This window comes from Dipodomys merriami, unplaced genomic scaffold (genome assembly GCF_024711535.1).
Source record: "Dipodomys merriami isolate MVZ:Mamm:240054 unplaced genomic scaffold, mDipMer1.0.p SCAF_19, whole genome shotgun sequence".
NCBI classification, from domain to species: domain Eukaryota; kingdom Metazoa; phylum Chordata; class Mammalia; order Rodentia; family Heteromyidae; genus Dipodomys; species Dipodomys merriami.
In genome coordinates, this window is record NW_027203270.1 from 31,007,094 (window position 1) to 31,150,757 (window position 143,664).

Below are 143,664 nucleotides of genomic sequence, written 5' to 3' on the forward strand. Positions count from 1 at the left end.
CTTTGGATTCACCTGTGGGATCTGTCCTGTCTACCCCACCCACACCCTAGTGCTGCCCACATTTTATGGTTTCCACTCCTCTCATCAGCTGATGACATGGCGGGATGTGATTTGCCACCATCTGTGGCAAGGGGGCAGTGCTGCTCTCCTGCCCTGAGAATTCAGACCCCAGATACACTTTCTGCTTTTGGAGTTTTGTCCAGATGAATGAGTGCTACCTTGTGGGATCCCAGTCCTGAGGTCAGTCCCCAGGAAACAGGTGATTTGGGAGTGGGGGGGTTGCTGGCTACTGTCCCAATAAGTCTTTAGTAGTGCCTCAGTCCATTTAGTTGTTGTAACAAAATACTTTAGACTGGATATTTTATAAAGAAAAGTCATGCCAGGCGCCGGTGGCTCACAACTGCAACCCTAGCTACACAGGAGGCTGAGATCTGAGGATTGTGGTTCAAAGCCAGCCTTGGCAAGAAAGTCCGTGAGACTCTTATCTCCAGCAAACCACCAGAAAACTGGAAGTGGCACTGTGGCTCAAAGTGGTAGAGCCACTCACCTTGAATGCTCATAGGAAAGAAAATAATAAATCAATGTATTTAAAAGATATATAGCTAGGATCATCAAGGCAGGGGGATTATGGCAAGTTGGGGAAACCTATAGGGTTTAGATGTCTTTATCAAGTTCTTCTTTAGGAGCATCAAAATTAGTATACATTCCAGAATTTTTTTGTTGTTATTGTTGGTCACGGGGCTTGAACTCTGGGCCTGTGCCCTGTCCCTCAGCTCTTCAGCTCAAGGCTAGTGCTCTACCACTTGAGCCACAGCACCACTTCCAGCTTTTTTTTCTGTTTATGTGGCGCTGAGGAATCGAACCCAGGGCCTCATTCATGTGAGGCAAGCACTCTACCACTGAGCCACCTTCCCAGCCCTCCAGGAATTTTATCTAAAGGTTTTATCTTAATGTTTGGTCAGATACAGACATAGATAGTAAATGGCTATTAAAAAGGGTTAAAGATAGCCCAAAATAAAATTTTAGCTCTTGACCAACATTTCATCTCCATAATCAGAATGTTCTTAGTCAAGTTTTTAGGATCTTGGCTTTCCCCACTCAAAGCTGGTTCTCTACTACTGAGTCACTGCTCCACCTCTGGCTTTTTGCTGGCTAATTAGACTTTGAGTCTCTCAGATTTTTCTGCCTGGGGCTGTCTTCCAACTACCATCCTCAGATCTCAGCGTCCTGAGTAGTTAGAATTACAGGTATGAGCCTCTTTCATATCGATGCAGCTTCTTCAGAGGATTTGTTCACTACCTTTCAGTGTTCCTTGATCTCACAGGAGTGTTGGAACCTTATCTGGGTGGTAGCTTTTGTTCTCTGTTGCCAGCCGCTGGTTGGCAGTAGCAAGATGAGTCTTAGCGAGACAGTCCATGCTGATGGGCCCAGTTAAAGCTTTCATTCCCTAACTCTGCTGATATCCATTCACCTACTCTGTGGCTAATAACACAAAAAGCACATACTGGGGTTGGGAATGTGACTTAGTGGTAGAGTGCTTGCCTTGCATGCATGAAGCCCTGGGTCCGATTCCCCAGTACTACATAAACAGAAAAAGCCAAAAGTGGTGCTGTGGTTCAAGTGATAAGAGCAGTAGCAAAAGTGCCCAGGCCCTGAGTTCAAGCCCCAGGACTGGCCAAAAAAAAAAAAAAGAAAGAAAGCACAGACTGTAAGTTCTAAAGAAAAAAAAAAAAAGATCTATTTTGGCACATGATTCTTGAGATCCTACATCAGGTGGCTGCAACTGGTGATAGCCTTTCTGCTGGCGGAGTCCCAAGTCAGAGCAAGGTATTGCATATCAAGAGACGGGGAACGTGTGCGCACGCGTGCTCTGGTCTCTTTTCTAATGTAGCCAACAGTATTCAATCTTGGGGCTCAATTTTAATGACTACATCTAATCTCCCAAAGGAGGCCCCCTCCATGTCAGATTAAATTCCAATTTAATTTTTTTTTTTAATTTGACGGTGCAAGGGCTTGAACTAAGAGCCTCATGTATCCTGTTTGGCTCTTTTGTTCACAGCTAGCACTTGAGACACAGTGCCACTTCTGGCTTTTTCTGAGTAGTTTATTGGAGATGAGTCTCAGACTTTTCTGCCTGGGCTGTCTCCGGCTCCTCTCGTCGTGGGGCTTGAACTCTGGGCCTGGGCGCTGTCCCTCAGCTCTTCAGCTCAAGGCTAGTGCTCTACCACTTGAGCCACAGTGCCACTACCGGTTTTCTGGTGTTTAATTGGAGATAAAAGGCTCATAGACTTTCCTGCCTGGGCTGGCTTTGAACCTTGATCGTCAGGTCTCAGCCTCCTGAGTAGTTAGGATTATAGGTGTGAGCCACTGGTGCCCTGCTCTGATTCCCACTTTTTTTTTTTTTTGCTAGTCCTGGGGCTTCAACGCAGGGTCTGGGCACTGTCCCTGAGCTTCTTTTGTTTAAGTCTAGCACTCTACCACTTGAACCACAGTGCCAGTTCCAGCTATATATGTGGTACTAAACCCAGGGCTTCATGCATGCTAGGCAAGAACTCTATTGCTAAGCCAACTTTTTTTTGGGGGGGGGGTAGGGGTGGGTAGGTCATGGGACTCGAACTCTGGGCCTGGGTGCTGTCCTTGAGCTATTCACCTCAAGGCTAGTGCTCTACTACTTGAGCCACAGCATCACTTTGGGTTTTCTGGTGGTTAATTGGAGATAAGAGTCTCATGAACTTTCTTGCCTGGGCTGGTTTTTGAACCACAATCTTCCAATCTCAGCCCCCAGAGTAGCTAGGATTATAGGTATGAGCCACCGGGGCAAGCTCACCTTCTTAATGTTGGTTAAATTTTAACATGAATTTCAGAGGATGCAACCATAGTCACACCATAGCATGCATGACTTAGGAGCAGAGGCAGAAAAGAGGTGAGTTTGAGGCTAGACTTGGTCTGTATAGTAACTTCAGGACCAGGCTGGGGTAAACAGAAACCCTGTCTCTAAACAAAAGAAAGCACCACACCAGTGGCTCATGCCTATAATCCCAGTTTATGATATTTCATTATGGTGGTCCTAGGAAACTGATACAGCCCTTACTTTCTTATGATGGACACTTTGATGTTTTCCTGAGATTTCAGCAAGTTTATACTTGCCACACTCAGAATTTTCCCTGTGCCAGGTTTGGCCATCCATTACAAATAAACGAGGCTGAGAATTTCCCAGGTCATCAAGTCCTGTATGTCTTTTGTTTAACAGATCTTTCCTCAGTTTCTCTTCTATATACCATACTATGAATAGTGAAGAGACCAGGGTTTCCCTAAGCACTTTTGGCCTTAGTTATTTTTCTAATAGGGTCTTCTATTTTTGTCTGAGTTAGCCTAAACTGCAATCCTACTTTTTTTTTTTTTTTTTTTTTTTTTTTTAACAAGGCTGGCATCAAACTGAAATCCTCCTATTTTCCACCTCTCAAGTAGCTAGGATTGCATGTGTGAGGTACCACACCCAGCTCTGTAAGTTCTGTTTTCCACAGAGCAGCTAGACAATTCTGCTAGGCTGGCTGCCAACACCTAACAAGGATCTCCTTTCTTTCAGCTTCCATTAGTCTCTTCCTTAATCCTGAGCTCTTACTGAAGGTGCTAATGCTGGCTTCGACTAACTAGTCTCTTTGTGGAGATTAACGTTTTCTCTAAGGCAATTTATAATTTCAACAAACTTTACAGAGATTGTAAATCTTCTGACCAGCGGTGTCTTACCCAGGGCCCTCCTCATTCCAGGCAGGCACTCTCCCTTTGGGTTCTAGCTCCTTGTATCTGTATTTTCATGAAAGGTTTGTTCAAGTCAATCTAGGCTTTTTCCTATCAAGAGTCTCATGTTTTCCAGCCCTCCGCCCACCTGCCCAATACCAAAGCCATTCCCACGTTCTTAGCTATGTTGGGTGCCCACTTCCATGCTCTCACATCTGTTTTGTTTCAGACACCACAAGGCTTTGAAAACAACCCCAAACCCTGTGATTTGCACACTTGCCTTCAGTTGGTAGCTAAACACAACCTTTCATTGTCTTCTTCTCATGGATCAATGATGACCACCCAGAGCTTACAGGTGCTGTTGTCTTCAGAATTCCTATTTCCCAGCTCTCAAAATCCTGTGATCATGCACTTCCAGGGCAGTTCTTCCTGCAAGCTCCCCCACCAGTGTGCCACGTTAGTACCCTAAGGCCACCAGCAGTTTAGTTCCCACTAGTGATGAGGTCATTACTAGTTGGCCAGCAAGGGAGCCAGGTCTAGAATCTCACTTTAGAGCCACACCCACTACCGATCAAGCACTCCTGACAGCCCTAAGCACTGATTCCAGCACTAATTCCAGCCCTGGGAATCAAAACTTGGGGAGTGAGGGAAGTAGGCCTGGACAGAGGATTCAGGGCCGAGCTGTGAAGGTCACAACAAACCACTTCAGAAGTTGGGGGGGGGGGGCTCTTCAAAGCAGTCCCATCCCATAATCAGATGTGGGCTGGCCTTGGGAGGGGCGGGGGGAAGAGAGGCTGCTCTCTGGCTGAAAGCAATTCCTAGGAGGAACAAGGCAGAGAGCTGCTGGTGTCAACAATGGGTGGTATCTTCATTGCTTTCTAGGGCATCACTACTATGCCTGTTGTATAGTAAGTACTTACAATATAATGCAGTATATACAGTACAAAGGATCACCTCCTGGTGGCTGTGTTCTTCTTTTCTACAGCTGAACAATTAAATTACTACCCAGACAGAGTCAAGTTCTGTAGATTCTGTTGGTTGCCAACTGAGCTCAGCTTAGCTAAGTGTTTAGCTTTGGGGTTCTCATCAAGCTCCTGGCCCAGAAAGAAGCACCTTAAGGCTGGAAAACCTTCTAGCCTTGCTCATGGGACTGCTGGCAGGCCCCAGCACATGTCTTCCAAGTTCATTCACATGCCTGCTGGCAGCCTTCAGTTCCCCGGCATGTCAGTTCCTGGGCACGTCTGCCATACACGTTCCTCTGGCTCCTCCTAAATGTCCTTGTGATATGGCAGCTGGTGATTGGTGAATGAGGCATGCAAGTTTTATTTTTAAATTTGAGATAGGGGAATTCCCCCCCCCCCCCCCCGATCCGGGGACTTGAACTCAGGGCCTGGCCTCTGTCCCTGAGCCTCTCTGTGCTCAAGGCTAGTGCTTTACCAGTTGAGTCACAGCACCACTTCCAGCTTTTTCTGAGTAATTTATTGGAGATAATAGTCTCATTGATTTTTCTTCTGGGCTGGCTTTGAACTGTGACGCTCAGATCTCAGCCTCCTAAATATCTAGGATGACATGCATGAGCCACTGGCACCTGGCTGAGATAGGGTTTTTTAATATATACTCCAGGCTGTCCTTGAATTTTTTTTTTTTTTTTTTTTTTGGTCGGTTGTGGGGCTGAACTCTGGTCCTGGGCGCTGTCCCTCAGCTCTTCAGCTCAAGGCTAGCACTCTACCACTTGAGCCACAGTGCCACTTCCGGCATTTTCTGCTTATGTGGTGCTGAGGAATGGAACCCAGGGCCTCATGCGTGCAAGGCAAGCACTCTACCACTGAGCCACCTTCCCAGCCCTGTCCTTGAATTTAAGATCTTCCTGACTCACCCTCTAAGTGCTAAGAATTATAGACATTTACCAAGAGTATTTTTGCAACTTAACATTGCAAGTGATGTCTTGTTCTTTCTGCCATTGTATCTGTCAGAAGCAAGTCATTGAGTTCAGCTCCCAGGGTGTGAATACCAGATGAGGACCACTGGGAAGGTTGATTCCATCATAATGGAAGCTGTCTGTCCCAAGTCTTACCTGCCGTGCATTAAGTGGAACCTTTTAACTGCATTATTTGATCCTCATAATGACTTTAGGGTAGGTGTTATTAATATTATCTTTTGTAGACATGGCGTTTAAATTTTCTAAGTGTTTAAGATTGCTTGCAGCCACATAAATTACTCTGCAGGAGGGAAAAGGTTTAGGCCAGGTTTGTCTATGCATGTGCTTGAAGATTTTGGATTATTTTTTAAACAATTTTTTCATTGAGATTGTGATTACATAAATTTCACAGTATTGTAGGATAGCGACACTTAAAGTCACAAACACATTTTAACCTTCACAAGGCAAACTGTCATTATCTTGGTCTATATAAAGTTTGCGAATTGTATAAGCTTTAACAATACAACAATTTCTTGCACGTTGGGTGATAAATACATTTCTTTCCTTTTGCTTAGTGTTAGCTGTTCTCTCTTTCCCTCTCATTCCCTCCCCTTCGATTTTGGATTATTTTGCTGAACTATCTCCTTCAATCCTATCTTGGGAAAGATTATTTGAATAGAAAAGCTAAGATAAATTGGTGAAATGTACTGGACAGTGCTGTAATGCCAGGCATTTGCTAACCCAAGAATTCAAGAACAAAGTTGGGAACACAGAAGAACAGGGCTGAAAGGAAACCTGAAATAGTTGTGTTGCCTGTGAAATCTGTTGTGGCCATCCTAATTTCTTTCCAGTCCACAACTGCTACCTATGGACAGAAAACAGAGAAAGTGGCAACCTAGAAACAAATGAACAACAAACAGTAAGGCCAAAATGTTAAGTTTCTTGTACAAGGGACTGAGTAAAGGTATAATAAGCTTTTAGCAACTGTTAGACCTAAATGTGAGGGCTATTTCAAGTTATCTATTGTTGTGTAACAAATTGTCCCATTTTTGGTGGCTTAAAATATGAGTGGATTTCTCATGATCCTGTGAGTGAGCTGGGTGATTATTCTGTTCATCTGGATTCCTAAGCATGCAATTAGTTGTTGGGTCAGCTGAACTGGAGGGTCTGAGGCTTGACAGGAACAGCTGGGAACTCTCTCCACATAGCTCCTCTCCTTGAGTGGTCTAGCCTGGGCTTCTTGGCATGTTCCAGGGGAATAAAAAAGGAAGTTTCCGGGTGTCTTGGCAGACAGGCTCCAACATCCTATTAGTCAAAGCAGTTAAAGGCTAGTCTGGTAAAGGGAAGAAAGAATGACCACCTGTCTTACTAGGAACTTGATAGAAAGGACAAGAATACACTACAAAATGGTGTGGGCACAAGGAAATCATCACTATCATGACTTGTCATGGAAACCTGGAAAAGAGAGGTTTATGTTTGAATTGCAAACAAGTAGGTGCCGTTGTCTTCTGTGATGCTAGCAGCAGGCTGGGCACTGGGCTAAGCAACAGCTATCTGTACAGGAGCCTTGGAGTTTGGAAGCATTCAGAAATAAGGTATTGAGACTTAAAATATTGGAAAATCCAGGCCTGGTGCTGGTGGCACTCACCGGTAACACAGGGTACTTGTGAGGCAAAGAACAAGAGGACTGCGGTTCAAGGTCACCTGGGCAGATGAGTTTACAAGGGCTCTTGTTACCTCTTAACTGGGTACAGCAGGCAGTGCCTGTCATCCTAGGCACATGGGAGGTTTAAGATACGTAGGATCACAGTTTCAAGCCGAAGCTAGTCATAGTAGCATGTGCTTGTCATCCCAGTTACGTGAAGCCCAAAGTAGCTGAAAATAGCCAGACTTGAAGTTCAGGTATGTTCCTAGGCAGGGAGTGACACCTTGACCCCTTCTCCACCAGTAAGTACATGCCTCCAACGAAGGTGTTGGAGGCATGACTCGGTGGTAGAACTCTTGCCCAGCAAGTACAAGGCCCTGAGTTCAAATTCCAGAACATCCATGAAAGCTTTCTATTTAGTATATCCTGGCGGAAGAGTAGGAATGCACTTTGTATCGATGAAGAAAAAATATGCTAACATCTATCTCTAGTTAGAGAAACAAGATGATCAAGAATAAAAATGGCAATACTATGACCTGGTCAGTTTGTCTCAATCTAAGAGGCTTTGAACAAAGAGAAACTTGAACAATAAGGCTTCCTTCCTCTAAGCTAAACTCCCTAATTGGAATCCTTAGCAGGAACAAACCAGGGTGGATGTGAGCTGGAAAGGCTTGTGAAAGAAACAAGTTTATCTTCCAGTTGGCACAGCTCTGTCTCAGAGGCCAAGCTTCACATTACAAGGGACCACGGCACCCGATATGGTTAGATAATTAGTGCCTTGTCTCTTATTTAGTTTCCTCCACTGGCAAGCATGCTGTATGAGAGGAGGGGCGCTTCTCATTCACTGCAGAAATCCCCAGTTGTTAGATCAGTATTAGCTACTTTATAAAGACGTGTGGAATAACTGAATGAAGGACGAGGTGAGGTGGGTGGGGGTGGGAGTGGGGGCCCCTCCCCCATATTCACAATCATTGCCACTCACTGCTGCACTATTACATCTGTTTATTTTTCTTCAAACCAGTTCAGAACCCAACTCTGATGCTTTCCCCTCAAGGCTATTTTCCAATCATCAGTCAGCTGGGTTGAACAGTGTAACTTGCAAGCAATCAGTGTAGCAGCACAGTCTAACTGCAGTATTCATAAAGGATCAAGCAAGGCTTTGGGGGTTCAAGTAGCCTGTTATCATTATAAGAGACCCCAACCAATAATACTGGTGATGTTTTCCCAATTGTTCATTTTTACATAAAAAGGACACTTCATGAAGCAAAGGGGCCTTAAAACATCAATGCAATGAGAGAAATAAAGGAAGACACACAAGAATATGGCTCCTTTTTTTGTTTTGTTTTTACTTTGAACATTAGCATTAAGTTGGTTACCGTACACATCCAAAGGCCCAGCATCTCAGGAAAAAAAAAAATCATTAAGCGGCACACCTTGTACCAGAGTCTCACAAGAATAAAATATACAATGCTACATTGCATGGTTAAAAATACACAAAAAATAGTTTTAACAATCTATAAATTTTTCATACTTAAAATCATGATTGAGTTGAAATAAAAAAAGTGCATTTCAATTGCTAAAAAAAAAGTAATATTGTTATCGTTACACAGGGGGAAATCAGTACATGGAGGGATCTGACAGGATGCAGGAAAAGGTGACTCAGGGAAGCCAGGCATTGTGGGCTCACGCAGAGCCCATGTCTGCTCAGTTCCACCTCGTGCAGTTCCCTGGGGCCAAGTAGCCCTCTCTCCTCGGTCTTTCCCACTTACCTACCTACCTGTCACCTCTCCAACCAAAACTCCTCTAAATGTCTTTGCAGCATGACAGATACCTGCTCTACACTGAATCCAACTTGACCTTCGCTTGCGTCTCCGCAGAGAGGTAGGAGAGAAATGCTGCCCCATTCTTGACTTGAGATAAATTGCCCCACCACCTGGCCTTAATCCTTATGACCTAGCAGGCAGAACAGGGACCAAGCAGCTTCTATTTTGTCAAACTCCTTTGGACAAATATTCAACATTCAACGACAAGCTTTGTAAACCTAATGCTAAACAAGCAGACTGGATCTTCTTTTAAGAAATGAGGAAAAGTGCAAGTGATCTCAGTACTGTTGGGGAAAACAAAAAATAAGAACAAACAAGTTGCACCTGACCACCTGTTACCTGAAGTGGACACAGCTTCCTTTTTCTGTTGAGTGTTGGAGTTACACCACTGGATGTGTCTGGTATTGCTTGGGGTAACTCTTGGCTAGAGGGAATGGGGCTGGGCAGGAACCAGTAGGGAAGGACCTTCCAGTTATAAGTGCCCCTGGGGTTTTGCATGCTCCCACTTGCTGTTTTCCTTTCGTTGATGACTGACCTGTACACTATACTGCAATAAAAGGCAGTGTCACAGAGCTGCTGGAGGCTAGGAGCCTGAAGACAAGAAACTGGTGGAAAGGGAGCACCCTGGTATCCGTTCTTCCTAGCCTAGGAGTGCCACGGGACCACTCTGGCCAGATTGGAAGGACTTGCTCCTGGTGACTTCTGCACAGGAAGCAGACAGAGTGAGATCAGTTCCTCACCCCTGTCCCCACCCTCAGGTCTTCCCTTGCTCCAGTCAGAGGTGGGGTGGTATCAGCGCAGCAGGGGGATTTGGACAAGGAAATAAGGAAGAGTCACCTTTCTGCTCTGCATTTAGCACACAAAGCATCCCTCATGGCAAGGTCCTGGCTTTTAGTCTTAGTCACCAATATTAAAAAAAGGCTAATTAATTAAGTTGCCTGAACCTTAAGGACATCAGGCTTTCATGTCAATTTTTGCTTAAGTCACCACAGACTGAACAACCCCAAGACTTAGATGAGAAAATGCCTTAGGTCATCAAGACACACAAATACACATTGAGTAATGGTAGAGATGCAGAAGAGATTTAAAAAGCAGATCTGTCTTCACCAAGCAATGGCTTCTGAGGTTACTGACTGCAAAATGAACTAGAAGGAAAAAAATAAAGTATGAGTGACCTTGGTAAAGACATCAGGGCTGGAAACTTGGATCAGGCTATGTGAGTTTAAGTTCTGAGATTGAAGGAATTCTGTGAGATTTAGAAGAGAGAAATACAGGGCTAGGAGCTTAGCTCAAGTGGTAGAACATTTGCCTAGCAAGTATCCGTACAAAAAAAAAGAAAAAAAAACTAAAAAAAAAAAGAAAGAAACAAAGAATGAAAGAAAGACAAAGAAAGAAAAGAAGGAAGAGGGCTGGGAAGTTGGCTCAGTGGTAGAGCGCTTGCCTTGCATGCCTGAGGCCCTGGGTTCGATTCCTCAGCACCACATAAGCAAAAAGAAAAAAGCCGGAAGTGGCGCTGTGGCTCAAGTGGTAGAGCACTAGCCTTGAGCTGAAGAGCTGAGGGACAGTGCTCAGGCCCAGAGTTCAGGCCCCACAACCGGACCAAAAAAAAAAATGAAAAAAAAAAAAAAAAGAAAAGAAGGAAGAAAGGAAGACAAGAAAGAAATAGAGCCAATATTAAGCTCCAGGGGCTGCTGGATAGAAATGAAGAGGGATTGGAGGAATCATGGAAGGTGTGATTAGTTGGAAGCTACTGTGGAGAAACACAGCAGCAAAAGAACTTAGGAAACAAAAAAAGAAAGAATATAAACAGGGCGTCGGTGACTCGTGCCTGTAATCCTAGCTACTCAGGAAGCTGAGATCTGAGAATCACGGTTGAAAGGCAGCCTGGGCAGGAAAGTCTATTAGACTCTTATCTCCAGTTAAACATCAGAAAACTGGAAGTGGTGCTGTAGCTCAAATGGTAGAGTGCCCATTTTGAGCTGAAGAGCTCAAGGACAATGCCAAAGCCCAGAGTTCAAGCCCCACAACAGACAAAATAAATAAAGAAAAATTAAAAGTCTAGGGCTTGGAGGAATGGCTTAAGTGGTACAGTGTTTGCCTAAGCAAGCATGAGCTCCTGAGTTCAGTACCCAGTACAGCCAAGGGAAAAAAATATATTGAGCCTACTGGAACGGTAGAGACAAAATGATAAGAAAGAAATTAGAATCAGGAGAAGCTATGTTTTTGTGTATTATAAATAAACTATTAAAGAGAAATAGAGAACAGCAAAAGAACAACCTAGAAGTCTTGGGAGAATGATTACAGAGGATGAGAATATTTTTCTCATCCAAAGTCAGATGAGGCTCAAAAATATAAAGGGAATCAGAAGGGAGTTTTCTGAAAATTGTCTTACTAAAATAGGATTCAGATGCATGCTGGTGGCTCACGTCTATAATCCTAGCTATTCAGGGGGCTGAGATCTGAGATTACAGTTTGAAGCCTGCCTAGGTAAGAACTAAAAGCTGGAAGTGGAGGTGTGGCTCAAGTGGTAGAGCATCAGCCTTGAATGAAAAAGCAAAGGGACAGTGTCCAGGCCCTGAGTTCAGCCCCAGTGCTGACACTGACACAGACACATACAAACACATACAAACACACACACACACACACACACACACACACACACACACACATGGTACTCTTAAAAAAATTTTTTTTACTGATATTTACATTAAAGACCTTCTACTTTTTATTTTTATTTTTGCCAGAGGTTTGAACTCAGGACCCTGAACTTGCCAGGATGGCACTATACTAATTGCTTTTTGCTGGTTAAGTTGCAATGCAATCTTGTGGACATTTCTTCCTGGATTGGCTTTTGTTGTTGTTGGTAATGGGGCTTGAACTCTGGGCCAGGGCGCTGTCCCTGAGCTTTCAGCTCCAGGCTAGTACTCCACCACTTAAGCCACAGCGCCACTTCTGGTTTTCTGGTGGTTAATTGGAGTTAAGAGTCTCACAGACTTTCTTGCTCAGGCTCGCTTTGAATCCTCAGATCTCAAACTCCTGAGTAGCTAGGATTACAGGTGTTAGCTATCAATGCGTGGCTAAAATTTCTATTTTTGTTTTGCAAGATTGAGACTCGAGCACAGTATGCTCATTGGCTGGCTCTCTACCAACTGAGTCACACCTCCAACCTCTAGAATGATTACTTTTAACAAATAAATTTTGGCAATTTAAATTGCAGAAAATGATAAAAGTATAAGTGAACTTGAGGTGTTCAAGGAAAGTCATAGCCCAGCAGAGTAACACTGTTCTGAAATCATAGCACTTAGGAGGCTCAGATAGGAGGATCACAAGTTTAAAGCCTGTCTGGGCTACCCATGGAGTCTCTGGCTCATTCTCTTCTTTCTTTCCCCTCAAATTAATTACATTTGAAGTCTATTCCTTTTTTGGCCAGTCCCTGAGCTTCTTTTGCTCAAGGACAGCACTCTACCACTTGAGTCAAAGCGCCGGCTTTTTCTGCATATGTGGCTTCATGCATGTTAGGCAAGCACTCTACCAATAAGCCACATTCCCAGGCCCTGAATTCTATTCTCACTGGTAATAGTTTTATAAAATGCATTTACAAACCTTCCTAAAACATAATAATTTAGGACCTTACAAGGAAAAAAAGAAAGAGTGAATCTTCTTAAAATATTTTCTTTAATTAAAAAAAAAAGTCTAAAGATGAAAAAGAACAACTAAATAAACTCTTTGAGTTAAAACAATCTTTGGAATATATCTTAGAAGAAAAATGATGAGTTAGAAAAATCATAGCTGGGTAACAGTTCAATATTTCGAATCTTTTCAACTTAATTTAACTGTAATTTTACTAAACCCTAAATACAAATTCATTTTGTGAAAGAAAAAAAAAAATAACAGGTTATTCCTTTACAAGTGAGAATAAAGACCAGAAGTACTTTACTGCTCTCTTGTGGTGACAGCGAGTACTGCAGATGGAATAAAAATACAGCCCATGTCAAATGAATAAAATGCATGTTAAAACTTTTGGAAGAGCTGGACAAGGTGGCTCATGCCTGTTATCCTAGCTACTTAGGAGGCTGGAATCTGAAAATCACAGTTCAAAGCCAGCCCGAGCAGGAAAGCCTATGAGAGTCTTACCTCTAGTTGACCACCAAAAAGCCAGAAGTGGCTCAAGTAGTAGAGCTAAAAAGCTAAGGGACAGCCCCAGGCCCTGAGTTCAAGCCACAGTACTGGTATTTTAAAAAAAAAATCCTGTTACTGATTTCTATAACAGAAATCTTCCTCTCACATTTTGGAAACTGTTTTTCACATTCCAGAGAGTCAACGAAGCCTTGAAATGACTTGAATATGCTCATTATCAAATATAACCAGTCCAGGGGCTGGGAAGGTGGCTTAGTGGTAGAGCGCTTGCCTTGCATGCATGAGGCCCTGGGTTCGATTCCTCAGCACCACATAAGCAAGAAGAAAAAAGCTGGAAGTGGTGCTGTGGCTCAAGTGGTAGAGCACTAGCCTTGAGCTGAAGAGCTGAGGGACAGCGCCCAGGCCCAGAGTTCAGGCCCCATGACCGGACCCCAAAAAAACAAAACAAAATAAAACAAACATAACCAGTCTGTTTCACACCGGTTCCATATACTTCCCATATACTATCTGTTGCTAGACAAAAGAATTAAGAATTTATTGACAGATGCCATTTTAGACTCCCACCTTGTGTGTTTTTTTTTGTTTGTCTGTTTTTTTTTTTTTTTTTGGTTGGTTGTGGGGCTTAAACTCTGGGCCTGGGTGCTGTCCCTTAGCTCTTCAGCTCAAGGTGAGCGCCTGAGCTAAAGGCATGAACCTTCAGAAACCCAGCTTTGTGTGGTAACTAGTTCTAACAACCTGATATGAGAACTCATATCTTTAAGGGTACAGTCTGAGATTTTAAATTGGAAAGCAAAGCTTTCTGACTAGGGTCAAAATACTTAATTGCATATACTCTGTCTAGAAGATAGAGTCCAATTTCTTCATTTTAAAGCATTCATTTTTTGTTACTTTTGGGGGGACTTAGGAACAGTTTACCTGCACACAGCAGAAACTTTAGTTTTGACTGTAAAAACCTAGTTAATTGCTAAAGTAAACTTCACCAGTTTAGTGCACATGCAAAATACACTTCAACCTCTTTTTATTATATCCTTCATATATTACCTATCAGCCATACTTTAAAAATGAATTAAATGAAAACACTAGAAAAGCAAGCAAACAGAGGTTTCCTTGAGGGTCAGAGGATGGATAGCAGACCAAAAATAAATAAACAGAATTTTGTTAAACCCAGAGGGCATTTAAAAAACTCATTTGGCTAAAATTGTGGGTACAACCTTGAAAAATGTTTCTGGAAGAGGGATGACACACAGCGACAGCAGCATTTTGAAAAGGGCAGGCAGCCGGAAGACTTCAGATGAGAAAAAGGTGTTCAAAAGACTCACACGATGACTTTTCATTTTTAAAGGAATGTCTAATTCCTGGTAAAGGAAAAGAAGGTGTAAGAGTAAGATAAGGATGGACTCTCTCAACTCTAGATACAATATGTGAAGAAATACGATATAAATAAAAGTAAAAATGTATTGTAAGAATTACATGGAGGGCCAGGTGCTGGTGGCTCACACCTGTAATCTTAGCTATTCAGGATTGCTGCTTGAAGCCAGCCTGGACAGGAAAGTCCATAAGACTCTTATCTCCAATTAACCACCAAAAAGCTGGAAGTGGAGCTATGGCTCAAGTGGTAGTATGCTAGCATTGATCAGAAAAAGGTCAGGGACAGCATCCAGGCCCTGAGTTTAAGCCCCAGGGCTGATACATACTGACAATAACACACACACACACACACACACACACACACACACACACACACACACACACACACACACACACATACACACACACACACACACACACACACACACACACACACACACACACACACACACACACTTACATGGAGGGACAAAACATGCTTAGGATTCTTGTCCAAGGCTGTAGCTAGTTTGTGGAGTTAAACCAATTGGAATGAGGGTGAATTCCTATATCATGCAGAATAAAGCAGCCAGAGGTAGGATAGAACCCAGGGAAAGAATGTTGTAGGATGCTGGCTTTTTGAAGGCACTCAAGGACAGAGTGAGAGACTGTAGCTGCAGCGAGAAAGTAAAGAATTAGACAAAGGTGATTTCTCACTTCTCTTTCCTAAAGAACTAAAAGTAACTCCAGGAACATTGTGACAACAAATGTATCATCAAGTAATACACAGAATCAATATGGTAGAAAGAAACCCACTTGGTTAAATGATTTCTTACAATAATATAGCTTCTACTAGGAGACAAGGAAAGTTTGCTTTCAGGATATGCAATTCTGTAAAGTAGCTCTGGCTTAAATATAGAATTAGATAAGTGGCGCATTATCTGGTTCTTTAAACAAGTTTGCTGAAGCTAAAGCATCCAAGTTGAGACAACTAAGGGGTTTAATTTCCCCCTTTGACTCTTGCAAAACCTATCCTCTAAGACAAAAAGATTTGATTAGAAAGTCTATAAAAATTCTAGAGTAAAAAAGTATTGAAGTGTGAAAGTGGAGCTATTGATGACAATGCTATGGCTTCCATGGAGGGTGCAGAGTGTCTGTTTGCTTTTCGAGGTAGTGTCCAGGGTTGGGAGGTCAGCTTTATTTCTCATAAATGCTACAGATGAGGAAAGCAGCTTAGGTAGGGCGCTGTTATTGCATAATAATGCCAATTTCCCTAATGGCTTATGGCCTTTCTCCTGATAAAAATGATCTTTTGGGGAATTTTCCTATCTTGGTTTCAGCAAGGGAAAAATTAAAACCCAGTATTTACTTACTCAATTTTATAGATGGGAGAAGTCCAAGTGAGCTGACAACTTTTAAAAGGTAGCTAGCTGATAAAATGCTTCATGTAACTCTTAACTAGTCCTCACATGGTCTGCAAGAGCATTGAGAAATTCACCATATAGATCCACAATGCAGTACAAGTGTATCTTTTTTCCCCTCAGTAGCTCAAACAGAAGGGCTTTTCTTACCATAGCTTTTAGTTTCTTTTTTTTAAACACATAAAAGCCTACCTACCCACAGTGTTTACTAACCCAATCTGCAAATGGGGTAATACAAGTAGACACCTGCAAATGGATTATTTTTTTTTTCTTTTGGTGGTACTAAGTATTGAACTCAGCGCCTCTGACTTGCTAGACAGGTGCTCTACACTTGAGCCTCTTGCTCCAGCAAAAAGATTTCTAACTCTGCTTTCTAGTCTCAAATTTAAAATTTCCAATGAAATAAAAAATGTAACTAAATATCTGTATCAGCAAAAAGAAAAATTGAAATAGAAATTCAAGAAGTAAAAAACAAAGTTTACAAATATCTCTTCAGAGCACTTTGCTTGGGGTTAGTGTGCTAGGAACAATCAAATTCTAAGCATAACAGAGAGTTACCTTCGACAAAGGGAGTCTTTAAAAAGATGACATGCCTACAGAAACATGGTCAGCCACATGAAAAGTTAATGTATATGATTAGAAAAGATTAAGGAAATGACTTCCAAAAGTTTCTTTGAACAATACTAAAGTTTTATGTGGCAATCTCCCTACACTCTAGAAATAAGAAATCATATGTGTAGAAATGAAGCCCCATGTCTTGAACTTTTTCTTTTCTTTTCTTTTCTTTTTTTTTTTTCCGGTTGTAGGGCTTGAACTCTGGGCCTGGGTGCTGTCCCTCAGCTCTTCAGCTCAAGGTGAGCCCTCTACCACTTGAGCCACAGCACCACTACTAGTTTTCTGGTGGTTAATTGGAGATGAGAGTCTCACAGATTTTCTTGCTGGCTTTGAACTGTGATCCTCAAATCTCAGCCTCCTGAGTAGCTAGGATTACAGGCATGAGCCACAGGAGCCCAGCTTAAAACTTTGTTTTCTTCATTCAAATTTTAAAATCTAACTTAGCATGAGCCTATCTAACTTATTTAAGAGAGCAACAATCTTTCATTAAGGCTAAAAGGCTTATATTTGAATGATACAGCTATGAGAAAAGAACAGAAGATATGAAAACAAACCAACTGACCACTGGAAATGTAATGCAACTCTCTAGAAAGCCCTTGGGAGAATCTTCCTCAACCAAGAAACTTTAGCATTGATATAAACCTCTGAAGACAATATAAAGTGACGTAATGAGAGAAAGCTTCAATTTACTATTCTACATAATGCTGAAATGTGGCCTTTATTGTCTTTAAAAGACGAAAGTACAGATAAAAGCTGAGAACTCAAACTCTTCACAAGTCATTCTCCCCACCCCCAATAAACATGTATGCAGACTCTGAAGGATTCATGGGCACTGTAGTGTATGTGGGAAAAAATACACCACACAAAGCAACTTTTCTTAAGAGAGGACCCCAACCAAATTTTCAACCCTGAGTTTGAGTCTTCAGCATGTTAAACCTGATATACATATATATATTTAAGGCTTAATCCTATAGGTTTTATATTTAGAAGCATTGCTGTTCTGACTATTCATAATGAGTTTTACTTTTCATTATATTATGACACTGTCCAGGATCATAATCTGAGCAGCTTTCCTGAAGATCATAAATCCCAAGTTAGGGATGGTGTAGTGATCCAGGAAAAAAAAATAAAAGGAAGTCTTTAGATTGTTCCACAATATGTTTCATTAAGAATTACACTGTGTGACAATGGACAATGCTCATTTTTTAAAAATTCATTTTTCCTTTGCTTCTATTAAGAATGGTGGTTGTAATTTGCTTACTAATGGTTTTCCTGTGTAGCAGATATTTTCTTATGGCTATAGTTACTTGAGTGAAAAAGAAAAATCAAAGATGTCTACCTGAATTTTCCAGCGTATAATTATATTACACTTCATAGAATGGTTGATTTAATGGCCCCTAGAATCCAGAATTTCTACCCAGTATTATAAATTTATTTAGAATAAGGTATAACCAATTAACTAAACTACAATTTACATATTTTTTTAAAATGTTTTGATATTGCAAGCCTGATCAGGAGATAATGGTATGTCAACATGAAAGTGTTGTTTACAAACTTGTCATAGAAATGCAAAGGAGACTGTGGAGGTAAGGGGAGACAATCTTTAAAGTTATTAACAGTCATAAGCAAGGAATTAACTTCCTACCAGGTATGTGGGGCTCGAAGAATGTATACAAATATTTTAAATGCCATTCATTAAAACTTACACTCAAGACCAGGAAGAAAAGTTTATCCTGAGATACTTTTCTGTCTTGGTGCAAAATTTTCTTATGCATTATAGAAGATGACAGCAAAATCAGGAAAAGAATCTGGAATTATTAAACTGAAAAGCTAAAGAGAGTGTGGTACTTACACATAGGGACCTAACCTCAGTTTTGAGAGAGCCATATCCCCTGTTACACAGATAATCAGTAAGAAAGTACTTAATGTATTTCTGCACATTTAATATTAATTTGTTTTTGATAAGTCAAGGTTCTCATTCAGACAATGATTAAGAGTCTGAGGAAAAGCTGGGCACCAGTGGTTCACACCCGTAATCCTAGCTACTCAGGAGGCTGAGATCTGAGGATCAAGGTTCAACACCAGCCAGGCAGGAAAGCCCACGAGACTCTCATTTCCAAATAACCACAAAAAAGTTAGAAGTGGAGCTGTGGTTCAAAGTGGTAGAAAGCTCAGGGACAGCACCTAGGCCCTGAGTTCAAGGCCTAGTACTGGCATGCACACACACACACACCAAAGTCTGAGGAAAGAGAAATTAAAGAATTTGAAGATTCAAAAAGAGGGGCTAGGGTGAGGAGGGAAGTGATCTACTCTTAATACTTAGTTTTCTGAGATGAAGGAATATAAAATTTGTAGCTATATTGAGTCTGGATAAATTTGGTCATCTATAGGTAACCATTATGTTAGTCCTTGCATTTAGCCTTCTTATAATCAATTCCTAGTTGCTCCTGGTGATCTTTGGGAGTTACCCAAACTTGAACAGTAAGCAGCCTAGAGGTATGAGTGGTGCTGCTCTCTTCCTCACCACTGGTGCTGGTGTCCTGTTAACTATCTGCAGAGGACAGGGCAGCAGAACAGCAGCTTTCCTTCACTCTAATTTAGCTGCATTAAAATAGCTCAAAATTGTGGACATTACCCACATTTTATATACCTCAGACCTTTTAAAATACATAACCAATTTGTCTTCTCATCTGAATGTCTCAGCCACTGCCAGTTTGTATCATGTTTGTGATTTCAGTCTACCATGTTAGCTTCTTGTAATAATTCTAGAAAAATAAAGCAACCTCAAACAATAGACTCCAATCTGTCTTTCCTAAAAGTTAAACATGAACACAGCTCCTAAGGGAAGTAAGAAACAGATGTGACTGAAAGGAAAAAATCTCCAGTACTTCCTTCTTCAGTGAACTACTTCACACAAATTCAAACCAGCCAATCATTAGGTGGCTTCCCCAAAGGGGTCCTAATTCCCTGTCCATCAGCCCACTTAATGCATGAACAGAGCCCCAAAGGAACCCAGAGGGTAGCAGCACATCAGTGAGCCTGACCAACATCTGAGTGCTGAGCAGAGATTTTTTACATGACTGTGTACTTACGCCATGTCCTGAAAGCAACACTTCATTTCTGCAGTGACCTGGTCTGGAGACCCCCTTAGATACACCTAGTCTCTGAAGCACCTTTGAGTTGTACGGATTTAAGAATAACTTTGAATTATAGAAGTTTTATATGCATCTTTAAGAATCACATTTTGATGATTATAAAAAATTTTTCTATTTTACAACATAGGTTCAGCTACACTGAAAAAAATTACACCGCTTATTGAAATACATTTCATTTTAGAAACAGACTACTAATGAAGTCTATACAAAAACTCTAAAATAATTTCTGTAGTAAAATAAAGTGTTAAGAGAGCTACACAAAGAAGAAAACTTTCATCTTTCTCTATAATGCTTGATATACTGTGAAACATGGCCAGCTCAACTCTGTAGCCAGCACCAAAGCTGAAAAGAATTAATTACAATACACAGTGATACAATTAATGCTCTGGATTAATCTCACAGCCTTCCCGATTAGTACAAAGGAAAACCAGGCCTATCCCCTCTTTGAGGAGAAGTCCAGGATATAAAAGCAAGCATATCTCATCAGCTGATATGAAATTATAAAAACCCACAAGTCTGGGTATCTGAAATTTATAAAAGTCATCAGAAAATGCAAGCAAATTGGGCTTTAGTGCCATGGTTCCCCTGGATTTGAGGATAGTTCCCCTAAGAGTTATAAGGTCATCTTCTGGTTCATTTCCTTGGGTCTGTTGATGTACCAACGCAGTGGCAAAGCCCTGAAGGAGTTGGAGGAGAGCCTGAGAACTGTGGCTGCTCACCAGCTCCCTCTCGCCAGAAGACTCACCGTGGGAACGCTGGGAGACTGCACTTATGAGGTGGTGTTAGTGGTGCTGTGCTGAACTGTTCTTCTCAGCCAGGTGCCGCAGAAAGCTGTCCTCACTCTGGCCTCTGTGGTTTAAAGGCTCACTCTTGAAGAGAGCTGGCGGTGGGGGCAGATGAGGGACTGGAGGGATAGGAAGGTGGTGTGGGTGGTGAGGGTGAGGGTGGATGTGCAGGTGCGAGAAGGGGTGGGGAACAGGTCGAGGGGGAAGAGAGCCCACTGGGTTCACACTGGCTGGAGGGGCTGGGCTTGCCGGTGTGCTCACTGCGGAAGGGACAGAAGGGACAGGGCCAGCTGGAGCAGAGGTGAGTGGGATCTGGGCTGTGGGTGGCACGTTCACAGGGCTGGTCACCCGAAAGCACTTCTCCTTGTGTGCCTTGAGCATGTTGGAGAAGCGGAAGCGCTGGCCGCATACATCACAGGGGTAGGGCTTCTCGCCTGTGTGAGTTCTGCGGTGCCTCTTCATGTTGGGGCGGCTGGTGAAGCTTTTGCCACATATTTCACAGATAAAGGGCTTCTCTCCTGAGATGAGTTAGCACAGATACAAAAACACATTGACATACTGGGAGGTAAGTATGCTCTCCTGCCATCCTGGTGTTAATGAAAAGGTTATAGATTCTCTTCCTCACAGAATTTTATAATCCAGTCAAGAGGCCCTCCAACTTGGGACCCAACAGGTCAAAGTAGACACAAGCACAACTTGATACCATCTACCACCTAGATTGGCTCAAAGGAGGAGGGAGGAGGGAAAGAGAGGTGGCAGGCGTGGTTTGTGTGGCTTGTTAAGCCACACACAACATTAACATCTACTGCTGAGCCTTGTTCCTAACACTTCAAGGGCTGCTCCCTTTCCTTCTAATAGATGTGCTTGATCTACTATGTATTGAGTCTTATTGTGCACCAGGCTCAAGGCTAACCGTTTTACATCTATATTAACCTTGGTGGACCTCACAGCAACCACACAGAATAGTATTCCTATTTTACAGATGGGGAAATCAGGAGATTTGTTCAAAGCTACCTGCTAGTAGAAAGAACTGAAAACTCTGAAGTCTAGCACCAACATGTAAACCATCGCACTTCACACCTGTAGGTGCATTTCTGCATACATCAAGGAAGTGTTCTTACTGGTTTCCTCTACTTTAGTACTGCTTCCTATAAGTAGGAGAAAATACTCTTCACTCTATATCATAGTCCAGTTTCTTCTTTTTCTCATTCTAATAGAATACAGACACCTCTCATCATTCTTCTGTGTAGGCCTGATGTTTCCTCACTTCCCCAAGAGATGAGCTTGATTATTAGCACCATTTCCAGACTATCTCATTTCTCTCATCCTCTGTTGTCTATTATCCCCCTTGCACTGTGAGGCTTTTCACCTGACTAATGCTCATCTTTCTGGATAAATTCTGAGCCTAGCTGTTTTCCTTTTTTCAATCCATTTCTTCCAATCATCTTTTTTATTTGGTCGGTCATGGGGCCTGAACTCTGGGCTTGCACGTTGTCCCTGAGCTCTTCAGCTCAAGCCTAGTGCTCTACCACTTGAGCCACAGCGCCACTTCCAGCTTTTTCGGCTTATGTGGTGCTGAGGAATTGGACCCAGGGATTCATGTATGCAAGGCAAGCACTCTATCACCTAGCCATCTTCCCAGCCCCTCCAATCATCTTTTTTATTTTTATTGGTCATGGGACTTGAACTCTGGGCCTGGTCCCTGTCCTCAGCTCTTCAGCTCAAGGCAAGTGTTCTACCACTTGAGCCACAGCACCATGTCCAGCTTTCCCGGTGCTTTATTGGAGATATGAGTCTCACAGATGTTCCTGCCCAGGCTGGCTCTGAACTGTGATCCTCAGATCTCAGCCTTCTTAGTAGCTAGGATTACAGGAGTGAGCCACCAGAGCCTGGCGTATCTTTTTTTTTTTTTTTTTTAATTTTTTGTGCCAGTCCTGGGGCTAGAACTCAAGGCCTGGGCTCTAGGGCCTGTGCACTGCCTCTGAACTTCTTTTTGCTCAAGGCTAATACTCTACCACTTGAGCCACAGCACCACTTCTGGCTTTTGCTATGTATGTGGTACTGAGGAATTGAACCCAGGGCTTCATGCATGCTAGGCAAGCACTCTACCACTGAGCCACATTCCCAGATGTTTTTTTTGGTCACTTGTGGGCCTTAAACTCTGGGCCCGGGTGCTGTCCCTGAGCTCTTCAGCTCAAGTTAAGTGCTCTACCAATTGAGCCACAGTGCCACTTCTGGTTTTCTGGTGGTTAATTGGAGATACAAGTCTCATAGACTTTCCTGCCTGGGCTGGCTTTGAACTGCAATCCTCAGATCTCAACATCCTGAGTAGGATTACAGGTGTGAGACACCAGCGTCTGGCTCTGGCCTATTTTTTTTTTTTTTTTTTTGAGTGTGTGTATGGGGGGGGGGGCGAGGGGATCGGTTGTGGGGCTTGAACTCTGGGCTTAAGCACTGTCCCTGAGCTCTTCAGCTCAAGGCAAGTACCAGCATTCTACCACTCAAGTCACTGTGGCACTTCCAGTTTTCTGGTGGTTAATTGGAGATAAGAGTCTAACGGATGTTCCTGACCAGGCTGGCTTTGAACTGTGATCCTTAGATCTTAGTCTCCTGAATAGCTAGGATGACAGGTATGAGCCACAGGCACCAGCTTCATTTGGCTGTTTTGCACAAGGCTGGCACTCTATCACTTGGAGCCACAGCTCCATGTTTGAATTTTTGCTAGTTAATTGGAGATAAAAGTCTTTCAAATTTGTCTACCTGGGCTGGATTTGAACTGGGATACTCAGGTATCAGCTTCTTCAGTAGCTAGGATTATAGGCATGAGTCAATGGTGCCTGGCCTTCTATCACACATTTTATCATTTTTGAAGTAGGCATGCCATTGTTTAATTTACAAAATTTTCCTTGTATATAAATTAAATTTGCCTTACAACTGATGGCCTTTTTTGTTCAGTAAGTATGATATTCACATGCATTCAGTTATCTTCTATTGCTCTAATTCTCTGACTCTGACGATTTTCAGTTTATAATTAAGTATTCTGAACTAGGATGCTCCTGCTGCAATCCTAGCTACCCAGGAGGCTGAGATCTGAGGATCGTGGTTCAAAGCCAGCTTAGGTAGGAAAGTCTGTGAGATTTCTTTTTTTTTTTTTTTTTTTTGGTCCGGTCATGGGGCCTGAACTCTGGGCCTGAGCACTGTCCCTCAGCTCTTTAGCTCAAGGCTAGCGCTTTACCACTTGAGCCACAGCGCCACTTCCGGCTTTTTTCTTTTTGCTTATATGGTGCTGAGGAATCGAACCCAGGGTCTCAGGCTTGCAAGGCAAGCGCTCTACCACTGAGCAACATTCCCAGCCCCAGTCTGTGAGATTTCTAACTTCAATTAACCATCAAAAAGCCAGAAGTAAGCCTGGCTCACACCTACAATCCTAGCTACTCTGGAGGCTTAAATCTGAGGATCGTGGTTCAAAGCCAGCCTGGGAAAGAAAGTCTGTGAGGCTCTTATCTCCAATATACCATCAGAAAACCAGAAGTAAAGCAGTGGCTCAATTGGTAGATGGCCAGCCTTGAGCAAAAATCTCAGGGAATAGCACTTAGGCTTTGGGTTTAAGCCCCAGCCCCAGTTTAAACCCCCACATATGTGCAGAGTTTTTGGATTACCCGTCATTCATAAAGAACTGGTCATCTCATCATCTATCAGTCCCTTTGACTGAGATCTCTTTAAGTACAGTGACAAAGCCAGGAAACTGACAACCAGGTCCTAGAATGGTGCTTACACTTATGTCCTATAGATCCTATTATTTTATTACTTGTATTAAGTTTCTGTCAGAATAAGTATGCAGTATGGAGCCAGACTGCTTGGTAAATTATTTTAATCTCTGAGCTTCAGGTTCTTCATCTGAAAAATAACCCACTTACTAGTTTATTGGGACAAATAACACAAATGCTTAGAGCAGTATCTAATATAATAGACACTCAAGTGTGTTTTAGATGCTGTTCCTCTCATTATCACCATTATTTATTGGACCAGAGGCTCTGTGAGGATAGAAACTAGGTCTTCATTTACCCTTGTGTCAAGACACCTAGATCTGTTGCTGATACAAGTATCCAGCAGCATTCTGCTTTGTTTATCTGTTTATTTTGTCAGTTATGGGGCTTGAACTCTGGGCTTGGGTGCTTTCCCTGTGCTCTTCAGCTCAAGGAGAGCGCTCTACCGCTTGAGCCACAGCACCACCACTTCTGGTTTTCTAGTGGTTTATTGGAGATAAGAGTCTCATGAAGTTTCCTGCCCGGGCTGGCTTTGAACTGTGATCCTCAGATCTCAGCCTCCTGAGTAGGTAGGATTACAGGCTTGAGCCACCAGTGCCTGGCTAAGCATTCTGCTTTATACTCACCCTGTGTCTATACTATCCTAGGAACCCTGCCTGATGCTTGGTCAGCTTCCCTAGATAGGACATGTATCACTTCTCTTTAACTGCAAAGAAACAGCTTCATCAATGTCAGTTCCCATAATGACTTTACTTCCTATCCAAACATACTGCTGTCTCTAAATGTTACTGCAACCAGTCTGAAATGACCTCCCTTTTCTTTTCTAAGCTAACCTTTCTCCTATTATTTCTCAGATACTACAAGAGGCTCACAATTCTGCTAGTGAATGGCAGAGCCAGATTTATCTAACCTTACAAGCCAAAGGTTTTCCAAAGGTTTGACATTGCCAACAATATTAAAAAAAAACAGATGACACACCAGAATTATTTCAATATTGATGTTAAAGAAAGTCCAGTATACCTAATATACTAAGGGCTACTACAGACCAGCCGTCAGGGCTCATGCATGTAATCCTAGATACTCAGGAAGCTAAGATCTGAGGATTGCTGTTCAAAGCCAGTCCAAGCAAGAAAGTTCATGAGACTATACTATATAATAAATATAATATTATTATTATAGTATAACACATACTATATATTATATATAGTACTTAAAATGACTGGCACATACATGAATAATAAATGATGGCTATTATAACAAATGTATAAGAAGTATTATTTGGCTTTTTTCACTCAAGGTCTCGATTCCTATAATTTTTTGTGCCAGTTTGAGGCTTGAGCTTGTGTTGTCCCTGAGCTTTTTTGCTGAAGGCTGGTGCTCTACCACTTGAGCCATAGCTCTATTTCTGGCATGTGTGTATGCGTGTGTGCCAGTAATGGGGCTTGAACTCAGGGCCTGGGTGCTGTCCCTTAGCTTTTTGGCTCAAGGCTGGTACTCTCCTACTTGAGCTATAGCTCCACTTCTAGCTTTTTGCTAGTTAACTGAAGATAAGAGTTTCATAGACTTTCTTGCCTGGGCTGGTTTCCAACTGCAATCCTCAGATCTCAGACTCCTGAGTAGATAGGATTACAGGTGTGAGCCACTAGTGCTGGGCTTTAAGTCAATTTTTAAAAGGACTATTTGTGGGAAGCTGGTGAACCTGGAGCTGTGGCTCAAGTGGGTTCAGGCCCCAGTACTGGCATATACACACAAAATTTTAGTTGAGGGACTGGGAATGTGGCTTAGTGGTAGAATGCTTACCTAGCATTCATGAAGCGCTGGTCAGTACCACATAACAGAAAAAGGTGCCATGAGCAGGGTGCGGGTGGCTCACGCCTGTAATCCTAGCTACTCAAGAGGCTGAGATCTGAGGATTGTGGTTCAAAGCCAGCCCAGGCAGAAAAGGCCATGAGACTCTTATCTCCAATAAACAGTTAGAAAACCAGAAGTGGTGCTGTGGCTCAAGCGGTAGAGTGCTCGCCTTGAGCTGAAGAGCACAGGGACAGCGCCCACGCCCAGAGTTCAAGCCCCACGACCAACAACAACAACAAAAAAGGTACCATGACTCAAGTGGTAGAGTACAGGGCTGGGAAGGTGGCTCAGTGGTAGAGCGCTTGCCTTGCATGCCTGAGGCCCTGGGTTCAATTCCTCAGCACCACATAAGCAAAAAGAAAAAAGCTGGAAGTGGCACTGTGGCTCAAGTGGTAGAGCACTAGCCTTGAGCTGAAGATCTGAGGGACAGCGCCCAGGCCCAGAGTTCAAGCCCCATGCCCGGACCCAAAAAAAAAAATTTGCTTTCTCAAGTGGTAGAGTGCTAGCCTTGACCAAAAGAAGCCCAGGGACAGTGCCCAGGCCTGAGTTCAAGCCCCAGGACTGGCAAAAAAAAAATTAGTTAAGTAAAATTTTTCAGTATTTTAATTCTGTGTATGTTATATATGTGTATATATATATAAATATATATATACATACACACACATATATTCACATATAAATACGTATACATATGTATACGTATATATAATGTACACATATACCACATTATGCATATACATGCAATATACAATATGTATTATACATTATATAATATTAAATTGTTTTATAGTATATAATATGTAATATTATATGTTTGTATTTCACTTAAAATGCACATTTGTGTTTTAAATTTTAAACAGACCCATAGATGATTATCACCAAGTGCCTGAGACAAAGCTGTACCTTTTCCAAGAAATCCTTACCAGTGTGTGTTTTCATGTGTTCGTCGAAGTACTGCTTCATGTTGAAGTCCTTGCCACACCACTGGCACATGAACTGCTTGTGCCCAATGTGGATACTCATGTGGGAGCGGAGCTGGTACTTGTACTGAAACCTCTCATCACAGTTCTGCATTAGACACAGTGGAGATATTTGAATGCCAAGCACAGAAGTTTTACCTGAGCCCACTTTAACAGTCTCTAGCATTGGGTTTATTTTTCATACTCAAAATAGAACCTGCTGAGTCAACTATTTTGGCTTTGCTGTTTCTGCAGTTATAAATAAAAGGGAAAATTTCTCATATAATTATCATTGAAGCACGTTCCACTTCTCTGAATCACTAAGAAAAGAAAGGTAAGTCATTACATGATATTCCCAAATTAACCTAAGAGAGTTAGGTATGTGCTAAATAGGACATTTCTCTTCCTAGCAGCGAGAGTGCATGAGGAGCTTAGGTGGCAGGCAGCTTTATGTCTTGTGTCTCAGAACCTTGCTCTCATTGCTGCACTATCTATCTAGGTTGCTGGCTCTGTTTCTACTCTGTGTGTAACATGTTCCTTACCTCGCATCTGAAGGGCTTTTCTCCAGAGTGCTGCAAAGAGTGCACCTTGAGCGACATGCTGCGTTTGAATGACTTTCCACAGGTTTCACATGTAAATGGCATGTCTTTTGTGTGTGCTGCAACACAAAAGACACTTGTACTCAAAACAATTCCACCCAAAATATCAAATTGGAAAAGACATATGTCATATTGTAAGGAATTATGCCATGTTAAATTTCTCTACCCTGATTAGTAACACTTTAATAGCAATGTTCTGAAGAGAAAAATAAATAGCAATGTTGAAAAGAAATCTGGGTGGAGAAGATTTTGTGACGTTTAACAAAGACATGCTGTATTTAGTCTCAACATGTCAAAACTGAATAAGTATGACAATTCTTCATTTCCTGCCCAAGCTAGAGCATAAAGCACAGCAAAAAGGAAGGTAAAACTATAGGTGTGAGAGAAGCAGAAAAACTTACCAACCATGTGTTTCCGTACGTGGGCCATGGTGTAGAATTTCTTCTCACAGATTTCACAGGCAAATTTCTTTTCTGCATATCCGTGGACAATCTTGATATGTTCATGAAGGGACCAAAGTTTCTTGAATGATTTGTTACAGGAAACACACTAAGCAGGATAAACAAAAATAATCTTTATTTGCTGAGGCTTGTAGAGAGTCATACTGACCTCCTGTCAGATGAAATGGATTTATTTCAGATTCATGTCACAAGGCCAGAATCCAACAAATGCTATCCATCCATGGAGTCCAGATTTCAACACCAATATCTCTGAGTTCTGCTTTCCAAGATACACTTTTTAGAGACCCTTTGGGAGTATGAAAACAATGGCAAAAACTAAGACAAGATGATGTGGAAAATTCTACCAATATCAAATGCCTTCTATTTATTAAGTTAGTATTTAAGTTAGAACCTGCAAAAACAACCAAGTTTATTTAGTATGTGGATTACCACATACGACTATTTCATAAATACATATCATTATTCAGTTAACAAGTATTTTTCAGAGAACAAAAACTAGTTTTAAATTAGCATAAATAAAAATAAGGTGAAACAATATATATGTACACACATATAATGCTTATATACCTATAGGAATATAAAATGTTTTCATTCCTTAGAAAATGCATTTGGAGACTTCATTAACACAAATAATCAAAATTTATATCTTCTTAAATCTAATTTACTCTGGCAGCGGATAATACTCTAAATCATTAGCCTCAGTATCCTTTTCCCCTACACCTCAGTTCTAGATCTGTTACATACATGAGTAGGAAATACAGTCACATTGCTTATTCCCTTGCAAATCATTATGGATCATTAATGGGCTGGAATATTGAGCATAACATTTATCAAAATATAACATTTCTGATTAAAACAAAGCAACACGAGGAGTTCTTAGTAACCTTCCAGACACAAGTTCTTAGGGGGTGGATTAGTATTCTCTGAAAGTGAAGATATCTTGATCACCACCATCACTGCAGAAAACAGAACTCTGACAGCAGCTGGAAGGTAAGGCTCTGGTTGGATACTGCTCCTGAAAAGGATAAATTAGTCCTATGAACCATCTTTCTTTATTTTTTGTGCTGGTCCTGGGTGCTGCCCCTGAGCTTCTGTGCTCAAGGCTAGTGCTCTACCACTTGAACCATAACTCCACTTCTAGCTTTTTGGTGGTTAACTGGAGATAGGAGTCTCACGGACTTTCCTGCCTGGACTGGCTCTGAACCATGACCAGATCTCAGATTTGAACTCAGATCTCAACTTCTTGAATTGCTCGGATTATATATTTGAAACACCAGCACCAAGTTATAAGCCATCTTTCAGGAAGAGTTTTGATTTTTATTACTAGGTCATCAGAATTAGACTCTATCTGCAAAAACAAAGCACAATGTTCTTTTAGGAATGTGAAGGATTTAGCAGAACCTTAGAACTTAAGCACCAAGTTTAAACATATCATGACAAGGAATAGGGAGGAGGTCACTTTAAAACAAGTGGGGGATTTGTTAAATGTTCTCATAACTCAAAGAAAATTCAAGTTAAAAACAAAATGAAAAACAAAACAAAACAAAAAAACCCAAAACAAAAAAACCACCAATAGCTACAGATCAGGAAGACCTTTTCAGTAAGGAGTCATCACGGAATCCAAATTTGACCCCTAGGGCGCAGCACTGCATCATGCTCCTGTGTTGGCTTGACGGGCTGCAACCAATTCGTGCTCAGAGCGAGGGTGCTGGAGAACATGGGTGCCATGATTCAGTCTTCTTTTATTTACTTGGTGAGTGGAGATCAAGTCACAATTGACAAGTCAAATTAGCAAATGTAATTAATGTTTTAAAAAATTCTTTAATATAAAGGAGCTGGTCTTAAGCGCAATAGAAGAAAAGATTAAAGATGACTACCAATATTAGCAACACTCCAAAAAACAAAAGTAAATTATACTTTAGAAGGTTAGCTTAAATATGTACAAATATTCCTATGGTACATATCTTAAGAAGATAGTAACAGATTTACCTTTTGTGAACATTCATTAATATGAAAACGTAAGTGCAAGCCAATACAGCCACAATCCACTTAGCATAATGTAACTAGTACATTTCTTACCCTATCATAATACAGTTCTTTCAAGATATCAGCCTGGTTTGAATACCATGGTTCTTTATCTCAACAACACTGTACAGTAGCATTATAATAATTATATAATTATAATAATCACTGCCAGGTGAGCAATATTTTCAAGCAGCTCAGCCTCTGTTTAAAGTCTGCATATTCCCATGGGCTCAGCCTCTTGACAAATTTAGGGTTGCCATCTCTCCACTGGTGACAGCAAACTCACTCCTGGAGATCTTCCATTTCCACCGGTCTGAGTCATTACGGTTTTTGTCCGTAATCAGCTGTACTAGGACCTCATATCCTTTTAAATTGAAAGGGGCCTTTCTCTACTCCTGCCCTTTACTTAACATCTCACACTTTGACAGAGATGCCAGAATGAATAATCCTATGTGTCCTACAACACTGAATTTCAGTGCAAAGTCGGTGCTGACTTTACATCCTGGTCAGTAACTTTCACAGATCCCCCTTTCAGTGTGCCTGGGTTCCCACTAGTCCAGCGTCAGTTAAGTGTAATGCTTTTGATATACAATGTTAAGCCTTGTTTTGAAAAGACCCAAGCAGCAGCTTCTAAAATGAGAAATTGGTGAAATCTGTCCCTTCAGCCTCTATTGTATTTATTCTCTTGGTAGACACCAGGTGAATCTGAACAGCCAGGTTCTATCCTGGAAAGTTTGCCCTCTCGGTGGTGAGACCTACCTGAATGTTTTTTTCACAGTCTGTTTGCTGGTGAAGGGCCAGCTCACTTTCCAGGACAAACTTCTTGCCACATTTATCACAGATCTGCATGCGCCTGTGAGTTACGTTCATGTGCTTCTCCAGGTACCAGCGAGTATTAAACACCCTGGGGCACTTCTCACAGGTCAAAGTCTCTTTCTCTTCACACTTAGCTTTCTGGACTGGTGCTTTGGGCTCCTTTGTGGCCCGCTTCTTACGCTTGGGTGGCTCTACACTCTTCCTACGCCCCCTTGTAGTTCTGGGAGTAGGGGAAGTGGCAGCTGCTGCAACAGAGGCAGCTCTCCGTGTTCGCCTTTGTGTAACGCTGGCTTTCTCTACTAGCTTCTCCTTTTTCTTCTGCCTTTCATTCTCTCCATAGTCATTGCTGTCATCAGTGGCCTCTTCCTCACTCTCTTCCTCTTCCTCCTCGCTGCTCGTCTTAAGAACAGGAGTCTCTTTGGACTGAGAAGAGACACCCTTTTCCCCTTTAGATACATTTAATGTTTGATTATTAAGGTTTACCTCCACTATGATCTGCTCCCTTTTGTAAGAGACTTCCTCCTCCTCCTCCTCCTCCTCCTCCTCCTCCTCCTCTTCTTCTTCTGTGTCATCAGAATTCTCCTGGTCTTCTTTGACAGCATGCACATCAGACACTGCTCTTGTCTCCCTGAAATATGGCTGCTCTTCTGTCTCATGGAGATGTGGTTTGCTCATCTTGTTGTCCACTAACACAGAATAAGGGCTTCCTGATTCCCTTTTATAAACTTTGGTGGACAGGTCAAGTTCTTGGTTGGCACCATGATAAAAAGTAGATGGCATCTGACCACGACGGCTGTCTTCTTGTGCCATCCCTGCTACATGCACAGCACAGTTTTCAACCAGCTCCTGAGAAGAACTGGCTGTGTGGCTCATTGGTAAGTGGCCCCAAGCAGTTCAGACTATAGAGAAATAGCTTTAAAACAAGGTAATTATTAAGACTCAAATCTCTTTCCATCCACAGAGAACTACTTAAGTGAAAAAAAACATTCCTGGAGCCTGTGTGCAATTCTTGCAGTGTCACAGCACCAAGGCATGTCAAACAGGATTGGTATCATGGTAAGAACAGAGCACTCATAATTTTCTTCTGCAGAGCACTGCAAGGGACTTGGAATATCTTATCTACAAAGAAAAACAAAGAGAAAACAAGATCAGATGTCTTTGATATTTTGCTTCTCAGATCATACATTTGTTACAACATAGCTTAAAATCATTATTATTTTTTTTTTTGGGTCCGGTAGTGGGGCCTGAACTCTGGGCCTGGGCGCTGTCCCTCAGCTCTTCAGCTCAAGGCTAGCGCTCTACCACTTGAGCCACAGCGCCACTTCCGGCTTTTTTCTTTTTGCTTATGTGGTGCTGAGGAATCGAACCCAGGGCGTCATGCATGCAAGGCAAGCGCTCTACCACTGAGCCACCTTCCCAGCCCCCATAGCTTAAAATTATTAAACTCCTTAAATATAAACACTTTATGCTGTATAAATAGTTCAGCATTTTCTGTTAATATGTAAATTCTACAACAGTAAGAGCCATATCTGTGCAGTTCACCAAAGTCTGACAAAATAAATGTATCTACTATGACATGACATTCATTATCCTAGATGTGACAGGATATATAGACATGGTAGGATATATGGTCTCTGTCCACAAGGCATGTATAGTTTCATGCAAGATGACACGAACTTCATGGAACTTCATATGGGCAGCAGTCTTTCAGCATCAAACACCACCATGCCCACCACAGTAAGGACTCACGAATCAAGGTGGTAAGACCAGTACTGAAGACAATGGAAGTAAAGCAGCTCATTATCATAACTACTGAAGAGAAAGAAAATATCCCTGGTCTTGAATAACCTTTTTTTCTGGGGGTCTGGTCGTGGGGCCTGAACTCTGGGCCTGGACGCTGTCCCTCAGCTCTTCAGCTCAAGGCCAGCGCTCTACCACTTGAGCCATAGCACCACTTCTGGCTTTTTTCTTTTTGCTTATGTGGTGCTGAGGAATCAAACCCAGGGCCTCAGGCATGTAAGGCAAGCACTCTACCACTGAGCCACCTTCCCAGCCTGAAGAGTGATTTTAAAGTTGGTAAGCATTGGGCTGGGAAGGTGGCTCAGTGGTAGGATGCTTGCCTTGCATGCAGGAGGCCCTGGGTTCGATTCCTCAGCACCACATAAGCAAAAAGAAAAAAGCCGGAAATGGCACTGTGGCTCAAGCGGTAGAGCACTAGCCTTGAGCTGAAGAGCTGAAGGACAGCGTTCAGGCCCCACGACCAGACCCTCCCCCCCAAAAAAAAAGTTGGTAAGCATTTTAAAATCCATTGTATTGACTGGACACCACTGGCTCAAGCCTGTAATCGTAGCTACTCAGGCGGCTGAGAAGGACTGTGGCTAGACTTGAGCAAAAGAAGCTGAAGGATAGAGCCTAGGCCAAGTTCAAATCCCATGACCAACAAAAATAAAAATTGAAAATTGAAAAAAAAAATTGAAAAAGCTATTGTATCATATGACTCACTAAATCTCAATAACTGGGTGGCTTTTCATTTGTCCATGTGCTGAAGTCTCAATTCTGAGAAACCATAAGCATCAGGTATGGTTCCAAGAAAAGTAAAACCATCCATTAAAAAAAAATTAGGGGGCTGGGAAGGTGGCTCAGTGGTAGAGTGGGTGCCTTGCATGCATGAAGCCCTGGGTTCAACTCCTCAGCACCACATAAGCAGAAAAAAATGGAAGTGGTGCTGTGGCTCAAGTGGTAGAGCACTAACCTTGAGCTAAAGAGTTCAGGGACAGTGCCCAAGCCCAGAGTTCAGGACCCACAACCGACAAATAAATAAATAAATAAATAAAAATTAGGGGCTCGGAAGGTAGCTCAGTGGTAGAGTGCTTGCCTTTCATGTATGAAGCCCTGGGTTCGATTCCTCAGTACCACATAAACAGAAAAAGCAGCAAGTGGCACTGTGCCTCAACTGGTAGAGTGCTATCCTTGAGCAAAAAGAAGCATTAGGGATGGTGCTCAGGCCCTGAGTTCAAGCTCAAGGACTGGCATAAAAAAAAAAATTAGAAGGACACACGATTTGGGTTTTTTTTGACAAGCTCACACTGCTGCTAAGCCAACCACGTAACTGTTGAGGCATACAAGTACTACTACAAACATGGACCCTGTCTAACTAAGGAAAGAAATTGGTGTTCACTGAGTGCCTGCCATGTGCATGGGCATTGTAAAAGTCTTATTATTATTTCTATTTAATATCTACTATAAAACTTTGGGGTTGATTTTAACTTTAACTAATTAATTAATTGGTTTTGGTCTTGGGGCTTGAACTCAGGATCAGAGCACTGTCTCTGAGCTTTTAGAAATCAGTAGTTATTGCTTACATTACCACTGTGTATGATTACTATTCGTTATGCCTTTGCTATGCTCTTCTCTTCATTTTGTCCTCACAAATTTTTTCTTCTTTAAAAAAAAATTACTTTTGCATTAGTGGAATATCAGAAAGCCATGGTAATAAATGCCATCATGTTTACTTGACATCTAAGTAGATATATTTAGTAGGTTTTTGTAATTATAAATAAGGAAATTACAGCTCAATTTTGCAGAACATGAGAGTTTGGAAAGTCATACATACATAACATTATAGCAAAAACATCTATATCAAAATCAAGTGAAAAGAAATGTGGGACCAATAAAGCAGAGCTATGCAATAAATATCAGGAGAATCATTAGAAAAGAGCTGTGGAGAGCCGGATGCCAGTGGCTCACGCCTGTAATCCTAGCTACTCAGGAGGCTGAGATCTGGCTCCAATCCCTCCTGGGCAGGAAAGGTAAGAGACATTCTTATCACGAATTAAACACAAAATGCCAAAAAGTAGAGCTGTGATTCCAGTGGTAGAGTACTAACCTTGAGAACAAAAGCTCAGGAACAGTGCCTAGGTCCTGAGTTCAAGCCCCATGACCAGAACAAAAACAAGAAAGAAGAAATGAAAGGAAAAGGAAAGGAAAGGAAGAAATTATACTCCCAAAAGAAACTATGATGTAAGTCAAATGCCAGTGACTCATGTCTTTAATACTAACTACTCAAAAAGCTGAGATCTGAGGACTATAGTTTAAAGCTAGACTAATCAGGAACATCTTGAGAGCCTCATCCATAATTAGCCACCAGAAGACCAGAGGTAGAGCTATGATTCAAATGGCAGAGTGCTACCCTTAAGCACAAAAGCTCAGGACAGCACCCAGGCCCTGAGTTTAAGCCCCAGGATCCAAGAAAGAAAAGAAAGGAAAAGAAAAGAAAAGAAGAAAGGAAAAGAAAAGAAAGAGAAAGAGAAAAAGAGAAAGAGGGAGGGAGGGAGGGAAGAAAGAAGGAAAGAAGGAAGGAGGGAGGGAGAGAGGGAAGGAAGGAGAGAGGGAAGGAAGGAAAGAGGGAAGGAAGGAAGAAGGGAGGGAGGATCTATGACAACTCAACCAAATTGACCTCTGGATTTGCAAGCATTTTTGTCATGAAACAGACTAAGAAAGATCTTCATTTTCCTAAGGGAGTATAATCCTTAATGTCCATTTTTGGTATGTCAAAGACGACAATAGAAAAAAAAAAAAAAAAGGTCAAGTGGATGAAGCTAGTGATCATGGGAAAACAGAGTAACCTGCTCAAGAAACAAAGTCAGGGCAGATGCCAATGGCTCATGGTTTGAAGCCAGCCTAGGCAGAAAAGTATGAAAGACTCCATATTCAATTAGTCAGCAAAATGCAAGCCTCGAGGAATGGCTCAAGTAGTAGAGTACCAGTTGTGAGCAATCAAGCCAAGTAAGAGATCCTGCAAGTGGCACTGGTTCAAGTGGCAGAGCGCTAGCGTTGAGCTGAAGAGCTGAGGGACAGTGCTCAGGCCCAGAGCTCAGGCCCCATGACCAACCAAAAAAAAAAGAAAGAAAGAAAAGAAAAGAAAGAGATCCTGTGTTCAAGCCATAGTACTGGCACACATACATATAAAGGGGAAAAAAAGAAAGAAAGAAAATCAGCTCTGGTCAAGAACATCTCTGTCCCTGCAAGGGCCTTCTCAATGATTGATCTGAGAGGCTTCAGAACTTGCTAGCATCCATTGACAGCTATTATGTTTGTATTTCCTACCCCTTTCAAATGAGAGTTTGTAAGATCTTGTTGCTATTCATTAGTACTAGAAACAGTCAGTCATGTACCAATTTCTTTCCTAAATCTATAGCTCAAGAAAGAAGAGCAACATTTAAACTGGGCTTTGGTTATGTGTCTCTCAGCTATTTGGAAGGCATGGGCAGAATAATTGGAAATTCAAAGCCAGCCTGGACAAAGGTAGAGGTGAAGCTCTGTCTCAAAAACAAATAAAATAAGGCAGGTGCCAGTGGTTCATGCCTGTAATCCTCGCTACTTAAGAAGCAATGACTGTGGTTTGAGGCTAGCCAAAGGGGAAAAGTTTATTAGACTCTTTTTCAACTGATAGATGAGTGCAGTATAATCCTAACTGATAGATGAGTGTGCCTATAATCCTAACACATATGGGAAATTTAGATGGAAGGATTATAGTTCCAGGCCAGCTTAGACAAAGAAGTCCATGAGGGGCTGGGAAGGTGGCCCATTGGTAGAGTGCTTGCCTTATATGCATGAGGCCCTGGGTTCAATCCCTCAGCACCACATAAGCAGAAAAAGCTGGACGAGGCCCTGTGGCGCAAGTGGTAGAGAGCTCACCTTGAGCTGAAGAGCTGAGACAGCACCCAGGCCGAGTTCAGGCCCCACAACTGACCAAAAAAAAAAAAAAAAAAAAAAAGTCCATGAGACTCCACCTCAACAGAAAGATGTTAGGTGTGCTTGCACATGCTTGTCATCCTAGTTACACTAAGGAAGCTAAAATAGACAGATCAAAGCCGGGTACCCGTAGCTCACAACTGTAATCCTAGCTACTCAGGAGGCTGAGATCTGAGGATTGTGGTTCAAAGCCAGCCTAGGCAGCCAAGTCTGTGAGACTCTCATCTCCCATAAACCATGAGAAAACCAGAAGTGGAGATGTGGCTCAAGTGGTAGAGTGCTTGCCTTGCACTGAAGAGCTGAGGGACAGCGCCCAGGCCAAGTTCAAGAGCTGAGGGACAGCACCCAGGCCAAGTTCAAGTCCCATGACTGACAAAAAAAAAAAAAAAAGAAAGAAAAATAAATAAAATAGACAGATCATGGTATGCTTAGGCAGGAAACAAGATCGTATCTGGAAGTGTGACTCAGTAATATAGTGCCTGTCTAGTGGCTTGAGGTCTTAAGTTCAAATGCTAATACCACAAAAAGTTATTTTTTTTTAAAAAGGGACTGGAGGCATAGCTCAATTGGTAAAGTACTTGCCTAGCATACACAAGGCCCTAGATTTAATCTTCAGCATTGAAAAAGAGTTCCTTTAAGGACTATTATGCATCTACTCTTTTTTATTTTTTTTTGTGCCAGTCCTGGGGCTTGAACTCAAGGTTTAGGTTTAGGTGCTGTCCCTGAGTTTTTTTTGCTCAAGGTTAGTGCTCAACTACTTTACCACTGGAGCTGCACCTCCTGGTTTTTCTAATGGTTAATTGGAGATAACAGTCTCACAGACTTTCCTGCCCAGGCTGGCTTTGAACTACAATCCTCAGATCTCAGCCTCTTGAGTAGCTAGGATTATAGGCATGAGACACCAAAACCCAGCTTATACACTTTTTATGAGTAGATCACCAAGTACCATATTCTTCTATAACTTGAAGATTCTGAAATTTAAGCTTAATGTCCTGACTGGCCTCAAAATGCAATCTTCCCATTCTCAGTTTCCCAAGTAGCAAGGATTACAGGAATGAGCTACTGGTGCATGGCTTATTCTGGCTGTTTTTGTTTTTATGGTGTGTGTGTGTGTGTGTGTGTGTGTGTGTGTGTGTGTGTATGGTGTGTGTGTGTGTGTGTGTGTGTGTCCATTCTCAGTTTCCCAAGTAGCAAGGATGATTACAGGAATGAGCTACTGGTGCATGGCTTATTCTGGCTGTTTTTGTTTTTATGGTGTGTGTGTGTGTGTGTGTGTGTGTGTGTGTGTGTGTGTGTGTGTGTGTGTGTGTGTGTGTGTGTGTGTGTGTGTGTGTGTGTGTGTGTGTGTGTGTGTGTGTGTCCATTCTCGAATGAGCTACTGGTGCATGGCTTATTCTGGCTGTTTTTGTTTTTATGTGTGTGTGTGTGTGTGTGTGTGTGTGTGTGTGTGTGTGTCCATTCTCAGTTTCCCAAGTAGCAAGGATTACAGGAATGAGCTACTGGTGCATGGCTTATTCTGGCTGTTTTTGTTTTTATGTTGTGTGTGTGTGTGTGTGTGTGTGCGCGTGTGCGCGTGTGCGCGCGTGTGTGTCCTAGGGCTTGAACTCAGGGCCTGGGCTTTGTCTCTGACCCTCTCTGTGCTCAAGGCTAGCACCCTACCACTTAAGTACAATACCACTTTTGGCTTTTTCTGTTTATGTGGTGCTGAGGAATTGAACCCAGAGCTTCATGCATGATAGGCAAGTACTCTACCACTAAGCTACCTTCCCAGCCCTATTCTGGCTGCTTTTAAGGGCACTAGATTTTATCTGAGTCAAGAGTTTAACATGTTTTGATGGAAAAGATCATAGTAATACACCAAAGAATTAACTATCCTCCCAAGTTCTGAAATTACAGGCATAGGCCAACATTCCTGGCTCTGGAATTGAAGGACATTTAAAAGTATACTGCTGATCTTGTGTTATAGAACCTGTTTTTGTTGTAAATTTTGTTTCTATAACCAACTTTAAACAAATTTATTTACCTGAGTTTATTTAGATGAAATACAACTATTTAAAATTTGAGTCTTAGTTTGTTGAAAGTGGTTACTGCAATCAAAAGTTTAAAGCCAAGGGCTGGAAAGGTGGCTCAGTGGTAGAGCGCTTGCCTTGCATGCATGAGGCCCTGGGTTCAATTCCTCAGCACCACATAAGCAAAAAAGAAAAAAACCGGAAGTGGCACTGTGGCTCAAGTGGAAGAGCGCTAGCCTTGAGCTGAAGAGCTGAGGAACAGCGTCCAGGCCCAGAGTCCAGGCCCCACAACTGGACCAAAAAAAAAAAATAAATAAATAAATAAAATTTGAGTCTTAGTTTGTTGAAAGTGGTTACTGAAATCAAAAGTTTAAAGCCAGGAGCTGGGAAGGTTTAAAGTCAGAGCCAGACAATGGTGACTTAGACCTGTAATCCTAGCTACTCAGGAGGCTGAGATCTAAGGATTGCAGTTCAAAGCCAGCCTGGTAGAAAAGTCCCCATGAGACTCTTACCTCCAATTAACCACTCAAAACCCAGAAGTGGTTCAAGAAGCAGAGCATTGACCTTGAACACAAAGAGACTCAGAGACAGCACCAGCTCTGAGTTCAAGCCCCAAAACTGACCAAAAAAAAAAAAAGTTTGAAACCTGGGCTAGCCAGTGAATTCTTGTTTAAAAAACAAAAAAAACTTGTATACAAAGAACACTGTCAAGAAAACGAGACAATACAAGAACAGGGAGAGTCTAGTAACCAGAATATATAATGAACATCTACAATTCAACATAAAAAGACAAATTACCCAAGAAAAAAAATTGAATTTGAATAGACATTTCTTCCAAGAAGATATATAAACAATCAACAGGTATAAGAAGAGATCTAAACATCACTAGTCATTAAAGAGAAGTAAATCAAAACCATAATAAGATATTACCACGATGGCTATAATAAAAAAAATTGTACAACAACAAGTATTAGCAAGAATAGGGAAGAATTGGGAGCTTCACATATTATTGGTAGGAATATAAATGGTACATGTTCTAGGCCTAAAAATATAACAGTATATTTATACAAAAACTCAAACTCAAATGTTCCCATCAATAATTTTCCTAACAGCCAAAAGTAAACATGATTCAAATACATATCAACGGGTGAATACATACATAAAATGTACAAGTATACAAATTAAGTCAACTACAAATAGAACCAAGTACTGATACATGGCACAATGTTGGCATCCTTAAAACATGACACTAAATGAAAGAAATGAGACCTAAAAGACTTCATAACTGAATGATCCTTTTTAGATGAAAGATCTGTCATGGGGCTTGGACTCTGGGCCTGGGCCCTGTCCCTCAGTTCTTCAGCTCAAGGCAACTGCTCTACCACTTGAGCCACAGTGCCACTTCCGGTTTTCTGGTGGTTAATTTGAGATAAGAATCTCACAGACTTTTCCTGCTCCAGCTGGAATCTCCACCCTCAGATTTAAGCCTCCTGAGTAGCTAGGATTATAGGAGTGAGCCACCAGCATCTGCCTTGAGAGATCTTTTTTAGATGAAATGGCCAGAATAAACAAATCCATAGACAGAAAGCAACTACAGGAGTTGGGATAAGAAAGTATAGGGAGTAAGTGCTAATGGATCCCAGTTTTCCTTTGGGACAATGAAAATGTTTTGGAATTAAGGCCTGGTGATGGTTATAACTGTAAATGTAATTAAAAAAAAAAAAAACCTGTCAGGCAGCAGTGGCTCATACCTGTAATCCTAGCTACTCAGGAGGCTGAGATCTGAGGATTGCAATTCAAAGCCAGCTGGAGCAGAAAAGTCTGTGAGACTCTTACCTCCAATTAACCACCAAAAAAGCTGAAGTGGAACTGTGACTCAAGTGGTAGAGTGCTAGCCTAAACCACAAAAGCTCAGGGACAGCAACCAGACCCAGAGTTCAAGTTCAAGTCCAAGGACCAAAATAAATAAATAAATAAATAAATAAATAAAACAAAATAAAAAAGACATTCTTACTGGGTGCCAGTGGCTCATGTCTATAATCAGGAGGCTGAGACTGCAAGGAGGACCCTGGCATAAAGCCAGTGTTGGCAGGAAAGTCCCTGAATAACCAGTGCCTACCTTCTACTTGACTCTTTAAACACAAATATAGTTCACAAATCTAATAGCCCATAAAAAATTTCAATAAACTGAAACTAAATTTTAATACCAGAATACACCAACACTTTAAGAAATAAGAAAGCTGAATGTTGTGGTGTATACCTGTAATCCCAGCATTTAGGAATCTAAGACAAGAAGATCTAAAGTTTGAGGCCAACCGGGGCTACCTATCAAGACTCTGTGTAAAAAAGTAAATTTAAGAGCCAGGTGCTGGTGGCTCATACCTGTAATCCTAGATACTCAGGAGGCTGAGATCTGAGGACTGCAGATCAAAGCCAGCTCCGGCAGAAAAGTTCCCATGAGACTCTTATCTCCAATTAACCACTTAAAAATTGGAAGTAGTGCTCTGACTCAAAGTGGTAGAGTGCTAGCCTTGAGCAAAAGAGCTCAGGGACAGCACCTAGGCCTTGAGTTCGAGCTCTACAACCAACCAAAAAGGTAAAATTTTAAAAATAGTAAAGGAAAGGTACTTAATATTTTCTTGGCTGTATAAAGGTGATTACAAAAACAACACACAAACTCAGCACTATACCAGAGATATGTTTAAAACTAAGGAAATCTCTAGCCTATGTATATAAAAATATTTGGTATGCCCTTTTAAAACACTTTTGGTCTTTAATACTTTCTCAAATCTGGTATATTTTTCCCCCTTGGGTCTTACTGAAGAATTATGTTGCCTTAAGATAAACCTTCTATATAATCTGCATAACAACCACATTAAAAATACTGAAACATTTTGGTTCACTTTGGGAAATTCTTAAATTTTAAAACTACTCCCAATTAATAATACATGACCACTTCAAAGAGAAGATGACAATTTTAAAGATAAGACCAAAACAGCTTTTGATACAAACCACAGTATGTTGCAGAAGCAGTAACCTAGTTTCATTCTGAATGTGGTATTGGCTGTCCTCAAGAGATCTACAACTTTCAAGTAAGGTTCTTTCATTATATGGCAGATAACACAGATAACAGGTAAAGTGTGTGTGTGTGTGTGTGTGTGTGTGTGTGTGTGAAACTGATACACTTTCATACTACAATATAACTCTTCTATTTAAAGGAAGAAGAGAACTCTTCCTAAACACACATATACATATTATATTGACAAGCCTCAGTTACTGATGATATAACACTAAAATTTTAACTCAAGGTTAATCACAAAGCATGTAGCAATTTAATGATTTGCTTGTAGGAGGAACAAAACTCCTCTGATACAACATTATTCTTGGCTATGTGTTCCAATGCACAATTACTCAGTAATAACCTGAACCAGGAATGAAAGATGTTCAAATATACAAGGGATTTTTCCACATGGAATATTCTCTTTACCCCTCTTCCCCATCCTCTGTCTTTCTCTCATTCTTCTCTCCCATCCTTTTTAGTACTGGGGAATAACAGGATCTCATGCTAGGCAGCTGCTGAGCTACATCCCTAGCCCTCCACACAGAATTCTTAACTTTCCCCCAAATGCTGTTCTTTATGCCAAACTGGGAATGACTATGCAAATTTCAGTAACACAAAAGTCCCAAACACTCATAATTTAAGTGAACAACTTGTTCATTCCATGTTTTTACCAATAACTCCAAAGAAGTTACTTTTAGGATATAAAAGAAATTAACTGGTAACAGCACATTTATATTTTAGATATTTGTATCTTAACTACACAGAAATATCTGAAAGTAAGCCTATAAGCATTTGCATCTTAACTGTGCAGAAATATCTGAAAGTAAGCCTATAAGCATAAGAAGTATCCAGCACAAAAGAAGTCAACAGACTATTGGCCTGTAGAGTAAGTAGAGGCACATGGAGATGAATTTTACACAAGCCTCTCTTAATCTAAAGAAAGCCAAGCTGGGCGCAGTGGCTCACGCATGTAATCCTAGCTACTCAGGAGGCTGAGATCTGAGGACTGCAGTTCAAAGCCAGCCCAGGCAGAAAAGTCTGTGAGACTCTTTTTTTGTTGGTCGGTCATAGGGCTTGAACTCTGGGCCTGGGCACTGTTCCTCAGCTCTTCAGCTCAAGGCGAGCACTCTACCACTTGAGCTACAGCGCCACTTCCAGCTTTCTGGTGGTTTATTGGAGATAGGAGTCTCATAGTCTTTCCTGCCCGGGTTAGCTTTGAACCACAATCCTCAGATCTCAGCCTCCTGAGTAGCTAGGATTACAGGCGTGAGCCACCAGCGCCCGGCTGTCTGTAAGACTTTTTTTTTTGGGGGGGGGGGGGTCCGGTTGTGGGGCCTGAACTCTGGGCCTGGGCGCTGTCCCTCAGCTATTCAGCTCAAGGCTAGCACTCTACCACTTGAGCCACAGCGCCACTTCCGGCTTTTTTTTTTCCTTTTTGCTTATGTGGTACTGAGGAATCGAACCCAGGGCCTCGTGCATGCAAGGCAAGCGCTCTACCACTGAGCCACCTTCCCAGCCCTTTTTTTTTTTTTTTTTTTTTGGGTCCGGTCGTGGGGCCTGAACTCTGGGCCTGGGCGCTGTCCCTCAGCTCTTCAGCTCAAGGCTAGCGCTCTACCACTTGAGCCACAGCGCCACTTCCGGCTTTTTTTTTTCTTTTTGCTTATCTGGTACTGGGGAATCGAACCCAGGGCCTCATGCATGCAAGGCAAGCGCTCTACCACTGAGCCACCTTCCCAGCCCCGTCTGTAAGACTCTTATCTCCAATAAACCACTAGAAAACTGGAAGTGGCGGTGTGGCTCAAGTGGTAGAGCGCTTGCTTTGAGCTGAAGAGCACTGGGACAGCACCCAGGCCCGAAGTTCAGCCCATGACCGACAAAAAAACAAAAACAAAAACAAATTTCTTTATCATGTATGTGTTATAAATTGATGCAATCAGGAAAAAAATCTAATAAAGGTTTTGTTTGCGTGTGTGTGTGTGTGTGTGTGTGTGTGTGTGTGTGTGTGTGTGTGTGTGTGTACGTGCACGTGCGCCAGTTCTAAGGCTTGAACTCAGGGGCCAGGACACTGCTCCTGAGCTTTTTCATTCATGGCTGGAGTTCTACCATTTGACCATACTTCTACCTCCAGCTTTTTGTGTGTGTTAATGGGGAGGGGTTCATTGGAGATAAGAGGCAGCTTTCTTTTGGGGATCTCACAGTCATAATATTGGATAGGCTGGCCTCAAATTCCTGAGTGTCACTGCATACAGTTTGGAAATTTTCTTTGTCTTTTTTTGGGCAGTTGGGGGAACACAGGGTCTTACTAGTAGTTCATACTGGCCTGGAACTTGTTACATAGTTCAGCTGGCTTAAACTTGTGATCTACCTCCTTTAGTATCCTGAGTATTGGGATTACTGGTGTATACTACTGTGCCAGGCAGAAATTTCAATTTTTTGGTGCCAGAGCCGGGGCTTAACTCAGGGCCTGGGCACTGTCCTTGAGCTTTTATGCTCAGTAATGTTCTACTACTTGAGCCACAGCACCACGTTCAGTTTTCTGGTGGTTAATTGGAGATAAAGAGTCTCATGGACTTTCCTGCCCAGGTTGCTTTGAACCCCAATCCTCAGATCTCAGCTTCCTGAGTAGCTAGAATTACAGGCATGAGCTACCATTACTCAGCTTAGAATTATTAGTATTAGTATTATTGTCAGTCATGGGGCCTGAATTCTGGGCCTGGGTGCTGTCCCTCAGCTCTTCAGCTCAAGGCTAGTGCCCTACCACTTGAGCCACAGTGCCACTTCCAGCTTTTTCTGCTTATGTGGTGCTGAGGAATTAAACGCAGAGCCTCATGCATGCGAGGCAAACACTTTACCACTGAGCCACCTTCCCAGACCAGAATTTTTTTTTATAGAAACATTCCAGATAATAATGAAAGAAGAAATATAGAATTAGGTATTATTTTATAACCTCAAAGGAATAGATCTAGGCAAAGATCATCAATGGCTGGGAATAATATAAATAATAAACAATGTCTCTGGGCAGTAGGTGGTGCCTTATGGCCTGTAAAAAGAATTGAGCCATCAATTAATCAAGCCTGGAGATCTAAAAACCAACGTATGAGAAAAAGAAAAAAAGAAACTGAGGATGCTGGAGGCATGGCTCTAGCCAATGAGTGAAAGCACTAGGTACCTAATTTGAGTCCCAGTCTTGGGTAAGAAAGAGAGAGAGAAAGAAAAAGAGAAAGAGAAAGAAAGAAAGAAAGAAAAAAAGAAGAAAAGAAGAAAGAGAACAAAAGCAGCAGAGGAATGTGTCAAATGATACCACATATGTACAATCAGCAAAACTCAGAACATGGTCTGAAAATCAAGTTACATGCCAAACAATCTGGAAACTGCAAAAAGGGTAGCAAACCACCAGCCTACAATCTAAAGATTTAACAAACTTACTAGCCAATCACTCTGTGTGCGTGCGTGCGTGCGTGCGTGCGCACGCTGGTTCTGAGGCTTCAATTTAGGGCCTAGGCACTGTACATGAACTTTTGTGCTCAATCTAGTGTTCTACCGCTTGAGCCACAGCTCCACTTCCAGCTTTCTGGTGGTTGATTGAAGATAAGAGTCTTAGGGACTTTCCTGTCCCATCTGGCTTCAAACCAAGATCCTCAAGTCAGCCTCCTGAGTAGCTCAGATTACAGGTGTGAGACACCAGTGCTTGGCCCCACTCTTCTTTAGACCCTAAGTCAAATAAATGGGGAAAAAAAAATTGAGTGAACTGAGAAATAAAAGCACTGATTATTTAATGACATCCAGAAGGTTTTTTTAAAGTATAAAAATGGTAGTTGTCTTTTTTTTTTTTTCTGGTATCTGGGTTTGTACATTATTAGACATGTGCTCTACCCCTTGAGCCACACCCAACTCAGTAGGTATGTACTTCAATAGAATGTTTAAGCTATGTACTGGTGACTCTGGTCTATAATCCTGGCTACCCAGGAGACTGAGACCTGAGGACTGAGGTTCAATGCCAGACCAATCGAGAAAGTCCATGAGATTCTTATCTCCAATTAATCACCAAAAAACCCAGAAGTGAAGCTGTGGCACAAGGGCAGAGTGCTAATCTTGAGCAAAGTTCAGGGACAGAACCCAGGCCCTGAGTTCAAGCTCTAGGACCACCACCACCAACAACAAAATGTTTATGCTGATAAATAATAAGATGTGTAAAATTGCTTCAAATTAATGGTAAAGTCAGGGTTGGTAAGGAAGTAGATATATACATAAAGAAGATCAGCCCTATGTATTGATAAGATATGGGTATGTAAAGTTTACACTTGTAACTTTCTTATTTGAGAATTTGTTTTGTGGGTTTTTTTTCCTTGCTCACTTTTTTTTTGGGGGGGGGGTTCCGGTCTTGGGGCCTAAACTCTGGGCCTGGGCGCTGTCCCTAAGCTCTTCAGCTCAAGGCAAGCACTCTACCACTTGAGCCACAGCGCCACTTCTGGCTTTTTTCTTTTTGCTTATGTGGTGCTGAGGAATCGAACCCAGGGCCTCATGCATGCAAGGCAAGTGCTCTACCACTGAGCTACCTTCCCAGCCCCCTTGCTTACTTCTTTTTAGAGATAGGTTCTCACTACATAGCCCAAGCCAGTCTCAAACTTACTATGTAGCCCTAGCAGGCCTTGAACTCAAAATCCTCCTGTCTTAGCCTCTTAAGAGGTTCACAACCATGTGCCAACATGTCCAGCTAAATGTTATTTCAAAAGCAATGTTACCTCCTTTGAAAGTCTTAAAATAATTAAAGAACCTATAAGCACTAACACCTAATCATAGAGAGATTATAACCACAAATGAAATCTAAAGTAATCTTTTTATATGACTATGGGATTAAAGAAGTAAATTGTAACTGAAAATCTCTCCATAATTTGCCTATTGAATTTTCTCTTTATTATAACTTAGATTTCATATCTCTAAAAACTATAAGCAAAATAATAAAAATATAAGAAATATAGTATGTTTCAGACTTAATAAAACTTTAATCCTAAATCTACTGACCTGTGATTTTAAAATACTAAATAGTAAAAAATACTAAATAGTAAAAAATACTAAATAGTAAAAAATACTAAATAGGTTAAAAGTAAAACAACTTCTTGGTAAGACCATCACTCAGAAGACTCCAACCTTCCCAATAGTAACTACTATTATTACATCCACTAATCAGTAATTAATATTTCAAGAACAGAACAATAAAACAGAGCCAAAAATTCTTGTCTTCATGTGGCACACAAAGGTAAAGTTGTAGGGCAATTGGTGTTAAAGCTGAGTTTCCCCATGGATACCCTACATACCAGGGGTTCTATAGGTCTCTGGCAGTGAAGAGACCATTATTCAAACAAAATATACGTGTGTTTATAGTGTCATTTAAGTCTGTGCAGAAGATGGTTTCAAACAGTTTCCTAAATCTGCTAACAAGGATTCTCTTCTTATTCAGTGAGTGTTGTGTTGTTATTGCTCAGTACAATGTCTGAGGCATTTCACTCTGAATAAAAATCAGATGGGAACACAGATCTGGCTGTTAAATAAAAACTCCCCTTCCTCTCCTGGTTTATACACTCCTCTCTGAATTAATACTACATATCTTTAGTTTTAAACTGTAACTTTTATTTTTAAAATAAGAATCAGTATACCTTTCCTCTATCCCAGTTCTAAATTTTATTTGTTTTAAGTTCTTATTTTATGTTCAAGTCCATGGAAGAAGGAGGCAGCCACCTTCTCTGAGACTCAGGTCTGCAGACTTTTCCAGGTCTCAAGTGTATTTTGGCTGCTGTCTTTCCCTTTCCTCAATATCTATTCAACTAAGCTAAGCTCTATGTACTGAAATTGATCGTCCTTCCCATTCAAATTGCTAATATGACAACTCCCACACCCCTTCAGAGCCTCGTGGCCTCATAACCAGATTATTACAGCAGCCTTTTTACCTCCCTTTTTCAGACCACCCTTCACAGAAATTTTCAGAATTTGGATCATGTACATCCTAGCTACAAAATATTCAGTAGTTTTTAAAACCACTAAATAGAGAACAACATCTTGGCAAACCATTCAAAAGTCCTCTACTATCAGAATCCAACTAACTCAATCTTGGCTTCTGCCTAGCATCCTCATGGTATTTCTCAAACACACCTAACTTTTCTACCTGTAACAGTATATGTTACTATTTCCTTTTACCACTTGCCACTATCATAATATACTTGCTATCTTTCAAGGTCTATATCTACATGGAATGCCATGAAATGTTTCATTACCACCTCAGGTACAAAGACTATCTCCTAAACATACATTCTGAGTTGCAATTGTTTTCTATTAATGTTATCTCTCTCACTATAAGTTTTTGAAGGAAAAGTAAAGGAATAGGAGCCAATGTCTCACACCTGTAATGCTAGCTACTCAGGAGGCTTGGATATTGAGGACTGTCATTTCAAGCCAGCCTGGGCAGGAAAGTCCATGAAAATCTTATCTCCAATCTACCCCCCATCCAAAAAAAAGGACATAAGTGGAGCTGTGGCTCAAGTGGTAGAGTGACAGCCTTATGTGAAAAAGCCAAGGGGCAGCTCCCAGGCCTTGAATTCAAGCCCAAGTACTAGCAAACACACACACAAAATTATTTTTAATTTTTTCATTGTTATAAAGGTGATGTACAAAGGCGCTACCTTTATCTGACATGTTAGGTAAAGAGTACATTTCTTTAAAAAAGAAACCTGGAATTTTTCATTTAATTTTTATTTTTTATTATTATAAAGGTGATATACAGAAGGGTTATAGTTATATGTCAAGTAAAGACTACATTTTTTGGGGGGGGGTCTGGTCGTGGGGCTTGAACTATGGGCCTGGGCGCTGTCCCTCAGCTCTTCAACTCAAGGCTAGCACTCTACCACTTGAGCCACAGCACCACTTCTGGCTTTTTTTTTTTTTTTGCTTATGTGGTGCTGAGGAATCGAACCCAGGGCGTCATGCATGCAAGGCAAGCGCTCTACCACTGAGCCACCTTCCCAGCCCAAGACCACATTTCTTTTTGGACAATGTCCAAAACCTCTTCCTAGCTCTCTGTTTTTCCCTCCCTTCCCCAGAAAAATTTATTATTTTTTTTTTTCCTTTTTTTTCTTTCTTTCTTTTTTTTTTTTTTTGCCGGTCATGGGGCCTGAACTCTGGGTCTGGGTGCTGTCCCTCAGCTCTTCAGCTCAAGGCTAGTGCTCTACCACTGGAGCCACAGCACCACTTCCGGCTTTTTCTGTTTATGTGGTGCTGAGGAATCGAACCCAGGGCCTCATGCTTGCAAGGCATGCACTCTACCGCTGAGCTACCTTCCCAGCCCCTTGTTTTTGTTTTTTGTGACAGTCTTGGGGCTCAAACTCGGCCTGGGCACTGTTCCTGAGCTTCTTTTTTTTTTTTTTTTTTTTTTGTGGGTCATGGGGCTTGAACTCTGGGCCTGGGCGCTGTCCCTCAGCTCTTCAGCTCAAGGCGAGCGTTCTACCACTTGAGCTACAGCGCCACTTCCGGTTTTCTGGTGGTTTATTGGAGATAGGAGTCTCACGGTCTCTCCTGCCCGGGCTGGCTTTGAACCGCCATCCTCAGATCTCAGCCTCCTGAGTAGCTAGGATTACAGGCGTGAGCCACCAGCGCCCAGCTTCCCTGAGCTTCTTTTGTTCAAGGCTAGTACTCTACCACTTGAGCCACAGTGCCACTTCTGGCTTTTTCTTTTTATGTGGTACTGAGGAATCGAACCCAGGGATTCCTGCATGCTAGGCAAGCACTCTAGCACTAAGCCACATTCTCAACTGAAAAATTTATTCTTAACTAAGACACCAAATGTGATGCTCTGTCCAGAGGCACTCACAAGACACACATGCAAATTAGGGACGTTATTTAATACATTTGTTCTTGACAGATGCCTGCTTCTTCTATTCTCATTGCCTCAACAAAAGGAAGATGTACTTCAGATTTTGTAAGTGTGTGTGTTTTCTCTTGGGATTGCCAAGGTATAATGAGTTATTGCTGCTTCCTAGAATGCTTAAGAGGATTTTTTTCTTAGAAAAAAAAAAAAAGAGGGAATGTATGCTAATAGAAAGAATACTTAGATTCTCTTTAAGCTGGGAAGAAAAGTGATTTAAAAAAAAATCCTTACCTACCTGATGTTCCCAATTCCTTTCTCCTTTCTATAAGCCAAACTGTCTAAAGGAAAGATTCAAATTAACATAGTGAGTTTGAATGTCCTCAGGAGGAATTCTTTGAATTACAAGTATGGAGTGAAAGATATCAAAGTAGTACCCAATCTATGATGACACTGTGACTTAAGGCCAGCACCTTTTGATCCTTCAAGTACAAGATAGGGCTGGATGAAGAGCTGAGGGACAGCACCCAGGCCCTGAGTTCAAGACCCATGACCCACCAATAAATAAATAAGCAAAAGTCTAAAGGTAAAAAAAAAAAAAAAGATAGGGCTGGAGCTGGAGCTCAGTGGTAATGTGTGTGTCTGACATGCACACATCCTGAAGCCCTGGGTTTCTTTGATGCTCAACATTGAAACTAAATGGGGGGGGGGGGAGGGGGGGAAGCCAGGCTGGGATGACTCATGTTTTACTACTCAGGAGGCTGAGATCAGAGGATCATGGTTCGAAACCAACCTAGGTAGGAGACTCTGAACTCCAATTAACCACCAAAAAAGCAGTAAGTGGAGCTGTGACTCAAGTGGTAGAGCTAGCCTTGAGCACAAAGGCTTAGGGACAAGCCGGGCGCCAGCCTCTCAGGAGGCTGACATCTGAGGATTGTAGTTCAAAGCCAGCCAGGGCAGGAAAGACCGTGAGACTCCTATCTCCAATAAACCACTAGAAAACTGGAAGTGGCGTTGTAGCTCAAGTGGTAGCGCATTTGCCTTGAGCTGAAGAGCTGAGGAACAGTGGCCAGGCCCAGAGTTCAAGCCCCATGACCGGCAAAAAAAAAAAAAAAAAAACTTAGGGACAGCACCCAGGCTCTGCCCAGGACTGGTGCTCACACACAGAAAAATATCTTGGTGGCTCATGCCTATAATCCTAGCTACTCAGGAGGCTAAGATCTGAGAATCCAGGCTCAAAGCCAGCCTGGGCAGCAAAAACTATGAAACTCTTATCTCCAATTAATCACCAGAAAACTGGAATGGAGCTATGATTTAAAGTAGTAGAACACTAGCCTTGAGCAGGAAAGATCAGGGACAACTCCTAGACCCTGAGTTCAAGCCCCAGGACTGGCACAAAATAAATAAGTTAAAAAATAAAAAGCAGCATTAGTACAATGTATATGTATACATATACGCACATCATTACTATAGTTATAGATATCAAGTTATTTCATATGGACTCCATGTGTAAATACATATATACATATACTACTACTAGAGGGTTGGTAAGAAAGTAAAGTAGACATATACATAAAGTATTGATAGAATATGGGTATATAAAGTTTTAATTTTCATATTTGAGAATTTCATAATAGAAAAAACCTAAACCCACAACCAACAATGTTTTTTGCTGTTGTTTTTTGGTACTAGGGAGCAAACCCAGGATCTAATGTGCTAGGCAGGTGTTACTGCTGCACTATATCCCTAGCCCTCCACATAGCCCTACTACTGTTTTTACTTTAAGATAATCAGTAATAATTTTGTACAAATACAAAATTCTCCATATCTTTATCTTTCCATATTAATAAAAGTAGAAGATTAGAGAATTTTTTATCCAATCAAATGACAAATTTGTCATCTGAAATGAGAGGCTCATTAAAGTTAAATGGCAGGCTGGGAAGGTGGCTCAGTGGTAGAGTGCTTGCCTCGCATGCATGAGGCCTTGGGTTCAATTCCTCAGCACCACATAAATAGAAAAAGCTGGAAGTGGCACTGTGGCAAAAGTGTCAGAGTGCTGGCTTGACTGAGGGACAGCACCCAGGCCCAAAGTTCAAGCCCCACAATGGACAAAACAACAACAACAACAACAATAATAATAAAGTTAAATGGCTCCTTTAAGGTCAAAAGCTTAGCTAATGGCAAAGCTGGGCCTAGAACCCAGATTCTGATCCAAAGGTTTAAAATGAACTATTCCTATATACCTATTTAAACTGTCTAAAATAAAAAAATATATTAACTGTTGATAAAGATGCAGAACATCTGGAACTTTTCATATGGCTGTGGTAAAAGTACAAAACAGTACATCCACTGGCAGACAGATAGGCAGCTTTTTTTTTTTTTGGTCGGTGGTAAGGCCTGAACTCTAGCTCTAGGTGCTCTCCCTAAGCTCTTCAGCTCAAGGTGAGCGCTCTAACACTTGAGCCACAGAACCACTTCTGGTTTTCTGGTGGTTTACCGGAGATTAGAGTCTCACAGACTTTCCTGCCTGTGCTGGCTTTGAACTGTGATCCTCAGATCTCAGTCTCCTGAGTAGCTAGCATTATAGGCATGAACCACTGGTGCCTGGCTTAAAATAACAATATTCTTAAAACTCTACAACTCAATGCTAAGACAGGAACACATTCAACTGGGAAATTTAACAGAAACACACTTTGTCTCAAATTTCTTGTTGATAAATAAGGATGAAAACAATACTATCTCAAGGGGTTAAAAGAGTTAGGCAAAAGTTTGTTAAATATATATACACACAAAGACACATAGTAACACAATTTCAGATATAGAATTGTAAGGCAAGTCTAACCAAGCAAGTTAGGAATTTTGCCCTTCTGAGGGACCAGGTTCTGATCATGGCTTGGCTTTCTAAAAGCACTATCTTTCAAAGTTCACAGACTGATTTCTACACAGATGTAAATGTTCACAACTGAGTCCTTGTTACAGTTTTATTCCATACAATTGTTTTTTGTTTTATCGTATAGTACTGGGAATTGAAGCCAGGGATCCTAACAAGAAAGCCACTGGAGCCCAATGCTGGTAGCTCACACACATAATCATAGCTACTCAGGAGGCTGAGATCTGAGAATTGTGGTTGGAAGCCAGCCTGAGGAAAGTTGGTAGACTCTCATCTTCAACTAACCACTAAAAAGCCGGAAATGAAGGTGTGGCTCAAGCATAGAGTGCCAGCTAGCCTTGAGGGAGAAAACTAAAGCACAGTGCTCAGGCCCTGAGTTCAAGCCCCAGAACTGGCACGAAAGAAAGAAAGAAAGAAAGAAAGAAAGAAAGAAAGAAAGAAAGAAAGAAAGAAAGAAAGAAAGAAAGAAAGAAAGAAAGAAAGAAAGAAAGAAAGAAAGAAAGAAAGAAAGAAAGAAAGAAAGAAAGAAAGAAAGAAAGAAAGGAAAGGAAAGAAGGGAGGGAGGGAGGGAGGGAGGGAGGGAGGGAGGGAGGGAGGGAGGGAGGGAGGGAGGGAGGGAGGGAAGGAAAGAAAACCATTTGAGCCATGCCCTGACCCTTTTGTTTGTATTCTGATTTTCTTTTTTTTTCTGGTTGTGGGGCCTGAACTCTGGGCCTGGGCTCTTCAGTTCAGGGCTAGCACTCTACCATTTGAGCCACAGCACCACTTCCAGCTTTGTCTGTTTATGTGGTACTGAGGAATTGAACCCAGGGCCTCATGCATGCAAGGCAAGCACTGTACCACTAAGCCACCTTCCCAGCTCCTGCATTCTAATTTTCAAAACAGGGTCTCACTAGCTTTGCCTGGACTAGCCCAGAAATCTCAATCGTTCTGTAGTTGCCTCTGGAGTAGCTGAGATTACAGGTGTGCATCATCCACACCCAGCAACATAGATTGTTTAAATAGAACCTGTGTTAAAGAAGGATGGACTATGGGGCTTAAAACCTCTTTCTACATACTCATTAGTCCTTTCTGTTTTACCAGACATAGTGAACAGCAGCCAATGCATGTGTGAGCGTACGTGTGAGACAATGCCAGAGCACTGTTTTAAAAGACTATAGCTTTAAATGTTAGGCAAATTGGATCCAAGCAGAACTTTTTCCAGATTTTCAGGGGGAGAGGATAGCTGTTTTTTTGTTTTTTGTTGGTTTTTTTTTTTAGGTAGACTATGACATGGGATAAGGTAATAAATGTTTTTATCACCTCCTTCTCTGCGCTAATCTAGTAAGCATTTATTTAATATCTACCTCAAGAAGACACTTTATGTTAAATACTACAGAAGGCAGTGATTTTTTTTTTTTTTTTTTTTTGTCGGTCATGGGGCTTGAACTCTGGGCCTGGGCGCTGTCCCTCAGCTCTTCAGCTCAAGGTGAGCGCTCTACCACTTGAGCTACAGTGCCACTTCCGGCTTTCTGGTGGTTTATTGGAGATAGGATTCTCAGTCTTTCCTGCCCGTGCTGGCTTTGAACCGCGATCCTCAGATCTCAGCCTCCTGAGTAGCTAGGATTACAGGCGTGAGCCACCAGCGCCCGGCTGATTTTTTAAACTATTTCCCCAACCTAATTTCTCTAAATGAAATACAGCTGAATAAAAACAAATGGGGCTGGGAAGGTAGCTCAGTGGTACAGCGCTTGCCTTGCATGCATGAGGCCCTGGGTTCGATTCCTCACCACCACAGAAGCAAAAAAGAAAAAAGCCGCAAGTGGCGCTGTGGCTCAAGTGGTAGAGTGCTAGCCTTGAGCTGAAGAGCTGAGGGACAGCGCCCAGGCCCAGAGTTCAGGCACCACAATCAGACCAAACAAAAAACAAACAAACAAAAACAAATGGGCCCTTTTACAATTAGTAAGGTTGTAAGTAAAGACTGTGACATAAAGATTATTCATTTGTGGGTGTGGGTAGAAATGTGGGTAGAGTGAATAAGTGTGCATGTACTTGCCCTGCTTCTTACTGTGAATCACGGACCAAACTGCTACATGGAATTAAACATCAGTTCTAGATCTAAAACAATCCCATTTGGCTTTTGTGGACATGTGTTTGTTTTTTGTTTTTTTTTTGGTCGGTCGTGGGGCTTGAACTCTGGGCCTGGGTGCTGTCCTTCAGCTCTTCAGCTCAAGGTGAGCGCTCTACCACTTGAGCTACAGCACCACTTCCATTGTGGACATGTGTTTGTATATTCAGGATACCAACTAGACTTAGAGATATAAGTCATCTTCATAGAAATATATTTTAAGCCGGGCGCTGGTTGCTCACGCCTGTAATCCTAGCTACTCAGGAGGCTGAGATCTGAGGATTGTGGTCCAAAGCCAGCCTGGGCAGGAAAGTCCATGAAACTCTTATCTCCAATAAACCACCAGAAAACCGGAAATGGTGCTGTAGTTTAAGTGGTAGAGCACTAACCTTGAGCTGAAGAGTTGAGGGACAGCACTCAGGCTCAGAGTTCAAGCCCCATGACCGACAAAAAAAAAAAAAAAAATATATATATATATATATATGTGTGTGTGTGTGTGTGTGTGTGTATATATGTATATATTTATATATATATTTTTAAATCTAACTTTCCATGTGAAATGACAAATGGTTTGAAGAGAGACTGAGGTATACTCCCAGTTCTTTGCTTTTGTTTTAGAGACAGGATCTCCTTGCTACATTTATCCCTCAAATTCCTGCCTTAGTCTTCCAAGTAGCTGGAATTGTGGGTGTATGCCACCAAACCTGGCTGCAAACAACCTTTTAGATGAAAAGTATTTCCCAAAACAGTTTGGCTTATGCGTGAGGAAACTATAGCCTATTAAAAAAAGAAAAAGATGACTCATTTGCTAAAACTTAAGGTCTTTGATACTTAAGACCCTATTACTATTTAGAAAAACCACCTATTTCTTCTCTAAATCAGATAATTTAAATGAGTTTTACATACTAAGTCTAACATAGTCAATGCTAAAATTGTTACCTGTCTAGTAGCATCAGCTTGGTCATTAGCTGTCTACTGAAGGGTTTCTCAACTTTGAGCTACACCCTCAACGTTCAGGAGGATACAAAATAATTTGAAATTATTTTGCATTACTAAATATTTCAGTATTTAAAAACAGGACAGATTGACAGATTCCCCTTCCCCGCCCCCAATGAATCAGTTCATCTGTATTTCAACCTCGTGAGTAACTAGGATTACAGCAGTGAGCCACCAGTGTCTGGTGCAAATATTTTTGTGAAAACAAAACAAAACCAAAAAAAAAAAAAAAACCTTGGTGCTGGAGACATGGCTCAAATGGCAGAGTGCCAGCCAATGAGCAACAGTGTCTGATACCAAGTTAGAGTCCTGTTCTTAGACCAAAAAAAAAAAAAAAAGAAAGAAAGAAAGAAAAGAAAGAAAAACCTTTGCTTTGTTGTGTTGCTTTTTTTTGTTTTGTTGGGTTTTTTTGAAACAATGTCTCACTATGTAGCCCATACTTGCCTCTAACTGACTATACAGCCCAAATTGGCCTCACAATCCTCTTGCTTCTGCTACTAAAGCACTAGGATTACAGCTGTGCCCCATCATACCAAGTCATGAGTTTAACAAGAAAACCAGTAATAATATTAGTTGTTTATATGAGAATAAATTACTGCTGCACTCAACTATATGGATAAATCCCAAGTTTTGAGCTAACAAAGTTGAAAGTATTAATGTATTAGACTATATATATGTACATATATATACACATATACATATATATATATATATATATAAATTGTTTTTCAAATAATGTCTTCCATTTTTAATCATGGCAGATCTCAGATGTCAATCTTCCTACCGATGTATTCCTCATAGCCCAGATTACAGATATGCACCAGTATGTCGACTTAATTTTTGGGATGACAGTCTCAATAACATGCCTTGGCAGGCCTGGAACCATGATCCTCCCCAAATCTTCCTCCCAAGTAGCTGAGATTATAGGCATGAACCACAGCATCCAGCTTAAAGACTATTCTTCTCTCTGTAGCTTGGCTCACACCTATAATCCTGGATACTCAGATGGCTGAGATTTGAGGATTACGGCTTGATGCCTGCCTGAGGAGGAAAGTCTGTGAGACTCTTATCTTCAGTTAACCACTAAAAAGCCAGAAGTGAAGTTGTGGCTCAAGTGGTAGTGCACCAGCTCTGAGTAAAAAAATTCAGGAATAGGGGCTGGGAAGATGGCTCAGTGATAGAGTGCTTGCCTTGCATGCATGAGGCCCTGGGTTCAATTCCTCAGCACCACATAAGCAGAAAAAGCTGGAAGTGGTGCTGTGGCTCAAGTGGTAGGGTGCTAACCTTGAGCTGAAGAGCTGAGGGACAGAGCCCAGACCAGTTCAGGCCCTAGGACCAACCAAAATAAACCAACAAATTCAGGAATAGCTCTCAGGCTCTAATAAATTGAAGCCTCAGGACTGGGGTGCATGTGCACACACACACACACACACACACACACACACACACACACACACACACACACACACACACACACACACACACACACACACACACACACACACTATTCTACACTTGTATTAAAGAAGAGGAATTAAGCTACAGCTGGTGGCTTACACCTGTAATCCTAGCTTCTCAGGAGGCTGAGATCTGAGGATCATGGTTTGAAGCCAAAACAGACAGGAAAGATGATGAGATTCTTATTTCCAAATTAACTATCAAAAAAAGCTGAAAATGAAACTGTGACTAAAGTGGTAGAGCACCAGACTTGAACAGAGTAGCTAAGAGACAGTGTCTAGGCCCTCCACTACACACACACACACACACACACACACACACACACACACACACACACACACACACACACACACACACACACAAACACACACCATGAGAAATTGTCAGACACTCCATGTGTTTGTTTAACCCTCTGATGTTACATGCATAGCATAGAAAGAAATTGGGCTATAGATCCGTTCTTTTTCATTTCCCTTCCTCCCATCCCTTCTCACTATACACTCAATGGTTTAACAAAAAACACTAACAGAAACAACCAGCTATCTGCTACCATTTGATTTTAGTGAATCAGGAAAAATAATAGTTAAAACAACACTACTGCAAGAAAAAGTTTACTGGGCTGGGAAGGTGGCTCAGTGGTAGAGCACTTGCCTTGCATGCCTGAGGCCCTGGGTTTGATTCCTCAGCACCACATAAGCAAAAAGAAAAAAGCCCGAAGTGGCGCTGTGGCTCAAGTGGTAGAGTGCTAGCCTTGGGCTGAAGAGCTGAGGGACAGCGCCCAGGCCCAGAGTTCAGGCCCCACGACCGGACCCAAAAAAAAAAAAAAAAAAGAAAAGAAAAAGTTTACTCAGCAAAATGTACTACAGTTGAGGGAAAAATGTGTAATTCAATCACATTTTACCTCATTTGGGGCTCACACCATACTAGAGTTATTATTATTACTATATATTTGGCCAAGATGAAGTGTTTTCAAGTGCACCAAAAAAATCTAAGGCTCAAAGACCATTATTTACCAATCCCTTCTTATCAGCAATCCAATACTGACTGATTCCTTGACAGGCAAATCCCTAGGTAGCTCAATAATAAATGAAAATAAGGATTAGCAGATTTCATTGAGGAAAATGCTAATGCATTTTTGGTGTGTCTACCTTATCTCAAAAGTCTCTATGTAACTCTTTGAATTCAGTCTCATCATAGTCCTACCCTGCAAAAATGACAGAATAATTTCATTTTATAGTATACAATCTATAATAACCACAGAAGTCCAATTTTATAGCTGCATGTAGGTCTGGAAATGTGGCATAGTGGTAGAGTGCCTAGCATGAATGAAACCCTGGGTTCGATTCCTTAGTACCACATACACATTAAATAAATTAATTTTTTTTAAGTTGCGTGTAGCTGGGCACCAGTGGCTCACACCTGTAATCCTAGCTACTCAGGAGGCTGAGATCTGAGGATAGCTGTTCAAAGCCAGCCTCAGCATGACAGTCCTCAAGACTCTTATCTCCAATTAACCTCCAGAAAACGGGAAGTAGTGCTGTGGTTCAAAGTGGTAGAGAGCAAGCCTTGAGCAAAACAGCTCAGGGACAGCGCCCAGGCCCTTATTTCAAACACCATGAAAAAAACAAAAACAAAAAACAAGTTGCATGTACTAAAAAAAACTGAATACATGGCATTAATTGAAACTGCTTTTCAAAGTACTCAGTCTCTCAAAACTGTATTTTAAAAAGAAATAAGATGTTATAGCTTACTATCAAAATATTTTTTCTGGGGCTGGGAAGGCGGCTCAGTGGTAGAGCGCTTGCCTTGCATGCATGAGGCCCTGGGTTCCATTCCTCAGCACCACATAAGCAACAAGAAAAAAGCTGGAAGTGGCGCTGTGGCTCAAGTGGTAGAGCACTAGCCTTGAGCTGAAGAGCTGAGGGACAGCGCTCAGGCCCAGAGTTCAGGCCCTATGACTGGACCCCCCAAAAAGTATATATATTTTCCAATAAACAAGGCTATCCAATCTAAAGACCTAAAGTAGAGAGTTGATCAAATTTAACAGGTAAACAAAGCTTATCTTTTACTTCCCCCACCCCATCAAAGCAAAAATGAATAAGAGGAATTCAAATTTATAACCTCAACAACCTGTTTAATATCAAAACTTCATAAAAAGTGATGGGAATTCTCTGAGAAAACATTTGTAAGCATTTTATAAAGTCAAACATAACTGTTATTTAAATAAACAGGTTAACTAAAGTAAGCAACTGATGTCTCCACTAATTCTACCAAGCACTTCATGGCCTGCATTAAACACGACAATTTACATGAGGTTTTGTATGTGATTCAACTCTGGAGACATAACTCACTGAAATACGTTAATGTCCTAAAACACTCCTTCCATCATGTAAGCTCTGAATAAGTTTAAAAGAACAGCCTGTGGGTAACGCTGTAGAATTTGGAGCTAGATTTTACTGTCTCTACCAAGCTGCACCAGCTATAAAGTAACAAATCAAAATTCCAATAAGCACACTGCACCTGAAAGACTTAGGTATGCTCCAAGTCAAATATTTGCATTTTTCAATCCCAAATCTGCACAAATGAAAGAACAGCAGTAGATCTCTAAATCTTGTCGTAAGTTGAAATGATCCTCATTCTAGTTTCACTCTGACATGTCCCATATCCCATCATTTTTGAGATCCTAATATGAACATACAACAGGAATTAACTGTGCTAGTTGCTTGTATATATTACCTTTAATCTTCATAACAACTCCCATTCTGCCAATGAGGAAACTGAGGCCAGAGAGGTCAAGGTGACTTGTTCAATGCCAGAAAGCCAGTTAATGGAGCTGGAATGCAAACCTGGTTTGCCTGGCTCCAAAGAACTGTTTCCCTTTAGTTAAAGTCACTAACAATACCAGTTCACCTCTATCAAAGTTAATTCAAGTGACAACTGTCTGAAAGAGCTGAGAAAAACATCATACCTAAACAGCAGTATGAGAGCCACAAGCTGCCACAGAAGATGCAGCTACTAGTTTCAGAACTATTCCCAAAGGCTACTGGTTTAAAATACAAAACAATCCCTTCCCTTCCTCCCTCTATTCCTTCTTCTTTTCTTTTCTTTATTTATTTGTTTCCTTTGGCTGTCTCACAATAGACTTTTTACAACAAGGGAAATGAAACTCAAGAGAATATTCAATATTCACATGGGGGGGATTTTAAAACCCTTGATAAAGTTTTTTTTTTTTTAACAGTTCGCATTATAGTTTATTTCTCTGATACCTTCCGACGTTCAAAAACAAAATCATATCCATATCTCTAATTATCTTTTGCTTTTACAGACTTGAAAAAATATTTTCTTACCACACTACAAGCCTACTTCCCATATTTAAGAGCCGAAATGGAAACAGCTCTGGTGTCAGGAATCAGATCTGGAGGCCAGAGATGAGAACAGTAGGTGCTGCTTCCCGAATGAGAGCTGCTGCTCTGAACTTCCTGAGGGAAGGGTGTCTGAAGAACAGTGCTGAAGGAGCTGAAGCAAGCCGTTGGCATTAATGGGGGTGAGTTGCTGGCACTGCTGCTGCTTAAATGTCTCACAGCTTTGCAATTGTTTTCCAGCTCCCAAGCTCTGAAGCTGGCAGGGAGAGAAAGCCATTCTCACTGTCATAGGTGTTACATGATCAGCTGCTCTGTGGGGTGTGGGTGTTTAACTAGGTAAGTGACTGGTTAGAAGTTCCACAAAACTAAACTAAGGAAGCACATGGTTATTTTTTGTGACCTGCCCCTAAGACTACCTTGACAAGGAAAAGTAACATATTTGCAACTTTGCAACTTTGAAATGGTTTGGATTTCGGACAGGCAAATAATTTCAGATAGTAAAACTTCAGGTGTGACATGAACAACAAAAAAATGTAGCTTGTAATATAAACCACTTCAAGCATGTATATTAGGTAATAAAAATGCAATATATGCAACCTCAGCATGCTTTCAAACTTCATACAGTACACCGCATAATTAGAATAAATACTACTCTCCAGGTGTATGGAACAGATTCCAAGATTCCAGGCCTCCCTTGTATCCCAAAATGCTAGTTAATATCGTGAGTTTCTTACTGGCTCATAACCTGAACAGGGGGGAGGGAGGGAGGAAGAGAAAAAGTTGTTTTTTTTTTAAAGAAAGAAAACTGACTTCAAGAAATTCCTTAAATGAAAATATGGCCAAGATTGACAGCTCGTGAAGCTGGGGGCTGCTTATTTAATATCACTACCCTTCACAACACTACCACCAGTGGGGCTAAATGTTCCCTGATTGAAATATGACCAAAAGACAAAAGCTGAGTGCACAGTAATTTAAACAAAAATAACTGACATTTATCACCTGCTTGCTGATAGAATGGTGCAAAGTTCATTCCTAGCTCTGGAGTCTAAATGCGATTGAATTCCCTAATTATGATTAAAATCTTCCTAGTAAATCAAAGTTCTAAAATGGATGATTTTGGCAGTGCCATCACTCTTAATAAAGAAATGTGGCATCTTAGCAAAGTTAAAAGATAAACTCATCATGAAACAGGTGTGCTATCTACTATGGGAATGATAAAGTCTTCTTTTAAGAGAGCAGATCAACTTCAACCAACACATAAAGATTCTATACAGGCATTATAAAAGGACCACAGACTGCCGGGCGCTGGTGGCTCACGCCTGTAATCCTAGCTACTCAGGAGGCTGAGATCTGAGGATCGCGGTTCAAAGCCAGCCCGGGCAGGAGAGACCGTGAGACTCCCATCTCCAATAAACCACCAGAAAACCGGAAGTGGCGCTGTAGCTCAAGTGGTAGAGCGCTCGCCTTGAGCTGAAGAGCTGAGGGACAGCGCCCAGGCCCAGAGTTCAAGCCCCACGGCCGACAAAAAAAAATAAAAAAAAGGACCACAGACTTCCCTGCTGAAATTTGCTACATTTAAAATATACCAGGAACATCAGTTATTAAATTTAAACAAATTCTTTTGTCTCCAGTTTAAACTTTTTCTGAAAGACTCCTATAACATCTCCTTTTTTCAGGAAGATGGGGAAAGGATACCTTGTAAATACCCTGCTCACTGTAAATCAAAGAACAACACAATGATACATACACATGCTACTTGGTTGTTTATTGCTTAGGGCTAAAGTAATCCTCAAGAAAAAAAAAAAAACAGAACAAAACACAAAACTCAAGTTCCTTTCACTTTTGCAGAATATTAAGCTTATCCTGAGATCCCAGGACAAGTTTCAAGACGATAGCTGAATACAAAATTATGTATTTATTTCACTGAGGGCCCTGAAAGCTCTCACGGCCCCAAAGAAAGGTTAAGGAGCGAAGGAAACATATCCAGGATCACTACAATTGAGCAGTGACCTTTTAAACAAAATTATACTAAAGGCAGCATCTATCTGAATACTTGTGCACAGTGGTGATGCAAATAAGCAAGCTACTTGCCAGCACCGACAATCTCACAGAGAACATCACCTGCCTTCTGCACATAGCAGAACAGTTTTCCTTTCCCAACTACACACACGTTGTCAACAAAGCATGTGCTCCTTTATTATTCCCAGAACAATACCAGCCAGGCCATCCTTTGCAAAAAAAAAAAAAAAAAAAAAAAAGGACACAGACCTTCATCCAAAATATTAACCTATTTGTATACTATGTTTGACCACAGATTAAACATCACAACCCAAAGGATGAAATTCCTGCATGCCATATGTATCCAATTGGGGGGAGAAGCATCACTCAGGTGTTGCTGAGGGTCTGCTGGAGAAACACAGAGGGGAAATATGATAGTGATGCTTGAGCATGGGGACAATCTAGGCGCAATCAAAGCCAGACTCAGGCAGGAACATTTCAATAACATGGTTGTAAAGCCAGACTTAGGCAGGAACATTTCTGTAACATGGTTGGTTGTGCAAAGCACCCTCCTCCACAGGCAAAGGCACATTCCTTTGATTGGCACAAGCCATTTATTTCTGACAATGGATCTGAGATGACAGGGGCTGCTTGGCAATCAGGAAGTGTGTGTTTGCGGGGGGGGGGGTGTGAGGAGGGGGGGGAAGAGGAGGAATTGTGATCACTAGATTGTGATCAAAGACTGGCCTGCTTCGAAGAAGAGCATATGGTAATCTTAAATCCTGAAGACTGACTTCGAGGTGAGGCCCAGCAGTTATCATTTCTACAGGAGACATCCCTCAACAATGAACAAGTCAAGTGGCGATGTCACGGGGCTGGGGGGGGGGGGGGGTCCACTACCTTTAGTATCTTCTATCTGCGACTCTTCGGCAGAGCCTGATTGGAGGGGAGGAGGCGGCGGGGGTGGAGAAAGGTCCGTATCACCCACTGGGGTGAGTGCGGGGCTGCTGGTGGCGGGTATACAACAGATGCATGTTATCTCCCGGTGGCACAATACTCCCGGGGGCTGGAGGTTTGGGCGCCACCGGAGGGCGGGGGAGGCAGTGGGTTGCAGGACCGGATCCTGTACGCTCGCCGCCGCCGGAGGACCGGTGCAAACCTTCCCTCTGGCCCGCTAACCCGGGCCACCCCAGCCTCCCCCTCAGGCCTCGAGGCGAGCGGACTCGCTGAGAAACTGCAGCCGAACCGGGGTCCCGGAGGAGGGGGGAGGGCGCCCAAGGGCAGGAGCGAGGCACCCCCGGCCCCAGCTCGGCGCCGGGAGAGCGGAGCGCCCGGGGGGCCTCCCCGCCGGATGGGGGCTCCTCCGGCCTAGTGCACGCAGCTGCTTCGGCGCGGGCTGAGCCGGCCCCCGGGAGCCCGGCCCTGCGCCGCGGGCGGCGGAGAGGAAGGGCTGCCGCCGGGGGCGCCGCCGCGGCGGTGGCGAGTGCGCGGGGAGGGGGCCCCTACTCACCCGGGCCGACCGCCTCCGCCTCCGCCTCCGCCGCCCCGACCGCCGCCTCGGCGGTCCATCCCAGCGGCGGGGGGCCTGCAGCCGCGGCGCTCGAGTAACCACCGCCGGCCGGCCGGCCGGGCCCCTCCCCCTGACCAACGTCTAGGCTCCGGGCCGCTCCTCAGACCCGGCCTCGGCCGCCGCCACCGCAGCCGCCGTCGCCGCAGCGCTACGTGGCCGCCGCTCCGACGTCTCGCGACTCCCTTCAGAGCGCGCGAGGGCGAGCGGGGCCGCGGGGCGGGCGGCAGGGGAGGGGAGGGGGTGTGCGTGTATGCGTGTGTGTGTGTGTGTGTGAATGTGAGAGAGTGAGGGGGCAGGGAAGGAGGCGGGAACGCGCGCGCGCGCTCCCGCTCACAGAACACCCCCCCCCCACAACACACTCAGCTAGGATCCCGACACCTCCCTCCGCCGCACCCCCCCCATCCCAGCCTCTGGGAGCGGCGCGCATGCGCAGCCCTCGACTCGGCCCGGACGCACCTTTTCTCCCTCCCGCCTCATTGTAAGCGTACAGCCGCGCAGATAACCGCCGACTCGCTGCTCCACCCCCGCCCTCGCCCACTCCACCCACTCCCTAGCGCCCAGGTAAAGGCGTCGGTTGCGCAGGCGCGCTGGCCCCCTTGGATGGGGGGGGCGGGGGCGTGGTTGCTGAAAGGAAGGCCAAATGTAGGATAGGAGGTTGTGGGCAGAGGATGTGGGATTCCACGAAATGGGAGGGATGGGGGGGGGCGGAGGAGTGGGTAGCATTTAGGAAAAGTGAAAAGGAAAAGGAAAGAAAGTAGAAAAGTGGGCCGAAGTGATATTTGTAAATAAAAGAGCCTTTTTATTTTTGGCTTAATCTTTGGAATAAATTCAAAAATCTTGACTGCTGACTGCTTTGTTACTGAAAGGCAGTGACAGAAGACAAATAAAAGAGGAGAGACAAACCATAGTGGTCATTTACTATATGAATGGGCCGTCTAATAAAAACTAGGGCCATTTAGATAGCCAAGGTGGTCAGAAAAACAAACTTAGAGCCACACTTGTCTTGTGGCCAGGAACTGGGAAAGAGGTTAGGAGGGGGGGGGGAGGACGGGAAGGGGGCAAAGATCCAGAGCTGCTACAAGAAAGGAAAGCTCCATTAAGTATTACAGCATTATGACTAATTAACTATTAATCATTAATATAATTAATGGTATTGTTAGCTAACAAGGTAGCATTTATCCAAGTTCAGAGCCAAGGGAGAGTGTCTGCAATTGAAAGTACTTAGGGTACAGGGAGAGGATATGACTTGGCAAGGTGAAGGCCCAGGGTGGAGAAGACCCAAGGTCAGGATGACTACCCCCACACACACCATAAACCAAGCTTCCCCGAGGTTATCCAAGCCTTAGTATAAACTGGAATTCCTTTCATTGTTAAAAACCATCCTTGCCAACTCTGGTGGGTCATATCTGTAATCCTAGCTACTCAGGAGGCTGAGGGTTGGGGTTCAAAGCCAGCCAGAGTAGGAAAGTCTGTGAGACTCTTATCTCCAATTAGCCAGCAAAAGGCCTGAAGTGAAGCAGTGGCTCAAATGGTAGAGTCCTAGCCTTGAGCACAAAAGCTCAGAGATAGCACCCAGGCCCTGAGTTCAAGCCTCAGGACTTATTACATTACAGCTGACCTCAACAGTATATGATAATTTTCAAAACAGATACAGCTACCCACACCTGCAAAACAGCAACAATAAAAAAAAACTATTATTTTATTCCTTTTATTAAAAAAAAAAGGTCAGAAAAATTAGGCATATCTTGCATGTCCAAGCTTTGGTACAGAGTATGATGTGACAAACTCAATTTGGAGAAATGATTGTCAAGGATATTTGAAAGGTTACATTCAACAAAACCAAAAATTCCTAATGGACCATCCTAGGTTTAAAATGTTGCAAGTGGTCTGTGAAGGTAGCTCAGTGGTAGAGCGCTTGCCTTGCATGCCTGAGGCCCTGGGTTCGATTCCTCAGCACCACATAAGCAAAAAGAAAAAAGCCGGAAGTGGTGCTGTGGCTCAAGTGGTAGAGCGCTAGCCTTGAGCTGAAAAGCTGAGGGACAGTGCCCAGGCCCAGAGTTCAGGCCCCATGACCAGACCCAAAACAAAACAAAACAAAACAAAAAAATGTTTCAAGTATCCCAAACTGATTCTTCCTCTTTGCCTTGACTCATATCCTGAACTTTATATATTGGGGAGGGTGTGGGAGGGACACATTTCATAGACAAAATATATCATAGTATCTTTAAAGAATTTCATTATCTGAACAGAGAACAAAGAGACTTCCAGGAACCGGCTCTAGCCAGTTTGAGCCAGGTGGATCCGGTTTGAACCAGATTGAACTGGTATAAACCAGAACAAGCTGTATTGAACCGGATCGAGCCAGATTGAACTGAATGCCAAGTGCCTGGTTGCTCCTTAATAGGACTCATTTATTAATGAAACAAAAAAAAATGCCCTGAAATTTTTTAAGTTTTAAAGTTCATCTGAGTTCCTGAATTTATTAACTCAATCAAAAATGAATGTTTATATTGATTCTTGGTTTACTCATCGACGTACAGCTTAAGGCATTCAACAGAATGTCTCCTGCGTATACAAGGGAAGGGTTTCTTGGAGCAAGTAGTTAATTAGAAGGCCCCGAAAAATGCTTCAGAGGAACAGCAGAAATTTAGATCAAGTCTTTCTGATTGGTTTGTTTGGACTTGATGGTGGAAACTCATCCCGGGGCTGTAGTACTAAGCAAGTGTTCTAATACTGAACTGCCTACAGTTTGGATTTGAAATTTCCGTCATAGTTCATGAAAAGTGCTAGAACCTTTAGAGGTAGACAGGGTGGGGGAGGTCTTTATGTCATTAGCAGAAAGTTCTTGAAGGGGGCTGGGGAGGTGGCTCATGCCTGAGGCCCTGGGTTTGATTCCTCAGCACCACATAAGCAAAAACAAAAAAGCCAGAAGTGGCGCTGTGGCTCAAGTGGTAGAGTGCTAGCCTTGAGCTGAAGAGTTGAGGGACAGCGCCCAGGCCCAGAGTTCAGGCCCCACGACTCCCCTCCCCCCCCAAAAAAGAAAGTTCTTGAAGGGGAGAGTAAATTCATGCCCCCATTTTCTCCCTCCCTCTTGCTTCCTGGTGGTGAACTGAGGATATTTACATGGCCATCATTTTCCTTCCATCATGTTCTGCCTCAGAAAGGAACTTCCAAATCCTTGAGCCAAACAACTCTTCTATTTAAGCCTTGAATGTCATTTGTGAGAGTGATGGGCAGTTCACACAGGCACTCTGTGCTTACCATGTCCTGAAATCCTGCCCACACCTGGCCTACTGAAAGCTGCCCCTCCCTTAAGCTGTGCAGCCACCCACTACCTTCTTACCCTGCCTAATAGGAAAATATTTACCTTCAGTAAAAATTATATGTTTATTGAGAATCTGCAACATGTCAAACATCACACAATTTAAAAACAAATGAAACTGAACTATTTTTTTTTTTCAGTGCCTGGGTTTGAGTTTGAGGACCCACTCTTATTTAGCTGGTATACACTCATCACTTGATGGGGCTTCTGCTGGTTATCAAGCCAGATCGAACTAGATTGAACCCGATTGAGCCCGATAGAACCAGATCGAGCCGGATTGAACCAGATTCTACCAATTTTAAACTGATCGAGGGGATCAAACCAGATTGAGCCGGATTTTACAGGGTTGAACGGAATCTAACTGGTTTGAACCGGATTGAGCCAGAATGAATCCGGGTGCAAACCGGATTGAGCTGGAACTGGTTCGAACCGGCTTGACCAGTTTGAGCCAGGTGGATCCGATTTGAACCGGATTGAACTGGTGTGAACCAGAACGAGCTGGATTGAACTGGATCGAGCCGGATCTAACAATTGAGCCGGGTCTGACCGGTTTGAACTGGATCCAACCAGTTTCAATCGGTTCGAGCCAGGCGAATCGGTTTGAGCTGGATTGAACCGGATCTGACCAGTTTGAACTGGATCCAACCAGTTTCAACTGGCTCACGCCAGTTTGAGCCAGCCAGATCCGGTTAGAACTGGTATGAACCAGATTGAGCCGGATTGAACCGGATCTGACCAGTTTGAACTGGATCCAACCAGTTCCAACCAGCTCGCACCGGTTTGAGCCAGCCGGATCCAGATTGAGCCGGATCTGACCAGTTTGAGCTGGATCCAACCAGTTCCAACCAGCTCGCACCGGTTTGAGCCAGCTGGATCCAGTTTGAGCCGGATTGAACCGGATCTGACAGTTTGAACTAGCCGGATCCGGTTTGAGCCAGCCAGATCCAGATTGAGCCGGATCTGACCAGTTTGAACTGGATCCAACCAGTTTCAACCGGTTCTCGCCGGTTTGAGCCAGACAGATCCGGTTAGAACTGGTATGAACCGGATTGAACCGGATCTGACCAGTTTGAACTGGATCCAACCAGTTTCAACTGGCTCACGCCGGTTTGAGCCAGCCAGATCCGGTTAGGACTGGTATGAACCAGATTGAGCCGGATCTGACCAGTTTGAACTGGATCCAATCAGTTCCATCCAGCTCGCACCGGTTTGAGCCAGCCGGATCCGGTTTCAGCCAGCCGGAGCCGGATTGAACCGGATCTGACCAGTTTCAGCGGGATCCAGATTGAGCTGGATTGAACCGGATCTGACCAGTTTAAACTGGATCCAACCAGTTCCAACCAGCTCACACTGGTTTGAGCAAGCCGGATCCGGTTTGAGCCAGCCGGATCCAGATTGAGCCTGATTGAACCGGATCTGACCAGTTTGAACTGGATCCAACCAGTTCCAACCAGCTCACACTGGTTTGAGCAAGCCGGATCCGGTTTGAGCCAGCCGGATCCAGATTGAGCCTGATTGAACCGGATCTGACCAGTTTGAACTGGATCCAACCAGTTTCAACCGGCTCACGCCGGTTTGAGCCAGCCAGATCCGGTTAGAACTAGTATGAACCAGATTGAGCCGGATTGAACCGGATCTGACCAGTTTGAACTGGATCCAACCAGTTCCAACCAGCTCGCACTGGTTTGAGCAAGCCGTATCCGGTTTGAGCCAGCTGGATCCAGTTTGAGCCGGATTGAACCGGATCTGACCAGTTTGAACTAGCCGGATCCGGTTAGAACTAGTATGAACCAGATTGAGCCGGATTGAACCGGATCCGACCAGTTTGAACTGGATCCAACCAGTTTCAACCGGCTCACGCCAGTTTGAGCCAGCCAGATCCGGTTAGAACTAGTATGAACCAGATTGAGCCGGATTGAACCGGATCAGACCAGTTTGAGCTGGATACAACAGTTCTAACCAGTTCGCGCCGGTTTCAGCCAGCCAGATCCGGATAGAACTGGTATGAGCCAGATTGAGCCGGATTGAACCGGATCTGACCAGTTTGAACTGGATACAACAGTTCCAACCGGTTCGCTCCGGTTTCAGCCAGCCAGATCCGGTAAGAACTGGTATGAACCCGATTGAGCCGGATTGAACCGGATCTGACCAGTTTGAACTGGATCCAACCAGTTTCAACCGGTTCTCGCCAGTTTGAGCCAGCCAGATCTGGTTAGAACTGGTATGAACCGGATTGAACCGGATCTGACCAGTTTGAACTGGATCCAACCAGTTCCAACCAGCTCGCACCGGTTTGAGCCAGCCAGATCCAGATTGAGCCGGATCTGACCCGTTTGAACTGGATCCAACCAATTTCAACCGGCTCACGCCAGTTTGAGCCAACCAGATCCGGTTAGAACTGGTATGAACCAGATTGAGCCGGATTGAACTGGATCTGACCAGTTTGAACTGGATCCAACCAGTTCCAACCAGCTCGCACCGGTTTGAGCCAGCCGGATCCGGTTTGAGCCAGCCGGATCCAGATTGAGCCGGATTGAACCGGATCTGACCAGTTTGAACTTGATCCAACCAGTTCCAAACGGTTCGCGCCGGTTTCAGCCAGCCAGATCTGGTTAGAACTGGTATGAACCAGATTAAGCCGGATTGAACCAGATCCAACCGGCTTGCACTGGCTTGAGCTAGCCGGATCCAGTTTGAACTAGATCAGGCCGGATTGAACCAGATCTGACCAGTTGGAGAATCGGTTTGAACCAGATTAAACTGGTATGAACCAGATCGAGCTGGATTGAACGGGTATGAACCGGTTCATACCAGATTTAATCGGACCGAGCTGGATTGAACCGGATCGAGCCGAATCTGACCGTTTTGAGCCAGATCTAACCAGTTTCAATCGGATCGAGCCAGTTTGAGCCAGATGGAACTGGATTGAACCAGTAAAAGAATCGAGCTGTTTTGAACCAGATCGAACCGGTTTGGGCCGGTTCAAACTGGTTTGGGGGTTGGATGGAACCGGTTTGAACCGGATCCAGCTAGTTTGAACCAGATCTAGCTGGAACCTGTTTGAACTAGCTCGGGCCGGTTCGAGCCAGGCAGATCCGGTTTGAACCGGATTGAACTGGTATGAACCAGCTCGACCCGTATTGAACTGGTATGAACCGGTTCGAGCCGGATCTAACGGGATTGAGCCGGGTCTGACCGGTTTGAACCGATCTAACCAGTTTCAACTGGATTGAACCAGTTTCAGCCAGATGGAACCGATTGAACCGGTAAGAGAATCGGGCTACTTTGAACCAGATCGAACTGGTTTGAGCCGGGTCAAACTGGTTTGGGGTTGAATGGAACCGGTTTGAGCCGGATCGAACCGGTTTGGAGTTGGATGGAACTGGTTTGAATAGGATTGAGCTGGATTGAGCCAGATTGAGCAGGATTGGTCCATACTGAGCCAGATTGTGCTGGATTCATCTTGGCTGAATCAGATGGAACCAGACAGAGCCAGATTGAGCTGGATTGAGCCAGATTGAAACAGATTGAGCTGGTTTCTATTTTATCCACATCAATGACTAAGTTCTGACATGCATTATAATTTTCTTATTCTGTCTATTGTCTTAGTGGAATGTAGGATAAGATGGTCAAAGAAGTGTTTACAGTACCCAGGCAAGTACTCAACACAGTGTTAAATCAATATGTCATCTTTGCTAAATAAAAAGGAAACCATCATTAGCCAACCTCCCGTCTCAGAAGTATCATAGGTATGAATGTGTCCATCTAAAAATATGAGTTTGTATAATTTTCTTGAGTTTTAAGAATAAAATCAAATATATGGAAATTATCCACAAGGCAAGGAGACTCATTTGTTTTTGGTATCAGTTCAAAATTCACATTCTAAAAGACTAAATAAATGCTGTGGCTTCAATTCTCTGACTTCAGTAAAAGATAAAATGATGTAATGTTACTGCAATGTATCTAAATAAGAAGGAAAATTAATAAGGACATCTTTCTACCTAAAGATGTATCAAACAAATTGCAACAATGTTTAAAGGATCTGAAAACCATAAACATCTCTAATTTCCAGCAGTGTGGAGAAACCTATGGAAAAGAAGACACATTCACTCAAAATCTCACTCTAGTATGCTAATGTAAGTTTCCATGTTTTAGAACTTGGCAGGGAAATCCCTATGAACAAATCTGTCTTTGGGAGGGTAAGGAGCACACAGAAATGATGGGAGAAAGGGTGAACAAATGCAGCAGTGGTACCCACTAGACACTGTTGAAAATGAACTATACAATTTGTGGGTGGGGATGGGAGGGGAAAACTGAGAGAGAGCAAAGGAAGGGATGACATTGTCCATAAAGAAATGTACTCTTAGAAGTGGGTGCTGGTGGCTCACACCTGCAATCCTAGCTACTCAGGAGGCTGAGATCTGAGGATCACAGTTTGAAACCAGCCCAGGCAGAAAAGTCCCCATGAGACTTGTCTTTTGCCAGTCCTGGGGCTTTAACTCAGGGCTTGGACACAGTCGCTGAGCTTCTTTGTGCTCTAGGCTAGGACTCTACCACTTGAGCCCAGTGGTACTTCCTGCTTTTTTCAGTAGTTTATTAGAGATAAGAGTCTCACAGACTTTCCTGCCTGGGGTGGCTTTGAACTGTAATCATCACATCTTATCCTTCTGATTAGCTAGGATTACAGGTGTGAACCACCAGCTCTGGGCCTGGTGATACTCTTACCTTCAAATAACCCCTCAAAACAGGGAGTAGAACTGTGGCTCAAAGTGGTAAGAGTGCTGGCCTTGAGCAAAATTGCTAAGGGACAGAGCCCAGAGCCTAAGTTCAAGCCCCATGACTGACCAAAAGAAAGAAAGGAAGAAATGTACTCTTTACCTGACTTGTAACTGTAACCCCTCTATACATCACCTTTATAATAACAATAAAAATTAATTTAAAAACCACGTTCTTCTTGGGACAAAGTTAAGGAAGAAACTGAGTCTTTAAGGGGTTGGGAGTTGGCTCAGTGGTAGAGTGTTTGCCTGGCATGCATGAGGCCCTCATGCATGCATTCCTCAACACCTCATAAGCAGAAAAAAAGCTGGAAATGGCATCGTGGCTCAAGTGGTAGGGTGCTAGCCTTGAGCTGAAGAGCTGAGGGACAGCACCCAGGCCCAGAGTTCAGGCCCCACAACTGAGAAAAAAGAAAGAAAAAGAAACTGAGTCTTTATAAAAGTATCTAAGAGTTTACTCTTTTAGCCCCTTACAAAAACATATTTCACTTTTATTATACTTAGACCCCAGGAGTCAAAGTTTTGGCAACTTTTGGTCATGTTCTTCAATAGTAAGTGCCGTCAGTGGTTGAACACTAAAAACAACATCATCCTTCGGCAGGTAAAAAGATCTTCCAGCAGAACAAAATAGGTCATAAAAGGAAAGACTTAAATTCAGTGAAATTACTTGGCATTCTTGAGGGATGGTGAGTTCAGAATGTCTGATTGAGATATCTTCTTGGATGCTTGATCCATTCCCTCACCCTTCACTAGTCAAAGCTATCCTGTTTGGACAAGGGGTTATAGAGAAATAACTAAAGAAAGAGATGACTTTCCAAGTGGGAGTCTCCATCCATAGGCCAACCTTCTGAAGGGTGCCTTTTAATTACAATAGTCATAATATGGCTCTCCATTGAAGAATGAGTTATGGTTTTTGCCAGGGGGTTATGAACATTATCTCATCTGATCTTCTAACAACCCTGTAAGACAGACAAGACAGGTATTATTCCCAATTAGGGAAATTCAGGCCAAGGAATGTTTTAATGGCTCAGCCAACATCACCCAACCCAGTAAGTCAAGACCCAGGTTCCTTGACTTCCCAATATTCTGATCTTCGGAGATTTTGATAGGAAACCTCTGGAAAATCTCACTTGCCCCTATAATGATTTGGTGATTGATGTTTTTGAAGGCTCTGGCTCTGAGAAGATTTCTAGCTCCTCTGTTTTCCTTTAACTCTTCCCCCTCCACTCACCTAACACCAGAAATGAAACTGCCAAGGAGTGTTACTAATTCAACAAATGGTAAGCTGGGTGTGGTGGTTAAATCTGTAGTCCCTGCCCTTAGGAGATTAAGGCAGGAGGATCCTAAGTTTGAAGCCAGCTCTGACTACATAGCAAGTTCCAGGCCAGTCTGGGATACATAATAAGATCTTGTCTGAAGAAAACAAAACAAAACAAGAATCACAAGAAGAGGGCTAATTTCAGAGCCTTCCTTGATCAGCTGTTGGTACTGAAGCGTCCTCCTCCTCCTCTTTCTTCTGCTCCTCCTCCTCTCCTTCTCCTTCTCCTTCTCCTTTTCCTTCTCCTTTTCTTCTTCTTTTGCCAGTCCTGGGGCTCAAGTGGTAGAGTGCTAGCTTTGGGCAAAAAAGCTCAGGGACAATGCCCAGTACCTGATTTCAAGCCCCAGGATGGGAACAAAAACATAAGATCAATAATCAATAATAATAAAGCTATTTTTTTTTAAAATAATGGATAGAGTGTTGAACTGGATGAGGTTCAGAGTGCTAATTGTGTGTGTGTGTTGTGTGTGTGTGTGTGTGTGTGTGTGTGTGTGTGTGTAAGGCTCAAACTCGGGGCCTGCATGCTAGCATGCATACTAGGCAAACACTCTACCACTAAGCCACATTCCCTGCTCAATGGGCCTGATTTTTAAGAGCCATAGAGCTAGAGCTAAAACCTGAGTTCCCAGGGTCCAAGTCCATGACCTTTCTATGACACCGTAATTCAGGTCTTTGCTGGATACCATACAAAGCAAATTGGACTGATCTGGTCTCTGGAAGTTTGGACTCAGATAGCCATAGTGTGGACAAACATAAAAGGACAAAGTTATTTATAATCAGCTCACACATGCCAATAGACTAATGAGTTAGATAAGGAAAGGCATGTTTACCTAGTCTGCTAATGTGTTTTTTGTTGTTGTTGTTGTTTGTTTTGTGCCATTACTGGTGCTTGAACTTAGGGCCTGGGAATTATCCCTTAGTTTTTTTACTCAAGACTACCTCTTTCTTTTTTTTTTTTTGGGTCCAGTCGTGGAGCCTGAACTCTGGGCCTGGGTGCTGTCCCTGAGCTCTTCAGCTCAAGGCTAGCGCTCTACCACTTGAGCCTCAGCACCACTTCTGGCTTTTTTCTCTTTGCTTATGTGGTGCTGAGGAAGCGAACCCAGGGCCTCAGGCATGCAAGGCAAGCGCTCTACCACTGAGCCACCTTCCCAGCCCAAGACTACCTCTTTCTCTCTTGAACCACACCTCTACTTCCAGCTTTTTGGTAGTTAATTGGAGTCTCATGGGCTAGCTTTGAACTGTGATCCTCACATCTCAGCTTCCTAAGTAGATAGGATTACAGGCGTGAGCCAGCAGCAGCTAACTGTTTTTAGTCCATTTTGACAGACAGGACAAATTTAGAATTATTCTGTGGACGCTTTTCCTTGTCCTTAACATGTTATAAATTAAACTGAGTTCTGGTAGTAGCTCAGGCCTGTAATCCTAGCTACTTAGGAGGCTGATATCTGAGGATCATGGTTTAAAGGTAGTTAAAGCAGCAAAATGAGACTCTTTATCTCTAGTTAACCACCAAAAAGGGGAAAGTGGAACTGTGGCTTCAGTGAAAAAACTAAGGGACAGTGCCTATGTCATGTGTTCAAGCCCCACTACCAACACATACACCCAAAAATTTTAAAAAAAATTTTTTAAGTTGGTGGTGGGGCTTAAACTTAGGGCTTGGCACTATCCTTCAGCTCTTTTTGCTCAAGGGTAGTACTCTACCACTTTGAACCACAGCTCCACTTCCAGTTTTCTGGTGGTTAATTAGAGATAAGAGTCTCATAGACTTGTCTGGGCTAGTTTTATTCTCAGATCTCATCCTCTTGAGTAGCTAGGATTACAGGCATGAACCATCAGCATATGGCTCTTTAAACTTTGTTTGCCTGGCTACAAACTGTGTAGCATCTCAGGGTGAAAATCAAAGGTCTTTAGGAAACCACCTCTACCCACCAGCCACATCGTCAAACCATTTCCTTAAGTCAGACCATTGTGATGAAAACAAGAGTTTACCAGTGTATGGCAGATTTAGCAAGGGAAAGCTACAAATCAAATCAAAGCCCATCTTAGTGTTGGACCACACTAGATTCATCCTCATTTTTGTGAACAGCTAGTTCTAACAATGGAGAGGTGGACTTTTTAATGTTAGAGACATTGGTTTCATTCTAAGAAATAATGCCCTCCATGTCTAAGCAAAGTAGAGATGAATCCTGGGGCTAGGGACCTGGGCCCCAGTGCTGCAACCTGCAGGGAAGTGAACATCTCCCTCTCTCTAAGTGAATTAGAGCAGCTTGGTTTCTCCTTAGGACTTTGGGGCTCAGGGTCTGTCTACAGCTCCACCACTATAAGGCTTTGGCCTTACTGAAATTGTGAGTCTTCAAAGAGCCTCTGAGATCCTTTTAGGTCACACTGCTTAATTCTTGTCTATAATGGATGTGACATATGCCCCAAAGGCATTGAACTCAGGACCAATTGAGAGGGGTTTTTAAAAAATTAGAATTAACTAATTAAAAAGGGCAGCTGCACGAGGCTCCCTGGGAGTCAGTGCCAAACTCTGTAACCCTAAACCAGCCAACCCACCCAACCGGCCACACCGCCTGAAGAACAGTCCTCCAGTTTTCATGGGAGGTGGGATGGGAAACCTGGAAAGCAGTGTATGAAGTAGGGGGCTAATGTAGGGGAGGGAGACTCAGGGGACCCTCTCTGCTTTCAGACCCCCTAAAGGCTTAGCTCTTGAGAATTGTTTGGTGGTGGTGGTGGTGGTGGTAGGTCTGTCTGTGTGTGTGTGTGTGTGTGTGTGTGTGTGTGTGTGTGTGTGTGTTTGTTAGGTAACTGAGGGGAAAGGGAAGGGAAGATCCAGAGGAGGGGTCTGGGGACAAGGAGGACTGGGAGAGGAGGAGGAGATTTTAGTGGGAGGTTAATGGAGCCACTAGGGGCCCAGCAAGGAGGATCTAGGAGTCTGAGAAGGTTGTGGGTGGAGCCAGAGGAGGTAGAACCTGAAGGGGGCGGGGTATATGGGTGGCCACGTGTTACCCTAAGGGCTCAGCATTCCGAAGCAGTATTAATTAAATCCCTGGCCTGAGGTCCTTAACCTAGCTGTGGCAGCTTTTTCTAGGAGCTGGGTGAATAACAATAATAGCAATAATAATAATAATTAACAATAATGAGACCTTATCTGGAGCAAGTTGATCCTAGAGATTGTAGGTGGTAAGTCATTAATTCCCCTGGCCCCTCAAGGCCATTTTTTTCCCTAAAAAGCAAATGGAGAGGCTTAAGAGGACCCAGCAGATCCTGTGTACCTGAGGACCAGTCTGGGAGTCCTTTCAACCCCTTGTCTGGGTGGCTGTGTTGGTTTTCATAGAGATAAAATCTAGGGTACTTTTGGGACTTAGCAGACTGTTATCATTATTTGCATTATTTAGAGTCTCTGAAAGGATACTAGCTGGAGTGTAGAAATGTAAAAATCTCCCCTGAAAAGTGCCTCAACAACTTTAATATAAAAACTTAAGTCCTGTCAGGCGCCAATGGCTCATGCCTGTAATCCTAGCTACTCAGGAAGCTGAGATCTGAAGATCGCGGTTCAAAGCCAGCCAGGGCAGGAAAGTCCGTGAGACTCTTATCTCCAATAAACCCTAGAAAACCAGAAGTAGTGCTGTGGCCCAAGCGGTAGAGTGCTTGCCTTGAGCTGAAGAGCACAGGGACAGCACACAGGCCCAGAGTTCAAGCCCCACGACCGACAAAAACAACAACAACAAAAAACTTAAGTCTCTCTGAGAGCACCAGCCTAGCCATGTGCCATGGTGGGAAGCCCTGGTCTTTCAACCTAGGTGGGGTGGGGCCTTCAGGCAGCTACTCCCACAGACTACAGAGGAGAATTCAGAAGGAGGAATTGAAGGTGGCATTTCTAGCTTGGAGAAGTCACATGGGACAGTGCCTTAGAGCAAAAGGTTAGAGTAACGAATTAGAATGTTATACGCACCCTATCTAGATAGGCTTTCATATACTTTCTATAGCAAGTAAGAGTCAGTTACTCTAGTCATGTATCAAAGATGGCAATATAGAGTATTGAGTTGGTTGTATAGCATAGGAAAAAAGAAAGAAAGGAAAGCAAGCAAGCAAAGAGTGAGGGAAGGCAAGAAGAAAGGATAGAAGGCAAGCAAGGAAGGAAGGAAGAAAAAAGAAGGAAAGAAAGGACATTAGGAAGATTGCATTATATACTCTGCTTCTTTCCTGGTGCTCCTGGGGTCCTGGGGAAACGATGCTTCCCTTTAGTGAAAGGGCATGTGAGCAGAATCTGAGCTCGTCTAAATCCATTTCACAAAACAGAGTTGAAGCTTCTATATCATGAAACAAGAGGACCCAGTGCTCATTTTCTGACTCTAGACCCCTCTTCTATCTCTCTGGAACCTTCCTTTACTCCTCTGTTACTACAAAGAAAGTCACTTGTAAAGAAGGTACTGGAAGGCTGGCTTAGTGGTAGAGTGCTTGCCTAGCATGCATGAAACCATGGGTTCAATTCTTTTTTTTGGGGGGGGGTCCGGTCGTGGGGCCTGAACTCTGGGCCTGGGCTCTGTCCCTCAGCTCTTCAGCTCAAGGCTAGCGCTCTACCACTTGAGCCAGACCGCCACTTCTGGCTTTTTTCTTTTTGCTTATGTGGTGCTGAGGAATCGAACCCAGGGCCTCGAGCATGCAAGGCAAGCGCTCTACCACTGAGCCACCTTCCCAGCCCCATGGGTTCAATTCTTTAGTACCACATAAACAGAAAAGCCAGAAGTGTCATTGTGCTCAGTGGTAGAGTGCTAGCCTTGCATACAGAGAGGCTCAAGGACAGTGCCCAGGCCCTGAGTTCAAGCCTCAAGACTGGCAAAAATAAAAAATTAAATAAATTCAATAGAGGCACAAAATAAGAAAAACAAGTAAAAAAAAACCCTGGCTATTAAAATAGTTAATTGCTAAAGTTAATTATATTGATTAATATATTAATATTTGATTATATTGAGCTAAATATTAAATAATTAATAGATACTTGAATGACCTATAAAGACAAAAAAGAAGAAGAATATAGTGTGAACACCATTTTCTGTCCTTACCTCCAGCTTCTAGACTGCTCTTCCCTCTCTGGTGTTAGTTGGTAAAGACTTCCTACAGCTGGGCACTGATGGCTCATACCTGTAATCCTAGCTACTCAGGAGGCTGAGATCTGAGGATCGCGGTTCAAAGCCAGTCCAGGCAGGACAGTCTGTGAGACTCTTACCCCCAATTAACCACCAGAAAATGAGAAGTGGCATTGTGGCTCAAGTGGTAGAGCACTAGCTTTGAGCTGAAGAAGAACTGAGGGACAGTGCCCAGGCCCAGAGTTCAATGTCCTTCCCTCCCACCCGCCCCAAAGATCCTCTACATAAGAGGCTCACCCACATCTTTGGATTCTCTAAGGCGCACACTGATGTTTGCTATCATTGGACCCAAAGCTTTTCCACCATCACTACATGGAGGTAATTGAGTTATGTAATATTTAGGAAGAAGGCCTGCAACCCATACTTCCCTTGAGGGGAGAACACCCCACCACACACCACACACACAGGGCTTGTTTCTTGTTTGTTTTTGAGGTGCTGGGTTTGGAACTCAGGGCTTTGTACTTGTTAGGCTAGTGCTGAGCCACATCTTCTGTCCAGCTTCTTACTGGTTAGTTTAGAGATGGAGTCTGGTGAACATTTCTGCTCAAGCTGGCTTTGCAAATCATGACAACCAGTACCAGAAAAAGGAGAAAATGATCTGTCATAGTCCCCTCTCTGCGTGCAGTGCAATACTCTGCAAAATGTAAGACATGGTCTCCACTCCCTATATGTTTAAAACCTGGTGGGGAAACAAGAGTTATGCTTGTTATAACTGGAGAACATGAGATGGTGTAAGCAATCAACCAATCATATCACATTATGCAATTTAGTAAGATTAAATGGATGAATTCAGAGAAAGGAAAACTCAGTTAGAACTTGAATGACTGGGGAAGGCAGCCTACAGGACAGACTTCAGCTGCAAGAATGATAGTCTTGAGGCCAGAGGAGTAAAGGAGGAGGCAGTTCTAGACTGTGGATTTAAGCAAAGCACAAAGCCTCCCTTTGCAGGGACTCACTGTTTCAGATTCCACAGGACAGCAAGATGGAAGAAAGAGAGAAGGGAGGGAGGGAGGGAGGGAGGGAGGGAGGAAGGAAGGAAGAAGGAAGGAAGGAAGGAAGGAAGGAAGGAAGGAAGGAAGGAAGGAAGGAAGGAAGGAAGGAAGGAAACGACTCTTGCCCTTATTGTGATTTGTCTTTTGATCTAGGAGACTTCCCACACTTAGGACAATGGTCTTTGCCAATGCTGTTTCTCTCATGGACAGAACACGTTGCTTTCACTTTTGGGAGACTCACCTAAAAAGGACCACTTCACTGCTGGGCTTCATACGCAAAGCCTCCCCCCCGACACCCATACTCTTGGGATACATCCCAGTTCTATGATCAAGAATGCTACCACCAGGCCAATATACCTTAGTGACAGAGGCACCAAGTATGGAGAAAGACCCACTCAGAAGACTCTAGAAAAGCAATAGGAGGTTTCTCTCTCATCCTCTTAAAAAATATGCAGTGGCCAGGCATCAGTGGCTCACATCTGTAATCCTAGTTATTCAGGAGGCTGAGATCTGAGGATCATGGTTCAGAGGTAGCCCAGGCAGGAAAGTCTGTAAGACCCTTACCTCCACTTAATCACAGAAAAAGCCAGAAGTGGTTCTGTAGCTCAAGAGGGTAGAGTGCTAGCCTTGAGCAAAAGATGCTTAGGGACAGTGCCCAGGCCCAGAGTTCAAGACTTAGTGCTGGAAGAAAAAAATTCGCGTGGGATGTTCGTTAGATCCAAAGGCTTTTTACTTATGTCAGTTTTATAGTCATTTTATAGAGCATTCTGAACACAGAATACTTCATATCTGCCTGCCTCTGTTCCACAGAGGGCAGCAGACAAGCAAAGGGGTGGCATTTACAGAGTCTCATCTTGGTTAGACAGTTGGAAGACTTTTCTGCCAATTACAGAGATTACATAGACTCCACCTCAAACAGCTGCATAAAGGGTTAATGCTTTTCTTCATGGACAAGTCTCAGATACACTTCTATGGTCAGTTGGGCCAGAGAAAAGGACAGTGGATTTTACTGCCTATGAGATGGCTACTCTCAGAGTCAGTTATGGGAGCTGCTACTTCCTAAGTGGATGAACTTGTGAAGGACCCTTGTCAATTTCCTTGTCTAAAGAATTTTTGTTTGCCAGTAGTGGGGCCAACCTCAGGGCCTCACATGCTTGCTTCGCTTTTTCCATTCAAGGCTGATGCTCTACGACTATGAGCCACACAGCTCTACTTCTGATTTTTTGCTTGTTAATTGGAGATCAAAGTCTCACAGACTTAATGTGAGGGGAAAACAGAACTGGAGGGACAAAGGGTGAAAAAATGTAGCAGTGGTACTCACTAGACACTAGACTGAAAATGAACTCTACAACTTGTGTGTGTGGATGAGAGGGAAAAACTGGGAGTAAAGGAAGGAGTGACATTGTCCAAAAGGAAATATACTCATTTTTTCTTTTTTGTCTGTCCTGGGATGGCTTTGAACTGTGATCCTTAGCCTCCTGAGTAGCTAGGATTACAGGCGTGAGCTACTGGCACCCGGCCAAGAATCTTTTTATATGTGTATGTCAGTCACTTGAATCCAGGGCTTTTTTGCTCAAGATTAGCGCTTTATCATTTGCACCACAGCTTTTCTTCCAGCTTTTTGGTGGTCAATTAGAGAAAAGAGTCTCATAGACTTTGGGCTGGCTTTGAACTCCGATCCTCAAGTCACAGCCTCCTGAGATCCTAGTATTACAAGCATGATCCATTGGTGTCCAGCAAGAATTTGATGTGGAATTCTTAGACTAAATTCTGCTCCTTCATTCTGGGCCTTTTCAGAGGATACTAAATTTAGGGAGAGGCCTCAATCATTGAGAGAGAACAGACTGGGGGCCAATGCCTTCTGGATCTTGATTCCTCATTCCTCCCCAGCAAGATATCCTTTGTAATGTGAAGAACTCAGGCAGGAAGCAGAAGAGATCTACAAGGCCACAGTGAAAATGTAGCCAAGCAGGATTCACAGGGACCTCATGACTATTTTCCTGTCTGACCCCTCACTACATTCTGTTTCCATCATTCGTCCTCTCTGCTAGTCAGGTGCTCCCCCAAGGCAAGAGGCACTCTGCAGCAGTCACCAAAAGAACTGTCTTACTGCCTGTCACAGCAGCGATGCTATAGGTGTAAATCAGCGGTGGAGTAAATCAGCTATAAATGTGGAAATGATTGTCTTAGAAAGTCTTTGCTTGCCAGGCCCTGGTGGTTCACACCTCTAATCCTAGCTACGCAAGAGACTGAGATCTGAGGACTGAAGTTCAAAGACAGCACAGACAGGAAAGTTTATGAGACTCTTATCTCTACCCACCAAAAAGCTAGAAAAGGAGCTGTGGATTAAATGCTGAGTGCTAATCTTAAATAAAAAATAGTTCAGGGACAACACCTGGCCCAGAGTTCAAACCCCAGGACCACCAAAAGAAAGAAAGAAAAAAATAGTAAGTCTTTGCTCTTGCTTCATTCATGGGCTGGGGATGGGAAGGGACATTCTACAGGGTAGTAACAAGGAGAAGCATGAGGAGGGCCCTGGGAAATAGTCCCCAAAGGTTCCAATCGTATCAGATAAGCATCAGGGTGTTGCTGCAGGTTCTTTGGGTCACCAAATAGGAGAAAGCAAGCAGGTATATTTGGAAGATGTTAGGGTCACCGTGTATTGCACTGGCAGGCTCAAAAACTCTGTGTGTTTGTGTGTGTGTATGTATGTGTGTGTGTGAGAGAGAGAGAGACAGAGAGACAGAGACAGAGTCAGAGACAGAGAGGGCAAGCTGTATCCCTCAAGTCCCACCCCAAGCCTAAGAGATGACTTTTGTGACTGAAGACTGGATGTTTTGGCAGGGTGGGTGCCCAGACATAAACAAGAGTTCTAGCAATCTTGGTCTTGACCTCAGAGAGCTGATGAATAGTCTGATGGCAGAGGTAAGGCCAATACAGTCACAGGCAAAAATGACAAGGGAGGAAGAAGAAGCTGTCTTGGGGCTTAGTCCAGGATTTTGGTATTGTCTTATGTGGAGGAGATGAAATAAAACCAAAGAGCCTCCTGAGGGAAGAGGACATAGCTCATGTATCTTCACCTGCAGCACGAAGCAAAGTTGTTTGCCTATGAAAGCTTGGCTGATGGAGGCTCTGGAGTTGGGAATATTAATGAGAGTTTGTGGAGGCCATGGAAGCCCTGTTTACTGTCTTCTCTCTTCCAGTTCCCTCACCCTGTCCTCTGTGTAATCCCACCTCTCTAAGCCAGGAGATATCTCTAGAGATGGCCACACTGTGTAAGACTACAGGTATTGAGGAAGGAGAATGTCAGCCTGCAGCTGCTTGGACTACTCCCTTCTCTTCTGGGTGCCCACTCAGACAATCTTCATGCATTTTGTAGAATTCCACTCAACCCCTCACCCAGTCATCAGGTTGCCACTCACATTCCCTTCCAGTCTTGTCTCCCTTTTCATTTCATCTCAGCAAGCAAGGACATGTCACCACTGAAAGCTGTTCTTAGCAAATGTGCACATAATATACACACACACACACACACACACACACACACACACACACACACACACACACACACACACACACACACACACACACACACACACACACACACACACACACACACCTTTTGCCTTCTGTGAGCCATTGTCTGGCCCTCTGCCCCCTGGGCCTGGTCCTTCTTTACGAGGTCTAGGCTTTTCCTATCCCAGGATGCTGAGTCTGGCCTCTGATGGGAGAGAGCTGGACATTTTACACATCTGTGGTGCTGTCCTCCCTCGGGGTCTAGAGGGGAAAGATCCACCCATATGGCAGAGCCTTCCAGAGGGACTCCAAACCAAGAGCCTGATCTCATGATGCCCGCAGCACCTGGCACACAGAGGGTACCAGCTCTGCTGTCCTGGCCCTAGCCCAGTTCTATCTTCTAGAATCCACACCTTCTCTGGCTCCCCTCCAGGCTGACAAGATCTGAGAGGATAAGCAGGGCCTACTGAGGAAATATGGCAGGAGGAGGTGAATTTCTGCTATAGGAACCTTGGCCAAGTCATTCCCTGCTTCATTGTCTTGGTTTCCCCTGGACAAATGCTGCCCATGTATCCAAAGTTAGGTTCAGCATAGGAGGGAGGAAATATCTGGTCATGTCATGTCCCCTTGCAGTCAGGAGCCGCCTGCCCCACCCCTTACTAGTTGGTGACGCTGGCCCAGCAAGGCAGGGTCCTGCAGGATGAAAGCTCTGAGAAGCTGGAGCAGGAATAATAATGATAATCATCAGCTGGGCGTCTTAAGCATCCAGGAATGCAGGGCCCCACGCCCTGTGCCTCACACCCCAGGACATTGCAAGGGCTCCTCTCCCTTCTTTTTATTGCCGAGATCCCACACTCTGCCATTCCCAGCCCAACCCATTTGGGTTCCCTTCAGTCCAGCCACCAGCTTGTCCACCTCCCAGGTTCTATGGGAAGATTCAGCTCCACCAGGTCTAAGCCAGCAGCAGGGAAGGATGCCCAATGACTTGGAAAGTCTAGGGTTTCCCAGAGACACAGTTTACCTGACACTGGCCCTGGAGCATTTTCCCACACATCTATCTATGTCTGGTCAGTGTGAGGGCCAGGACATGTATCAACCTGAATTGCTGCAAACTAACTCACCATAGGACCCTGGACAGGTTTTGTTCTTTTTTCACATTTCTTTGGATTTACTGTCTCACCCATTCCAAAACTTAAGGTGCACATGGATAATAACCTCCAGATCTCACAATTAATTTACCAAGTTACTGCTTCAAATTTGGGTCCAATACACAATCCCAGCCCTACTTTCCTCCTTCACCCTTTGGATGCTAGCCTGAGGTAACTACTCACAACTGGTCCTGCACATCCCATGCTTTTTTGCACTTTCTTTGGGAATACCAGTCCCTGTATTTCTACTTGTCCAGACCTTTGAATTCTGGTGTTGACATGTCTATGTCTGACTGTTATCCCACCTTGGAACCCTGTTCCTCTTAATTGGAACCTTATGAATCCCTGACCACCTTGTGCTGTGATTATGTGCCTCTCTTAACTTGTCCACTGGTAGATCATCCACTTCCTGATTGTCTCCATGTTTGTGTTTGTGGTGCCTGGTCTAGTACCTTGCACACAGGGCCTAACTCAACAAATAGGTGTTGAACATAAAATATGGAGAATAATCATCTAATCATCTCTATCCTGTTCACATCCCCACACAAATGTGCTTTGGCCAAGTAGAAATAATGATTTTAATATAACATGTTATAAAGATATGTTCTTAACGAGGGGAGGAGGGTGAGAGGCATACTTCAGGTGGTAGAATGCCAGCCACGAATGAAGATGTCAAATACTGAGTTCAAGTCCTGGCCTCAGATGGCAGGGGGGGAGGGCAGATAGGAAAGCCTAATCCCCATCCTAGCTTCCTGTGCTGGTGGGATGGCAGGTCCCTGTCTCAATGAAGGCATCCGTCCCTGGCTTTGCTCCTGGGCTGGCACACAAATTCCTGACCAGTTGTCCATCTTGGCACCATTTTTGGGCTCTGTCTAGTTGAAGGTTGGCTCTTCCTTTTTTTTTTTTTTTTTGGTCAGTCATGATACTTGAACTAAGGGCCTGGGCACTATCCATGAGCTTTTTTGCTCAAGGCCAGCACTTTACCACTTTGAGTCACAGCACCATTTCCAGTTTTTAGGTGGTTAATTGGAGATAAGAGTCTCACAACGGGTCTGGGAAGGTGTCTCAGTGGTAGAGCGCTTGCCTTGCATGCATGAGGCCCTGGGTTCAATTCCTCAGCACCAAATAAGCAAAAAGAAAAAAGCCGGAAGTGGCGCTGTGACTCAAGTGGTAGAGTGCTAGCCTTGAGCTGAAGAGCTGAGGGACAGCACCCAGGCCCAGAGTTCAGGCCCCACGACCGGACCAAAAAAAAAAAAAAGAGTCTCACAGCCTTTTTTGCCTGGGCTGGCTTCAAACTGTCATCCTCTGATCTCAGCTTCCTGAGTAGCTAGTATTATAGGCATGAGACATCAGTGCCTGGCTTGGCTCTCCTTCCTTACAGAATAAACACCCCACCCTTTGGGCTTTCTGCTCCAGCAGTCCCTGGGACCCATGCACTACAGGGAGCTCTGGATCTCTAGGTGTTAAGCAGTGGAAGGTGGAGGTGGCTGGAGGACCCTTGCCCTGCATGCCCATTGAACTGCCTGGAGAAGCAGACATCACCACTGCCTATGAGAATTGTTAATAATAGTGACAATAACTCTGGCAACACCTTGTATTTACTTAATGCTTTTCTCCAGGGAGCTTAACTAATGATTCCTTCATCTCCAGAAGGAAGAGAAGGACCCAGGTGATGATAGACAGGTGAGCCATCAGCCACACTCCACAGTACAAGCATCCTTTGTTCTTTCCAGGTAAACGTAATTCCTAGTATTTCAGGTGAGGAGAGCCAAACATGTAGGAAACCACTTCATTCCCTGGGACCCCAAGCTCATGAGTGAAAAGCTTTTGGAAAAATGAAATTTGTTCCCACACAGCAATCTCCAACTAAGGTTTTACATCTCAACAGTAATACAATTTGAACAAGTCCTTAATATATGTCCAATTATTTCTAAGTTGATAGCAATCTGCTATCATTAATATCTCAAGACATAATATATATTTGAGGTGAGGTTGTTTTTTTTTCTTCTAAATTTGATGCTGGGGAGTTGACCCAGGTTCTTGCATATAAAAGCAATAACAAACAAATCATACAGGTAAAACTACTTGAATACAGCCCCAGCACTCGTGTGTGTGTGTGTGTGTGTGTGTGTGCGTGTGCACACACATGCTTGTGCAGGGCCTTGCTCTCTCACTTGGCTTTTTTGTTCAAGGTTGGTGTCCTACCACTTGAGCTATACCTCCACTTTCAACTTTTTAATTTTATTTGATTGTTTATCTGATTAATTGGAGATAAGAGTATCACAGACTTTCCTCCTCCATCTCCCCCACTCGCTGGCTTCAAACTGCAATCCTCCGATCTTAGCCTCCTGAGTAGCTAGGATTATCGGCATGAACCATTGGCACCTAGCTTTATCTTCCTTGTGAAGGAAAGTCTTGCCTCAAATTCTTCATTCTGCTACCTTTGCCTCTCAAATAGCCAAGAGTACAGATGTGAGTTATCACACCCAGCTAGGTTGGTTTTTTTTTTTTTTAAAACAATACAAGCACAGAGTCCACTTCAAATAGTTATCTAGATAATTAATTGTCCTTCTGTTGGACCCCGTTTGTGCTGAGATTGACAGAGGTCATGTAAGAAGGCCAGCTTTGCCATTTTTTTGTGTGCTAGTACTCATTGAATTGGGATGGCCTTCATCTGCAGTTTCTTGGCAGTCTTTTTTTTCCTTAAGCCCCTTGTCCATTTTGTAAAGGTTTACCTAGCTCAAGTTAGATAACATAATCCACAATGTCATTTAAGCAATCAGTGTAAATTGTAAGGCATTACGATTTTCTTGGCTAGGATCTGGAGAGTGAGAAGCCGGCTGCTCTTTTGACACACTCCCTATGTTTTCCGTAGGAAGCTACATGAGGCCTGTGATTCAGTGTCTAGCTATACCTTAAAATAATAGGAGCTAAGAGTGTAACTCAGTGATAAAAACACCACTTCTTTCCTTTTTTCTATATTGAGGACTGAACTCAGGACCTTGCACTTGTTAGGCAAGTACTATACTACTTTTATTATATACCTTCAAGTCTTTTTTTTTTTTTTTTTTTTTGTAGGATTTCTCACTAACTTTGCTAAGGCTGGTTTTGAACCTCAGTCCTCTTATTTCTGCCTTTTGAGTAGCTGGGTTGTACCATCAGGCATGTACCATCAAGCCTGATTTGGTGTTTAGTTTCGGTTTAGTTTTTGGTACTGGGACTTGAACTCAGGGCCTCAAGTTTCTGCTCACAGTTTGTACTCTGCCACTTGAATCACAGTGCCACTTCTGGCTTTTTGCTGCTTAATTGTAGATTAAGAGTATCTCTATCAGGTGCTGGGCACCGGTGGCTCACACCTATAATCCTAGCTACTCAGGAGGCAGAGATCTGAGGATCGCCGTTCAAAGCCAGCCAGGGCAGGAAAGTCCCTGAGACTCTTGTCTCCAATTAATCACAGAAAGAGAATGCTAGCTGTGAACGAAAGGAGGTCAGGGACAGCATCGAGGCCCAGGACTGGTAAACAAACAAACAAACAAAAAACCAAGAGTCTCTCTGATTTGTCCCAAGCTGGCTTCAAACTATTATCCTCAGATCTCAGCCTCCTGTGGAGCTGGAATAGGAAATACATGCCACTGGTTCCTGAGGAAAGAAGTTTGCTACCTCTGCCTCTCAGCTTCCTGAGTAGCGCCTATCATGCTTGGCCTACATTTTTATTTGTTATAGAAATAACAAAAAAAAAAAGCCTCGCACCCGGTGGCTCACGCCTGTAATCCTAGCTACTCAGGAGGCTGAGATCTGGGGATCACAGTTTAAAGCCAGCCAGGGCAGGAAAAGTCCATGAGACTCTTATCTCCAATAAGCCACTCAGAAAACCGGAAGTGGTGCTTTGGCTCAAGCAGTAGAGCGCTTGCCTTGAGCTGAAGAGTGCAGGGACATCGCCCAAGCCCAGAGTTCAAGCCCCACAACTGACAAAAAAAGAAAGAAAGAAAGAAAGTACAACAACAAAAAAAAGTAAAACTTGCCTGACAGTCTAAAGGGAATCTTCCACAGCCCTCTTCATACCCATTGCTACCCCTGCCATTTCTGTCTTCTCCAACACCTCTGCCCATCTGAGCCACTGAAGCTCATCTTTCTAAAGCTTATGTTGTAACCCCCTTCTTTCTACCTGCCTCTAATAAGGACATCTCCAAATGCCCAGCTGCTAGACTGCAAATCACAGAGGAAGTTTCCACTCTTCCTCCTTGTCATCTTGCCAAGTCAGTCTACCTGCCAAGAATTCACTCCTTTTATTGTCTGTTGCCTGGTCAGCCATTGTTGAAACCACTGGATCCCTTGGTCTCCCTCTCACTATTCTCTTCCCTCTCATTTATCTTCCATATTTCTGCCAGAAAAATCTTTTAGATACACAAATTAATTTTCAGGTCCTCTTTCCTACTTCTTCTTCTTCTTTTTATTTTTCTCTATCACTTGAGCCACAGCTCCACTTCTGGCTTTTTTCTGGTTAATTGGAGATAAGGGTCTCATGTACTTTTCTGCCCAGCTTGGCTTCAAATTAAGACCCTCAGATCTCAGCCTTTCTGCCCAGGCTGGCTTCAAACTGAGATTCTTAGATCTTAGCCTCCTGAGTAGCTAGAATTACAGGCATGAGCCATTGGTGCCTGGATTTTTTTTTTAAGTACTGGGGATTAAATTTAGGACCTTGTGCGTCGCAGATGATTGTTTTACCACAGCCCCTAAAGTGCAAACTGCTTATTTATTTATTTATTTATTTATTGTCTTGTGCAGCTCAATCTAGCTTCAAATTTGTGGTCCTTCTGCCTCCATCTCCTGAGTGCTGGGATTACAGGCATGTACCACTGTACTTGGCTAACTGTAGCCTCTTGACAGTGTTGCAAATTTACTCTGTTGACTTTCTCAAACTCCCCCCCACTCCCCCCACACTGTACCTTGAGGCGGTTTGCTAACCACCCTGGAATTGCCCCTTTGAGTACCATACTCCCTCTCACTAAGACTCTTTCATGTCTCTTCTTGCCAATACCAGTTTACCTACCCTATTCCAAATACAGAAGGCAAAAAAAGTCACTGCTTCTCTGCATATTGGCACTTGATACAAAATGTTCTTGTATTACATTGAAATGTTATTGCTCAAATGTTCATTTCCTCCTGAAGATACTGGGTCCTGAACACTGGGGACCATGTCTAGTTACCTCTAGACCCTCTTTTCCCCAGCTTCCTCTTGGCCAGGTATGATGCCAGGCTCTCTGTGAAGAGCCTTTCATTGCCATTGATGTGAGAATTTCTTTCCAGTCATCTGCACTGCCTTCCATCCCACTTCCAATGGTCAATGCTTAAAAAGCAATTATTAGCCGGGTACTGGTGGCTCATGCCTGTAATCCTAGTTACTCAGGAGGCTGAGATCTGTGGATCGCGGTTCAAAGCCAGCCCAGGCTTTGTGAGACTCTTATCTCCAATAAACCACCAGAAAACCGGAAGTGGCACTGTCGCTTAAGTGGTAGAACACTAAACTTGAGCTGAAAACTCAGGGACAGCACCCAGGCCCAGAGTTTAAGCCCTACCACACACACACACACACACACACACACACACACACACACACACACACACACACACACACACACACACACACACACACACAATTACAAGGGTGGCTGGGAATGTGGCTTAGTGGGAGAATGCTTGCCTGGCCTGCATGAAGCCCTGGGTTCTATTCCTCAGTACCACATAAACAGAAAAGGCCAGAACTGGTGCTGTGGCTCAAGTGGTAGAGTGCTAGCCTTGAGCAAAAGAAGGTCAGGGACAGTGCCTAGGCCCTGAGTTCAAGCCCTAGGACTGGCAAAAAAAAAAAAAAAAAAAGGCAATTACTAGGGACTAAAAGCCATTTATAAGAACTCACTTAATCCTCTCCATAAAGCTATGAGACCACCTTTAGTTATCTCTTTACAGATGAGGAAATTAAGGCTCAGGAAAGCTGGTCTAAATTTATGTAGCTAGTTAGTAAGTGATAGCCAGGCTTCCAAGACCCAGATCCATGATTACAATCTCTGTGATCACCAACACAATGCCACTTCGCTTATACAGCGGTCTCACTGAGTGATTGACAGGAATATAGCTGCTGAGCTGGTTGAGATGGACTTTAAGCTTAGGGACTCAGGAGGCTGAAAGCAAACGACTCACAGATGGAGCTGGGCGCTGGTGGCTCATTCCTGTGATCCTAGCTACTCAGGAGGCTGAGATCTGAGGACTGCAGTTCAAAGCCAGACCAGGCAGGAAAGACTGTGAGACTCTTATCTCCAATAAACCACCAGAAAACCAGAAATGGCACTGTGGCTCAAGTGGTAGAGCGCTAGCCTTGAGCTGAAAAGCTGAGGGACAGTGCCCAGGTCCAGAGTTCAAGCCCTGCGACCAACAAAAAAGAAAAAAGAAAAAGAAAAAGAAAAAAAAGAAAGAGAATCACAGATGGAAACTAGCCAGGACCAAAAAAAATCCAGAAGATCCCTTCTCAGCCAATAGTTGAGCTTAGTAGTACAAATCTGTCATCTTATCTATGTGGAAGGCTGAGATCAGGAGAGTGGCTATTCCAGGTCAGCCTGAGCCAAAAACTTCTTGAGACTCCATCTCAAAGAAAGAAGCCAGCCATAGTGACACACCCCTGTTATCTCGGCTATGGATGAAAGTATAAAAGAGGCAGATTATAATGCAGATATAGACCAGGACAAAAAGTGAGGCTCCATCTCAAAATAACCAGTAAAATAAAGGGTTGGAGCTATAGCTCAGTCGTAGAATACTTGCCTTGCAAGTACAAGTTCCTGAGTTCAAATTCTAGTATGTCTCCCCCTCCAAAGTCTGCAAACACCCTTCTTACTTTGCCAATAGCTGAGAGTCCCATAGTTCAGGTGACTCCTCCCAAAGAGAACAGCAGGCAAGAAAAGCTTCCCTCTGGGCACCCAAACCCATTGTCCTGGGAGCTAACCCTTTGTCCAATCCAATCCTAGCCAAGACTTTTCAAGGGCATTGAGTTGAGGTTTCTGTGAGTGAAGATCATTTCAGTGGGGGGAGGGGACCTGCCTGAATTCTGCCGGAGAAGGTGGAGCCCATCATACCCCATCCTTTCAACAGCCCCACCGACATCTGCAGGGCATCCCCCAGTGGTTCTACCTGATCAGCTTCCGGCCATTAATAACGTCTCCTTTTCCTCCTCTGAGGCTTTTTCTCTAGCCTCCCTTGCCTCCCCATACTTCCTTCCTGTGCTTTTTTCTCTTTACAACAAAAACTGGGTATTTTTAACCTGAGGTTTCCAGTCACTTCTTGTCTGCTGGGGCCTGGGCTGGGTGGGGGTGCTGGCACACCAGCAGGGCTGGGCCTGTGAGTCCCGCCTCAGAGCCTGCAGTCTGGGTTTCTTTCTGCTGTATCAGGTGTTTGCACTGCTTTGCTGCAAGCTCTCTTCTTTTGGCTTTTGGAGTGAACATCCTAATGTCTCTGGAGTTAAAGTTTGGGAAACTGCACAGAGCACCAAAGTAGCTCCTCCCTCCAGTGATGTTGTGAAAGGATCAGGGGTTCAAAGCCAGCCTCAGCAGAAAAGGCCATGAGACTTTTATCTCTGATTAACCAGTAAAAATCCAAAAGTGGAGGTGCGACTCAAGTGGTAGAGTACCAGCCTCGAGTGGAAAAGCTAAGAGACAGGGTTTAGGCCCTGAATTCAAGCCTCAGTATCAGCACACACACACACACACACACACACACACACACACACACACACACACACACCACACACATACACACACACACACACACACCACACACACACATACACACACACACAGATCCCTCTAAACCTCACATATTCCTGGAGCAGCCAAAATGAGTATATATGCCCACTGGGGACTTCTAGAGCTGCTTCATTATGCCTCCGCCCTCTCTTCCTTTTCTTCTTTGTTTCCCCCCTCTCTTTTTTGGTCAATTGTGGGGCTTGAACTCAGGACCTGGGTGCTTTCCCTGAGCTCTTTAGCTCAAAACTAGCGCTCTACCACTTTGAACCACAGCTCCACTTTCAGTTTTCTGGTGGTTAATTGGAGATAAGAATGTCATAGTTTTGGGCTGGGAAGGTGGCTCAGTGGTAGAGCGCTTGCCTTGCATGCCTGAAGCCCTGGGTTCGATTCCCCAGCACCATATAAGCAAAAAGAAAAAAGCTGGAAGTGGCGCTGTGGCTCAAGTGGTAGAGCGCTAGCCTTGAGCTGAAGAGCTGAGGGACAGCGCCCAGGCCCAGAGTTCAGGCCCCACAACCGGACCCCCCCCCCCAAAAAAAAAAAAAAGAATGTCACAGTTTTTCCTCCTTGGGCTGTCTTTGAACCTTGATCCTCAGATCTCTGCCTCCTGAATAGCTAGGATTATAGGTATGAGCCACCAGCACCCAGCTTCTACCTCTTATTTAGTTATTTTGCTGTTAGGGAATCGAGCCCTGGGCCTGGAACATGCTAGAGTGCTCTACCACTGAGCCATGCTCCAAGCTCCCACTAGACACAATCCAGAGAGCTCTGCATACTCTCATATTCCTGAAGATCTGTGCTTTAACATCCCCTATTCCAACCCCAGCCTTGGCTACCCATCATTGTCCACTCCAGTCTATACTCCATCCTTGCCTGCCAGAGATTTCCACAGCTGTTTCACACTTCTCTGCACCCTGGTGCTTAATAGTCAGACTCCTGTTTGATACTCAACCAACCACAAAAGAAGCGTGACTGTAGGTTCTGTAGTTAGGATTTGATTTTTAGTTTGGTTTCTGCATCTAGCTTTTGAAAGGAAGAAAGAAAGGAAGAAAGAAAGGAAGAAAGAAAGAAAGAAAGAAAGAAAGAAAGAAAGAAAGAAAGAAAGAAAGAAAGAAAGAAAGAAAGGAAGGAAGGAAGAAAGAAAGAAAGAAAGAAAGAGAAAGAAAGAAAGAAAGGGAGGGAGGGAGGGAGGCAGGGAAAGGAAAGGAAAGGAAAGAGCAAAGAAAGAAAGCAAACAGTAGTAATAAACAGGTCAATATCCCAGCTTTCTGTTTTCAAAGCAACTGACAGTGTGACTCACCCTTAGGCTGCCAGGCCCAAATCTAATGTTCTCTCAAGAAATTGATAATCATAATAATTGCCCAAGGCACCACTGTATCCTAATTCCAGCTCCTCTGAGTCATGTTGCACAGGATTAGATATGTTTAGCATCTTTTTTGGGTGTGTGTGTATATATATGTATGTGCTGGTCCTGTGGGGATTGAACCTAGGATGCTATCCCTGAGCTTTTGTACTCAAGGCTAACTAAACGTTCCATCACTTGAGCCACAGCTCCATTTCTGGCTTTTTTTGGTGGTTAATCGGAGGTAAGAGTCTCCTGGACTTTCCTGCCTGAGCAGGCTTTGAACTGTGATCCTCAGATCTCAGCCTTCCTGAGTAGCTAAGGATTCTAGGCATGAGCCACCTGGGCCTGGCCAGCATTTTTTTTTAAAATTACTGACTGTATTTTAAATTCACATTCTTTTAAAACTTTGACACCCTCTATCTGATGTCCATAGTGGTTTTTCAGTTAGGGAACTGATTTTCCCAGTGGTGTCGTGTCTGGCCAGCGGGACTTGTTGACTGCACGGAATATCTGTGGCTCTCATCTCCAACTCCACCCTGGCCGCACCCCGTCTCACACTCTTGTAACTGTCCTCACCACACCCTCCCACTCAACTGCCCTGTGGTCCCATGGAGCCATGCTTTCTGGCTCTCTCTACTGAGTCAAAGCTGCAACCCTGTTTGGCACGCCTTTTAGAATTGGTCACTCAGCCTATAAATATTTCCTGGGCATCTCCTGTGAACAGAGAGGTCTGCCAGGTGGACACTGGGAAGGGTGGAAGAAAATATATCACTGCTGCCTCCAGTGGGGAAACACTCATATCACCATCACCTAGCTGAGGGCAGTGTGGTACACCTGTCATTCCAGCTACAGGGCAAGCACAATGGCTTGGGTGCTGTGGCAGACGTCTGTCATCTTCAGTAACATGGAAGAGCAGAAAGTAACCAATGCACAAAGGGGCTGGAGGTATGGCTCAACTGATAGAGTGCTTGCCTAACAAATGCAAGGCCCCGAGTTCAATCCCCAATACCACCAAAAGGAAAAGAACCAAAGAGGTAACCAGGGACCAAAACAGGGTAGGGTTTGTCAGCAAAGACTTCCTAAAGGTAAAGATTTGAGCCCAAGTTTGATCACAAAGGTGTTCTAGCTAGACAAGCAGGTGCACAGAAGAGGAAGCTCATCCTGGCAGTGGCATCAGAATTCCCCTCCCCTCAGACAGGAAGTTGCCTTCTGAATCCTGAGCCACTTCTTCCCCTTTGGGCTAACTGGTTGGCTGATAAGGACCCTGGACTAGGCTAGGCAAGGAGGAAGTGGGCCAGCCCAAGCAAGCAGGAAGTGGGCCAGCTTCCTGTTTGTTTGTGAATCTCAGATCTGCACTGAAGAGCTACAACAAACAGACAAGCAGAGTAACCTGCAGGAGTTCATCTGCCAACCCAGCATGTCCTACAGCAGCTGGAGGATATCAGGTCTCTATCCCAGGGCAGTCTATGCTTGGGAGTGCTGGCCTGGTACAGCTGAGCCAACCCATCAGGAAAAGGAGGAAGAGGAAAGGCAACTTCTCCAAAAAAGTCAAAGCCACACATTTACAAGATGAAGCCACAGGACAGCTCAGGGATTCAAGCATAGCCACCCTCCTCACCTTAAAGGTCATTTCCTAGGACCGTTGGCTTGATTCTAAAATGACCTAAGGGTCCATTTAACGTCAGGGCTGGGAAGGTGGCTTAGTGGTAGAGTGCTTGCCTTGCATGCATGAGGCCCTGGGTTCGATTCCTCAGCACCACATAAGCAGAAAACGCTGAAAGTAGTGCTGTGGCTCAAGTCTACAAGTGGCTACTCTTGAGCTGAAGAGCTCAGGTACAGCACCCAGGTCTAGAGTTCAGGCTCCACGACCAAGACACACACACACACACACACACACACACACACACACACACACACACACACACACACACACACACTCAAAATCAGACAAATATGATGGCTTTGCTTGCAAAATTGAAGTCAACTAGTTGAAACAAAGCTGCATGGAGTTGAGTATCCATGGCTGATGCCTGGAATCCTAGCTACTCAAAAGGCCAAGATCTGAAGGTCATGGTTCAAAGCTAGCCCAGGCAGGAAAGCTTATGAGACTGTTATCCTTGATTAACCAGCAAAAACACCAGAAGTGGAACTGTGGTTCAACTGGTAGAGCACCAGCCTTGAGTGAAAAAGCCAAAAAGCTCAAGCTAGAAGCCTTAAACATCAGCAACAACAAAAATAAAATCAAAGACCTCCTGAGGGAAAACAATGTAGCCACTAAAAAGAATGAGGAAGGTGCTTCAGTGATGAGACATCCAAGACAGTTCAAGAAATAGCAGGATGCAGAACAGTGAGTTGTCCTGGGCAAATAATCACAAGAAGACATGGACCATGGCTTATATGTGCAGCCGCCTGCAAGGCTTTTTTTTCTGGAAGGAAATGTCAGCAGCCTAACAGTTATTTGTGGGGAAGGGAACTGTGAGGGAGTGGTGGAAAGTATTTCACTTTTCATTATTTCTTTCTGAGCTTCACTTTCTCCTTCCCTCCCTCCCTCCCTCCCCCTCCCTCTCCCTCCCTCCCTCCCTCCCCCCCCCCCCCCCCCCCCCGTAAACTCTTACCTGTGGGCAATGAAATCCTTTACTCTTTTTAAATAAATTTTTTATTGTGAAAATACTGTACAGAGGGGTTACAATTACATGAGCAAAGGGCTTGGAAGGTGGCTCAGTGGAAGCGTGCTTGCCTTGCATGCATAAGGCCCTGGGTTCAATTCCTCAGCACCACATGAGCAAGGTAATGAGTACATCTCTTATCAAGCCTTGTTGCCTCCTCCTTTGTTTCCTTTACTCTTTTGCTTGCCCCCCTCCCCCCCCACTCTCTTTCCTTTTCTTTCAATAGTCATATATATATATATATATATATATATATATATATTCATTTGTTTGGGGGCATTCTGTCTCATCCCATAGTTCAGCTATTGTGAACAGGGTTGCAATAAACATGACCAGCCCATGTTCTTTGTAAAATGATTTAGTAGCCAGGTATGCTAGTGGCTCACATCTGTAATTCTAGCTACTAAGGAGGCTGAGATCTGAGGACTGAGGTTCAAAACCAGCACAGGCAGGAAAGTCTGTGAGACTTTTATCTCCAGTTAACCACCAGAAAATAGGAAGTGGAGCTGTGGCTCAAGTGGTAGACTAGCCTTGAGCTGAAGAGTTCAGGGACAGCACCCAGGCCCAGAGTTCAAGCCCCATGACCAATAAAATCAAAACAAAAACAAACCCACATGATTTAGTGGCCAGGCAGTGTACATTTGCAAGATGAAGCTAAGTTTTATCATTCTCCAGAAAAATGAAAGGGAGGAAATGGGAGACATGTGTGTGACTTTAAGATGACTACATATCAAGTAACTGCTGTATATTTTGTGGATTTCTTGAACCCCTCTGGCTTTCTTCCAGCCTCTCCCTTTCCCTATTTCCTCTCAATTTTACATCCTCAGACAATAAGAAACAGAAACCTGAAAGAAGCAAACTAAGTACAAAACACTTTAATACATATAACCAGTCACCCAGTCACCTGTGCCTTTAAAATAGACCACCCTTCCATCCACCTTTTAATCCTCCCTAGCCCAGAACTGCATGTGTTGGCTACTTGTAACTGCTGGGTTGAAAAAACCAGCCTGTGTAAGCAGCATCTTTTTTTTTTTTTTTTCTTTTTTCTAGTCCTAGGGCTTGACTTCTGGGCCTGGGTGCTGTCCTTGACCTTTTGTGCTTAAGGCTAGTGCTCCACCACTTGAGTCACAGCTCTACTTCTGACTCTTTTTGTAGTTTATTTGGGAATATGAATCTCATGGACTTTCCTGCCCAGGCTATCTTTGAACCATGATCCCCAGATCTCAGCCTCCTGAGTAGCTGGGATTATAGCGTGAGCCATGGGTTCCTGGTCACAGAATCTTTTTCAGGTCTGTTCATTCAAAAAAGTACTTAGGGAGTCTTGACTTGTTTTTATTGCCACCCCCCTCCTTGAGTGTTTTGGGAAATTGGAATGAAACCCCCAAATAGAATCAGATGTCTCCTCTGTGTCTTTTTATTAATAACTGGATATACTTTGTAAACTGACCTCAAGCCACTGAAACCTGACTAGCGTCCTAGAAGTCTTGCTGGTTTAAGAAAGAATAAATAGCAGAGTGTTGCTGGTTCACACCTGTAATCCTAGCTACTAAGGAGGCTGAGGTATGAGAATTGCAGTTCAAAGTCAGAATGGGCAGGGGAGTCTCAACTACCAAAAAGCCAGAAGTAGAGCCATGGCTCAAGTGGTAGAGTGCCAGTCTTGAATGAAACAGCTAAGGGACAACACTCAGGCTTTATGCTTAAGCCCTAGGACCATAACAAAAGAATGAATGAAGACTAACTGGCAGCCAGGACCTGGTAGCTCATACCTGTAATCCTAGCCACTCAGGAGGCTGAGATCTGAGGACTGTAATTCAAAAACAGCCCAGGCAGGAAAGTCTGTGAGATACTTTTCTCCAGTTAAGCCAAAAGTGGATCTGTGGCTCCAAGTGGTAGATTGCTAGCCTTGAGCAGAAAAGCTCAGGGATAGCCGGGCGCTGGTGGCTCACGCCTGTAATCCTAGCTACTCAGGAGGCTGAGATCTGAGGATCGCGGTTCAAAGCCAGCCCGGGCAGGAGAGACCGTGAGACTCCTATCTCCAATAAACCACCAGAAAACTGGAAGTGGCGCTGTAGCTCAAGTGGTAGAGCGCTCGCCTTGAGCTGAAGAGCTGAGGGACAGCGCCCAGGCCCAGAGTTCAAGCCCCACGGCCGACAAAAAAAAAAAAAAAAGAAAAAAAAAAAGAAAAGCTCAGGGACAGCACCCAGGCCCTGAGTTCAAGGCCCACAACCAACAACCACAACAAAAAGGACTAACTAGCAGTCTCACCTGGCACAGAGAAGAGTAGCACTGTGTTTGTAGGTCTGTGTTTGGGGCAGGATATACAGCCAGATACCAGAGGTGGGTCCGTACCAGGAAGTCATCTGCAGAGGGTCACTTCAATCTATTTACTTATCCTCAGTGTTGGGTAGAACAGTCTCCTAGTTCTTTTTCCTTAGGATATTTTCTTTCTTTTTTTTGGGGGGGGTCCAGTCGTGGGGCCTGAACTCTGGGCCTGGGCGCTGTCCCTCAGCTCTTCAGCTCAAGGCTAGCACTCTACCACTTGAGCCACAGCGCCACTTCCGGCTTTTTTCTTTTTGCTTATGTGGTGCTGAGGAATTGAACTCAGGGCCTCAGACATGCAAGGCAAGCCTACCACTGAGCCACCTTCCCAGCCCTCCTTAGGATATTTTCTAAACAGCTGAATCTTGTCATCCCAGCCTGGCACTTGCAGTAGCAGTAAGGATGCTGCCATCTGGTGGAGAAGAGAGGCCATGACCTCATCTGGCCCAGGGTTTGAAACAGAGGAAATGGTTCAGAATTTCTGAGAAGAGCTGGCGCCACGGATTTCAAGCCTCTCCAGCTGGACAACAAGCCTTCCTTCAAACAGCAGCTGTATCTAAGGCCCTCAGGGGTGGCAGATAAACTCAGCACCACTCTTGTAAACATGTATGTGTCTATCATCTCACTCTTCAACAACACTGGGACATGGATATGTGAGTTTAGCCTTTTGTTGCTGTTATAAAATATCTGAGAAGAGGTTTTTATATAAGATTTTATAAGGCACACCTCTCAATATCACATTGGAGATCAAATCTTCAACACATCTAACTTTTTTTTCTTTTCTTTTTTTCTTTTTTGTCATTTTTCTGGTGGTTAACTGGAGATAAGAGTCTCAGACTTCCCTGCCTGGGCTGGCTTTGAACCACGATCCTCAGATCTCAGCCTCCTGAGTAGCTAGGATTACAGGCGTGAGCCACCAGTGCCCAGCTAACACATGTAACTTTTAGGGACATTTGATATCCAAACCACTACAATGAATATTCACATCTTGTAGGTTTTTCATTTAAAAAATTTTTATTGTTGCAGTACTGGAGATTGAACCAAAAGTGTTGCACATGATTGATAAGGGCTCTAACACTAAACTCTGCCTCATGTCTCCCTTAGTTTTTCTTGTTTTCGGGGTTTTGTTTTGGTTTTTGTCGGTCATGGAGCATGAACTCTGGGCTTGAACGTTGTCCCTCAGCTCTTCAGCTCAAGGCTAGTGCTCTACCACTTGAGCCACAGAGCCACTTCTGGCCTTTTCTGTTTATGTGGTGCTGAGGAATTGAACCCAAGGCCTCATGAATGTGAGGCAACACTGAGCCACCTTCCCAGCCCCCTGTTTTTTTTGTTTTGTTTTGTTTTGTTTTGCAGTACTGGGGTTTGAACTCAGGGCCTCAAACTTGTGAGGCAGGTTCTCTACCTCTGAGCCATGCCTCCAGACTTTTTTGTACTAGTCATCTTGAAATAGGTTCCTTTTTTTTTTTTGACCTGGACTAGCACTGGACATTCATCCTCCTATTTTTAGAATTCCTACCATAGTTGAGATGACAAGTACATGACACCATGCCCAGATTTTCTGTTGAGATGGAGTCTCAGATGGAGCCACAGCTCTAATTTCAGCTTTTTCTGTGATCAATTGGAGATAAAATCTCATGGACTTTCCTGCCCTGGTTGGCTTTGAACCACGATCCTCAGATCTCAGCCTCCTGAATAGCTAGTATTAGGCATGAGCCACTGGTGCCTGCCTCCTTCCTAATTCTTTTCCATTTGCTACCCTCAGCAAAAAGCCAGGCTGGAGGCAAAGCTCAGATCCATGCAGAGCAAGCAAGCTTAGCAAGCACCAAGCAGCATGGGCAGTCTCTGGCCTATAGGCTATCATCTGACAACCCTGAAGTGCTTGCAGCCAAACTTAGATGGCTGAAGCCTTTCACTGATCATGGTTTGGGGCTAATCCAAGTGACTTGTCTTACCTTCTAAGTGATGATAGCTTTAAACTTCCCAAAGTCGCCTTGTTCTTTTAGCTCACTTGCTCTTTGGAAGTAGCACAGTTAGAAGGTTTTAGAGAAAAACCCTCTTCCCCATTCCTCCCCGTGTCTCAGGCAAGGGCATTCTTTTCCAGCTACAAACTGGTTTCTCCGGGCCTGGTACATTTCCATGTGCTGTCTCTTCCAGCTCTGTGTGTCTGGGATTTGCCAAGGTACCCAGTACCTACTGGCCAGGACAGGCCTTGTCACTCCTTTTTTGTTCAATTCTCAATCTCATAGTTGCCAGATATCTTCTTTATAAAGGGAGACTTTATACACTGCAAAGCTGGGAAGAGGTCAGCCAGAGGGGAATTCCTGAAGAAGGGGGATTTTAAGCTGGGCCTGAGGCACGGAGAGGACAGGATTAAAGGAGGAAGGAGAGAACACAGTGGTGTTGCAGACTGAAGCAGGAATAGGCTGCAGGCAGGTGATAGTAGAGACCCCAGAGGGCCAACATAGGAAGGGAGAGAGGAGCGGGTCTGCACAATTGGTAGAGAGGTGTGGCTTTAGTGAGTGGCTGGCCTGCTAGACACGGAGAATCCTAATTCAGAGATGCTTGGGATAACTAGACATAATGGCCTGATTTGGGGGCTTTGATTCTCAGCCCTCCTATCTAACGTAGTCTGTGCACTTGGATCCTTTTTCTTTTTGCCCGTCCTGGGTATTGAACACTGGGCCTGGGTAAGCTCCTTTTGCTTGAGCTACAGCACCACTTCCGGCTTTTTCATAAGTCTCCAATTTTTCTTTCTTGCCCAGGTTGACTTGGAACTGGGATCCTCAGCCTCCTGAGTCATTAGGATTATAGGTGTGAGCTACCAGTGTTTGGGTCTAGGATCTTTTTTCCCCCCATTTATTCTGCACTTAGTAATTCCCACCAGAACCAGGCATGGTTTGGCTTGGGAAAAGATCAGGATCAGAAGTGAGGGGAGTCCTGGCTTCTCTGATTTTGGAATGAAAGAGTAAACACACGCGCACACACACACACACACACACACACGTGTGCATACACACAGAACTATGTAACTGCAAGCCAGTGAAGAGTGCTGTCTCCTAGGAAGGCAAATATGTTGTTCAGGCAAGGGAGAGCGACCAGGGCTGAGCTAGGAGTCAAAGGACAGGAGGCATCTGGACCTAGAGGCATGGGAGAAGGACTGCTCAGGATGAAGCCATTGTGAGCAGAAAGGGTGAAGCGCAAGTATGGGGGCAGGGATGGAGGGAAGGAAGTCAGCTCAGTGCATGACACAATGAGCCTTGTGGCCACTGTCACCTCCTCTCCTTCCACCTAATGCCAGACCACTGAGCTCTTAGACTCACAATTCCAAACATTCCCTCCCCCAAACTACTGAGCAGGTATGTGAAGAAAGCAGTGAAATATTGCTAGGCTGGAATGGGCAGCAAACCCACACAAGATCTTTGGATGCCAAGATAAGACATTGCCATATGTGTATGTTATATATATGATATAAATATGTTAATTAATTAACTAATTGCCAGTCCTGGATCTTGAACTCAGGGCACTGTCCCCGAGCTTCTTTCTGCTCAAGGTTTTGAGCCATAGTGCCACTTCAGGCTTTTTCTGTTTATGTGGTACTGAGGAATTGAACCCAGGGCTTCATGCGTACTAGGCAAGCACTCTACCACTGAACCACATTTCCATACCATAAATAACAGTTTTACACACACATACATAAATTTTTTTTTTATGGTCCTGAGGGATGAACTTAGGGCTTTCCACTTGGCAACCATTTGAGCCACATTCCAGGGTATTTTTTTCTTTTTAATCTTCCTACCTCTGCCTCCTGATTACCTGGAATTACAGGCATGTACCACCATGCCCAGCAAGACAATGCACTACAGTAAACAATATTAACTACTAAAGGTTCTCTAGTAGCAGAGGATTAGATCTGCTCTAGAAAAATGAAATTTGAAACCAGGTGCTGGTGGCTCACACCTGTAATCCTAGTTACTCAGGAGGCTGAAATCTGAGGATTGTGGTTCAAAACCAGCCTGGGCAGAAAAGTCCATGTGACTAGCTCCAATTAACCACCAGAAAACAAAGTGGAGCTGTGGGTCAAAGTAGTAGAGCACTATCCTGGAGCAAAAGAGCTGAGAGAAAACACCCAGGCCCTGAGTTCAATCCCCACAACACACACACACACACACACACACACACACACACACACACACACACACACACACACACACACACACACACACACACACACACACACACACACACACACGAAAAATGAAGCAGCATTCACATGAGTGGGAGACTGAGGAAATGTGGGGGTGTGGGGAGTGGGTGGTGTCAGTTGAGCCTCCTGTGAACTTCAGGGTTTATTTCCAATCAGGGTGGACTGTTTTGCCAAATACTGGTAGATGGCAAAGATGAAGGGGAGGTCTTAACTGCACAGCCCTCTGTTAATTGCTGGAAAGTCCTATCAGAATGGTGTTTGCTAAGTCAGGATTTGAATAACTCATTTTCTTTCCCGATCTTTCACATCTCCACCTGGGGATGACCGCAGCCCGCCTCACCACATCAGCATGTGTAAAACTCACCAAGTAAGGAAAATGATAAACCTTTCAGGGTTTTTCTCTCCTCTCTCTGTCCAGAGTCCATTGCTTTCTTAAGCATGGGACCCTTCTGAGCCTGAACAAGGAAACTATTCAGCCTGGCCCAGGGAGAGAGGGAGGAAGATACTTCCTGCTCTCTCCCTTCCCTGGCCAGGACAGGACGTGGCTTTGGATCCAAGACCCAGAGAATCAGAGCTGATAAAGGCCCATTGTGGCAGCCTCTGAGAAACCCAGAGGCCATCAGGGGGCTCAGAGGCTAAGTCAGTTAACAGCTCTTGAACATTTGTGAAAAGAATTACTTGGCGGAAGTCAGGGCAGGATGAGACCCTAGGGTAGATACTGAGAGATGTGCCTTTGCCATCCATGACAGGCCTTGCCCACTGGCCCAAGGGCTGACCTGAAGCAGAAGGAACCCAGACTCTTGTTTTGTTTAAGGCTCAGAGCTCCCTGACACCTGGAGTATGAAATCCAATCTCCTGCCAAATGCAGGAAACAAGAGGGATCTCTAAAAAAGGCCTAGGGGAGAGAGTGGAGCCTCCTGCCATCCCTCCCCCCTGAAGGGTGTCCAGAGCAATCAGCAATAAACAGCAGGAAAGGAGGAAGGCTTCAGTGGAAGCCCGTCTGGAACTTATTTAGGCATTATGCTCTTCTGCTGCAGTCCTTCACATGCTTTGAGTCCAGGCACCTCATCACTTGCAGGCCTCCCATTCTTAACAGCAAACACAGCAGGAAGAGACAGAAGCCTGAGATGGATGTGGCTAGGAGGAGACAAGATGGGGGGCTTGGGTGGCAGCTCACGAGGTTCAGCGGAGGGTCAGGAGCCCATCACACAGTGGCCCTGTTCCCAAAGATAGAAAGGGCCAGACCCTTCTGAGAGGCCCTGCATGGAGTTTATGGTGTCAGGAGACCTCAGTCCTTACTTGTACACCCAATCTGTGCATCAGGTCCTCTTCTTTTCCAGCTGACCGTGGTTTCTGGGCCTCTGGGAGAGGAACTGCAGAATTCAGGTTAGAACAGAGATTGGTGCGGGCAAGATATGTGCTGGCTCACTGAATATTTCTGTGCTGTTCCGCAACACGTAGAGGTAGGTGATGGACAGTTCATTTCTCAGTCCTGGTCTCTATTATCACCATCCTAAATACATAATTTGGACACCTGTCAAATGCTAAGGCACTTTTTTTTTTCCATCAGCAGTGGGGGCTTGAACTTTGGGCCTGGGTGCTGACCCCGAGCTTTTCAGCTCAAGGAGAGTACTCTACCACTTGAGCTACCATGCCACTTCTGGTTTCTTGGTGGTTAATTGGAGATAAATGTCTCCCAGACTTTTCTGCTCCATGCTGGCTTTGAACTGCAATCCTTAGATCTCAGCCTCCTGAGTAGCTAGAATTACAGGCGTGAGCCACTAGTGCCCAGCTCCATGAAACTCTTATCTCCAATCAACCACCAAAATCCAGAAGTGGAAGTGTGGCTCAAGGGGCAGAATGTCAGCCTTAAGGGTTAAGCATTAGAGGGCAGCACATAACCCCAAGTTCAAGCCCCAGTACCAGCACACCTACAAAGTTTACTTCACACTAGAGTGGGATCCTGAACACAGTACAAAGCACCTTCTGAAACCTCTTTTCTGCCTTGCTGGATATTTGTTCCCAGCTAACACACACAGACACACACACATACAGACACACACACACTGCTAGAATGCTCTGTTCTGCTCCCACAGTTCCCACAAACAAAAACCAACCCCTAAGACAGCTGGAAGGTCTGGGTGTCATTTATTGACAGCGGTTTACACACATTTGTTTGCTTCCCAAGACTGTTTCCTTCTCAGCGCCACACACAGCACACAGCCCTGGGGAAGGGCAGACTTGGAGCGGGAACGCAGGACGCACACGTCTTTGGCAGGCAGGCTCAGTTCAGCCCCAACAGGATGCAATCCTTCAATCTGGAATTCCACTGGGTATCTGAGAGGGACCAAGGTAGGGGGTGGAGAGGAAGTCTTCAACAGGACTCACATCTCAGTCCAGGCCTCTCCTACTATCCAAGTCCATCTCAGTTTTAGGACCCTGGGGGGCAGCAAAATCAGGCCCACCCACCTCAATAGGGGCAGATCCCTCACTCCATGCCCTGGCTTATGCACACCTGCTTCCGCCGGTCGAACCTTAGAAGGAATCAGCCTCATGGTAAAAGACAAACTACTTCCTCTCTGACCCTCCCCGGCACCTCCTCAGCTGCATCTGTACAGGAACGGTTGGAAAAACTGAGGGCTGATCCTTGTTTTCGCTGCACGTGGCATGGTCCTCAAGTCTTCAGTAAATGACAGGATGAAGGCTACAGGTCTATTTTGGCTGCCAGCTGGGCTCCTGTCCGTCCGTCACACACACACTGCCCTGCCTTCTGCCAACTGCCAGCGCCAGCAGGCTCCAAAGGAACCAGAGCCAGTCTGTATAGGCACTTGGCAATTTTTGGTAGAGAAATGGATTTTTAAAAAAAAAGGTAGATGGAGAGGAGAATGAAAGAGCTTCAGTGGATAATTAAAGATCGGAAGTGATTTATTTCCTTCATTTTAAGCCAATCATGAAATTTCACAGTGATTTCTGGGGTGCTGCTCAGAATCCTAAGGGCTGGGGTCCAGTTGACCCAAGGAAGTACAGGCAGGGCAGGCCTCACTGGGGCAGCTGGAGAAGCACAGACTGCCCTGAAGGCAGGTAGGTGATGTTGCGTGAGCGCGAGAGCTGGTATGCAATGTCCTCCGCGGCTTCCAGCTTACGCAGCTCAATCAGGCCATCACCTGCCGTGGCCAGGGAGTTGGCAATCAGCTCGGCCGCCTTGGAGTCGCCCTCAGCAGAGATGATGGCCGCCTTCTTCTGCTGCTCAGCCTAAAGAAGTGGAAGAGACCAAGACCAAGAGCATACCTCAGGGAACTGGATGTCAGGTTATAGTCTACAGGACCAGGACAGATACAGTTGCTGGGTCCTGAAGACACCCTGGGAACTTCTTTCCCTTGTGGCTGAGTCAACTAGCACACTGTTCTAGTCACCCTCTTTTTGACACTGTTGGGATAGACCTCTGTTGGCTGTTTTTTTCTTTGGGGGGGGGAGGGGGGATCCGGTCATGGGGCCTGAACTCTGGGCCTGGGCGCTGTCCTCAGCTCTTCAGTTCAAGGCTAGCGCTCTACCACTTGAGCCACGGCGCCACTTCCGGCCTTTTCCTTTTTGCTTATGTGGTGCTGAGGAATCAAACCCAGGGCCTCAGGCATGCAAGGCAAGCGCTCTACCACTGAGCCACCTTCCCAGCCTTCTGTTGGCTATGTATCTGTCTTATTTCAAAGTCTTCAAAACCAACAGCAGTTCCATCCAGTCAACAATATCGAGCCAGGAGAATCTAAGGCCATGGAAAAGGAGAAAAGGAAAGATAGCTCATCTATCTTTCCCTCCAGTTCCAAGTCAAAATGAGCAGAGCTGTGCTGAGGTGCAGCTCAGTAGTAAACCACCTGCCTAGCAAGTAGATTTGATGTCCAGCACCATGTGCGCACACATACACACACGCCATTTAATAGAGCTAAAGAAAGAGCAGTCTACATGTCTCTCCCAAGAGACTGGACTGTGAACTAGGCTGACTCCGACCAGGAACCAAATGAGATTACCTTGGCCTCCCATATTAATACTAACAGGATGAAATCTATTTGGGACATACGACCTTTAGAATGTGGGAGAATACAGTACTGTACCTCTCTGAAATCAAGTGTTCTTTTTCTCATGTTACTAGGGCTGGAATCCAGATAAAATACATCCACAACCCAACACACATTTTGAAATTGTTAAGGTGTTGGTTCAACAAATGTGGACTGTACATCTAGTACCACCAGGCAGTGCTAGACTTGGTACAAGCTCTAGAGACATGGCAGGCACAGATCAAAACAAGTCCCTGCCCACATGGAGCTTACATTTTCCCAAATCAAATACAGCCCTCTTCTCTAAGGATTAAAAGGTCATGAATTAAGAATATTTGTGGGGGTGCTGGGAAGGTGGCTCAGTGGTAGAGCACTTGCCTTGCATGCATGAGGCCCTGGGTTCAAATCCTCAGCATCACATAAGCAAAAAGAAAAAAGCTGGAAGTGGCGCTGTGGCTCAAGTGGTAGAGCGCTAGCTTTGAGTTGAAGAGCTGAGGTACAGCGCCCAGGCCCAGAGTTCAGGCCCCACGACCGGACCCCCCCTCCCACAAAAAAAAAAAAAAATTTGTGAGCCGGGTGCTGGTGGCTCACACCTGTAATCCTACTCAGGAGGCTGAGAACTGAGGATCGAGGTTCAAAGCCAGCCCAGGCAGAAAAGTCTGTGAGACCTTTATCTCCAATAAACCACTCAGAAAACCAGAAGTGGCACTGTGGCTCACATGGTAAAGCACTGGCCTTGAAGTGAAGAACTAAAGGATAGTGGCCAGGCCCAGAGTTTAAGCCCCACAACTGACATTAAAAAGAGGAGGAGGAGGGGGAGGAGGAAAGAAGGAGGTGGAGGAGGAGGAGGAGGAAGAAGATTATTTGTGGCAGCTTGGTATCAATGGCTCATGCCTGTTATCCTAGCTACTCAGGAGGCTGAGATCTGAGGACCTTGGTTCAAAGCCAGCCTGGGCAGGAATATCCTTGAGATGCTTATCTAATAAACTGCTCAGGAAAAGCTGGAAGTGGCGCTATGACTCAAGTGGTAGAACACCAGCCTAGAACAAAAGAAACTCAGGGATAGTGCTCAGGCCCAGAGGTCAAGCCCCAGGACTGGCAAAAAAAAAAAGAAAAAAAGAAAAAAAATTTGTGGCCAGGTGCTGGTGGCTCATGCCTGTAACCCCAGCTATTCAGGAGGCTGAGATCTGAGGATTGTGGTTTGATGCCAGCCAAGCAGGAAAGTCAGGACTCTTTTATCTCCAATTAATCATCAAAAAGCTGAAAGTGAAGCTGTGGTTCAATTGGTAGAGCACTAGCTTTGAGCAAAAAAACCTAGGGACAGTGCACAAGCCCTAAATTCAAGCCTCAGGAATGGTGCACACATGCCCACACACGTACGTGCGCACACACACACACACAGAAAAATGATGGGAACAAAGGGACAGCAAATAAATAGCCTTTACAAACATCAGGAAGACCAGGCTGTAATGCAAATGCATTGTGTTCCATCACTGACACATCTGGACGGATTTAGCAATAGAAAACACACACACACACACACACACACACACACACACACACACAAAAACCCAGTGACAATAGCCCATCTAGTGTAACGTTTGATCTTTTTTGCTGTCAGCTTTCACTATATATGATGGTTAAAAATGACTTCTCAGCAGAGCTGAAAATACTCTAGGAGTAACATTTTTACTTGTAAGACAGTTTTTGATCTTGGGCAAGTGGGAAAAAAAAATGACCCTTCAGTGATTTAGGAACATAAGTTCACATATCCCTGACTGGCCCCCAAAGACTCTGGAACCAATTGCAGGACTAAGGTTCTTTCAATCTCCTTCCGATTATCCCGGAAGAAGAGATGACAGATGATGAATTTCCAGGCCACCCAGCAGATGGGGAAGCCCCGCACAGGAGAAAGGGAAAGAACTCCTACCATCTGGTTGAATGCTCACCTTTTCCACCACAAATCTGGCCCTCTCTGCTTCCTGCTGAGCCACCTGTTTGGCTTCCACTGCTTCTGTGAACTCCTTCCCAAAGGTCAGATGTGTCTAGGGAGAGTGAGTGAGCACAAGCTGAGGCAGTATAATTGCTTAGACAGCATCACTGAGAGGCCTCCCTGGCTGCTGGAAGAGGCCAGGAATGGCTCTAGCAGCTGGAGGCATGGCGAGACACTCTCCCACCTCCACTCCCTAATCCACATTAAATTTACACCTTGGGATCCTTGGGTACCTACATTGCACCTACATACCATTCTATGTGTGGCCACACCACACAGAACCCACCCCTGGCTCCAGACTCTTGACAGGTCTATGGGTACCAGAAGGTTATCTACTCAATTGACACTCCTGTAGAGAAGACCTGGGCTCTAAGACCCCTTACTACTGACTAGGCTAGTGCCCTTTCAAGTTCTTTGATGCCCTCCTCAAAGACCCAAAGGACACCAGATGGAAAGTTGAGCCCCTGAGAGAGGAGGATGCCGCCAGTTCCCAGGGATCCAAGAGCCTGATGTTTTCTGCTTATGGATTAACCAGGCCCTTCTCTCTCACAGCTCCTCCACCACGAAACAGGAAGAGAGAGAAAGTGGAGTACAAATCATGGCCTTCCCAACATGTGAGTGGTTCTGGTAAAGGGTTTAAAAGAAAACAGGAGGCAGGTAAAGCCATTGGTCAGGGTGAGGGTTTAAGTCTGATTATCCCTAGACCTTCCCTAATCACGTAAATAAGGAGACCAGGCTGAAGTGGCTGTCTCTAAAGATAAGCACCATGGGAACTAGACTTCAGATTCCTAACTGCCTAGCCTAGAGCAGTTTACTTCCCCATCCAATTTTCAACTGAAAAGGAAACAAAGGAAGACCACTGGTTTTGCTATCAATGGTATTTGTTTCATTTCCTCCTCTACCCTCCCAACAGCAGCTTTTAAAAAATATAAGCAGAGTTCAACCTTCTGAGGAGTAAATCCTGGCCCCCTGATCTTTCAGAGTTTTTAATATTACCCTCCTAACTCTTAAAACTGCAGCTGCTCTACTCTGATATATTTCTGGACTCTTGCTCCAAGTTTGGGTAAGAAAACATGATCTTGAGAAATGAAAAATGAACTATATAATTGAGGAATAAAATTCATTTCTAAAAGGGCCAGCTGAGGGCAGCAAATTCCCCAGGAAATCTAATTTTCTCCTCACGCCTCTTAGATATGGTTTCTTGCGGTCAGCCCACAGTTCCCCAGAATGGAGTGTGTGGTCAGAGTCTAGTAGAAATGCCAAGTTTTTTCCTCAGGTTTTTACTTAGTGTGTTCTCACAGCCAAGGTGCTTGGGTTAATAGTAAGTGGGGAGAGCCTGAGCCAGGGTTCTTCAAAGCAGCAAAGAGCTGCAGCTTGATGTGCTGCCAACAGAGGGAGCCCCACATCCTTGTCCTTAGAACAAGAGGCAAGGTGGAGCAGAGCGCTCAGGGTTAGTAGGGGGTGTTCAAAACCACTGTTTAAACAGCTGCACAGATGCAGAGGGGAAACCCACCTTTCCTTAGCGATGCACAGGAGAACTGAACAGGAAACACACTACTTCACTACCCGAACAAATCACTCCAAGTGATTTTTCCCAGAGAATCTAGAAACACGACCCCTTTCCCCTCACCTCCTCAACCTGAAATGCTATCCTGCCTGTATTGCTTTCTGTCTGAGTTATGACATTCAATGTCACATAAATACACAGACTATAATGTCTCAAGAGGCTAGCTTACACCTCGGCAATGTCCTCTGTCCCCCTCCCCACCATGCCAGGCCTTGGGGAACAGATCTACTCATTTGCACTCTATCACCTTTCACTGGGAACTCCCAGAACTCACTTTACTTCAGACCCTGTGCTGGGAAATCCCAGAGGTCAGGAAGGGAGATCTGTGCTAGGAAGAAAGGCTACCAAGCTGCTCTCTGGTCTCTACCAGGCAGTTTCTCTTGGTGCCAAACATGATTAATAAGGTATTGCTTTCTAGGGAGTTCTGGGGAATATCAGACCATTTGGTGGTTACAGACCATTTGGGGGAGGTTATAAAAATGTGTATGGCAGATGGCAGAAAACAGACCCTAATGTCATCCAGAAATTTCCATTTCTCATTTAGGAAAGTGGGAGGCAGGACCCAACCATGTTTGCCCAGAAATAAGTCAGGTAGCTAATCACCAAATGCAGCCCCTTCCCTTTGGCCTGCCCTAGAACGTACCAGGGACACGTCATCCAGGATGAGCCCAAAGGTTGCTGCTCGCTCTGTGAGGTCATCGCTCACCTGCCTGGAGACCAGCTCTCTTTGGGTGATCAGTTCCCCAGCATCAAAGCGAGCCTGGTTTCAAAAGGATGGATGGAAAGCCAGTCAGGTTAGTAAAGGAGCAGAAAAAGTACCATGAAACCAGCTAAACCCTAGATCCCTCCCATGCCACCAAGCCCGACATCCCCCCCCTCCCCTCCCCCCCCCGGCCCCTGCAGAGCTCCTATGGCCACCTAGCCATTTCTGGGTGCTCTGGGTAGGAGGTCCCATCAACTCACCACCACAGACTTGAGGATCTCTGTAGTGATGGATGGCAGCACGCGCTCATCATAGTCCTCTCCGATGCTAGTATAGATACGAGGAAGCTGGCTTGCAACCGGCCGGAAGAGGATGCGTAGTGTGATATTGACGTTCTGCAAATCTTAGGGTAGGAGACAGACACTGGAGTTACTGCTTAATGGTGTCAGTGATGACACTAGCTTCTCGGTACATCCTGGATGCTCTCTGACAGGAACAATTCAGGTGACACGCTGCCAGCCATGCAATGTTTGGAATACTAGACATGCTAAGGCCTTTTCAAGGCCTAGTGAATGTGCCCAAGTCAGAGACAGCTTTAGTAGGTTAGAGTGGGTTGGTGGAAACAGCACTGACTAGCCAGCAGTCCTCAGGACTGGGCCCTGGACCCATCTCACGCTGCTGGTTACTATGGTCTGATGGAATCGTAAACAACTAGAATTTCCTTTGCTTTGAGAATGGGGATGATGCAGGGATGGTGGGGGAAGCGCACCCTGTAATATATGTAACTGATATATGGGTTCCCACATACTCACTCTCAGATCATTTCTTGAAGGTAGAAAGAAAGCCTGGTACTCCCAGGGCACGAATGGTTCTGGCAAAGGGTTTAAAGCAAAGACAGGCAAGCCATGGGCAGAGTGAGGGGGGGTGTTAACAGGCAGATTATCCAGACCTTCCCACAGGCTGCAGGGAGATACCTTTCACTTACAGCCTCCACAGAGCTAAAGGCCCAATCACTGAACGGACATATAAGGTAGTCTCGGAACATTGCCAAGCCAGTACAGAAAGAAATCCCACGGGCTGGAGTTGTGGGTCAGGTGGTAACTCAGCCAATGAGTGAAAGCCAGTGTCAGTGAGTTTGAGTCCTGGTCTCAGACCAAAACAACAACAACAACAACAACAACAAAAACCACCTCCCTAAGAGGTGGCAAGTCTAGAAGTAGGCTTTTAGGTTATGTATTTCATGCCCGCCTTACTCTTTTAAAGAAGGCTACTGCAATTTCTTGGCCAGGAGCTAGACAGATTTTTCCATTTCCCTATGACCCCTTCTCGGCCTCCACCTCACCCTATCACACAACAGGACCCTACTCAGAACTTAGTTCCTATGGGTGCCTTCGCAGACCTGGGGGCGTTGGTGACTCTCCTCTGTACTCCCCTATACCTCATAGGGCCTTGGCTCTGGCCCTTCCCAGACTCTATAGTTCACTTCCAAGACTCAGCTTCTCAAAGGCTCATTTGGCTGGGCCCCGGTGGCTCACCTGTAATCCCAGCTACTAAGGAGGCTGAGATCTGAGGATCTTGTTTTAAAGCTAGCCAGGAGAGAAAAGTCAATGAGACTCTTATCTCCAATAAACTAATCAGAAAAGGCTAGAAGTGGTGCTATGGCTCAAGTGGAAGAGTGCTATCCTTGAGGACAAAGAGCTCAGGGACAATGTCCAGGCCCTGAGCTCAAGCTCAGGACTGGCAAGAAAAAGGTGCCTGTCATCTCTCTACCCCTCTACCCTACACACCGGCACCAACCCTAGCACTGTCAGAGGAAGTTAACATCTGCTGAGAAATGACATGGAGGGCATCGAGTGTTAGTTATAGAGCCCATCTGTGAGTGACTGGGGAGAAGAGTGATGGGCATTCATTCCAGGCTGACTGGGAATCCGGTGGGACATGTCAGACACCAGGCTATGGACAGCGATCTGAGTGCTGCACTGCTGGAGCAGAGGCCGTGGAAAGCAAGGCAAAGGGCAATTCCACTACAAGGGCCAGGGACTATGGTTTAGATATTCACTCTGGGGAACAAGAGCTGATGGGAAAGGGGGAACTGAAGGAAAAAAAAGGCATATTTAAGAATTCTTTAAAATTACATCACCATGCCTCTCTTACATCTTTGTACATGTCTCTAAATTTGTTCTGTGTGTATACCTTAATGACACATTTCTGCCTCTGAACCCATATAAAACTCTCCTGGGCAAACGCACTATGAATTAGTATGATGTAAAGTTCAATCTCTTTTGGACCTTGGTGTCCTACAGATGCTTCTAGCACAGCACCCTTCCACACTTCCTTCACCGCAGGCAACACTCACCTTTGCTCCCAGTGATGACCGGCACATTACGTGGCCGAGAGCGGCAGTCAAAGATAATTGGTTTCTGTACCCAAGGGATCAGAAAGTGAGTCCCTTCCCCTACCACAATGTCCTGAACACCACGGAATCGGTCAAAGATGACAGCTCTGTGCCCAGCATCCACTAGGGAGGAAGGATAATGACAGGTCAGAAAAACTCCTTTACCCTTTAGCCAAAAGGATCTGCCTTTTGGGGCTGGGAAGGTGGCTCAGTGATAGAGTGCTTGCCTTGCATGCATGAGGCCCTGGGTTCGATTCCTCAGCACCACATAAGCAGAAAAAAAAAAGCCGGAAGTGGCGCTGTGGCTCAAGTGGTAGAGCGCTAGCCTTGAGCAGAAAAGCTCAGGGACAGTGCCCAGGCCCTGAGTTCAAGATCCACAACTGACCAAAAGGATCTGCCTTTCAAGGGTCTCTGCTGCTTTCTATTCATTTATCAAGTTGCCCCTCTCCTGCTCTGGCCGACCAAATTCCTGGGCTGTAGAAGCTTCTAAAAATCTACAAAACTAAATAATGACTTCCTGTCCCATATGACTCTCCAAGGACTTTGGTAAGGGGATCTGTTCCTTAACACGCTTTCTCCTTTTTCTCTTGGTGGTACTGGGGGGAGGGGGAATCGAACTTAGGGTTTATGATACTCTCCCACTTAAGGTACACCCCACGCTTCAGTGTTTTTGTTTGTTTGGTTTTTTTTTCCCCCCCAATCCTGGGGCTTGAACTAGGCCTAGGCACTGTCCCTGAGCTTCTTTTGCTCAAGGCAAGCACTCTACCACTTGAGCTACAGCGCCACTTCCAGCCTTTTCTGTTTATGTGGTACTGAGGAATCAAACCCAGGGCACTCTACCACTAAGTCATATTCTCAGCCCACTTTAGTTATTTTTCAGATAAGGCCTTCCATTTACACCTAAGCTGGGCTGGACCATAATCCTTCTCTGTATGCTTCTCAAGAAGTGGGAATGGAAGGTATAAACCATGCCCAGCTTTTATTGGTTGATTGGGTTCTCACTTTTTTGTCTGGGCTGGTCTCTAACTCCCAAACTCTACTTCCTAAGTAGCTGCAATTTATAGATATGAGACCACTGCCTGTCTGGCCCACTCATTTTCTCATCTTCCTATTTTTCTCTCTCTCTTCTTTTCTTTGTGTGATGATAGGGATTGAACCAAGGGACTTACACATGCTAGTAGGCAAGAATTCTACCAACTACATCTCCAAGTCTTGTTGATTTTCTAATTGACCATCCCACTCACAAAATCCCACTAACACAATTCCAAGTGACACAAAGATCTCCAATTATTACATATCTAATGTAGCTCCAATTTAACTAACACTCCTAGAGTCTCTACGGGAATCCTGAAATGTAAAGGGTTCCTTCTTGTCCCTCTTACTAATGTACCCCTTCTGCCTGTACCTACAAAAAGAGTGCCAGGATTACAAGCAGGTACCATCACATCCAATAATTGTTTCTTCAAAGTTTTAGGGCATACTGAGCTGTCTTGTTGGTTGAGAGAGAAATTCAGAGATGGTGACTATCTAGATCTCATCAAAAGGATCACAGTATCTACATATCTATAATCCTGGCTAGTCAGGGGGCTGAGATCAGGAGGACTGAAGATCAAGCCCAGCTCAGGCAGAAGTTCACGAGCCTCCATTTCCAGCAAAAGCACGGCTGGAGGTATAGCTCAAGTGGTTGAGTACCAACAGTAAGTTCTAGGTTCTGACTTTAAATCCCAGGACCACCAAAAAAAGCATCCCATATAAGTCAAGCAAGCCTTTCTAATTACATTGTTTTTGTTTTTTCCCCTCTGGAGTTTAGGACTCGGTCTAAATATCTTCTGAAAAATAATCCTCTTGTCCAAAAGCTATACATTAGGTTGGTCAATGGTAAAAAGTTATAGAATGTCAGAGTTGGTGTCTTAGTGATAAACTAGTCCAACTCCACTGTTGTAGAAGAAGCTGAGGCTTAAAGAGGCAGAAGCAACTTATCCTAATTCCATGTAGTAAAGGGAAGAAAAGCCAACTTAAAACTACTGCCAGGGGCTGGGAAGATGGCTCAGTGGTAGAGTGCTTGCCTTGCATGCCTGAGGCCCTGGGTTCGATTTCTTAGCACCACATAAGAAAAAAGAAAAAAGCCGGAAGTGGCGCTGTGGCTCAAGTGGTAGAGCACTAGCCTTGAGCTGAAGAGCTGAGGGACAGCGCCCAGGCCCAGAGTTCAAGCCCTATGACCGGACCAAAAAAAAAAAAAAAAACTACTGCCAAACCATTCAAAGCTAAGCAATGCATCTCAAGTTGACAAAAACAGCTAGAGTTATCCAGCCAGCATCTGGGCTGGAAGGCCATTTTGAACAATGGCTCCAAGAAAATGGGCAATTTGCAAGACAGGGCCTCTGATAGTAGTACAACTAACTATATTGTGTGGGGTAGCACTAGGTAAGCCCTCTTGGCTACAAACACATTCTTGAACAACAGCTACCATTAATAGTCTCCAATGAAGTCACCCTATATCCCCAGTGCCTCACCATTATATAAGGCAGAGTTCACCACGCCTCCTGCGACAGCTAGGGCCAGGCCAAACTTGCCAATGGACTCAAATATTTTGGCAGCCATGTTTCCTTCTGTTGGACCCACTCACACCTAAGGGGGTAAAAAACAACATAAACATAAATCCCAAATCCTCACAGAAAGTCAGCTCTGAGCCCCAACATCACTTCTTTACTCTCAAGAGCTCTAAATCGCCCACAGAGGGACACCTAACAAATCGGGGTGTCTTGCAAACAGTAACATCATTTTCCCTCCATTTTTTGCTTGTGCAATTGCTTTGTGTGTAGGCAGACACTGGGGCTTGAATTCAGGGTCTAGTCACTGTCCCTTAGCTTTCTGCTCAAGGATGGCAGTCTGCCACTTGAACCACACCTTAACTTCCAGTTTTTTGATGGCTAACTGGAGAGAAAGAGTCTCATGTGCTTTCCTGCCTGGGCTGGCTTCAAACAACCATTGTTAGCCTCAGTAGCTCGATTACAAAGCGTGAGCCACTAGTACCCAGATTGCTTTTTTTTTTTTTGCCAGTCCTGGAGCTTGAACTCAGGGCCTGGGCACTGTCCATAAGCTTCTTTTGCTCAAGGCTAGCACACTACCATTTGAGCCACAGTGCCACTTCTGGCTTTTTCTGTGTATGTGGTAGTGAGGAATCAAACCCAGAGCTTCATGCATTCTAGACAAGCCCTCTACCACTGAGCCACATTCCCAGCCAGCCCCCACCCCCCCCCACTTTTCTCTCTCTCTCTTTTTTTTTTTCTTCCAGTCGTGGGGCATGAACTCTAGGCCTGGGCGCTGTCCCTCAGCTTTTCAGCTCAAGGCTAGCGCTCTACCACTTGAGCCACAGTGCCACTTCCGACTTTTTCTGCATACGTGGTGCTGAGGAATTGAACCCAGAGCCTCATGCATGCAAGACAAGCACTCTACCACTGAGCCACCTTCCCAGTCCCTCTTTTTAATCTCTCGAAGGAGTCTGAGATACTTGGCTCAATAAGGGTAAGGAGGCCTATAGAGAACTGAGTACCACCTGGAACTTCTATTTCGTGTGCCATTCTGGCTTGGAAAAAATGGTGATGATGATGAGAAAAAAATATCAGTAACAGCAAACATTCCTACCAGGCAGTCTTCTAAAGACAGTTTATGTAATCATCACAACCACAAACAAAAACACGGAGGGCCAAAGAGGTGTTACATGAAGAGGCCAAGACAGCCAACTATTAAGTGGCAGGTCGGGATGAGGACATCTAAAGTCTACCTCTAGAAGGCGAGGCTGAGTTCACCATGCCGTGTTTAAGAATGGGAGTGGAGGGAAGCAACTATTAAACCATTCTAGCCTGAACTTTGCAATGCCCCGCCCCTACGTCGTCTGCTGTGCCCCCAATCCTCCTCCCTCCGGCCCAGACCCCAAAGTTCCAGATTCCGCAGGTTACTCCCGCTGATTCACCTTCCTTCCTGGCCCTTTCCATTTCTATGGCTTCTGGATTTTTCCTCACCCTGCCCCCATACACACCTCGCCAACCCTTTCGCAACTTCTGCCACATTCTCACATCAGCCCCTTTCCTATCCCGCATAAAGTCGACCCACGCATGCACCCTACTCGCCCAAAGCGTGTGTGAAGGGGACAAAAGCGGGACCGCGGCATTACGGCACCCGCACAGGTCTCACCTGCTTCCACTCTGACCTCCACATGAATTTTCCCAGTCGTGCCCACTGCGCGTGCGGCAGACAGCTCCTTTCTTTCTCCGCCCTCCCTCCAAGATCTGCGTCTCCGATTGGTGGGGCGGGCTGCAGTGACTTCTGGGAAACGTGGTTTGTAGCCTTCTGCCGGCTCTGAGACTTGCGGTAGATGAACTACAACTCCCAAAATGCCATGCAGCTGCTAAGCCCGCGCAGGAAACCCTTTTCTCTTTGGTGGTAGACGGTGGAATGTTGCCGCTCAGCCTTTTGGGAGTTGTAGTTCCTGGGGGAATAAATGCACGTGCCTGTCGTGACCCTGAGCTAGGGATTGCCGGAGGGGCCACTCTAGGGCTCTGGGAAGGAGGGTGTGAGCCCAGAAATGATTATAGTAAATTTATAGTTGGTGAAAGACTTCGAATGGGCACTTTGGACAAAGTTGTGATGACATACATAACTGTCTGCTTAGAGACCTTACAGAAGCTAGGGATCATATGCTTTTTGAAGCTCTGATAGTCCTGTGCTCAAGGTGGTGAGACTTTGATTACCACAGAGGAACTTAGAAAACCATCTGCAAGAAGAGATTCATTCAACGTCATACACCACCAAGTCGGCAGAGCCCTGGTCTCTGGGACACAATCTGTGTGTGCGCGTGCACAGGCTCGCGGGTCCTAGAGCTTGAACTCAGGGACCACGCGCTGCTTCGAACCTCGGTCCTTTTATCTCAGCCCCCCAAATAGCTTGAATTACAGGTGTGAGCCACCGGCACCCAGCACTTTTTTTCCCCTAAACATTTGTCTATGGAAAAGTTGTGAGAATAGTGCAAAGAACACATGTGTATCCTTTCTCCAAGTCACTTGATAGCAATTTGCCCCTTTTGCTTTTTTTTTTGTTGATCTCTCTCCTCCCCCCTTCTCCTTCCTGTCCTTTCCCTGCTCTTCTCTTTCCCTCCTTCCCTCTCCCTCTCCCTCTCCTCCCCCCTACCCCCCCCCCCCCATCCACACAAGTCTCCCTTTCACCATTCTGTAGAGAGGAGTCTGTATTTTCTATTAAAAAAAAAAAAAAGGACATCATCTTGCTTGAGTAAATGTAATCTACCTTCTGCATTCCAATTTTGTCAGTTGAACCAGTAATGAATTTTATAGCACTCCTTTCCAATATAGTACACAGTCTAAAATGAAGTGTTGTATTTATTTTTCATTTCTTTTCAGCCTCCTTTAATTCAAAATATCCTCAACCTTCCTTTGACATTACATTAAAAAAAAAAACAACAGAATACTTATCATTTTGGATTTATCTGTTGTTTCCTCATGATTAGATTCAGGGTTTTTTTGTTTGTTTTTTAAGCTAGGATACTACACAGAAGATGTATAGTGGGTGTTGGTGGCTCACCCCTGTAATCCTAGCTACTCAGGAGCCCGAGATTGGAGGATAGCGGTTCAAAGCCAGCTCAGGCAGGAAATACATGAGACTTTTTTTTTTTTTTTTGGTCAGGCCTGGGCCTGGGTACTGTCCCTGAGCTTTTTAGCTCAAGGCTAGTGTTGTACCACTTGAGCCACAGCACTACTTCCAGTTTTCTGAGTGATTTATATAAGAGTCTCATGGACTTTCCTGCACGGGCTGCTTTGAACTGTGATTCTCAGATCTCAGCCTCCTAAGTAGCTAGGATTACAGGCGTGAGCCACTGGCACTTGGCTTCTTGAGACTATCTCTAATAAACTACTCAGAAAAAGCCAGAAGTGCTTCTGTGGCTCAAGTGGTAGAGGGCTAGCCTTGAACACAAAGAGGCTCAGGGACAGCACTCAGGCCCCAAATAGCTAGAATTAGGTCCTGGGGCTTGAACACAGGGACCACATGCTACTTCAAACCTCAATCCTTTGATCTCAGCCTCACAAATAGCTAGAATTACAGGTGTGAGCCACCGGCACCCAGCACTTTTTTTTTTTGGCCCCAGGATTGGGCAAAAAGAAAATGTATATTCGTTTCATTTTAATAAAACTACACCTAGATGTGGTTCTACTAGGATGGGATTCTAATTTCCCTACATTTGTAGTCTCTCCACCCATCTTCTTTGTCCCCCTTTGACACAGTCAAATGGCCTTTTTCCTAACCAAGTACTCCTTTTTCCTTTGACCTCTGGAGTTTATGAGAATTGCAAATTTAGGTCGATGTTTTCATTGTTCAAGAGACAGTGCTCAAGCATCTGTAAGAATAGCCTTAGTATTGTCTGGATGTGAGAATGTACATGGGAGGCTGAAGCAGGAAGAGTCCAAGTATTTGTTTATTTATTTTTGTCAGTCCTGGGACTGGAACTCAGGGCCTGGGTGCTGATTCTGTGCTTCTTTTGCCCAAGGATAAGCACTCTACCACTTGAGCCATAGTGCCACTTCCAGCTTTTTTCTGTTTATGTGGAATTGAACCCAAGGTCTTATGCATGCTAGGCAAGCACTCTACCACTAAGCTACATTCCAGCCCCTAGTATTTTATTTTATTTATTTTTTGTTGGTTGTGGGGCTTGAACTCAGGGCCTGGACATTGTCTGTCCCTGTGCTCTTTTGTTCAAGGCTAGCACTCTGCCACTTTGAGCCACAGTGCCACTTCTGGTTTTCTAGTGGTTAATAGGAGATAAGAGTCTCATGGACTTTCTTGCTGGGGCTAGCTCTGAACCATGATCCTTTGAACTTAGCCTCCTAAGTAGATAGGTTTACAGGCGTGAGCCACCGGTGCCCAGCTTGCATAGTGTTTTATAATGTTCAATTCTGTGTATCTGTAGCATTTCATTTGAGCATCATTAAAATCCACTATTTTATGGATAAGGATACTGAAGTTCAGAAGTTACATGATTCGTTCAGGGTTACTCACTACATCAGAACCAGACTGGACCAGAATATGGATCTTCCATGTCTAAGTTTTATTTTCTTTCCCTTTCCCCACATTACATTCTGAGAAGAAAATGGAATGGGAAAAGCCAGGTGGCATGAAGGCTTCGTGTTGGCTTTGGTTAGTTGGAGATGGGGAGATGGAGAAGATGAAGGATAAGCCATCTAATGAGGCAAAGTTAGGAAGAGTGGAGCTGTGGTGCATTGCCTTTGAAAGTGGATCTGGCTAGTTACTACATAGAACATGTTCCTCTCCAGCCCTTTTCCCCAACCAGGTGTATGAATTGGGGTTAAGAACAAGTAGATCAGCCAGGTGCTGGTGGCTCATACCTGTAATCCTAGCTACTCAAGAGGCTGAGATGTGAAGATTGTGGTTTCAAGCTAGCCCAGGCAGGGAAGTCCTTGAGACCCTTATCTCCAATTAGCCACCAGAGAACCACAAGTGGCACTGTGGCCCAAAGTGGTAGAGTTCTAGCCTTGAGTGAAAAAGCTCAGGGACAACACCTAAACCCTGAGTTCAAGCCTCACAACCATCCAAAAAATAAATAAAGAAAAAAACATACATTGTCAAACACCTACTGTGGGCCGGTTGCTTCCTAAATATATCATCTTATTTTGCCTTTTTTTCATATCTCCAGTGTAGAAAAAACAAGATGGATTCAGAGAAGTGATTTGCTCTCAGTCACACAGCTAATAAATGTCAGATATGGGTGATAACACAACCTGTGGTTTTCCAAGCTATAAGAAAGAGTGGTTTGTATGTAATATCTTACATTGAGCCCTTTCTCTAGCTCAATGCCAGCATAAGGGAGCAGTATTTAAAGTATGCAATCCTTTCTCTTCATGCATTTAACACAGATGTAAAGCTATCATGTTCCAGATATGCTGGATATTGGGAACATAGTGAAGAGGAGAACCTTGTCTCGTGGGGTTATATTGTGAGGTGGGGATGGGTGAGGTGGGAAGTTTGTTACAAGTAACAGACAAGCAGGCTGCACGGGCTTAAGCAATAAGGAGACAGTATAGGAAATAATCCCAAGCAAGCAGTTCTTAGTATGGCTCACCAAGCTCATTCACAAAAGCACCTTGAGGTTGGTGGTCCTAGCACCTAGCCCTGTTCCCTGTGAAGTGCCCTCCTCACAGAGGACTCTCTCCTTCTGCTCCCAGCCAAGAAGGAGGAAACATGTTTCTCCAATGCCACTCACAGGTAACTCTACATGGGAAAAAGAAAAGTCCTCCTATCCCTGCCCTTGGCACATCGTGGAAAGGAGCTGGGCAGGAGAGGAGGCTAGGGCCAGGACAGATAGGGGCCAGGTGTAGACCACCACAGACAGATGGCTGCTGATAACCTCTCTCTAGCACTGACACCACACAGCAGAAACCAGAACTGCTTTTAAGGAACTTCATGATGAGGGTGAGGGATGTAGTTCAATGCTAGAGTTCCTGCTTCACATGAGTAAGGACTAGGTTTGGGTTAGATCCTCGACATCACAAAAGGAAACAAGGGAAAGAGGGTGGGGAAAAGGAGCTGATTTCGTGATGAATAGAATCCAAGGGTTCAAAGAGTGTGGGCACTCTCAACTGGGGTATGTGGATGGTTGAATGGGGATGGGTGGGCTCAAAGTTTGAACAGCATTTATGGAGCACTACTGTGTTGGAGACACCATGTGGAATCCTAAGGAAACACGAGGGAAGTCAGTGTGGTTCTTGTCCTCAGGAAATCTCAGGTTGACTGGGACAGGTATGGACAGGTATGGACTGTAGCCTACTACTCCGTCACCATACCCTAAGGACATACTTCCATTATGGCCTTAAAATTTGGCCTGGAAGAAGACAACACTTTTTTTTGTTGTTGGTCGTGGGGCCTGGGCACTGTCCCTTATCTCTTTAGCTCAAGGCTAACACTCTATCACTTGAGCCACAGTGCCACTTCCAGCTTTTTCTGCTTATGTGGTGCTGAGGAATCAAACCCAGGGCCTCATGTATGCAAGGCAAGCACCCTACACTGAGCCACCTTCCCAGCCCAGCACTTTTTTTTTTTTTTTTTTTTGGTGCCAGTCCTGAGGCTTGAACTCAGGGCCAGGGAACTGTTCCTGCTTTTTTTTTTTTCCCCTTCTCAAGGCTAGCACTCCACTACTTGAACCACAGCTCCTCTTCTAGTTTTTTGTTATTATTGTTGCTTCTCATGGGCTTTCCTGCTGGCTTCGAACCACAGTCCCCAGATCTCAGCCTCCTGAGTAGCTAGGATTACAGGCATGAACCACTGGCACCTGGCAGAAGACCGAGTCTTGATATCAGGCAGAATGTCTGTTGGGAGACAGGCAACTGGGACTGGTAGGCTCAGTTTGGAGATGAGTCAGAAGGAACAAGCCCTAGCCGGGTGCTGGTGGCTCACGCCTGTAATCCTAGCTACTCAGGAGGCTGAGATCTGAGGATCGCGGTTCAAAGCCAGCCCGGGCAGGAGAGACCATGAGACTCCTATCTCCAATAAACCACCAGAAAACCGGAAGTGGCGCTGTAGCTCAAGTGGTAGAGCGCTCGCCTTGAGCTGAAGAGCTGAGGGACAGCGCCCAGGCCCAGAGTTCAAGCCCCACGACCGACAAAAAAAAAAAAAAAAAAAAAAAAAAAAAGAAGGACCAAGCCCTCTGGGACAGAAAGCAATGTTCTTTATGGCCACTAGGAGGAGCCAGCGTCCTTGAGTGGACTACAGGGGGATGCTCCCTAGGGACTGGGAGCCGTGGGAGCCGTCTACAGGTGGGTAGGGAGTGCTGTCCCAGGCCTTGCTCGGAACACTTCCCTTTGACCTCTCCAGGTCTGGCTATCTCTTTCTTGCCTTATACATGGTGGGTGGTGGGCCATTGTGCTTTCTGCTCTACAGAAATAGTTGCATCACACATGAATCAAAAGTAAATCAGTACTTACCTCCTGGTCACAGAGTGAGCATTTTGGAGAGGCATTTTTGGCAAGTTTGGTTTACTCTCCATTTCCCTATTTGCAACATGTTAAAGTTCAGTTAGCCAGATGTTTTCTCACACACAACCCTGGGGATGGTGAAGTCTACTGGTTCCTAGCACTGACTGCCCCTAGGCCCTCTACCCTTGGCCTTCACTGATTTCTGCAGGTGCACACCAGCTGTTTCCACTGCAGGACTTCCGGTCCTGGTTCCCTCCCCCAACCTGGAGCCTTTCCTCCAGGCAGCCCTGAGGCAGCCCAGCCCTGTCTCTTCCTGGACAGCTTCTGAGGCACTTGGCATTACCTGAGTCCCTCTCTAGGGAACGTTTAGTTCCCAAGGCTAGAGTTGGTTCTAACCCTCAGCCAGGCTTCTCCATCTGCACCCCAGTACACCCCAAATTGAACTTCCTATCCCATCCCCAGGCTGTTCTTCCTCTCTGGGTGACCCCAGCCTCCCTCGATAATTCAAGCCTTAAGTCCAGGTGTTAGCATCAACTCCTCTCTTCTCACGTGCCCCTATTCCAGATTCCTGCAGCTAAAATCTCCAGACAGGCTTACGTCAGGAACATGCTCATATCATCCCTCCCGCTGCCCCTGTCCTTGCCCAGGCTTCAACATTTCTTCCGGAACCAGTTGGTCTTCCTGACTCCAGTCTGTCCTCTCTCTGATCTATCATTTCTCTTTCTCTGCTGCCAGAGAGCTCTTTCTCAAGCACAAATCTGATTATGTACATCTCTGCTCTAAAATCTTGGCTGTAGCTTCGTGGCCGAAAGATAAATCCAAAGCCATAATGAGGCTTCCAAGTCCATTCATGGTCTGACCCTCGCTTCTCCACCTCAGCTCATTTCCCAGCATGCTTCTTGACCTGTCCACACCACATTTCTCCCCATCTTCTGAGCAGCCCATGTTCTTTCAGTCAGTGTCCTTTGTTTTGTAAATTTCAGCCTCCCAGCCAAGAATTCCAACCCGGACTGCTGCTTGGAGAACCTGGACTCCTCTTTGAAGAGAAGCTCAAGGCAAACATTTGTCTCATACATACAGATCCTTCCATTCTCCTCAGTTACTTTCCCATGGCTCAGACAAACTTACGATTTCTTCTTCTTTCTTCCCTTCTCTGTCTTCTTGTAGTACTTGGGTTTGAACTCAGGACCTTGAGCTTTGCTAGACATGTGCTCTACTACTTGAGCCACACCTCCAGATCACCCATCATGCTTCTTATACATTTCTATAATCTACCTGCCTCCCCCAATTAGACTGATTTACATTTATGGGCCAATATTAGGGCTTCAATTCTGGGCCTTGCACTCTCACTCAGCTTTTTCATTCAAGGCTGGCATTCTACCACCTGAGCTCCACTAACAGCTTTTTGCCGGATATTTGTATGAAAGGCTCTTGTCCCAAATTTATGCTTCTCTTCATCCAGTTTTGAGCCATGTAAAGATAATGTCACATAGCCCATCTCTGACATCCTAACTGAAGACATGGCATCTACTGGCATGCCCAACATTTACTTTCTCCTCCTTTCCTTCCTCCTGTCCCTCCCTCCCCTGCCTCCTGGTTCTTGGGCTTCAACTCAGTGCTTTATACTCTCTGCTTCCCTAGCAGGCACTTTACCACTTGAGCCACTTTTCCAGTTCTGGCTTTTTACTGGTTTATTAGAGATGAAATCTCATAGACTTTTCTGACCAGTCTAGCTCTTGTTGTTGTTGTTGTTGGTCGTAGGGCTTGAACTCTGGGCCTGGGTCCCTCAGTTCTTCAGCTCAAGTTGCACACTCTACTGCTTGAGACACAACTTCTGGTTTTCTGGTGATTCTCCTGTCTGGGCTGGCTTTGGACCATGATCCTCAGATCTCACCCTCCTGAGTAACTAGGATTACAGGCATGAGCCACCAGCACCCAGCCCAGGCTAGCTTTAAACTAGTGTCTGGCTCTTTTTCTTTCTTTATAGTGTTTTCCAAAAACTCTGGAGCAGTTCTCTAGTGCTGCCTCTTCTAGAGCTTTCCATGCACCTCTGAGGCTCTTCTGCCCCTTGGTTTCAGGGACCCTGGCAGGTTTTGATGGAAAGAGAACCTAGCCCTGGGAAGCTATTGTCCAGCCAAGAGAGGCAGACAACTGAAGGCTGAGAGTCCTCAACCCTAGAAGGTGGTAACTCCTCCCTTCCCTCCATTAAGGGCCACCCCTCCCTCAGCTCTGCCAGCTGCTGGGGCTGCTGTGTGATTATGAGCTCCGGTTGTCAGGGCTGGGGCTAGGGGGCACGCCCCCTGGGTGACATTTTCTCGCATTGTGTCCTTCAAACAAAAACGTGTCTTATTTGAGGCGTGCAGGGGGGAGCGGAGGGGGGCCCAAGCAGCCGAGTAGAATTGTGGCTCCAGGGAATCACGATTACTCATCAAAGGCCAGGGCAGCCCGCGTCTTTGTGTGCCCTCTGCAGCCTTCCCTGTGCCTAGCCACAGCTCCCCCCTGGCCCTAGACCTCCCCCCTCACTGCCACCACCCCCCAACAGCAAGGCAGGGGTGGGGAGGGAGGAGCTGGGATCGTGTGTGGGCCAAGAGCTAGCGTTGGCTAAGTGACCAGGGCAGGCTTCCTGGAGGAGGGAGTGTGAAGATGGGCTGGTAGCAGAGGAGGCTGGAGGAAAAAAGCTTAGGGCAAAGGAGAGAAAGAAGGGCGGGAGGAATGGATGGGAGGAGAGGGGGCAGAACCTCTAAGGTGTCAAAGCAGCCCCCCGGATGGAGTGTCCTGGAGGGGCTGGGGGAGGGGGCTGCTTCCTGCTACAATGGCTATTTTGGGGCCTGAATCAAATCAAATCCGCCCCGCAGCCCCCAGAGCTCCCAGCAGCTGCGCAGAACAGCTGTCCGAATTGCCTGGAGCCTCAGGACCACGCTTCCTGCCCCCCACTGATCTCTCAGGCTACCCAGGGATGGTGGGTATGGGAGAAATGCAAAGAGGGGGTGGGCAAATGGACTTGGGGCTCGAGTCAGAAACTTGGGGGAACAAATCTTGTGTCTTCCATCGCAGGACCTTCTGTGTCAGTCTTTGGGAAGTTCCTGAAGCTCCCCTAGGTACTTATCTCCATGGAGCCCCTGCCAGGTACTGGATGATTCTGGCCTGAGCAATGAGCTCCTTCTTCCCTGCCCTTCAGCAAGTTCTCCTAGTCTCCTGATGGGATGGAGCCACACATGCTTAAGTTAGTTTGGTGTGTGTGTGTGTGTGTGTGTGTGTGTGTGTGTGTGTGTGTGTGTGTGTGTGTGTGTGTGTGTGTGTGTGTGTGTGTGTGTGTGTGTGTGTGTGTGTGTGTGTGTGTGTGTGTGTGTGTGTGTGTGTGGCTTCCTTGGCTGAGAATGAGGGTCTCTGAGAGAGGAGGGGAAGGGCATGACTCTCTCCTGGCCTTTCCTTTCTCACCCTAGTTTCCAGATGGCTGCCAACACCTCCAGAAGGCCCCAGGATTGGCTTCTTTATCCTTGGCTTCGTCTTCCAGGCAAGGAATGTGAGTGCTGGACTTTGGAGACAGGTCAGCTCTGGGCAGGTGCCTTTTGGGCTCAGGATCATGCCTGCCATTCAGGACCCAGACATTGACCTGTTGAAAGTGGGGATACCATGGATCACTTCTCTAAGAAGTCTTGAGGGGCAGCTGTAAAGGGCAGCCTTTTTTTCTCTTGGGTCCACCCTGGCCTAGGGCCAGTCAGTGACCCTCAGTGTGACCATGACGAGTCAAGCCCTGGGGCAGCACTGTCCCCCAGGTCACAAGCCTATGACAGGGTCCCTCCTGCCCATTTGGTGCAGAAAGAACCCCATTGTCCTGGGGGCATAGCTAAGGGGTGAGTTCAGAGGCCAGATCTGTCAACCCCTCGGCTGGTCATGTCATCAGCTTTCTGTGACCACAGCAGGATAATGTCTGGGAAAAGCCACAGGGCCACTTGTGGGGGCCGTGATCAGGGGTGCACAGTGCACACACAGGGCCAAAAGCCCAAGTCTATCCAACTATTTGAGGCACCCCTCCCCCCACCATCTTGGACAGCCCCTACTCTCTCTCTTTTCCTGTTCCAACTGCCAGTCATCCCTTCTTCCCTTCTGTGGGTGAATGGTCAAATCTCCCCACCCCAGGCATAACCATACAGAGGGGTAACAGGGTTTGTGACACCTGTCCCTGGGGGCCTGAAAAGTCCCCAAGAGTCCCCTTCCCCCTTTAAACTGGTTGCAAGCCAGCATGCTTTGATTTGTGTGCTGCCCTGGTGACAGAGGCTGCCAAGATCAAGGGAGATGTATGCGATGCTTAGAGCAGGGGTATTTTTTGGCCAGGCCAGAGATCCTAAGCTTGTTTCCAGATCTGAGTCTTCTTCCTCCAGACGCCCCCTCCCTGAAAAGTCATTCCTCTTCTCACTGGGTTCTTTTTTCCCCTCATACAATCCCTCCTTTTATGGGCTCCCTCCCCAGCTCCTCTTCCTTAGGGAAAAGCAGCAGCCTTTCTATTCCCTCAGTGAGCCCTAGGGAGGGCCTGGGGCACCTCTCAGAGCCATAGATCCAGGTGGTCTGCGATGGCCAACCCCCAAACACCATACACCCACCCACTTTGGCTCCAGCCACCATGACTGCCAGGCTGGCCACTCTGGTCAGGCTTTTTTATTTGTGCCAGTTCTGGGGCTTGAACTCAGGGCCTCGGCACTGTCCCTGAGCTTCTTTTGTTCAAGGCTAGCATTTGAGCCACAGTGCTACTTCTGGATTTTTCTGTGTATGTGGTACTGAGAAATGGAACCCAGAGCTTCATGCATGTGAGGCAAGCACTCTGCCACTAAGCCATATTCCCAGCCCTCTGATTAGGCTTCTATGGACTCAAGAATACAGCCGTTGAAGCAGGTAAGCCTTCTTGGCCAGGCTTCAAGCAGATGAGGAACTGGAAAGAAGGGAATGGAAGAAGGAGGGTAGACTTGTAAACATCCAGGATGGAACTTGAGTTTGGCTGTGGACCCTATAATCTAATCTCTTAGGAAATCATTCACATACACTCTGAGGACCCTCCAGCAGGCATCAGAAGTGAGAGGTGGATCCTGTTCCCACCTCTCCCATCCCAGGGACAACTGGGTGTCTGTAACTCCTGGTATCTGAACAACCTCACCTCTTCCTGAGTGGGGTATAGTGGTGGCCCCACCCTAAGTGCAGCAAAGACTATAGGATTCAGGGAGGGAAGGAGGGAGAACCAGAGACAATGACAGAAAGCCAAAGAGGTGAGCCATTTGAGAGTCCTGGATCTAGACCAGGAGGGAAGATAAGAAGTCTAGGGGAGGGGAAGAGGAAAGGAAGGTAGAAAGAAGAGAGAAGGCAGGCCAGAAGTGCTGAGCCAGGAGCTGAGAGGAAGGAAGCCATCAAGCCCTCTCTCCTTCCCTCCCTCCCTCCTCCAGCCACGCAGGCACAACTCCAAACACAAATGTATCCTATTGGGTAGCTGCCAGGGAAGATCCAAACTCTGCAATCCCCTCCAAATTTACCTGGCCAAGGATGCTTGCTGGAGCTCACCACCATCGCCCACCAGGGCCTAGATGGTGATAAATCCATAGTGAAACTATTTCTGGGAGCCCAAAAAGAGGGCTAAAATCTACCTAAATCCCCTTGAAGGGTTCTCAGGACTCTTTCAACCCCCAACGTGGTTGCAAACTGTTTCCCCTCTGAGAACTAGCTAACCACTAGGAGGCCCAGCCAGGGCAGAGGCTGAGCTGCCCGCTCTTCCGCCTATTCCGACTATTTGCTGACTGGCTCTTTCATGTTGTTAATCGCCTACCCCCCCTTCTAATTGGTAATTAGTCTTGAGAGCCCAGCCTGTGCTTGGCTAATTGCTGTTTGTCTCACCCTCATCTCCGGCGGAGCGGTGCCAACCCAGTGCCTGGGCTCTATCCGGGCTGCCGACATTCATGCCAGACTCCGTGGAGGTTTCCGCAGCCCCACCCTCTGCTCTTCCAGGGAGGCAGTGGGGTACAGCCTCTGTCTGCCCTGATGGTGGTCCCCAAAAGTCCTCTTGGGCAGCAGCTGACTGTGACCCCAGCTTTCAAGCATATTCCATGTCTTGGTATACAGAAAAACCCATCTGCCAGCCACATTGCCTGCTAACTCTGGGTGGACACTAGGGAGGAGGGTCTACATGGAGTCTCGAAGAAGTCCCTCATGGTCTAGGTATGTGGTTTAGTGGTATAGAGTGCTTGCCTAGCATGCAGGAAGCCCTGGGTTCGATTCCTCAGTACCATATAAACAGAAAAAGCTGGAAGTGGTGCTGTGACTCAAATGGTAGCGTGGCAAGGTGGCAGTGGCTTACACCTGTAATCCTAGCTACTCAGGAGGCTGAGATCTGAGGATTATAGTTCAAAGCCAGCCCTGGCAGCAAAGTCCATGAGACTCTTATCTCCCATAAACCACCAGAAAACTGGAAGTGGCACTGTGGCTCAAGTGGTAGAGCACTCACCTTGAGCTGAAGAGCTCAGAGACAGTGTCCAGGCTCAGAGTTCAAGCCCCATGACCAACAAGAACAACGACAACGACAATAGCAACAACAACAACAACAAAACTCAACAATTTCAAATGGTAGAGTTCTAGCCTTGAGCAAAAGAAGTTCAGGGATAGTGCCTAGGTCCTGAGTTCAAGCCCCAGAACCAGCGAAAGAAAGAAGGGAGGGAGGGAGGGAAGGAAGGAAGGAAGGAAGGAAGGAAGGGAGGGAGGAAGGGAGGGAGGAAGGGAGGAAGAGAAAAAAAAGAAAAAGTCCCCAGCTGGAATCCTTTACCTCCCATCTCTCTGCCTGTTAGTTCCAGACAAGGTCACCTCCTCCAGGAAGCACCCCCCCCCCGCCCCGAGTCCTCCTGGCATAATGAGTATGCCCATGGCTGTGTGTACAGAACCTCTCCTGATAGCTACGACCTTGTGTCTGTAATGTCCATCCTCTTCCAAGCGCTTCTCAAGCAGAGAGGCTTGTCCATTCCTCGTTGTAACCCTGGCACCTGAGCTGAGCACTTGGCAAGGAGTAGTAGCCATGACAACAGCCAACATTTACTGTGAGCTCATCCTGAACTCCACTCCGTGCAAACCACTTTGGTTCTTTTATAACCTGCATGCAACGACTCCACAGGTAGATATTTATATTCTCTGCACTTCACTAATGAGAGCGTCTGAGTTTCAGAGAGTAACTTGCCTCAGGTCACACACTGAAGCTGGCACAGCTGGGGTTTGAACTCAGTCCATCAAGGCTCCACACGCATGAGTCACACTATTGAGCTGGATGATGGAATTAATGAATGAACGGCATAAGGATTCCTTAACTGGAATTTCATCAACACATTTTTTTTCCTCTGTCATACTCAAGTCTCATCTCTCTGTTCTCCTTGCCACAAAGAGCCGAGCGAGAATCCTTTGTAGGAGCCAAGCCACCTAGTGGTCCTGGCACAAGTGGCCTACTGCAGGGATTCGGCTGTCATTCCTGGGTTTCTGCTTTTTTTCCCCCCTTTCTTGTAAAGGTGACATACAAAGAAGTTACATTTCCATAAGGTAATGAGTATATTTCTTTTTAAACAGTGTTACCCCCTCCCTTCTTTTCTCCTGCTTTCTCTCCTCCCTGAACTTCTGCTTCTAGTAAAATGAATCTTAGGAGTCAGGCTCCTTGGGTACAAATCCTGGCTCCACCACCAGAGTCACCTTGTAACAGGTTAGGACACCTCTCTGAACCGCTCAGTGCATTGCAGGTAGTAATGATCAGCAGAAGTCTGAGACTCAAGCTGGGAACCAGTGACTCATACCTGTAATCCTGGCTACTCAGGAGGCTGAGATCTGAGCATCATAGTTCAAAGCCAGCTGGGACAGAAAAGTCCTTGAGACTCTTAACTAAGGGATAGTGATCAGGTCCTGAATTCAAGTCCCAGCACTGGCATACACAAAAAAAGGTCTAATTCTCCAATGATCATGTAAACCAAAAGGGAAGAGTCAAGCAAACAATGTCATCTTGGCCTTTCAGCTACCCACACACACATCCCCACCAAAAAAAAACCTCCTGCAAGGACTTAGAAGGTCTATAAATACAACTGAAAAATACTCAAGTTTTCTTCCAGCATCCTCCTTTAAGGAAATCTCCAACTCTTGGTTCTCAGAGTTTTTAGTTTGGGGCCCACTGAAGAGCAAAAGGATCACAGCTCATCCACCTACCCTACTCCTCTGCAGTCCCACTTCAAATCCCTCCCAGCGGGGCTGGGAAGCACTTGTGCAATTTATGTTCTGGGGCACAAGGCCAGCACGGCTGGAGGAAATAAAGGGCCCAAAAGGAAAACACAAGATGTCCCTGCTGGTTTTGATGAAAGTGCCAGACCTCACTCATCTCACCACAGGAGGTCTTTTTCAAAGCCATCTTCCTGGGAGGGGAACTCCCAATCACCTGGGATACTCTGCTGCCACTCAGGCCCTCTGGCTTTCTTGGACAGAAGCAAAGCTCTGTCAGAGGGAAATTTCAGTTTGGGGAACAGCCAGGAGCCACCTGAGTCCAGCACAGTGAGTACGAGATCCCTCTTCCATTTGGGCAGGTGAGCATCGGGCACCACACAGCCATAGGCCAGCTGTTTACCATGTGTACAAAGTGTCCCTGGAAGTAGTTCAAAGATGACCAAGGTAATCAGACCATTTGCTGTCGAGCAGGGAGAATAAGACCCACCCCTGGAGCAGTCCAGGGTGATATGGACAACACATTCAGGTCCGCCAGCCAAATGAGAGCGTTTCCTTCTTACTAGGAGGTTCTAGGAAATAGGCAAAGATGGAGGGCATGCTTGATGCACAAAATTTAAAAGCAAGCATGCCTAAGATGTCACCTCCTATGTGTGGAAAAGGGCTTAAAAATCCAGGCTGGCTTCTAGGAGTCAGGTTTGTCCTGGATTTAAAAGGACAGGTAAGATGTAGAGTTAGAGGAGAGGATTCCAGGGAGAGGGCACAAACAAGGGGTCTTTTATTTTTATCTTTTGTTGGTCCTGAGACTTGAATTTAGGGCCTGGGTGCTATCCCTGAGCCTCTTTGTATTCAAAGACACACTACTCTACCACTTGAACCACAGTGCCACTTCTGGCTTTTCCTGAGTAATTTATTGGAAGATAAGAGTCTGATGGACTTTCCTGCCCAGGTTGATTTTGGATCACAATCCCTGAGGATCTACTCAGCCTCTTGAGTAGTTAGGATTACTGGTGTGAGCCACTGGTGCCCTGCTAAGCAAGGGGGTCTTAAAGCAAGAGTAAGATTTAATCATCAGAGAAGAAATGACAGAAATCTTGTAAAAGAAGGCTCCAAGGCAGGGCTGGCATGAAGGTTGCTCAGATACCTGGGGGTGGCTGGCACAGTGTGACTGCAGGGTGTAGTGGTGTGTGTGTGTTTGTGTGTGTGTGTGTGTGTGACAGAGAGACAGACAGACAGACAGACAGACAGACAGACAGACAGATAGACAGAGTTAGCTGCTACTGCCTGACTGAGACCTGGGAAGCCCAGATCTGGGAGTCCTTCCTGTTCACCATAGTGAAATTACTCTGAGTGATTCTCAAACTTCAGCCTCAAGGAGACACCCTCCAGCCCCAGGAATCTGACCAAAATGCTGATTCTAATTCAGCAGCCCAAGGTGAGGCCTAAGCATTTCTCTATATCTGTCTGTCTGTCCGTCCGTCCGTCTGTCTGTCTCTCTCTTTCTCTTACTGGGGGCCATGCTTCTAGTTCCTTTTTGCCTTGGTTATTTTTGAGATAGGATCTCAATTTATGCCTAGGCTGGTGTGCCATTGGTTGAGATGGAGTCTTTTGAATTTCCCTTTTTTTTTTTTTGGTCAGTGCTGTCTTCGAACCTCAGCCCCCCTTCTACTCTACCTCTCAAGTAGGATCACAGGCCAAGAATTTTCATTAAAAAATTAAGTAGTGGGATAAAGAGGTTTTGATTTCACAAATTGGTTTATAAGTACATTTTGGCCAATGTCTCACTACCATCATTCTCTCCGATCTCTTTCTCAAACCCACTTATACCCTCAAGTTACATGTTTAATAATGTGCATTTTTAATGACAGTCCCTCCTAAATAATTCTGATTCACTTTCAGTGGTAAAGATCTAGGACTGTGGCTCATCATCCAGGAAGGAGGAGGAAGAGAATGCTGGGGCCTTCCCCAAGGGGGCCAGACCTTTGAAAGCTCCCTAGGTGACCAGGCTGTGCAGGGAGAATGTGAGAGAAACATTCCTCCAGAATGTAATCCATTCAGGCTGGGGCAGCGACTCAGAGCTCCCTTCCTAGCGGATGATCTAGAAATAGAGTATAATTCACATGAAGTCCTGGCCCCTGCCCTGGGGACGGCATTCCCAATAACCCCAGAAGGGCAACCGAGGGGTATCCGTATCAGGAAGGAGCAGGGGCAGGAAGGGCAGCCCCCTCTCAACTCTGTCCCCACCAGCCCCTTGCAAATGGCTTTGTCCAGTGTCTGAGACACTCGACTAATTATAGCCTGGGCTGGGGGCTGAATTCAAGCTATTGAAGCCTGCTGCTTGCCTTGGCCCCAGCCCTAGGATGTAAGAGGCTGAAGAGGAGGCTGCTGGGAAGGAACAGGGGAGATTTTGCTTAGCCAGATGAAAGGCAAGTTCTGCCCTAGCTCATGTTTAAAATATGGGGTATTATGTTGGTGGGGGATCAAGGAAATCTATTCCTCACCTATGCTATGGGCGAGATTATATCTCTCCCCACCCTTCCCCCCACTCCTACCCCCGTTCATATGTTATCTGGTATTCTCCATTAAATGTCATTCCAGGTTCTTGGCATCTTGAACAAAGAATTGAGGGAAACTCACATGAATTGGGAGAAATGCAAGGATTATTGAAGTGAAAGTAAAGAAATAGTAAATCAGGAATATATTCCACAATATAGGAGTGACCTGAGCAAGAGAGCCTCAAGGCCCTGAGGCATGGTGTCTGGGACAATGTATGGCTTGGGTTTGGGGGAGGGTTAGAGGACTCCTTCTGCAGGATGGACAATTTTGAGTGATAGTGTCATGGGGTCCAGGTGAGGGTTTGTGAAATTTCCCTTTTTTAAAAAAATTCATTTTTAGTTTTGGTTGGGCATTTGAAGTGTCCCTTTAGAAGTAGGGACTCTTCACTTAGGGTCCTTGACTTCAATTGCAGAATGACTGGGCAAGTCATAATGGTAAGAAAACTTAGGAGAACTTTATTGAATAAGCAAGCAAGCAGATAAAAAGACAAGCAGAAAGGCAGAGGCACACTCCAACAGAGTGTGGGTGTTTTCAAAGGGGGAGATGCAGAGCTCTTTGACTAGGGCATTTAGATGATAAAGGCAGGGTCTGGCTTAAAGTCATGAAAAGATAGCTTTTGTTTTTTTAAATCTTTGCTCATAATCATTCCTGGTATTACATTTTCGGAGTTAGTTCCTGTCTGTTGTTTACCAGGCAGATCTTTATGTCTGTGCTTCACTCTTTAATGCATGGGCATTCCTTCCAGGAAAGAATGCTTCCTGCCATAAAATAGATCCTTACCCTTGAGATATGGAATGCATCCTGTTGTCTCTAAGAAAAGGTGTATTTAGGGGCAAAGAAGATAGTAGTTCTGAATACCTAGTCTGTTTCTGAGTTCCTGAATGGCATTCCCCAAGTCATAATTTTTCTAATCTATACTGCCTCTATAGGTGAAACTCCCTCCCTCCCTCCCTCCCTCCCTCCCTCTCTCTCATGCCAGAACTGAGGCTTGAGCTCAGGACATTGGGCTCATGCTCAAACTTTTCGCTAGCACTCTACCATTCAAGGCACATCTTCAGCTCAGCATTTTGCTGGTTTAATTAACCACTTTTCTGCCTGGGTTGGCACCAAACTGTAATCCCCAGATCTTAGCCTCCTGAGTAAGATTATAGGTATGAGTTACCAGTGCACAACTATAAGTTTTTAAACTGTTGCATGCCCATTCCCATAATGCTTTCTGTTATAGTCATATTAGTATAGGAAGCATATAAACATGAAACCTTAATGGGGGGTTCCTCTGAAAAGGCTGTGTAAAGACATAGCCCTCCTCCTGCACACGTGCCTTCATGTGATGTTCTGCTTCATTGGACAAACATCCTGGTTGTCAGGATGTAATGGTTGTAAGACTGACCACAGAATGGAGCAGATACAATTTTTATCAGCACACTGGGGCAGCAATCTTTCAGGGTGGTCTTGGGACATTTCTTGGGTGGGGGTGGATCTCTGAGCTGGTCTTATCAGTTTGCCTCATGTCCCCTCTTTAAAAGAGTATTGAGGACTGAGACTTCCATGTTCCATCTAATCCTTGGTAAGTCTCTGTCTGCTATGTTTCCTTTAGTGCGGCCTCCTCTACATTCCCCAACAGAACAACAAATCCTGGTTGTAATGTGCCAAATGTCTCATCTTGTAACTGCCTTGAGCTGAGTAGGGTCATAGACATGTCCTTGCTTATGCCTTTTTTTTGTTCTGGCAGAGGGTTATGGAGTGGTTCTTGGGGACACAGTTGAATCAAATGAATATCAGAATAAAACTGTATGAAAGGCAGATCCAAGGGTCTAAGAGGCACCCAAGGGCTATACAGTAGGGGATAGAAGCCAAGTTGTAGCATCATTGGTAACTTTAAGGCCTGGAGACCAGAAGAAACAAGACTGATTAGAAGGTTAATAAAGCAGCTAAACCCAATGGCAAAAGGAAGTAAAGTAGATACCAAGCATCCCAATAAGGGGAGAAGCCAAAATAACCATCACCAAGTATTTCTCATGAGACCCACCCTGGAATGGCTTGATTTCTAAGCTGAAAAGTTTGATGGATTAATTTACAAATATTAGCTTGAATTTGTTATGAGCTATTAACCCCACAGCAATGATCTTTTCAAATATAGCACAGGATCCTCTCTCCCTCCAGCAGCAGTAATCATGTCTATTTTGAAGCCCTTCTGTTTTGAAGTATTTCCCTGTTTTGACATCTCAGAGTTTAGAAGAGTTAGCCCTTACACTGTATCAGTGTCCAGTGTTATAGACTGGAAGTGAGAAGAAAACTTCTGGTTAAACCATCAACAAGCCGGATTCCAATGGCTCACGCCTGTAATCCTAACTACTCAGGAGGCTGAGATCTGAGGATCATAGTTCAAAGCCAGCCCATGAGACTCTTATCTCCAATAAACCACTAGAAAACTGGAAGTGGAGTTGTGGCTCGAGTGGTAGAGCAATATTCTTGAGCTGAAGAGCTCAGAGACAGCACCCAGGCCCAGAATTCAAGCCTCACAACTGATAAATAAATAAATGCATCAACAATATGACTCTGTGTTTTATATATATATATATATCCTGATATGCTTTAGCTTTCTTTTGCTTGGTACACCTAAATGAAAATAAGGCCTTATATATCTAGTGGGATCACAAAGAAGGAATTTCAGACCTGCTGAAACTTCCCAAATAAAAGAACCTTTGTGACTACCAAATCTACAACCTAACTAATGAAAAAATCATGGTATTTTCTCAAACATTCAAACATTTCTCAGTAAAGTTTGAATTAAGTCTTTCAATGGAGCTTGTGACAGGATAGGAGGTGTTTCATAAATGCTACCACATGTAAAAGAGATCTAGATAAATACATATGGCATAATTTAGTTTGTTTCAACCCTAAATAGGAGGTGTGGAGACAATGGATCCAAGTTAGAAAAAGACTTATTGGATACAGGTTACTGGTGCCTGTAATCCTAGCTACTCAGGAGGCTGAGATCTGATGATTGCAGTTCAAAGCCAGCCTGGGCAGGAAAGGCTGTGAGATTCTCTGTGTGTATGTGTGTGTTTGTGTTTGTGTGTAGGTCATGGGGCTTGAACTCTGGGCTTGGGCACTGTCCCTCAGTCCTTAAGCTCAAGGTGAATGCTCTAACACTTGAGCCACAACACTACTTCCAGTTTTCTGATGGTTAATTGGAGATGAGTCTAACCGACTTTCCTGCCCGGGCTGGCTTTGAACTGTGATCCTCAGATCTCAACCTCCTGAGCAGCTAGGATTACAGGCCTGAGACACCGGTGCCTGGGTTGTGAGATTCTTTTTTTTTTTTTTTTTGGGTCTGGTCGTGGGGCCTGAACTCTGGGCATGGGTGCTGTCCCTCAGCTCTTCAGCTCAAAGCTAGCACTCTACCACTTGAGCCACAGTGCCACTTCCGGCTTTTTTTCTTATGTGGTGCTGAGGAATCGAACCCAGGGCCTCGAGCATACAAGGCAGTGCTCTACCACTGAGCCACCTTCCCAGCCCAAGAGATTCTTATCTCCAATTAACCACCAGAAAACGTGAAATGGCACTGTCCAGGCTGAAAGTGGTAAAGCACTAGCCTTGAGCAAAAGAGCTTAGAGACAAAGCCCAGGCTGCAAGTTCAAGCTCCATGACAGACAAAAAAAAAAAAAAAAAAAAAATTACAGCACTAAAACATGTTGCCAGAAAGTCAGTGTAACCATCTATCTTGGTTCTTGCATCTAGTTAGAGAAGAATTTAAGCAAGAAATGTACTAAAAAATGATAGGAGATAGATTTGCATGAAGAAGAGCAGTTCATCCCAGAGAGGAGATGGATGATATATTTATGTTCCAGCTTTATTGGGGATTAAAAGGAAGTTTTCCTCCCATCATTAGTTTATCAAAACATCATTGGTTTTCTTTAGCAAAATTTCCTACCACTTGAATTTTTACAAGCTCCTCAAACATTCTTACAAGAGTCTAGAAGTTGTTTACATTCCACAAGGACTAATTAAGATAACCAGCTTTCAAATGACTTTGAACAGCTAAACCTATTTTCGTACAAGCAAGAAGGCAGAAAGGAGAAAATACACAGCCCAGAAATCTTTGTAGGCTTACCAGAGTGAGAGAAGAGTGAAGTAGGGGAAGAGTAGGAGTCTTCTCGAATGGCAGTTTCCTGATGAATTGGCCAAGTCATTGTCAGGTAGTGGTCTTGGTTAGATGTCTACTGGGTTCCTGGTATTTAGAACAAAGAGTTGAATGAAACACACAAGTAATGAGAAAATTAAATTGAAAGTAAAATAAGTGTCAAGGGAAACATTCCACAGCATGGAAAGCCTGAACAAGAGAGCTCCAAGGCCCTGCCGAATGGTGTTTGGGACAAGTTATGGGAAGATGGGAGGATCCCTTCCATAGGAGGAGCTCTCCAGGATTGACAGTTTTGAGTAGCAAGTGGTAGTTACATAACATTTTCCCAACGATTCCCACCAGGCATTGTTTTGTTTTGTTTTGTTTTGTTTTTGATCCTGGGGCTTGAACTCAGGGTCTAGGCACTGTCCCTGAGCTTCTTTTGCTCAAGGGTAGTACTCTACCACTTGAGCCACAGTGCCATTTCTGGCCTTTTCTGTTTATGTGGTATTGAGGAATCAAACCCAGGGCTACATGCATGCTAGGCAAGCACTCTACCACTAAGCTACATTCTCAGCCTGCATTCTGTTTTAATGGTATTACTGGTAGAGAGTCTGAAGCTTTAATGAAATCTTAGTTAGTGGTTTCTCTGAAATGATCATATAAGGGCACAGCCCTCACCTCCTTATGCATGTGCTTTTGTGAGATGTTCTGCTTCATTGGACAAACATCCTGGTTATCAGGACGTAGTGATTATTAGACTGACCACAGGAATTTGTGCGTGTGTATATGTGTGCGTGTATGTTGGTCCTGGTGTTTGAATTCAGGGCCTGGGAACTGTCTCTGAGCTTTTATTGCTCAAGGCTCTACCACTTGAGCCACAACTCAACTTTTAGCTTCTTGATGGTTCATTGGAGATAAGAGTCTCCTGAGCTCTCCTGCCCTGGCTAGCTTTGAACTGTGATCCTCAGATCTCAGCCTCCTGAGGAGCTAGGATTATAGGTGTGAGCCACTGGAGGTAGGCTAGATACAATTTCATCAGAAGCTTGAAGCAGTCTTTTGGAGTGGTCTTGGAGCTTTCCTCAGATGAAGGTGGATCTATGGGCTAGTCTTACCAATGGTCCTGGAAACTATGGACCTGGTTCTGTCGGCCAAACTGTCATTCAATAGGGAAGACAATAGAGAATACCTTCCTGGTCTCACCACCACCACCCAGCTACCCTTCAGTCCCTCCTACCCTCATCATGTGCGCCAAAGATAGGCAGTGTGAAGACAAAGACAGCCTTTTGCAAGTCAGGAAGGGAGCCTGTACCAGAAACTGAATTGGCCAATACTTTGGACTTAGACTTTCAGCCCCTGGAGAAAATAATATTTCTGCTGTTTAAGCCATCTACCCTATGATGCTTTGTTTTGCAGCCCAAGTCAGATACCTCGAAAGCATCGATTATATCCATTTCTTCCAGAACCAACTCCTCTTCCAGAAACCTCTTCAAAGAGGAAAATTTCTCTGATAATTCATTCATGGGCCAACTTAAGCTGGGCCACAGGTGTCCAGCTATTTGGCTAAACATTGTATTTGGGTGTTTCTGGGTGACATGAACCTTTCTATCTGTAGAGGAAAGCAGAGAGCCCTCTCTAATGTGTGAGGGCTATCTCCAGCTCAACAGAAGTTTGCAAAGGGAAGGGAAGGGAAGGAGTGAATCTATTCTCTCTACCTGACTACCTGAACTGGGATATCAGTCTGGTCTTTGGACTGGAACTTACACCAACAGTATCCTGGTTTGATGTCCTTTACATGTACATGGGAGTCACATCCCTTTCTTTTCTGGATCTTCAGCTTACAGGAAAAAAAAAAATCTACCTCCATGCTCATGGGAGCCATTGCTTTATAATAAGAGAGAGAGAGAGAGTGTGTGTGTGTGTGTGTGTGTGTGTGTGTGTGTGTATGTATGCATGTGTGTATCTTGTATGTATTTCTCTGAGGACTGACTGATCAACATTCTCCCCTTTCCTAAATGTTTCTCATCTTCATCTTTCACCCAATGAACACCAATCTAATACCTCTACCCTGGAAGCTAAGTTTGGGGGTAAAAAGAAGGATGCCCAAGGCCCCAGCTTATAAAACTATGCCTCTTTGTTGGCATGCCCATGAAAGGCTTAAGAGGGACACTGGGTCAGGGGGGCACACAGAGCTAAGAAGGAGCCAGATTCACCCCTAATCTCTTGCACACCCATCTTCTCATACACAGCTACCCAGGCAGATGGGCCCCCCAGGAGCACAAACAGCATCATACACAGAAGCCCAGCATCTCTGGAACACAGTTTGTGTGGCACCAAGCCCCACCCCGAGGAATGCGGGCTCCATGGCTGGTCCCCACCCAGCCTGTTTAAGCGGTGAGTTTGCACAGCAGTGAGGCCAGAGGCACATTAAGGATTAACTTCCTGGCTGCAGCCAGCCTGGCTTAGCCTTCCCGTTAGAGGATTCTGTGGGTAACCTCCACCCAGAGACATAACTCGGCAAAACCACAGCCCCTTTCCCAAGCCTGGGCCCCCACCGACCCACCAAGCCCCCTCTGGCACCCAGGCAGGAGCTGTTTCTGCCTCTCTTTCTGTTCAGATGTCTTGGAACAGTAGGGCAGAGGGACAATGGGTCTCAGGTAAAGGAGAGATATGTGGAGGTATCTTAACTTTGCTGATGGATCCCAAACATTGGAAGTTTAACAAAGTTTAAAGGATTAATCAGTTCAATTAGCCTTATGAAAGGCAGACCCTGCCCACTTAATTCTACCCTACCATGAGGAAGAAGGTCCTCACCTATCTGACAAGAGAGTATTGGCAGTCTGGAGCTGGCTGAAGTGAAGACAGGTTGGAAGAGAGAAGGAGGGGAGTCTTCAGCAAGACTCAAACAGGTAGAGCTGAGACTGGCAGACACCAGAATTTCCAAGAGGGTAAGGTGACAAGGTCGAAGTTGGTATTGCCCTCAAAGGCAAGAATTATGTCCTCGACCTCAGAGAGGGCAGCGTCCCTGTCTTCTGTATTCCATGTCCTGTGTGACAGGCTGGTGCCCTGTGAACTCTGATGGGCATCTCTTCTTCCCATGCCCTTAGCTGATAGAGGAGCTTCCGGGCCACCATAGAGCCTAGACCCACCCATCCTGCCTGTCTCTAACCAGCAGGTCCTCCCTCTGGGCCCCAGGTATTGCCCTCCTCACCTCACTTCTACTACAGTAATGTCTGCTTCAAAGTCCCAAGTAAACCAGCAAAGCAGGCCTGGATGGGGGTGGGTGGGTAGTCGGTGTGCTGAGGGGAGGGGGGAGCCATTAGGGAGCTGAGCTGCTGCAGGACTAGGAGGATTCTAATCGATGGGCTCATGTTATATTTATCAGCCACAGTACTTAGGCGCTGCCCTGAGCAGGACTAATGGGCTCCCCATTGGAGACGCCATTACAGGAAGTGTAGGGGGAGGGGACAGGGTCCTGAGAGGACCTGGCAAGGGCTACTCCTGGCAATAGCCACTCATCACTCCCCTCGATGGGGGATGCTGTCCTATAGGCTGCTAGGATTGGATGCAGTGTGTGCACCTACTCTTTCCCACAGCCTGGAGGAATTACCCAGAATCCTCAGCCAGAAAGTCACCCTAGTCACCCCTCTGACTCACCTTCCGCACAATCTTTTCTTCTTCCTTTTCGAAGTCTCTTGATGGAAACAGCTCCCTTGCCACCCTTTGTTGTCTGAGTGACAGCAATGTGGGCCAACCAAGTAGCTCAGCCTTTCCAGGGGTGGAGCCTACAGTAGAGTTGCCATGGTGATCTTTCAGGGTGGTGGGAGGAGGAGGGAGAGGGTCTACAAACTTCCTCTAGCAGCCTTAATTGTTCATTTATTTAGGGCAATTAGTCCCCAGCGACCCTCCCTTCCTTGACCCCAGAACTGGCTATTCTCAGCCTATACAACATTCCACCAAATGGGGTGGGGCCTCGTCCAGAATGAATGGGGTGGGGGCAGGGAAGCAGGGTGTGGGACAGAAGCACTGAAGTCTCCAGAATCCACATTTAGAGGCTGACCTGGTCAGACCATGGCCTGTCATTGGCCTATGATCCCGCATCCTTTTGGCCTTCTCTTGGCCCATTCAGCCCTGTGGTTGGACCCAGCCCTCCATACTCTCCATGTTGGTGGCCTCTGGACAGCTGTACTTCTTGTCTAATGGCACCACTGTCCTCCCTGGCCAACCCATCATGGCTAGTTCCCTCCCCACAGGCAGCTGCTCCAATAGCTGGCCATTTTAGAGGGCCCTTTCCAGTCCTCACAGCTCCCATCCTGTCCCTGGTGACCTCACCTCATCACCTGGTGACCTCACAGACCACTCTGTTCCTCACTCCTGCTGTCTAGACCTCAGTCCAGACTACAAAGACAGGCAGCAGAGTGAGCACATTGGCAGATGGAGGAAGCAGGCCCACCCAGAGACAAATCTGTGGGGTTCCACCACTAGCTGGAGGCAGCCAACAAGATCCTGGCACGCTTGATGCCAAGTCTAGGGTACTGGCACCACTGTGACATCTCTAATCTGTGTTCAGTGACCACCACCCCCTGCATGTCCCTCCTCAGTCCATCCTGAAGGCAGAGCTTCTGTCTTGGTGCCTCTGGCTCTTTGGCCCTGCCAGGCCACAGACACGACACTTTTTGTCTTCTCAGCCTCACAGCCCTGGAGTGGAGAAGGGGGCTTTGCCACTGTCGGTAGGTGTGTGTGTGTGTGTGTGTGTGTGTGTGTGTGTGTGTGTGTGTGTGTGTGTGTGTGTGTGTGTGTGTGTGTGTGTATGTATGTGTGTGGTGAGGAGGGGGGTTCATCCACTAAGCTAGGAACTGTTTGTCAATCATCATCCTGACCCCTTTCCCATACCTGATGGCTAATCTTCTTCCTCCTGGGACTTAGGGGGAAGCCCCTCATGGGAGTGGGGCTGCCAGTGGCTTGGGGAGAAAGGAGGGGGAAGACAGCCTGAACTCAGCCTTGGTGTCTCCCTGGCTGTGGGACAAAGAGAGCCATGTTGGGGGTGACCTCACCCTTTGGGCATCCTCCGTTGGACACAAGGCCAATTGTTCCTGAGCCTGGAAGTAGGAGGCAGAGGATGACACTAAGGGTTGGAGCCTCTTTTGGACCCTCTTTTGAAACCCTGCATTCCTGCCTGCTGCAGCCCAGCATGGAATGCAGGCAGAAGCAGCCAAGCCTGTCTACCTTAGGAGAAAGCTCAGAAGACCTCCATTTAAGAAGTCCCTCCTGGGGTCTGATGTCAATTTTGGGACATTAAGCCCACTGCTCCCAAGCTAGAGGCAGATTCCCTTTGCTGCTGCTTTTCTTTTTTCCAGCCTTGAGCTACTGGGGGAAGGGGAGTGTTTCTTCTCTTTCTCCTGAAAGAA

At 44.9% G+C, this 143,664-nt stretch overlaps 2 protein-coding genes across 5 annotated transcripts; both read right to left on the reverse strand.

Annotated features, from left to right (window-relative positions):
* Positions 1 to 8,627: 8,627 nt before the first annotated feature.
* Positions 8,628 to 64,457, reverse strand: Znf652 (zinc finger protein 652). Of its 3 annotated transcripts, none has more exons than XM_070028305.1 (6): positions 64,060 to 64,457; positions 31,006 to 32,181; positions 28,162 to 28,309; positions 27,704 to 27,819; positions 27,126 to 27,270; positions 8,628 to 21,102 (listed from the first exon to the last, which is right to left on the reverse strand). In XM_070028305.1, exons 2-6 carry the CDS (start codon positions 31,933 to 31,935, stop codon positions 20,582 to 20,584), a joined length of 1,860 nt encoding a protein of 619 aa, XP_069884406.1. In that variant the 5' UTR covers positions 31,936 to 32,181; positions 64,060 to 64,457; the 3' UTR covers positions 8,628 to 20,581. The 3 variants fall into 3 exon arrangements, with proteins under 3 accessions (XP_069884406.1, XP_069884408.1, XP_069884407.1); XM_070028307.1 differs by lacking the exon at positions 64,060 to 64,457 and adding an exon at positions 63,450 to 63,481; XM_070028306.1 differs by lacking the exon at positions 64,060 to 64,457 and adding an exon at positions 45,313 to 45,611.
* A 41,103-nt stretch (positions 64,458 to 105,560) lies between these two features.
* On the reverse strand, positions 105,561 to 126,898 carry Phb1 (prohibitin 1). Of its 2 annotated transcripts, none has more exons than XM_070028309.1 (7): positions 126,796 to 126,898; positions 115,876 to 115,990; positions 113,324 to 113,485; positions 111,228 to 111,370; positions 110,908 to 111,024; positions 108,654 to 108,749; positions 105,561 to 105,910 (listed from the first exon to the last, which is right to left on the reverse strand). In XM_070028309.1, exons 2-7 carry the CDS (start codon positions 115,961 to 115,963, stop codon positions 105,698 to 105,700), a joined length of 819 nt encoding a protein of 272 aa, XP_069884410.1. In that variant the 5' UTR covers positions 115,964 to 115,990; positions 126,796 to 126,898; the 3' UTR covers positions 105,561 to 105,697. The 2 variants fall into 2 exon arrangements, with proteins under 2 accessions (XP_069884410.1, XP_069884409.1); XM_070028308.1 differs by lacking the exon at positions 126,796 to 126,898 and adding an exon at positions 117,557 to 117,634.
* Between the last annotated feature and the right edge of the window lie 16,766 nt (positions 126,899 to 143,664).

What these genes read in the sequence shown, in the direction of transcription:
- Znf652 (XM_070028305.1), bottom strand. Translation starts at nt 31,935, where the DNA reads ATGAGCCACACAGCCAGTTCTTCTCAGGAGCTGGTTGAAAACTGTGCT. An exon ending in CGTACGGAAACACATGGTTG is followed by an intron (nt 27,820 to 28,161) that starts GTAAGTTTTTCT and finishes TTTGTGTTGCAG; the next exon opens with CACACACAAAAGACATGCCA. An exon ending in AAAAGCCCTTCAGATGCGAG is followed by an intron (nt 27,271 to 27,703) that starts GTAAGGAACATG and finishes TGTCTAATGCAG; the next exon opens with AACTGTGATGAGAGGTTTCA.
- Phb1 (XM_070028309.1), bottom strand. Translation starts at nt 115,963, where the DNA reads ATGGCTGCCAAAATATTTGAGTCCATTGGCAAGTTTGGCCTGGCCCTA. An exon ending in GAACTCTGCCTTATATAATG is followed by an intron (nt 113,486 to 115,875) that starts GTGAGGCACTGG and finishes CTTCCTCCCTAG; the next exon opens with TGGATGCTGGGCACAGAGCT. An exon ending in CCAGATTTGTGGTGGAAAAG is followed by an intron (nt 105,911 to 108,653) that starts GTGAGCATTCAA and finishes CCACTTCTTTAG; the next exon opens with GCTGAGCAGCAGAAGAAGGC.